General features: G+C 43.6%; 4 protein-coding genes across 9 annotated transcripts in view; 1 reads left to right on the top strand and 3 right to left on the bottom strand.

The window, feature by feature from the left end:
• The first annotated feature begins 29,149 nt into the window (after positions 1 to 29,149).
• On the top strand, positions 29,150 to 37,980 carry oprd1b (opioid receptor, delta 1b). Its single transcript, XM_012838693.3, is given in 4 exon segments — positions 29,150 to 30,786; positions 34,783 to 35,141; positions 35,390 to 35,668; positions 35,671 to 37,980. Coding segments are annotated over 4 exon segments (1,116 nt in total). The 5' UTR covers positions 29,150 to 30,556; the 3' UTR covers positions 35,919 to 37,980.
• A 17,574-nt stretch (positions 37,981 to 55,554) lies between these two features.
• Positions 55,555 to 68,265, bottom strand: rcc1 (regulator of chromosome condensation 1). Its single transcript, XM_012838789.3, has 10 exons — positions 68,142 to 68,265; positions 66,958 to 67,043; positions 66,422 to 66,648; positions 62,943 to 63,122; positions 62,656 to 62,752; positions 62,274 to 62,396; positions 60,757 to 60,903; positions 59,347 to 59,466; positions 58,599 to 58,751; positions 55,555 to 56,405 (listed from the first exon to the last, which is right to left on the bottom strand). The coding sequence occupies exons 2-10, from the start codon at positions 67,028 to 67,030 to the stop codon at positions 56,230 to 56,232; spliced, it is 1,296 nt and encodes a 431-aa protein (XP_012694243.2). The 5' UTR covers positions 67,031 to 67,043; positions 68,142 to 68,265; the 3' UTR covers positions 55,555 to 56,229.
• A 392-nt stretch (positions 68,266 to 68,657) lies between these two features.
• Positions 68,658 to 121,976, bottom strand: phactr4b (phosphatase and actin regulator 4b). 6 transcript variants are annotated; one of them, XM_031575665.2, is made up of 16 exons: positions 120,926 to 121,976; positions 109,520 to 109,768; positions 109,117 to 109,161; positions 88,989 to 89,162; positions 88,009 to 88,089; positions 86,416 to 86,880; positions 81,613 to 81,996; positions 78,941 to 79,072; positions 77,068 to 77,638; positions 76,499 to 76,800; positions 75,713 to 75,962; positions 74,724 to 74,779; positions 73,311 to 73,372; positions 72,726 to 72,863; positions 71,605 to 71,681; positions 68,658 to 70,550 (listed from the first exon to the last, which is right to left on the bottom strand). In XM_031575665.2, exons 3-16 carry the CDS (start codon positions 109,142 to 109,144, stop codon positions 70,535 to 70,537), a joined length of 2,736 nt encoding a protein of 911 aa, XP_031431525.1. In that variant the 5' UTR covers positions 109,145 to 109,161; positions 109,520 to 109,768; positions 120,926 to 121,976; the 3' UTR covers positions 68,658 to 70,534. The 6 variants fall into 6 exon arrangements, with proteins under 6 accessions (XP_031431525.1, XP_031431526.1, XP_031431527.1 ...); XM_031575666.2 differs by lacking the exon at positions 120,926 to 121,976 and adding an exon at positions 119,975 to 120,334; XM_031575667.2 differs by lacking the exon at positions 120,926 to 121,976 and adding an exon at positions 117,051 to 117,480.
• A 21,437-nt stretch (positions 121,977 to 143,413) lies between these two features.
• LOC105910010 (endothelin-2) overlaps positions 143,414 to 144,179 on the bottom strand; it is a 6,537-nt gene continuing 5,771 nt past the window's right edge. Inside the window, exon 5 of the mRNA XM_012838691.3 lies at positions 143,414 to 144,179. This exon is cut by the window's right edge and continues 81 nt beyond it. Within this exon, the coding sequence (XP_012694145.1) occupies positions 144,170 to 144,179 (10 nt within the window). The 3' untranslated portion in view covers positions 143,414 to 144,169.

Here is a 144,179-nt window from a genome sequence, read left to right as displayed (position 1 = left end):
GAAGCAAACTAAGTACTCAAGATGCGCTGTGGTGGGCTGGCCAGATCTCTACATCACGTTCCAGCCTTAGAAGACACAAGCGAAATGGATTGAATTCATATTTGAAGGCAATGTCCCTGAATGAACTTCAGGTGAGGGAAATGTAAGTATTTTTAAAAAATAATTCTGTTACTTGCCCATTCAGTGTGGTGGTTAACGACGTTAGCATGTTGTAGGGGGACTAATTCAAACAGCGATTTATGAACCGTGTTATTTTAGTGGTGGTTAATTGATACAATCGTGAACAAGTGCTGTGTCTTATCTCCTGAGCAAGCAAGAGTGTCAATATGGGCTAACGAGTTGTAGCTAAAGCCCATAGAAAAGAGCTATACAGCTCGCTAGCTATTAGCACTCTAGCTTGCTCAGGAGAGTTTAGCTGCAGAGAGAAGACACAGCAATTATTCACGATTGTATCAATTGTACATCTAGGTTTCTTTGGCGTCTGTTGTCACGTCCAACAGCACAACATATCACGGGCATTTAGAACTTTGTGTGGGTTGTGGCCGTAAACAGCTCGCTAGCTATTAGATAGCTATTAGATTGCTCAAGGCAGTATCATAGCTAATAATACTAGTTGATAACCAACGGATAATAATGTATCGCTAAAATGTATGATTCCCGTTGTTAAGGTTAGAGAATTCTCGCACCAAAAAGGCATCATTCATAAACGACTTGATAAGCAGCTTAGACTCACCTGCAGTTACCAAAACAGTTTGTTAATGTGGGGCATTTGAGGGTTTTGTGTATAGTACAGCACAAGTTAAAAATACTGTTCACTGTATGATTATTTCATAATGATTTATGAGAAAAATGCCGGGTTGGTAGTATGCCAATGTTATTGTACCTACTTTTCTGTGTTGTGAAACTGATATTAGGTGTAATGGAATACAACATTTCTTCAAATGCTAGAGATGTATTGGCTTTTAGTTCATGTTTCATGCATTGCAGTGTAAGGATAATGGTCAGTGAGATGACATTTTATTTACAGTATGGAGTATTTTCCTTTTATTACATTCAGGAAAAAACATGAATAACATTGCTGCTCTTGTGGTTAAGGAAGAACATCTGAACAGTGTCCTAGGCTACATCATGTGGCCTGTCAGACAGATCCCCCAAAGCACCATCTGGAGCAGAAGAGCAGGACCACCCAGATTCTCCGTCCCAGAAAGCCCCAAGACCTGCTAACAAAGCTTCTGTACACCAAATACCTGTAACGTCTGAGCAAAGTTTACATTGTATTTAGAGAATAAATGGTGACACACATCTATTGAGTCTTCCTTTGTTAACAGTATGGCTACTGATGGCACAAATTGTGATTTTGTAATCAATGTTTTTATTATAATTGGTCTTTTTTGTATTTATTACCCATGTACTAGCCAGTACATTTAATAACTATGTTTAAAAAGCTCTGTGGCATTCTTTGAAGCAAGTCTATAGAAACAGTTTTGGTATGTAACATGTCAACAGTTGACACATGCAAGATGAGCAGTAAGCAAAGTAAGACAAAGGGAAGATGAATTTATTGTATTTTCTTCCCCAGTTATATTTGTATTGCAGAAATCACTGATGACTCATATGCATAAAAAACAAAACAACTTACTGCTATATTCCCCTTAGACATAAGGCCCATAGTCTGCTCTATAGATGTTGAATGCATTCTGTAGTGAGAACACATTCAATCACACAGCTAAAAGTCCCGGATGATGCACGTTGGTTGGTTTGGAAGCTGCAGTAGTCTTCTTGTTACCTTGAATATTGAAAGTGTAAGTATCATGGAATATAAAACAAGATGACTGCATAATTACCATGTCATTCACAAATAATTTTACCTGTGGCATCTCCCTGCAGCATCCATTCTCAGGCTCTGTAGGCATTTGCTCACACTTGGCACAATTACGCCTGTATAGATAAAGGGTTTTAAAAAGTGACAACATTGCAGGTGAAGTGTATTTGAATGTTGTGTTACAATTACAGACACAAGTTGACAAATACAACGATATAATGAGAAAACAATGTTTGAACGCTAATAAACGGAGGTAAACACGTTACGTTATGTTCTACATCTGTGTTAGTGCCATTTTCCACATTGTAATTTAGACTCAGATTAAGATATTATTTTGTTTAGATTCATATTTAGTGATTGCTCATTATAATGATTGCATAATTGTATTTTATAGTTTTGCATTTCAGTTTAATATATGTTTAGTGTACATGCAATGCTTAGAATAACCAGATATGCATGGGACATAAGAGTTGCTTTGGAGTGCGCGTGGTAGTGAGCTACGACGTAGTTTGCTCGACATTGATGGAATGTATAAGAACTGCCATTTATTTCATTGTTCAGTATTCAGTAAGGACGGAGCGAAACACTGTTTTCTACCGTTGTTAAACGCACTAAACACGCGTAGAGACTCGTTCTTTCCGTCTAGAGTGGTTAAGTGAATGAATATGTTGAAAATGAATTCCTGATAACAAGAAGGGAACTTTAGCCACTACAACCTGCTTGGTCCATTACTGTTGTCAGATAACATTTTACTTTCCAGCTGGAGCTTTACTCGTGTAGCAGGCATAATGGCGTTCCCGTTACTTGCATTTACATAAACACTTTTCACAAACAGTAACTTACATAAACACACTGTATTTGTGACATACTCGTACATGCACACACTATTATCTAGCATTGCGATGTTCTCGTCACCGACTAGACCGTATGACCTTAGCCAAAGTAAAAACAAGTGAAGTGACAAAGTGTACTTACCATTCAGAAACGTCCTGTTGTACCCTAAATTCTCGAACTTGTTTGGGAGCCTCTTCTTGTTCAGGGTCTGAACAATCTCGTATCCAGTCGCCATATTTTACAAAACTAAACTTGGTAAGAATGAGTAGCTAAAAACTAAAAGGTTAGAATGATTAGCCCAAAACCGTAGAGGAGGGGGGAGGAGGGCGGGGGGAGGGGTTAGCTGGCTCATTAGCATAAGCGCTCAAAACAGCTCACAGACATTTCATTAAGACCCCAAGGAACCATATCAACTTGTGGTAAAATGGGCATACGATGGGTCCTTTAAGAACAGGGGTGATATGATTACATTTTGATGTTCTAGTGACTATTCTAGCAGCTGCATTTTGGATAAGTTGAAGTTTGTTCAGCATCTGTTTTGTTAGACCAGCATAGAGTGCGTTGCAATAATCTAACCGACTTGAGATAAATGCATGAACTAATTTTTCAGAATCCTGTAAAGACAGGAAGCCACGGACTTTAGAAATATTTCTGACATGGTAAAAGGCTGTCTTAGTAATATGCTTTTAGATATATGCTTTTGAAAATTAAGATCTGCATCAAGAGTCACTCCTACATTTTTTACATTCTCACATGGTTTTGCCAAGAGGGAGGTTAGAATTGGTTGAAAGTGATTTATCAGGGCCTTAGGGCCTACAACCAGAATATTTGTCTTGGCATCATTTAGCATTAGAACATTTTGGGCCACCCAAATTTTAATGTTAGAGATACAACAACTGAGGTAATTTACCGGACTGGGGTCATCAGAGGAGATGGATAAGTAAAGTTGGGTATCATCAGCATATGAATGGTAGGAGATGTTGTGTTGCCGAATGATAGACCCAAGTCGTAGGTTTTTTTAGAAGTGGTGTAACAATGGCATGTTTGAGTCAACCAGGGAATGTTCCAGATAGCAGGGAGGTATTGACAATATGAAGTATGTCAGCAGCCAAGTAGCTGAAGACTTGTTTGTAGGTACAGTTTAGTACAGGGGTACTCAATAGGCGGACCGCGGTCCGGATCCGGACCCAGGCGCAATCAAATTTGGACCGAAGGCAAAATCAACATTCTGATTTAATCATGATCCAAGCAAGTTTTCATTGGTGCGTGATTTCGCGCTATATATTTTATATATGTGGTTTCTATCTTCCGTGTCCAATTCAGAGGTCCAATCAGGAGCTGTAATAACAACATCACTATGACAACTCACTCACCTAATGTTGGCCGCGAGCTCTGTGGGTCACGCAGGTTGTGTTTGTCAATGGCAACAACGCGGGCAGATCGATTTGTGAACGGTATCTTTTTCTCAGCAAACGAAAATCATGGTGTGCTTTAAGCCCGACAAAAAACGTTGATTCCAAAAATCGCGAATTTAAGACAGGGTGGACTGACAATTATGCATTTGTGCTGCCTGTGGGGAGCACAAAACCGATGTGTTTAATCTGCAACGAGACGGTTGCCCTTGTCAAAAGTGGTAAGGTGAAACGTCACTATGAAACAAAGCATGCACACTTCGAACAAAAATACCCGCAGAACTCTGAGGTAGGCTAAGGGGCAGAAAAATAAACCATCTGCAATCATACCAAGCAACATGCAGTGTAATAGTTAGATTAGCCACACAACAAGAGCGTGCATACCTCAACATACTGTTGTGAGTCTGCCTTTTCAACCATGAATATGGTGAAAAACAAATACAGGAGCACACTCACTAATGAACACTTACATCAGTGCCTTCGCCTGGCCTTCACACATTTTATGCCCAAGTTTAAACCACAAAAAAGTGTTACCTTTCACACAAATAAGGCCAGATCACATTACCTTTTGTGCATAGTTTGAACGTTTTTGTTGGAGATATGTTTTTGGATTTTGACCGTCACTGTTCCGGACCCTGGACTGAATGGAAATTTGGCGAGTGGACCTTTTGGGTTTCTAATTGAGTACCCCTGGTTTAGTAGGTACACGGTCGAGGGAGCAAGTACTGTAGCTGAACCTAATTTTTGGACGACTTCTTCCAACTCACTCAGATGGATACTAAACTGGACTACACTATATTTTACTATACTATACATTACTGTAGTAGACTGGACTATACTTAAGCAAGCGAGTGGGGTAGGTAAGGGATATTCCCACGGGTGGTGTTCGGCCGGAAGCGCAACAACACCCGTGGGAATATCCCTTACCTACCCCACTCGCACGAGTACTATATTGCTTTTATAAAACAATTTTATAGTCAACCAATTCACATTTAAACACAAAGTTATTGATTAAAAAATGTTTATTTCGCCATTGTTTCTCCGCAACAAAAAAATAGTTCCATTGTCAACGTCTTTTGGAATTATAAGAACTTTGAATTAACGGTTATCGCTTAATTGTATCAACGTGCTATAGAATGTTTCATCGCGGAGTGATTTATTATTAGCTGTGAAAAGTCCGAGTTGGGATGTCCTGGGATATTCCAACTCATGGAACGTCTCTCGTCCAATCAGAAACAGCTAAATAATTAAATAGAACCCAATTGTTTTATAATATATAATAGGCCTACTATACGTAAGGGATAATGTATAGTCCGGCGGTCATTATCTCAAAATAAATCCTGACGGGACGAACAGGACCCCGACGCACGGCGTCCCCCTGAAGAGATTTATTTTTGAAAGAACCAATGAAATACTGACAAACAAATAAATACGGTGACAAGAAACACATTGTGCATGAATGTTTCAGTGTAGAGGTCTAAGGCAGACAGCTCTGGAGCAGTATTCCATCCTGCTGACATTGCGCTGCCAAATTTAGTTCAAACTAGATGGCATCCCGATGCCCTAATTGCATGTATCTTCACTGTAGCCCTGGAACACTTCCTGACTTAATCTTGAAAGCCTAGCATGTCTTCCAAGCAACTCATTAGCACACCTGAGTGTATGAAGAAAGAGCCGAATGCGTCACTAAAGTTCAATTAAGTTCAACTTTAATAAAGTTGATTATGCAGCCCAGGTGAGAGAAGAGAGTTTAGACCACAAAGCCAGCAAGATTTACACCATCTGTGACTTACACCATCTATGATTTACACCATCTATGATTTACACCATCTGTTGTTTCTTGGTTTGATTCTCTTGATGATCTTTTTTCACTAATCGTGTGTTACTGTTACATATGGGGCTGAGTATTGGAGCATTGGACAGAGCTTGTGTATTTTTCTTCATTTGCTGAAAAAATGTAGAAATATTTAGGCTTTAGAAACATTTGTGGTCAACAGATCCGGCTGGATTCGTTGAGTGCAAAAAAGTTCAAGTTCAGTCAGTCAGAGCTGTTCAGTTTTTTCAGTGTTGAAAGTAACTTGTCTGCTGGCTCTGAAGTACAAAAAGTTCCTTTGACAAAAGATTGACACTACCTCAACGAGGGGAGATGTTAAACCTGAGGGGATGCAAGTTATGCCGCGGTCTCTGTTCACCCAGCTCCCTCTGGTTAGGGGTTGGAGCCAAGGCCAGGATCAAAGGGGTGTCATGTAGCGCTGGCTCCTGGACGTGAGGTGCAGACAGCTTAGTGGTGGCGTGCGGATGATCAGGGAGCATGACGATGGAAAAGACTACAAAGCAAGCCGGATGTCAAATCTCCCGCAGCTCATGGAATCAGCTTGGAATCTGCTTGTGTGTCTCTGGGTAGACCTAGAAGCTGTGTAATCCTGTTGAAGCCATGTGGGTGTTGTGCTGCAAATATCACCCTCGCACGCTGAACACCATTCAGATCATCTGCTCGAGCCACTTTGCAGGAAGCTGAAAAGAGTCCCATTGAACATGTTATCTGTATTGTGCTGTGGACTATACTTCTCTGTGTGTGTGGGAGAGGTGTGACACGAATTCTCTCTCTCCTCTTTCACCTCTCCTCTCTTCTTCCATCTTTCCCCTCCTCTCCTTTTCTTCCCATCATTGTTTTGTACAACACCCACCCCTCTCAAACATACAGGGAAATTGATAGCATGGCTGGCAATAAACACTGCATGGTCCTCTGAATGCACTGCTTTACACCAGAGGAACTCAAAATGAATTCCCATAAAACTGTATTGTATAAAACTGATGGAGCCCAGCCCCTTTATTAATTAGCTAGGGGAGATATCTGTCCACATTTCTCCTTAAGGGCACTTCAGTGGGGTAGAACCATCCATTGCATTATGCAAGACTGACAGAAAAAAAGCTGTCCTCTCCCAGTTCTATTCACGATTTAATGTATTAAATTGTGTAGATATATGCATTAGTGACCCCGTAATGACAAAACACAGAAAAGGAGAAGGATGTGGAAGAGATCGGAAGCAGGCTGGATATGTGTGTATGGGATGGATTTAGATGAGCGGACGGAACTCAGGCCCACCATTGAGTTATCACAACGTCTCGTTCCCATTCACCATGGCATTATCATTCCAGCTGAACTATGAATGAATTCCCATAACACTGTATTGTATACATCTGATGGAGCCCGGACCCTATATTAATTAGCTAGGGGAAACATCTGTCCACACTTCTCCTTAAGGGCACTTCAGTGGGGTGTCCAAAGTTGCGGGAGAACCATCCATTGCATTATGCATGACTGACAGAGGAAAGCAGTCATCTCCCAGTTCTATTCACGATTCAATGTATTTAATGCATCTAGATATATGCTTTAGTGACCTCGTAATGACAAAACACAGAAGAGGAGAAGAATGTGGAAGAGATCAGAAACAGGCTGGATATGTGTGAATATGATGGTTTTAATTAAGCGGATGGAAATCAGTCCCACCATTGAGTTATCACAACGTCTCGTTCCCATTCACCATCGCATTATCATTCCAGCTGTTATCACCACGGCATATTCATACCAGCTGTTATCATGCTAAACGGGAAGGATTTTAACGTCTGCTGTCACATCCACTGGCCTGGCACTGATCAAGACACAACAACCCTCTTTGCATATGCCATGGATGGAGCTTCTTTCAAAGAGAATATTACCTGTCATTTGAAGTTTTGCCCCACGAATTTGTGAAGTATTTCATTAGAGCATCTATTAGAGGTTGTTCAGAGGTTCTCTAATTTAAAGGTCTGTGCATCGGTCGTCAGAAACTTAATATCTCTATTCCAGACCTTTAAAGTTCCAAACAGCCTGTGGCCAGTCGGGAACATTCAAGTCTAGAGTCTTAAAAATAAGTCTCTACCTCTGTTTTTTTCCATGATGTTCTCATAAAGTATAAACATTAAAAACATTAAATAAAAACAAATAAAGACAAAGTGTGCACCAGGCCTGTGTTAGCCTCTGTCACCAGGACCTAATGTACAGCATAAATTACCCCTCTGCTGCCAACATCACTGTGATTTACTGACTGGTAAAAGTGAACCGATCTGCAAAGTGAGATTCAATGGCACCTGGAGGTGATGAAATTCGTAAATAAGTAATAAAAAAGTTGAGACCCAGACTGAGCATGATTTATGATGTGTAAACTAGAAAAAGATGGGCCAGGAGTGACTTTGGTGCATCCTCCAGAACAGAGCCACGGTTAGTTAATGACGTCTAATGCACTCATCAGTCTTGGACATCCATCTCAGATGTCACCTCTTCCTCATATTTTTCCAATCCCATCTCTCTGGCCTTTGTGAAGGCAGCAATACTTCATATATGTAAACGGCTCGCATGTAATCCCAGGATATAAATCCTAATGCACCTCTCTACAGTTTGTACTGAAGTCTTGCTATAAGCACTAATGTCAGGGAATTTTTCACCCTTTACCAGGACTGTATTAAACCTCAGAATTAAGACACGCACAACCAAGAATATAATCAATAACAGACATTTACTCTGGCCCAGAGGAGTGTAGTGGTTTCAGACAACTCTTCAACCATACACTGCCTATCTTCTTAGAAATGTCTGCGCTTTATTCAAGAAAATATCACAGAACTCAAACATGACACTCCCATGGTTGTACCAGCTGGTCTTTGGTTCCCAGAGATAAGAATGTTTACCTAAGACCCCAAAAACCCAGACTTTAACACAACAGTCAAAATGAGTTCACATAAACACATGGTCTCCTAATTCAGTCCTACCCTAAACATCAAATGACAGGTCTGAGTTTAAAACCCCCCACATTCTCACAAACTCATCATTCCTCTCAATGAGAACAAAGAAACATCTGAGACTTCCATTTAACAAACTAATATCAAACTACAACACATATCATGATAATAATTATATAGCATATTTCTTTCACAACTAATGATGATACAGCAGAGATCTCAAGAATATTTTGAAGTCAAATCTGCCATGGGAATAAAGCTGTCGTCATCATTCATATTTTTTTCATAAGAACACATACAGTTTTTCTCGATTGATTACATTCAAAAACTGGAACTTATGGCACAATGACCACAACCTGTAACTCATGTGCCAACTCCCTAAACCAATTCTGCTAAACTATAAGCACAATTATGTGCTTTAGACACAGATTTCAATTGTTAACCGCACTTTCTTCAACTCACAACACACAATTATCTGCTTTAGACACAAATTTCAATTGTTAACCACACTTTCTTCAAAACACTAAACACCATCCTCTCTACTTTGCACACTTCATCAATGCCAAAACCTCCTTGTGTTCAGACAGAACACACTGCTATTCAATTGGCAAAACTTCCATTTCCAAGGCTGTTGTGCAATTTGAAATCAAAGCTTTAGCAATATGATGGCCACAGGTAAGCTCCTGGTTTGGAGAACAATTGATGGCAACATTGAAGTGATCAGAAAGGCAGAGGAGTGAGAGTAAGAGGAGGAGGAGGAAGAGGATGAAGAGAAAGAGCAAGAAGGAGAGCCATTATCTCTGATGAGATTCGGGCCACTGTGGTCAACCCTGTGGTCAACCATGGTTTGACCATGCAGGAGGCTGGCCAGAGGGTTCAACCAAATATAAGCCGCTTCTCAGTTGCATCCATTCTCTGGACATTCAGAAGAGGGAATAGGTAAGAAACACTACTATGACAGGAAAACACTAGTTTAAATGCCTTATCAGGAGCATAGTATTCTTGTATTTTCCATTGTACTGTATCTGTAAAATTACGTAAACAAATACAAAGTGCAACCATTGATGACCAAGACTAATTCCTAAACATCAATACAGTGAGCCTAGCCACAGTGGACTGTGTTCTAAGGCGGAACACCTTGAGAATAAAGCAGGTGTACAGGGTGCCTTTTGTCAGAAACTCTGACAGTCAAACAGTTATGCTATGACTATGTGCAAGTAAGTCATATACATTTCCACAACTGATTGCGTCCTATCAGCACTGACACATTACTGTACTGTATTGCAATCCAATCCAATGTTACAGTTTTTCTCGATTGCTTACACACATGAAGCATGCCTCGTTTTCTCAAAACTCTAAACACAAATCCCTAAACCACTCACACAAAAAGCAACAACATTCACAACACTGTAGGTCTATTTCTGATAGCACATTGTCAATTGAGCTAGAACAGGATGCAGTAGTTTTTTGTCCTTTTTTATTTTACATTTTTCTTTCTTTTTTTTGTTGACTGTACTGGCCTATATCCTATTGTTTGTTCTGTGCAAATCATTTACACATTCATTTGTGTTTGCTGTGATGTATAGGCTACAGCACTTTTGGAAAAAATAAAGAAATATTTTAGTTGTTACTGTATATTTGTGTGTTGTTTTATATTTGCGTAAAAACATTATACAGTTATATTTTACTACAGGAGTAAGCGTATAGTAACATAATGTTCCTGATAAGGCCTTCATACTGGGGTTTTCCCATTTCATAGTAGTGTTTTCCATTGAGCACATCAGTGTTCAATCGATGCTTAGAATGTCTACTCATATAATGGGCTGTGTTTGTCATTAGAAAACAAAGTACCCTTTTGAGGTGACATAACACTGTTTTGAAAGCAAAGTTGCCTTTTGCAGGATGTATAAAGGGTTTTGCATTTTGTGTGAGTGGTTTTGGGATTTGTGTTTAGAGTTTTGAGGAAACGAGGCATGCTTTCAAAAAATGTGTGTTAGCAATTGAGAAAAACTGTAATAACGAGCCACCATCAATGTAAAGTGTGAAGTGTACACTACCTGTGATTTGTTCAGCCGACTCCATCATTGTCCTTCAGTGAGAGAAATGAAATATTTCAGTCAGTCAGTCAGTCAGTCAGTTAAGACCATTCTGTTTTTTTTTCAGTGTTGAAACTAACTCAGATAGGCCTACAACATCAGCTGGCCCTGAAGACAGGGCCTGATCAGGGTCAGAGTGAGTTGCTTGCTGGGAAGACATTGCTTATTAGCACTTGTTTAGGGCCTGTACCCTTGAGTTTACTGTAGTGGTAGGGGCCCCATGGCGTACGTGCGGACGGACTGCAGAAGATGCCGTATCACTTCCTCATTTTCCTTTATTTTGTTCTTTGTTCTTCTCTCTCTCTCCCTGTTTACCTCTCTCCATTCTCCATTCCTCTGTTCATATCAGTCTCAGTCTTGCTCTCTGTCCCTGCCAATTTAATTATTTCATTTCCCACTTGTGTTTGTTTCATCTTTTCCTCCCTCTTGCTCCCTCTCTCCCCCAGGTTCAGTGTCTCTTCTGTGCCTTGCTCACAGTCTCATGTCTAGAGAGGTGTGAACGTGACATGGCATGGTTCCTGGAATGAGCTTTCAAGCCTTACCCTCCACGGACAAACGACAGACCATCAGATCTGTGGCTCTGTGGCAAAGGGTGCCAGACTATTCCCCCCACTGAAAAAGAAACAGAGAATATCCGGCCATCACAACTCAACTCAGTCCCTCATTGTGTCTGATTTAAAATTCATTCTCTTGTGTTTGTACAGAGTCGTGGTTTATTTTGGGCCTGGTTTATTTACGGGCAATGCACTTAAGAGCAGCAGCAGTGTTCAGAGGCAGTGTTTCAAAAAACAAAAACATTTCATATTTCCCTCTCTCCATAGCAGTCAGGTTCCCTGAGAAATGTGAAAGTGCGTGACCCTTTGTTAGTGGAACTGAAGACAGAGGATACAGATGGGAACTAATGAGGGCCTTGTTATTCTGAGAGGAGTTTTAATGATGGAGAAGGTCATCAGATCAGCTCCTCCCTTCCACCCCATGACATGGTGTTTACTTCATCATGTTAAAAATACATCTGGACACTGCTGTGGGTTAGTGCACCCTGCAATTAGATGGGAAGTTAACTAGCTGTGTGACAAGCTCAGGAAATGGTTACATTTTGGGGTGCTATTGAAGGCCACATGGGGAGTTTGGGCTGTTAGCCATAATATTAGCCAAATATTTCTGTGCAGTATCTTTGTAGTCTAGCTGTAGGCAAGGCAAGGTAAGGTCAAAGGAAACTCAAACACAATTCACTGTCATCACAATAAAAACTTTTAGTGTTGTCCATTAAAAACAGAATGTTTTTTCTACTTGATGAGGCTGTTCAAATGGTATTTTCTGCCTTGTCAATATTATTGAAGTTCTTTGTCCCCGAAAAATGACCACTTTTACAGTTATTCTCAGTTGCTTTGGTACATTTCTCGAATCATCCATCAACAGTAAGTGCATTTCTCGAAACAGTTTATAATTAATTGCAAGTAATTTAGCCAACATTCCAAAGATATCATGTCACTGAAACCGATGAAACGGATGTTTGACACACAATGACAGCAGGTTTAACCCATTTGCATGTCATGACTCACACAATGAAAAGATATCTGGATGTTTTTGGGGGTAACACTAAACAGCAGACAACTGTACATACCCTTTTGCATGAATGGGAAAAAGCATTTGCAAAAGGTTCAAAAGAATGATGAATTGCTGTTATGATGTGCAGAAGTGACAAGTTTATGTGGAGATTGAACAATCTGTTTTGAGGATTTTATTTTTGGATCTGAGAAATGTACCAAAGCGGCTGAGGAAAATTGTAATGGTAAATTGTAATTGTAAAATCTGTAACATCAACGTTATTTTTTTATTGCAATGCACTTTTTAGCTTGCCATTCCTTAGAATATTGGCTCAACCGGGACATGTTAAGATAGTGAATATGATATTTTAAGACTACAGGTCTGGTGCAAAAGCGTGAGCAAATAGCTCAAATCTTCCCATCACAGCATGCTGGAAGATATCAGGCAGGGAGCCACTGCCTGTTCCCGCCTGTGTATCATCCTCTTTTGTGGTGTTCTTATTCCTCTGGTATAAAAGTCTTTTCATGGGCAGATTTTACACTGTGTATTGTTTACAGCCTACATCCCAGATTATGTATTGCTTGTGTAAAGTTAAATTCAAAGTGACAAGGGAATGTCTGCAATAAAAAACACACTCTGATGGGCAAGGGTTAGCCATCCTCTGCTACTGTTGAACAATCACACTTCACATTTTATGGCGGAAATGCATCGCTAGTTAGTAAATGCCACAGATGCATCAGTGTCATTACTAAGTAATAACACATAAGAGGCAGTGGTATATTTGGACAGTACCACTGCTACAGGTGCTGATAGCACGAAGCAAACTGCAGTGCCTTAAACACAAGTGGCTGTGGTATACTTGAAGCTCGTTGGGTTTTGATTATTAATTTAAAAACATGTTTGCTGACACTAATAGGATTTAAAACATAAAGGGTTAAACTTGAATTCCCATTCATATTTAAGGTTCCTTAAGGAGAACCATGTAATTTCCCTTTCCATGCCAGTTTATTGGAGTGTTTACCTAACCTACTGGTAATTTATCAGATCAATAGTTTTGTAATACAAGTTACAGATGGTAAAAGTGGGGGGACACTTTTATCTGAATCAACCGACTATGGGCACATCAGCAACAGTTAAATACCTTTCAGAATAAAGAGAACAAACCCAGACATCTCAGTATCTAGTTTGAATATGAAACAGCCCCTTACTGGCTGTTTTAATGGATGAGGAGCAGTTGTTATTGAAAATTGTCAACTGTTTCCATGGAGACTGCCTATTACCGAATGGCAAGATGATTTCTTTTGAAACCGTTCTAGATCATGTGATAGTTTTCCTTGTATTTTTTCCAAAAAGAGATGAAAATACAAATGAGAAATGCATCCAGAAAAACACAAATCTCACATTAAAGACATCAGTCATAAGGTAAAAAACAATAACCTTTAAAGTAACTAAATCATTTGAAATAGTACTGGTATGTAGTCCCCTTAAAATAAAGTAGATAGATTAGGTGGCGTAGATAAAGAATGCTACTATGCTGTGTATTGGAGTCATTAGACTGATGGTGCTACATTGCTAACAACTTCATCCTGACTTCTTTATCACATTACCGGCTGGTTTATATCTGGATGTCTGAAATGGCCTTGATTCACTTATATACAGTACTGTTGAAATAATTTTTTGACTCTTTATTTTTTTACTCCTGTGCATTATATCCTAATGTATGTGTATGTGTGTGTGTGTGTGTGTGTGTGTGATCTTTGTGCATGTTGCTGTCAGGCAGGAGAAGCAGGACTCATTTTTGCCACCCTCTTCAGGTCTGACCCCATTGGCCACCTCTCTGACTCTGATTCCATTACTGCAGTGTCAACACACATTTGCAGAGCCCTCTGTGAACCCATACAAGGGCACCTCTGATAAAGTGATTATAACAGAGAGCGAGTGTGGGGGAGAGAAAGAGAAAGTGAGAGAGAGAGTGGGAGAGAAAGAGAGTGAGAGGGAGAGAAAGGGAGAGAGGGAGAGAGAGAGTAAGGGAGAGAGAGAGAGTGAGAGACAGAGAGAGGGTGAGAGACAGAGAAAGAGAGTGAGAGAGAGAAAGAGAGGGAGAGAGAGAGCATTAAATGAGAGGGATGTAATAAGGGATAAGGGTAGTACTAGCATGAACAGAGTTAACGAGATACCCTTGAATATAAATACGTTTGGCGTCCCGCATTGAATGTGAATATCCATACTTAATCATCAATTCCACTTTTGTAATTTGGAAAAAAAAGTTTTTACCTCATGCGGGCAAATATAACAATATAATATGATGGGATTTCTATTCATTTGGGTAGGATAACTCATATTTAATGCCTTCATCCCACACCCAATCAAAAGCGTGAATACCTGTGGACGAACTAGGTTGCCCCTTGGTTACACACTCATTGGTGTTCTGAGTATGACTTCCATTTCCTGTCCTTGCTGTGTTGCCATGTTTTATCCGACCATATCTACTTACTTTACATGCTTAGTGAACATTGAAATTCCTCTCCTTTTGTTGATTATTATAAGTAACAAAGCAGATTGTAGCATGTGCACCTGAATGTTCCATGGAGGCTGATGTAATATATTTATTACTTTCTTTTATTAGGCATTGACAGACCAAAAATTGAGACAGATGGTATTGGGTATTATTTTGACCCTTTCAGAAAATGCTTTGCTTCTGAAAAAAAGGCTAGTCAGAAGGCCCCTATTTTAGCAAGCCAGGGATGTGCCTGAATGAACTAAGCCACAGTAATTACCAACTACAACATATGTGTTAGAACACTGTTAAGTCTTGCAGTCCTAGCTAAAAACTTCACCAGCAGAACCTTATGCTACAGATGCACAGTTTCCTACCTGCAATCATCTGCTTTCATATGTCGATGTGAGGAGAGAGCACTTGAAGATAGAAGAGCCTCCCAAAAATGTGTAGGCGGTGAGGAAAGGGATATTTTGGGACAGGAATTATAAAGGGGCACAGATGTTGACATCATATGTGATGTTTGAATATGACCCCAGTCATAAATGCATTCTCTGTGAAGTCTGGAGTACGTGAGTGAGAACGGTAATTAAAAAAAAAATCTGAATAGTGCTGGCATTGATTCCTGTCACACATTGACACATACAATTACCTCTTTTATTTCTACAAAGACCTCTTTGTGTTTTAAACAGACGGCGTGCCTTTTTGAGCGCTACATCTGAGCACAGACCCGATAAGAGCTGTAGCTCGAGAGGAGCATTTTCAGAAACATAAAGTGACTTCCTTCACCAGAATGTCACAGCAGTCTAACATAGATGTGAACACTCAGCTTGGATCATGACCGTGGGATTGAGGTAATTTTACTATTCATGGTACAGTACTGTGTGATTCCTCTCTTCATCTCATATCTTTGGTAGCACAGACATGGCTTCACCATCTGTGTCAGAACAGAGAACGAAGATCTCCTCTTTAAGAGAAAGATAGGAAGATTGAAATTCTGCTGCCTCACATGGAGGTAAAAAAAGAAAAGCATTGAAGTGCCCTCCCTATCCCCTTTAAGTGCAGTTATTTTAAGGTGAAAAAGTTCAAACTGACCTGCCTAACCAAATGAGATTGCTGTGTTTGAGTCCAATCACGGACACAGAGGTCAATTAGGGGAAAAGCAATCCACACACATACAAAAAAACAATGTTGTGTGGTGTGCTTCCAAACTCAGCTCTCCTTCCTCTCTTTAAAGTAACCATTGAGTGGCAGATGGACATTCATTACTTCAAGCTAATGTGTTTTGTCCTGAAATGAGCGGAGAGGGTCGTCCTGCCTTAAGGTGAAAGCATCAAGAGGGAAGCTATAATGCGCAAACAAGAGGCAACAAACTTCCATGGTACCGCCATGGCCACGTGACCGTCTGTTCGGTGTCCAGAATTATTATTAGCTGGGTTTCCATCCAACTCATCCGCATACTTTAAGCACATTCATGAATACACGCTGTTTCCGTGTTTCCATCCACTGTGTTATGCAAATTTAAAATGGATAATCCTCTCTTAATCAAGGGAGGAGTTGTGAACAGATGTGGGATCAAAATGGAAGGTTTACAGGGCAACTTTAATGGAAACACCTGATAAAATGGCAACAAATGCGAATTTATGCGAAGAAACCAGTTTCCATCAACCTTAGTGGCATTGTACCATATGCAAATAGGGAGTTAATCCAACCCCAAGTGAATCAAATTTTGTTTTGCATTAGAATATTTTATGCAAATTTCAAGTCTTTCTATTCAGTATTTCTTTGTTCGAATTGTGTCGGACTTGGATGGAAACCCAACTACTGTCTACTGGTGTGAGAGGGCTGACCTTTATCTAAGGTCAGTTTTGCTGGACACCGTGAGTCTGACACATCTGTAAGTGTATTATCAAAAACATATAGGCTTCACTTTCTTTATCTCTCTCTTTCTCTCTCCATGTCTCTGTTAGCCTCTCTTTCTCCCCCACCCTGTCTCTCTCTCTCTCTCTCTCTCTCTCTCTCTCTCTCTTTCTCTCACTCCCTCCCTCCCTCCACAACTTGCCCCTCCACCCCCTGTCTTGGGGGGACACATTCAGAAGTGACTTTATACCTGGTTCTGTGCCTCTAGTGAGTGACAGCTGGTGATGAGGCCACTAGCTGGAGTGGATGATTTGGATGAGGGGAGACAGATGGGGAGACACTTTTGGCTGATGTCTATGACACGGCTGCTAATAGGAGGGACATGCTGCCAATAGCCCCCTGCCAGCAGGTCTTGTCAAGTTCATAATCTAATGCACCCAAACACCCAGGGTATGTGTTTGTAATAGCCCCAGTGCCCCCCCCCCAGAGCTGGGTGTAATGCAACTATAATGGCAAAAGTAGAGGCCAGCACTGCTGGAGCTGCAGGTATTGCTTTCCCCTGAAAGTGAGAATAATTGAGGTCAGTGGATTGGAGCCGAGGGCGTGAGAGGCTTTCAGGCTGATCAGCAGTCATCCATCACCAGCTGAGTTTCATTAGAAATTTGATCAGTTTGACATAAGTAAACCAATATACTTCAATATGTATGTTAATTGCGGTGAATAGTTTAAGCTTTGTTAAAGAGAACCTTATCGAAACAAACAATCGCACTCTATGGATTGGTTTGGTTTGTAATAATTACGGAAGACTTGAACATATACAGTATGTCATATGTAAATGGTAAAAAGAAGTTAAATGCATTTACTGTGTATGCAGGAGGTTTCCTATCTCTCTGTCTCTCTCTCTCACATACACACATACACACACACACACACACACACACACACACACACACACACACACACACACACACACACACCTATGTGAATCCTTAGCTCAGTTAATGCTCAGCCACCACAAACTTGCAGCTAGGTCTATTTCTCCAGCCATGCTTGGGTCGTAGACCTCTGACGTGTGATCATCTGAAGCGAGTGGAAGCATGTCCACTGGCCTGAGTGCAAACGCAGAGACTGACACACCTCATCGTGCCTCTCGTCCAGAGTGACGCATCCCAGAGTGCCCTCATCATATGCAGGGAATTAGGAATGCGCACACAGGCCTGGAGGTACTCGAGGGCTCACAGCCCATGGCTCAAGAGACAAACATATGACTCTTTGATGAGCATGTCCTAACTCTGGGTCTGGAAATAAAAAAAACATCCAACCGAGCTGTGTTATCAGAGTGCCTAGTAATCTACCGTATGTAGCCTTTGTTAGATTGTAAGGAGGTTACCACTGAGTGCAGTGAAACACACCAAATACTGTATACGTTTGCGACATCCCCCAGATCCTCTGTTCTTACTGGACCTGAACCGTAACTTATCCTAAAGCAAATGGTAACCATTGGTTTAGGCAGTTATAAAATACGTGTACATGTCCACCAGAAAGTGGGGTATTGAAAGAAAGTAGGTAAACAGGAGAAAGCAGCATTCTCATTTACATGCACAGCATAAGCAGTCTATGGATAACGCCATTCCCATGGGAATTGCCTGTAAGTCGGATTCTATTCAGAAGATATAGCCAGAGGTACCCTATATCTGTGCTCCTTCCTCACCGCTACACATGTGCACTGCCTGATAAACTCTCCAAGCGCAAAGCATTTGTTTACAGAAAGCAGTGTTCTGTGGGAGAAATCTAGGTATGAAATGTCACTTTCTCATACTCCCTTGAGAGGGGTAAAGAAAAACTCTGTCTTTATTTAGGAATGTTCCATTGGATTTAGCTTCTCAGCATCTTACAACATTATTAGTGCAGTTATAGTGCACTGTATAATATAAAGTGGAGCCTTTTAATTTAATTTCTAGTCTGTAATAACCTTAGTTGGTTACCTATGCAATCAATTGTCCAGTAACTACTTCTCTCTCTCGCTCTCTGTTTGTGTGTGTATGTGATTGAGACAATCCAGTCTCTCTCCATGCTCCTCTCTTGTGCAGCTACCCAGAAGAATGATGTCACTCTGGGCGAAGGAGGAGACATCACGTTCTGTGAATTAACAACCGTCTGTGGGGGACAAGACTTTCTCTCACTCTCTATTTCCTCCACAGACCTCCCTGTTGGCTTGCATTCAGTACATCTCCATTGTAATGATAAGTGGGGGTTGATCAGATATTAATGACATGCATGGTGTACCCTGTTCTCGCCATTCATTTTAATTAACGCATCCTCTTGCTTTAGCATGCTCAGGCCATCCAGTGCTCCTCATTGGCTCCTCGGTAACCCAGCGGGGGTCCCCACTTCCACAGTGACATTTGTTTACATCGCCAACACAGCCTCTTGACCTTTCCGTTGGGGAGATCAGCCCCTTCCGAAAGTATAGGTAGAAGATTTCAGTGACGTAAATCTGTTTCATTTTGGCAATTTACCCAGTGTGAAGCTAATGCGGCTGATGCTTTTAATCCAGTAATGTGTCATGGGCTTTGTCAGCTGATTAGGTCTGACAATTAAACGTACTCCTGAATGTTCAGACTTAATCAATCAATGCAGGAATTGTTCAAAGAAGTATGGGTGTAATTAACAGAATAATTGGGATACGTCTCCTGACAGATGTGGAAAGATAGAAGACAGAAGATAGCAATTAATTAATCTAAAATAATATTCCACTGCATATTTTTGCTGTTATGTTTTGAGTTTAGAGTTTGATGGTGTTTTCACATACCCACGAAGAACAATCTCCATTGAGAAAATCATTAGTGATAAAGTGAAGATTCAGTTTGTCACAGTACAGTGGCCCAGTCAGATTCCAGTGACTAGCATCTTATGGACCCAATAAAGATGTGGAGTGAAACAGGAACAAGTTTACGTCTAAGACAATTACATTGCCCAGTAGTGGTAAATTAGATCAGCCACTGGTATGTAATGGCACCCTTCCTCCAGCTGCTCCTTCTGTCTTCCTGTGGTCCGAAATCATGGCAGATGATAGTAGCCCTCACACACACATTGTGTTTTACTGGAAGGGTTATCCGAAGACCGTGACATTTAAACACACAAAGAATGAGCAACTTCCCTGTGTTTGAGTCACATAAGACAGAGAGAGAGAGAGAGAGAGAGAAAGAGTGAGAAAGAGACACATCTTCCCTAATGAGTGTTACATAATGAAAGACCTTCCTCACTAAAATGGCATCGCCCACTCACGCAAGGCTTTTGTACTATTCAGCCTTATTCCCACATCCATCAGTGCTCATCCATGGTTAAGATCAAATAAATACACAGTGACATTGTGGTGTTCCATCTTATCTTATCTGTAATAAAGTGCCAATATAACAGTGAAAATAGAGATTATGGGTTAATCAGAGCCCCCCCCCCCCCTTGTGTAATGGATTCAAACTCATTTAAAAAATCCAGAGATTTTTAGCAGTTGTGACTTTGATGTATCTACACGCCTTAATTACCAGCTGATGCACGTCTCATCCTCTAACAGCATCTCTGTGGTGCGCTCACAGCAAAGTCAAACTACTTAGAGACACAAGGAAGACAATATACACGCCAGACAACAAACAAGCAAATAATGCGCTCCACCATTAAGGCTCCATCCACAACACAAAGAACCACATAACACCAGCTCCACTTTAACGGCTTGGAATGGGTCCATACTGTGGGAAAAAAGGCAACTGTGCTTTCAGCTACATGAACACTGAGAACATGCTGTAACTTAATAGTTACACTTTAGGCATGTCATCATTAGAAAACACAACAGTATTTGCACAATTACCTTGTGTCATTGAAGTCATCACATATGATGTTCATATGTTACCAGGGAGAACAAATGAAAACTGGGTGGGGTGTTTCCCCTGGGGTCCATGATAGGAGAAGGGAGGACAAACGAAATGATGCTGACTCAGCTTGTAGGGAACATGTCGTATATTTCTGTGTTTCAAAGCATTGGACCCAGGGTAGAGTTGATTCTTATTTCCCAGAAGTGCCGAATCAAATTGAGTTTTCATGATGCTGTTACAGTTAATGGAGCGACCCCCAGAACTCAGATGTGAAGCTTCAAGCTCTACCCCCCCCCCCCCCCCCCCACACACACACACAGAGTATATGGTCACCATGTTTTAACTTGGGAATTTTTATTACAATTGTATTACAGTTACCTAAAAACTTCAATACTCATTTTTGCTTTGCATTGTTCGCTTTGCATTGCTCTGCCATTCATGAGGTACAACCAGTATTTATTTCACCAGTGTCACCATAAACATAACATGGGAATTAGGCATTCTCATTGTTGTCCTTAAATCAACTTTGGGATGTTACCTTACCATGCAGTGCTTCCTTTTCACTATACTGTCTGAACACAGTAATAGAACTTCCACAAACTGCAACGCTGTCACTGTTTTTTTTTTTATGTCCTTTACCACACCCCTGTTTTTCCACCAAGAGGAGACCAATAGTGAAAAAAAGTTAATTGCTTGTGACTGGATGGCGGCAATGGGCTGTTGTGGTGCTCGGTTGAGGTATCACATTCACAGCGCATTCAGTTTGCCAGGAAAGTGAAATGTCTTTGAGGGCTCTGAAAGCAGTCATTTTTTCAGTAAGTGTTCTGAGCTGCCCTGTGATTTCCCGGAGCAGCTGCGAGCTTTCCCCTTGGAGATTTGAGCCATCTTTCATCACAGCAGCAGAGGGTAGTTACGGATATAAGAACACTGGGTAGATGGGTTTGACCACCATTGGACAAATGCACTACTTCATGTTTGCCCACTTGAGTGAAAGAGCGGTTATTGTCTGCTGATTCCTCACACAGCACGGAGGGGTAGAAGTAGGGACATGGTTATACTTGATTGTGCTGTGATGGGTTTCTTTTTCTCTGTGGTTTGTTTCCTGATCTCCAATTTTCTCCACTTTCTTCTTTGGTCAAACCTGGGATGCTCTGCAAGTTGAATAAAATGATCACAGGGGCATAACAAAATCAAGTACAATGCAAGGTGATACAATTCTGTTGATGGTGCCGACATGCTCTTTTGTCTGGAAACCCTCATGTGAGCCACATACAATCTCTATGCCTTCAACAGCACCCGTTAAGAAGAATAATGTTTCCAATCAAGTTGATGGAGTAGTAATTTATAATCATGACTGATGTAACCCCCACTTCACCACAATGGACATCCCTCCCAATTGTACTAAGGCCTCCCAGGCATGAACATGTTCCATTTCTTTCAAGAGTGTCACGTTGCATTTGCTTTATGGAGGGATAAAAGGACCAATTTTCACTTTTCTGGTGGAAAAAAGGGGACGTTCTAATTCCCATTATTAAAACATTCATCTTCATGTTCAGTTATGCGTGACATCTGGGCTGTGATTGTATTTGCACACTGCCAACTCTGCCTCTGTGTACACTGTCTTTGTTGTTCTTCGATCTAGAATGTCTTTGTATTCTGTTCTTTCAGGTCTTCTTTGTTTTGCCAACTTCAGTGTGTTTTCCCTCATGGTTGGCTGAACAATCCATGACCATTACCAAGGCCAATGACCGTTAACATGTGTATTAAGGAATGTAGCTGGACATTTTATGTCTCTAGAAATCCAGGACCATATCCCTTTCTGGTCCTCCTGTATCTGTCAGCCCTCACCCCTATAACATCTGCCTGCCCTTCTACATTTTCACCTCCTCCATTTCATCATTTGACAAGGGCTTTTGCATGTCTGTTGCTTCTTCAGATCACTTTGATGCCTTAACGTTGAGGGGCGTCCTCTTCGGCTCGTTTTCCCAGCCTTTCATGGGCGAATAACTTTGCTTTCATCCCAATAAAAAATGGATGAATTACCACTCCCGTCTCACGTCTCCTCTCTTTGGAGATCCTCTTCTTCGGCTTCTCGTCACGCTTACATGCAGGTTGCTAGAAATCTCATGTTTTTCTTCTGCGGAGCACCCGTGCCTCTGACTCTTGCAGCTGCTAAGGGTTGGTTCCTGCGGCACTGTTCCTGTTTGAGGAGACCCTCTGGGATTCGGTCCTTCTGTCTCTGCTCTGTCGAGTCCTGAAGAAAGTGGATTGCTAATTATCCCCCTGAAGGCAGACACTCAGATTGAAACTATTTATGTATTATTATTTTTTTACTCCAAGCTTTTCTTGTGTATTCTTTTTACTCGATGGTTGAATATGTACTTGTGGGTTATATGCTGGCTGTGATCATGTATATTTTGTGTTTAGAACACAACAGGAGAATGTACTTAAAGTTTATATGATAATGTTTTGTTCTGGAGTAAACCACAGCCCCCGTGACTAACAGAGAAATTAAATTAGATTGGATTACATTACATTTAATTAGATTGTCTTTATTGTCATTGTGCAGAGTACCGGTAGAAAGCCAATGAATTACAGTTAGCAGTTATCCACCCAGAAGTGCAAAGACATTGAATATGTAAATATTTCAAATACACATATACAAAAGAGAGTTGAATAGAGAGAGCACATGTAGGGCTCTATGTACAGTATAACAGCACATGTATAGTTGGTTTAGTATGTAGAGTATAAACAGCACATGTAGAGTTGGCTATATGCATGTACCTTAACATTATTTGAACAGTCTAGGTGGTTGACTGCAAAATATGAATAGTGCAATTACATGGTCATTACATTATCGTAGATGATGCAGTAATGAGTGCAATGATGCTATTAGAGTGGTGGTGTGGAGTTCAGCAGGGTCACAGCCTCTGGGAAGATGCTCTTCCTGAGTCTGCTGGTGTGGAAGTGGAGGATCCTGTAATGCCTGCTGGTGTGGGAGGGGAGGATCCTGTAATGCCTGCTGGTGTGGGAGTGGAGGCTGCTGTTATGCCTGCTGGATGGGAGAAGGGTGAAAAGTCCATGGTTAGGATGAGAGAGACATCCTCGATGATGCCCACACAGCGCTTGTGATAAATGTTCTCAGTGGTGGGTAAATGGGTGCCGGTGATGTGTTGGGCAGTTTTCACCATCCACTGGAGTGATTTACGGTCTGATGCCGAGCAGCTGCCATGCTGAACCTCATCCCTGTAGGCCGTCTCGTCATAAACACGGAGTGTAGTCATGGGTGAGCAGGGGGTATAGATGAGGGCTCAGCACGCAGCCTTGTGGCATGCCGGTGTTCAGGGTGATAGTGGAGGAGGAGAGGTTGTTTAACTTAGCAGAGTCCAGCTGCAGAGGGATGTGCTGATGCCAAGCTGGCTAAGCTTGGAGGGGATCACAGTGTTAAATGATGAGCTGATGTCATTGAACAGCATTCTCATGTACGAGTTGTGACTGTCCAGGTGCGTCAGGCAGAGTGGAGCGCCATGAAGACAGCATCCTCTGTTGACCGGGTGCTGCAGTAGGCAAACTAATCTGGGTCCAGTGTAGCATGCAGACAGCATGTCAGATGTGAAGCACTTGGCAGTGACGGGGGTGAGTACGACAGGACGGATGTCATTAAGGGCTGTAGCAGAGGAGCGCTTTGGCCTGGGCCAGAATGAAATTGTCCGTAAAGACCTTTATTTTGTCCATCTGCTCTGCAAAGGCTCTAAGTACATGGCCAGGTAATTAATCTGAGCCAGCTGCCTTCTGTGCATTCACCTTGCTCAGGGTGGGCCAAACATCTGAAGAGGAGCATGCGAGAGGCTGCTTATTGGGTGGTAGATCTGCTTTGAGGATGACCTCCTTATTTCCCTGGTCAAAGCGAGCGTAGAGGTAGTTGAGCTCGTCGGGGAAGGAGGCAGAGCTGGTCGGGGGCACAGTGCTGGGTAGTTTGATGTCTGTGATTATATGTATGCCTTTCCACATGCCACAGGGGTCAGAGGAGTTGATGAGCTCTTCAATCTTCAATCAGTTTGAAACTGTGTTTAGCCTGTGATATTGCCCTCCTACGCTTTGGCCTGGCTGAGCTATAAGCCTCCCGAGGCTGCATCACTTGCTTGTAAACCTCTCTGTTCATCCAGGGCTACTGATTTGAAAAAGGTTTTATTTTGTGTGTCGTCAAATTAATAATCTGTGATCTCTGTACCTAAAGAAGTGTAATCTGAGGTTTAACCATGGCTTGGTTATGCATAATTGTTAGGCATTCTTTAGAACTTCATCCTTTGTATTCACCAAGTTTGTCACGCTAATGTTTAAAGTAATGGTCCCTTTGCGACAGAGTTACAAATGAATGAAGCAATGAAAGTGGGGAGATAAACAGTTCAGTAATATCTAGTTCAGTCACATCTAATGAATTACTTTACAGCACTGCCCATGCTGTGAAGTGAATGTGAGAGACAGCAGATTTCAACGAAGCCATTGTTCAGTCGTGTGTTACGTGAGATATCTGTTTTGTCCTTGTCTTTATTCCTTGTTTCACCAGTGTCATGCAGCCATCACATATTCATGTTACCTTGCACTTATTTAGTTCCCCGCTCCTGCCTGGTTAGCCTTAAATCACATCATGTCAATGTCAAGTGGAGCAAACACAAGTAGCTAACATATGCTAACACGATAAGCACCGGTCGCTATGTATGATTATCAGACATCTCATATGTAAATTTTTCTTTTTAACAATGCATTTATTATGGTACAGAAATCTATAACATTAAACATACATATTCAGACCTTCTCTCTTATCCTTTGTATCATCCAGTTATCTCGCTGTGTGTTCTTGGCACAGGCAACACTTCACATCTTCACGTGATAAACAGAAAGAAACAAAATGTCCAACCTTTCATTCAGATGGAATGCCAATGTCAGGTTCTGATGCTTTGATGGCCACTTTCTCGTGTCATTTATACACAGGGAGCGATTTGTTGGGGGGGGATGTATTTTATATATTTCAGTTTGCATTAAATGTTCAACTGTTCAAAATGTAACCTATTAGGGCCTACGGTTAACTTGAAAAGAAATAGGCCTATTTATTGCTTGTTTTTTGATGATAAAAAAAAAATGAAAAAACATCCCCCCTCTGACAAATCGCACCCTGTTTATACACTATTTATGCAAGCCTCCGATTTTTATTCAGATATATTTTCAAAGTGTGCGCATCCCAGATGCCACTGGATCAGGACCTTTGGGCTTGCTGGAGCAAATCTCACATACCTTAAGCCATTTCACATCCTAAATATGAATCTTATTTTCGCCAAATCTGCATAGGCTTAAATTTCACAATAGCAACCACACATGCAATACAGTGGACTCAGTACAATTGTTCTAATCCACTATGAAGAGCCAATTAGTCAGCGTAGCGGTTGAGAAGAATCACGACACAGATGTGTATTGTGGAAAGACTGAACAGAAGGCTGAAGTGAGAGAAACACAACACCATGTTGAGATGGGTTTTGTCAGCAAACAGGAAGCTGTGTGTGGCTTGAGCATGTCTGGAGATGTGTGGATAAGTGTGCCAGTGTATGTGGTATCACATCCAAATGGAGTTGTCAAAGGCTATTCTAAAGCCTCCAACAGTGGGTCTATGATCACATCAAGAGCATCATTGGCCTTAGTCGTTATGCTCTGGGTGAGTGGTTACCTGTGTGAGCTGGGGGATCAGTCTTCTCTGTGTCTTGAGCCCCTCTACATGGCCTTCAGCAGGTTCATGTAGAAAACTACTGTGAATGAGATGAGGCCTATGCAAAGGCGCTTCCAGACAGATTCTTATGCTATGCCATCCGTTCATTGCTTTTGACAATAACCTATTTACAGCCCTCCTATGGCACCCCCCCACCCCAGTCCTACCCCAGCCCTACCATAGTCCTACCCCACCCCTACCATAGTCCTACCCCAGCCCTACCATAGTCCTACCCCAGCCCTACCATAGTCCTACCCCAGCCCTGCCATAGTCCTACCCCAGCCCTACCATAGTCCTACCCCAGCCCTACCATAGTCCTACCCCAGCCCTGCCAAGAACCACCCCAGCCCTGCCAAGAACCACCCCAGCCCTACCATAGTCCTACCCCAGCCCTGCCATAGTCCTACCCCAGCCCTGCCAAGAACCACCCCAGCCCTGCCAAGAACCACCCCAGCCCTACCATAGTCCTACCCCAGCCCTGCCATAGTCCTACCCCAGCCCTGCCAAGAACCACCCCAGCCCTGCCAAGAACCACCCCAGCCCTACCATAGTCCTACCCCAGCCCTGCCAAGAACCACCCCAGCCCTGCCAAGAACCACCCCAGCCCTACCATAGTCCTACCCCAGCCCTGCCATAGTCCTACCCCAGCCCTGCCAAGAACCACCCCAGCCCTTCCAAGAACCACCCCAGCCCTACCATAGTCCTACCCCAGCCCTGCCAAGAACCACCCCAGCCCTTCCAAGAACCACCCCAGCCCTGCCAAGAACCACCCCAGCCCTCCACTCAGGTCATACTCCACCGCTTCACCTCTGAAGCCCTTCACCTACTCCAGCCCTACCATAGTCCTATCCACTATCTGCCCCACCCAGGCCAATCCTATCCAAGAACTACCCCACTCCTACCCCTGCGCACCACCAATGTCATAGCTCAATCTCTCCACTCCTCACCCCTCCACCACAGCCCTACCCCAGCTCTGATCAATGTCTCAACCTAACACTAACCGTAAGCCTATTAACATCAGTCACTGTCAACAGAGTGTGTGCAGCCTGTGGACAAAAATGGGCCATTAAAATGAAAATGAACTCCAAAAGGAGCTCCATATTTTAGAACCCTTGTCCACATTGACCTTGATCTGAACCCTAGATTATTTATACTTTTCCCTTCCAACAGTTTCAACAGCTTGTTGACAGAAATAGGCCATCAAAATGTAATGGGACAATCATTTCTCACAGTGACTTGCCATCAAGCCTTTAGTGCCGTGCCCCCTATCACTGCCACTAGAGAATAAGTCAGAGTAAAGAATAAGTCATCATCATACTGTCCTTGAGCTTTCTAAAACTCTGAAAAAGTGAAACTCTGGCTGTAAAATCAACAGAACAAAGCTAGAGGTTGCCATGTAGAAGTACTTAAATGTCCTCCAATCTTGTGCAGCAGAGGCTACAGGCAAAGTATATCCTTGTGCATCTCAAAAAGGACACTCAGTACCTGGTCTTATGAGTAAACATCAGCAGGAGAATTTGTACTCATTCAAAATAATAAAAAAAAATCTCACATCATGTAAAAACACACGTGTTTCTTTAAGCATGAAATCAGAATCAAATGTGTGTCGATGTGCATTCTGTGGTAGTAGGGATGAGACTGATCCAGATGGCATATTCTGGCCATGAGCAGACTATTAGAGCAGACTAAATCACCATAACTGTATCACTATCATCCGAGAGAATGATAAAGCATTCTTGTAAACAGCCTGTCTAAATATAATCATAACAAATACTGCCTTGGCTACTGCTGACCAAGGAGTTTTCCCAGGTCCAGATTGCAATATATGTCTTTGGCACACGAATGCAATAAACCAACTGATTTCACACACCTCCTCATTGGCAAATAGCTAACCTGTGTAAAATAACTGTTCATTGGCAAATAGCTAACCTGTTTAAAAGAATTGAGGAGGACCAGGACATTCACCCTTTGATTGATTGAAGTCCATGCATTATGGAGATGGATGGAAGATGAAATGTGACCCTTGCTTATTTACTAATGCAACTTCAATTTCCTCTCCAAGCAGAAACAAGAAGGTTATTCATTGTACAAGGCAGGAGGGAGAATAGAAGTCTCATGTCTGTGAATGAAGGACTAACCTCCATGAACAGAATCAGATGTCAGAATCAAAGCACTTTACACATGAACACCTCAGACATCTACCCATTCATACACCCATTGCAGTGGTTGGTGGTTCAGTGTCTTGCTCAAGGACACTTTGTGAGGAAGAGTCGGGAACGAAATAGCAAACTTCTGATTGCCAAACGACTCCTCTACCTCCTGAACCACTATCGCCTGAACCACTATCCCACTATCCAAATTAAAACTGTATTATTCTTGTATTATGTCAGTAAACACTGTAACATACATAATTGCTTATTTGTAATGTTCTTGATCTGTGTAACCAAGTGTATTTGAAGAGTCTTTGAGGCATTTAGTGAAATTATAATAAAATACAAGATCCCCTTTAAAATTCTTTCCTTTGTGCAAAACACTTTCCACCGTTGGCAAACTGAGTTACTGAGTTTTGCCATATGGTCTTGACCACAGCAATTATAATCATTAAATGGCATACAGTACATAGTCCAAATGTATTATAAAAAGCATTTATTGATTGACCTATTACTTGCAAAATCAATAACAATGATTGGTTTGTTTGTTTCATTAACTTCCATGGGTCTTTTTAAGAATATTTAATCTATGGCAAATGAACACTGGCAAGGAGGAAATGTATTCCATCAATGCTCCAATCAATCAATCCTTACATTTGACCTTTCCATTACTGAAAATCCTTTAATATTTTATAAGACTTCAACACCTCCAATGCTGGAAACTGTATTGGTGCAAATATAGCCTACTGAAAAGGGTATAATAGATCAATACCATAATTTCCAAGTGGTTGAACAAAGCCAGACTCGAAAAAGTTCAAAAGTTCATGCCTGGCAAATGTGCGTGCAAAATATATTCGGATGAAGCACCAAAAAAGGCTTGAACACTTTTAATTCTGGTAAATTCCATTACTGGCCAGAAGATGTTTCATTCAGACTATTCCATGTTTTAATTTTACAGTCACAAATAAAGAAGCAAATATCAATATGGTAAATACCAAGAAAATCACAAAACAGCAGAAACCGCCCAGAAGGGTCAACACGAAAAGGTGCTATAGCAACCAAGAGACAACTCAAGAGCCGTGAATATCAAGATACAGTTCCCTTTACAGATTATTTTCAACAACCTTAATTAGCCATCTCTCAGGACCAAGCGACACAGCAGTCCAGTGCCTCGGACAGCTGCCCTTTGAACTAGAGGAGCCTACTCGGGCATATTTCATTCTCTGCCCAGGCTATGGCCATGAGCGACGTTTCTCTTATTAGACTTGAGAGTATATATTTACCCATCTACTTAGTTATTCTGACCTTTTTCGCTTAACAGCCTTTTGCCGAGAGCCCCAGTGGCTTAACAGTCATGTCGGAAGGACCGTGGAGCAATTGGGGGGTTATGGGATTGGCTTGGGGAGATAAATGAACATGCCACGTGCCACATGCTGTATAGGTTTAGCAGCAGATAGATTTTAAAGCAAGCCAGAAGACCTTTGGGAATGAGACTGCCGTAAAGAATTATTGCTATTGCAACAGCTAAAGTAATTTATCGGTTCAAGGAAACATTCTGGATACAATTCCTTTAATATGCGATAAGATAATTTAAGCAAGATTATCATTTATCTTTTAGTCGCTGTAGATTTGATTGCAAAAGGTATTGTATAATACAGAGCACCAAGCCACTAGTCGCCAGGCGCACCCACTAGGTGGTTGAGTGAGCACTCAAAGGAGAGTGCTTTCACAAACCCTTACAGCAGCGTGGGTAGAGTGGACAGCCAGCTCCTTCTCGCGGAGCAAAATCTGTCGAATTTACACCGACCTCTGGCTTTAGCATGGTGTTTCGTGCAGATCACAAAGGTGTCTAATTAGGACCGTGCGAGCAGTTCTACTGGTAAAGTTTTCCGAGTTGTGCCGAAAGCTGGAGATTGGAGACACGCACGGGAGAGATGGAGCTTCCAACTATGTCCGCTTCTGACTTAGCAGACCTCTACTCTGTCATTCCGTACAATGTCACACATGATGATTTCTTGGGACTTCTACCCAACAGGAGTGTCGACACACAGACCACAAGAAGTGCTGCGGGTATCATTATTTCCATATGTATAACAGCTCTGTATTCTGTCATCTGCGTGGTGGGACTCCTCGGAAACATACTGGTTATGTACGGAGTAGTGAGGTAAGAGCAATAGTCTTATAGAAGGCTGCGGGCGGCTGTGTAAAGCGCATGAAGTGGATAAGAAAGTTGCACTTATTTTTGTTTAAAGACTGGATGTCATTGTTAGACGCACCCCACACAACACACCACTCATATGATGATATATGCTGACACATTATGCAACGATGAATTTTGTGAATTGTTGTGTGCTGCTTGCTGCACGATCGTCTTGCTTCACAGGGCACTAATTGGCGCGGTGTCTTTTGGCAACAGTTCCTCAATAAGACATCACATTCGATCAAAAAAACTTGACATAGGAGTGGACAAAGCAGTCTTTATGAGTTCTGTAATATCAAGGCATGTCTTCAATCGCATCATTATTTTTCTCCATGAATAGGAACATGGGTGTATTCAAGCTGAACATACAGTATAGGCATTCACGGACATGGATGGTCAAGTCTTTTTAGGACTATTCAAAACTTTTTAAGACAGACTAGTTGTCATCTTGACGAAATTTCACCAAATTTCATAATTCAGTGATATACTTTTCAGTTAATTGAAAGAATCCTTGTCCAGAAATCCCACATATACCCTTAACAGCACAGTAAGAAGGAACACTGTCTGCACTCTCATAGATCCTGCCTGACAGAACCCCTGCTTGAGTCCATGGCATCCATGTTGATGTTCAGAGCAAGTATGGCATAGGAGTGTTGCATGTATGATGAGTGCACGGTTTGGAATCAGGGCCAAGCTCCTCATCGGAGGATCAGAGAGGGGTGAACAGGCAGTGGGCAGTGGTGTGGGGGTGGTCTTCTGGTGATAACAGGACAACAAAAAAGAGTGTTTCACAATGGTTCCCATTCATTCTACAGAAAATGACAAAAGGCCAAAAGGTTGATGCTATTCCATACAATATTCCATACAATATTCCAACCAATCAACAACATTGCTTCAGGAGCATGGAAGGGAGTGGTGTACTTGATCGGCTGTTGAGCTCAAATATCAATAAACTTTTTGTTAGGATCAAGGACTGCAGCTTTTATGAAGTGATAAAAGCACAGCACATAGCTTAAATACTGTTACCTGGGTGGGATCAGTGAATCCAGCACTGCGCTTCATAGATCTTTTCCAAAAGTTTTTTTTTTTTTTTGTCAGACAATGCAGATGCCTGACCTTGTACTGATGGCTTGTCATGCTATTTGTAAAAATCCAACACTGTCTTAAAACATTCATTTACTGAGGAGGGAGACCTTGTCTGCTTTTGTTTTTGTTCACAAAATATCTGTTGACAGTAAGGAAGACAAATAGGTTTTCAAAACAAAATACTCAGCTCAAGGCAAGAAGACAGAGTGAGCACCAGAAGATAAAGCATTTCTGCTGTTTTCACCATAATATAGTGTATATGTCTATATATCGATATCTAATAATCTATATCTATATATCTATCTTTCTCTCTCTCTCTCTCTCTCTGTTATTTATATATATATATCAATACTATACTAAAAATACATAAATAACAAATAAATAAATGTATACAATATATATATATAGCTTTATAATATAGCATCTTCTATTGCTGCAATAATGTATCTTGTTTTTGCCAAGTATCACAATTTTACCTCTACATTTTGCTCTTTGTGAAACTGAGATTCCAAAAAGCCTGGGAGGGTGCGCACCCCACTGACTATGTGTGACACGTCTGAAAGGGATTGCACATGTGTAGTCTGCATAGCCGCTTCAGTCTGCACAGATAATCCTCTAGCTCTCCAGCACAGAGCCATCTAGGATGAAGTGCTTGAAATTACGTTAGAGAAGTAGAGATCCGCAAAAAGGCTAATGTTTGTGAATGACGTGTCAGCTAATGTGGTTGCCAACTATTTGGCTAATGTTGCCGTTGAAGGCTTTACGTAACTGAAATCAAACTGCGCACCTAGTTGAAATTATAACAGAGACAAATCAAAATATGTCGTTCACGGTGTCTGACATTTTCCAAGAACGAAACAACAGATGGTCTCTAGCTACCCTCTAATACTCCAATGTCACTCCTGTCTGTGGCATACACATACTCTTGCTGCATTCCCATTGTAGAAAATTACTATCAAGCATTCTTCAGTCTCAGGCTACTCCACCATGGCATGGCTGACAGAGACAGAAGTCCCAACACCATTAGGAGACATCTTACAAGAGAGGAGGTTAATTGCAGCAGGCCAGCACAAGAGATGATTTCCAAAGCACTCAACTTCAAACACAAGTCGTCACATACACAGAGAAGAGCCAGGATATATCAGAGAAATGCTTGACAAAGTTGATACATTATGCCCTAAAACAGAACTGCAGAGAGGTCATCAAGTTTGTCTTACTTCTCCAACACCCAATGAAACAGCTCATCTTTTTCAACCTCAAACAATGTGTGCAGCTGGGTGAGAGAACACACATGTAAGGAGGCACTTCTAAAGAGAGACTAGTCATCCTCTATTATTGTCTTCAAAATGGTTTTGAACTTTTGGAATGAAGGTTCAGAGGACAATTGTCTCTGCGTGGATACAGGAGGGTACCGATTTAAACTTCACGTTGCAGAATACTGGCTCCGAGATTCACCACTCAGCCATTTTCCTCATCTCCAGAGCCTTTCCCTCACGCCAAACATGCTTCAGTGAACACAGACCCTCAGCCAGCACACAACAGCACATCAAACAACAGTCCCAAGGAATTAAAAGAAAGGACCACAGTTAAACAGTGTTAATGAATTAAAAATGCACACTGCAAAGATATAGATTTCAGTGACTATTTTCTATTTCATTCAAATACGTATGTAGGCCTTATATCTTTCTGCAATATTAGTATTGTTGGCTTATTGTACAGATCAAATTATCTTTTATTCCTGTGGCCTTACCTAGACCACTTTTTATCCAATTAATGATTGGCAATGACCATTTACCTTCCTCTCTAGAGTATGCCCTGCAAAACACATTTGAATGGTACTCCATTTGAAGATGTCCTGGACATGTGAACACAGGAGGGCAAAGAAGTGATAAAATGCAGACCTGTAGAATTAGGTCATAGTAACACTTCCCTGGTTTGTAGGTGGACAAGATCTTATATTTACAAAATATTCACTTTAACAGACGTGTATTAAGTTTGCATTTACTTGATATGTAAATCTGCACTAAACTCAAAGTTAAGATAATTATATCAATAAAGCTCAGGGATTCTACATTTAGATTAGATTTAGCTAATGTGTTTATCGAAAGTGACTTACAGCCTAAGTCAGGTATCAATGTTACAAGTATACCTGCTCCTAGGGAATTTAAGTCAAGACCACTGTATTTTTAGCACTTTGCTTTACCAATGAAGGGACACGAACACATACATAACGTACATCGAAGCACACCAGTGTTTCCCAAACAGCAGATTGGATGTTGCTTGTTTCGTGTCACAGTGTAGCGTGGATAAGCAGGCGTGGGGAAAGATTGTGGGTCTTATGTGAAGTCTCTGGTGTGAAAACAGTATTCTGGCAAAGATTGTGAGTGACTCAACGGTCCAACTTAACAGAGAGTACCCTGAATTGCCATGCAGACTGGAGAGCTTCCAAATTAACCTGCTGTTCCTGGCTCTCTGTTATCATGTTCATAATGATCTGGAGATGTGTACCCTGGGTGGTCATTTATTAATTAGTTTGTAATTTACAGTATCAAGATCACATTTTTCTAAAGCTGATTTGGCTGGGAGAGAAGCCAGAGGTGGCATATCGTATGTAATGCATTGGTATGAAACAGTATGCTTTAGAATAAGACATCTCAAAGATAAAAAGTTAACATTTTATTGTCTGCTCAATGCATGCTAGTCCTCAGTTGTCTCTTTGGTAGTCCAAAAGCAGACAGCATGAATACTCCAATTTCATGCAAATTGTTCTGTGATGGCTTTGACCAGCATCTGTCATTTTATACTGTATATTTTGTTTACGTGGTCTTGGTTCATGTTTTGTCAACAAAACATTCTATCCACACTTCCCATCAGATATACCAAGATGAAGACGGCAACCAACATCTATATCTTTAACCTAGCATTAGCTGATGCACTAGCCACCAGCACGCTGCCCTTTCAGAGTGCGAAATACCTGATGAACACCTGGCCCTTTGGAGAGCTGCTCTGCAAGCTGGTCATCGCCATCGACTACTACAACATGTTCACCAGCATCTTCACCCTCACAATGATGAGTGTGGACCGGTACATCGCCGTGTGCCACCCAGTGAAGGCGCTGGACTTCCGCACCCCCGCCAAGGCAAAGATCATCAATGTCTGCATCTGGATCCTCTCCTCGGCTGTTGCTGTGCCCATCATGATCATGGCTGTAACCGTCCCTATGAGGGACAAAGGTAAGAGTACTGATGGCTGATGTTGTGTTGTGTTGTGTTGGAGTGGGTTGTGTAAACAAAGCCCTGCAAGGTCACGGCTGTTTTCTGCATTGGCATTGTGTAAGTTCTATATGATGTTGAAACATTTAAGAATCACAACATCTGGTGGATGAAGGCATGTGAGGGTTGCGGTTAAAGTAAAAGCTTGTTGAGGTCCCGTTAGGCCTGTCAGCGCTGCTGCTACCCGTTGTCTTCTCCTCCTCCTACAGGCATAACCATCTGCACACTGAAGTTCCCCAACCCAGACTGGTACTGGGACACGGTCACCAAGATCTGCGTGTTCCTCTTTGCGTTCGTGATTCCTGTTCTGGTCATCAGCATCTGCTACGGCCTGATGATCCTGCGCCTGAAAAGCGTGCGCCTGCTCTCCGGATCTAAAGAGAAGGACAGGAACATGCGGCGCATCACCCGCATGGTTCTGGTGATAGTTGCGGCCTTCATCGTCTGCTGGACACCCATCCACATCTTCATCATCGTCAAGACCCTGGTGAGGTGGACACCAGCAACCCGCTGGTGGTGGCCAGCTGGCACCTGTGCATCGCGTTGGGCTACACCAACAGCAGCCTCAACCCCGTGCTCTACGCCTTCCTGGACGAGAACTTCAAGAGGTGCTTCCGCGACTTCTGCCTGCCGTTCCGCTCACGCATGGAGCAGAGCAGCTTCTCACGGGCACGCAATGCCACCCGCGAGCCCGTGTCTGTGTGCGCCGCCTCGGAGTCCGTGAAGAGGCCGGCATGACTAGGCGTGGAGCGAGAGCCCCCAGGTGTGGGCCCGCAGAGTATGACTCAGGACCTACAGACAGAGGTCACTCAGATCTCCACCACAGAGTTCTGACACGTTCCACCTAGTGGCAAAGGCCCTAAAGGACTACCACTGAGATTTCTGCAGAGTGCCCTTTCTCTCTCTTTCTCTTTTCCTCTCTCTGTATCTGTATCTGTCTCTTTTTCTCTCCCTCTCACCACCTCTCCTTATTTCTATATCTCTCTCTCTCTCTCTTTGTGGTACAGGGAAAATGGAAGAGAAAATTAAATCACAGCTTAAGAGTAGTTTCTGAGAACTCAACATGACATCTTACAATATCCAGAGGTCATAACTGAATAATGGGGTATGTCATTATCCTCACAACAGAATCCAATACACCCTGTGATTTGTCATAGATCTTCTAAAATATAAATGTTGACACTGGACAAAAATGAAAAAGAGGAAGGGGAAAAAAGCGGGCATGGGCAAGTGCAGTGGGCTTGAGCACTCGGAGTATACTGGATGTGACAGTCTGGCTGCTCTGTCTATTTCACTGCACATCTGAGTCGCTTGGATGTTTGTGGGCTGCTTCCAACCCCAGTGGCAAGTGGTGTCACTTTGTAGCCTGCACTCCCATGTGGGTACGATTCCTTGCAGAACTAAAAAAAAAAGAAAGCCCAAGCAGTCAGCGATGCATGCAGACAAGAGGAAGATGAGAGATAGACCAAACCTCATGGTCACACTGGGAGGGTAATGGCAAGGGAGGAACAGACTCAATGACTCATCACAACATCAGACAAGGGACTAGGAAGAGGCAAAGCTGTCTGCTTAGATTTTGGAACTCTCCTTATGATGGCATTGGGCCCAGAAACGATGATGTAAAAAGACATTCACAGATCATAAGCCTTACTACTGACCGCTTCATCATGACTGTAATCAGATTTGACAGTGTACATTCAAAGACCACAGAAAAAGATGAGGGAGAAGAGAAAAGATTTGGTCCCATGAAAGTACAACGAACAGAGAACAGGAAGTGATCTCACATTTCTCACAATTTAAACAAAATTAAATATATTGCTTTGTTGCAGGGAGAGTCATGTAGAATTTCATTCTGCGTGTATTTTGTCAATGGCATGTGTTATATTGAAAAGCAGTTTTGTGTTGAAGAAGTGATGCTTTGGATATTTTAGTGGTTAAGGGTGAACACTGGCAGAGGACGTCTAATGTACATACAGTCTCTTCCAGAAGCACTGATAAAGCACCAACATCTAGTAACTATTTCAAAACAAGCTTCTGCTAGATGTTGCATTCAGTATGGCCTTCAGAGTAAAACAATGAGAACTCAAAGACCTGTTTTAAGATGTGATCTTGGCCTATCGAACTGCAACAAGGGGGCCAGTGAGACATTGACGAGGGCGGTATCTACCTCTAGCAGTGAGTCCATTGTTCCTTTCTGCCTTAAATGGATAGCTTTTTAAAAAAATGTCTGGGATATTTATTGCTGTTCATAGCTGTCAGATAAGTCGCTTTCATGGCCTTTGTGACAAATGTATTTATACTGCCCTAAAGGGACATTTTGTAATGCTGGTTGTTGCAGAGACCTCCTCGCATCCATTTTAAAGTGTAATACTTGGTCATTTTTGTGGTCATGGGACAAATATGGGATCTACTTTTGGAGTTCTATACGTTTTTGCACAAGTGCGTAATGTGGTCAAAATACAGTGGGTATGCTGACACCTACTCATATGTTTAAGTTAGTGAGAAATGTGTTATGTGGTTTATAAAATGTGTGTAAATGTGACTTCAAAACTGAACAGTTGTAGTTATCTTTTGTTTATCATCTGAGTGAAGTGTTTGCTACGATGCTACTGAATAATATTAAGGGGGTGAAATAAGCATGCTTATAAGCATTGCATGCTTTTGGTAGAACAGTTGTTAAATGGGTATTTAATTTTAGAATAACATCAAATTCAAAAGGTAAATTCTGCTCAAAATGGATATAAAAAGCCTTGTTCAACAGCTGTATACTATTATACACATTAAATGTATTGGTTTTAAAGCATCTCCTTTAACTTTTTAAGACAGGCAGAAAAAAAGGGTGCCATATTATCTCCTAGGACCTGTGATGACACCTTCTTTTACAGGGTCCATGGAGGAGAAGTATCATTTGGAAACCTGGACAACATGTGGTCACACCTGACAGCATCAATGATAATGCCAGCCAGTGCATAGCACCAGGTCCGCCAATAGTGGGGTCAAAGGTTACAGATGACAACATGTGGTCACACTTGACAGCTTTAAGGATGATGGCAGCCAGAGCATAGCACCAGGTCCGCCATAAGGGGGGGGGTCAAAGGGTACAGATGACCCAGAGCCCAAAGCTGCAGGGGGCCCATGTAAAGGTCTATGATTAGATAGTGTGTTAGAGAGGAGCGCTGTTGCGCTGAGCGCTGATGGAACATGTGTTGCTGTGCGCAAATCGGAGGTTTGGAAATCATCTTGTCCCTGGGCCTAAGCAAGACACACAAATTTGAGCATGAATATAAGTACAGATCTTACACTGAGAGGTTGAGCGTATTCAAACAGCAAAAGGTGTCAGAAAGGTGGCCCAAATCTGGCCTCATTAATTATTCACATACCAGTGAAATGGAAAGAGGCCTAATGTAGGTCACCCTAGCCATAGAAGAAAACAAAACATTCATATTTCAAGAAAGTCTAACACGACTCAAATATCAATACACAGCCCCTTTATGCTCCCTTTATACAAATGGATACATGAACCATCTCCACACAACAAACAATGGGCTTTGGTGTCAGCAATATCAATGGGTCTCCAAGATATTCAAGCCATTCAGACAAGGCAGTATGCACTTGCACATTGTGCTGACAATATAACTGAATTCCTGGTGGGCACTGAAAGACAAAGGTTACCCTGACAACTGAAAGAGGTAACAGAAACATCTGTAACAAGACAAGAAACACGCACACAGCTATCTGTTTTCAAAGGTCCAAAACCCAGTAAGTGCATAAAGGTGAGAGTCCTTTGCAGTCGTCTGAAATGGATTCATTAAATATTAGAAAACTCCGAGGTGTAGAAGAAAGATGGGCTTTTTTGGTATATTGATATATAAACACACACACACACACACACACACACATTTAAATGATTGTTTTACCAAAAAAGAGCATTTTTCTTCTATATATATATATATATATATATATATATAATATATATATATATATATACACACACACTTACACTAAATGCATCTTACACTCAGCAGTCCTTTTGCACAAGTTGTCTTAGAGACCACATTTTGAAAATATGATTTTGTGGCCGATTGGCCTTGACAGGCTGTAGCATCGCTCCCTTGAAAATGACCATATTCCACTGACGTGGAAACAATTGCCTAACGCACCATTAGCCAATGTTTTGCAGGACTTAACAAAGAGATACGCACATTTTGTGAAACTATTCCCCAGAGTTGATGCTAAAATGTGAATGAGTGCACGACCCACATCCTAGCCGTTGTTCCCAATCATTTACATGGCTTAAGGTGATGTTCTTTTTAAAAATCAGTGCACACGAAATAGAATATTTAGCTAAAAGCAGTTATATGTATTCCAAGGACAACTTCAGGACATTAATTCATCTAATGTTTCAGTGAAGCGAAACAAAGCAAATTTGTCCACCAAACTTGATGAAATGTGAACAGCACTACACCGTGTGCATGGGACAGTATGCTGGCACGAAACCTTGCAGCTTCAGATAAGTGAAGAGGAGAAATCCTAGATTTGTAGTTGCTATACCTGCAACTGCAAGGTCTAGGCATGCAATTATGCGATTGATGTCGATAGGCATCTGTGACACCTTCAGCTTGTGGTTGGCTTGAGCTGCCTGAGGCTGAAAACACAGCAGGGCGAAGCGAAGTGTGGCGACCAAGTGTAGCACGCTAAACCGAAGCAGCATCATGGCCCTTCAAGCATTCATAACCCTGCTGAATATTGCAAAAACTGCAATTCCCACGCTGAGACGCAAGCGCTCCTAGCATGATCTGAATATGAAGGGAGGGGGGGGCAGCAGAGAAGTGCCAGAGGACGTAAAGGACAATGAGCTGTGCTGATGTGAATATACACGTGTAATATGACCTTTTGAAAAAGGCATAACATTAAAGATTATACAATTCTTTAATATTTTATAATATCTAGACTACTTTTTTTTATCTTTTACAGTTTGAAAATAACCAAAAAGGAAATGGGCCAGAAGCAAAGGTTTAACCACCCAGCATGGTCAATTGTAACACCCCCTTTGGCAAGTTTCACAGCTTCTTGTAGCCAAGAAAGAGTCTTTCAATTCTTGTTTGGGGGATTTCGCCCATTCTTCCTGACGAAAGGCAGTAACACTTTATTTGGATGATCTGCCTACAGAGACTGTAGTACATTGTACATTGTAGTTAACAAAGTTCCAACAGATAGTTTGTTTCTAATCTGAGCATCTGTAGACAGTCTATAGGAGACCATCCAAAGGCAGAGCAACCCAAAAGGCTTCTAATTCTGTGAGATTCTTGGGCAGGCTTGCATGCACTGCTCTTTTGAGGTCTATCCACAGATGTTTGATGATGTTTAGGTTGGGGGACTGTGAGAGCCATGGCAAAACCTTCAGCTTGCGCCTCTTGAGGTAGTCTCTTGAGGTAGTCTATTGTGGATTCTTTTGAGGATTTCTGTGTGTTAAGGATTATTATCCTGTTGTAGAAGCCATCCTCTTTTCATCCTGATGGTGTGATGTTCGCTGCCAGAATTTGCTGGTAGATGACTTTCTTCCCTTTACCAGTGAAATGTTCCCCGTGCCACTGGGTGCAACACAAGCCTGTGTGATCGATCCATCCCTGTGCAACAGAGGTGTTCTTTTCATGAAAATCTACACCCTTTTTTTCTCCAAACACATCTATACCTATACCTGTTTTCTCCAAAACAGTTCCATTTATTTTTAACTTCATCAGTCCATAGGACAGCAGTGTCGACCATAGGTGCCCAAACTTTTGCATGCCACTGCATCATACAGTAGCAAGTATCTTCTCAGAGTAAAACACTATGCAAGTGGGTTATGCCCAGACAACAACAAAAAGAACAATAAATCTGTCAACATAACCTTTTCTGGTTAGAGGAGCACAGAGGATGATGTCTTCTCTAGTGCTGATGCATACTCACTGGAAGAGCTGGAGCATGCAGTGCTGATGCATACTCACTGGAAGAGCTGGAACATGCAGTGCTGATACAAGTCCAACTATCAGAGCAGACATAACGTTAACACTTGGGGACCGAATGTCCTTCCCTTTTTAACCCCTTACTGCTGAATCAACCTGCTTTCTTATCGCTCTATTATTTCTGTCTCATACACACCCCCCCGCCCAAACCCCTACAAACTCTAATGAGAATGTCTCCCTCTGTAAAATGGCAGTGTGTCATGTATGATGCCTTCCATCTCAGCTCTGTAAACATCAGGATGACTGCCCCCAACTAGGTGTCCTGTACTGCCTGAGCCGTGACCCAGTTTATCACTCAATCAGAGCAGAAGGTCACTAAACCGGCCTCCGGCTCCCAGAGCTCTGCGCAGTCTCTCTGCACTAGCTCTGTGGAGGTAAAGTAGACCTGTCATCTACAGGCCCATGTGTCATTTAGATGAGACACGAAATGAAATTGCGGAGAGCGCATCTTCATTGTGATATGCTGCCCACAAGTGGTTGAATTCAATTTAAACTGAATAAGCAATCTAAGTGAAGTACTAAGGCATCATTTGAAGTAAAAGAAATCGGAGTGAGAAGGATCTTGTTCTGGGTGCTCCTCTACCTTTTAAGTATGGACTAGAAACATGACAGTACGGTTGATAGTGCTCCCTCAAAACACATACATCTGATGCAGCGTGGTTACCCAACAACAAGCATTCAGGGCTTTGATGACCATGCCAAGACAAAAAAAAAAAAAGGAAAAATCATCTTGTGCACTGCTTAGCTCCTTGAGGCAATATTAACATTGCCATTAAGCATGATTTTGTATATACCATACTTTAACCAATTGGGGTACATGGGTCAATACGATCGTGTGAAGTATAAAAGGGTTGTTATGAAGATATAATGACACAAGGCATGCTCTACCAAACAGCTGAGCGGACTATAGTGACTAGAACTAGAATTTTTAACATTCAGCACTATGACAACAGCAAACTTCTAATTGAGCACAGGTAAGGTATCATGCGCCTCTCAGACAAAAAAGCCACACCTATAACTGCTAACACTTCTTTTACTGGTTGGATAAGTGACCATTTTGGAAAACCTGAAATTATCATTTTAGTGTTATTACTTATCATGTGGCAATAATTTCTATAAATATCCAAGAGTATGCCCCGGGCATTTGCAAAAGCACAATAATGGTTAACCAATTAGCCTTGTTCTTGTGGTCTTATGTATCGCTTCTAGGTGGAAACGATTCATTAAACTTAACCATCTGTTTGCCCGTTAATGAAAATTGTATACATTATCACATCAAGACCATGTGACATGGAATAATAAACAGTATATGTCCTATAAAAGGATACGCAGAGAGACAGATACACAGGGCATCTTGGTCCACAAGCATGTAACCTTTGTTCTGTTTCTGTTCACTGTATTGCTAGGGGCGACTGACAGACTGAAGCGTTCATACCTACATCACCCACGCCACAGGTGACACGTCTAAAGCAGAACATGGAAACATTTCCTTGAATGCTAGGAAGGAGTCCTAGTCTGATTAGAAATTGGACTGAGACTAATGAGCCTTATGCCTTACACCAGAATGGCTCACACTCATACAGTTTAAACTCTGTTCAGTTCATGTTCACATTACCTACCACAGCTGTGGACTAAGGATTGACCTCTTGTGGGCAGTAAAGATTGGCTGCCTCTATGTCAGCCAATGAGAAACACACTTGGTTACCCAGCTACGTAAGAGGATGGCCAACATTTAATAGCTGAAAACTTTGAACAGAAGCACTTTTGCGGAGAGACTGCTGATACTGAATGTAAATATTTCGTTTTTCTCAGGCGCTTTGGTACGTTTCTTTAAACTAATGTCCTTAGCGTTTTAAAACAGTAAGTTCATTTCTTGAAACAATTCGTACAAACAGCACCACACATTGTATTCCAAATTTCGTTGTATGCAAATACAATGACAATAAAGATTTTCAATGAAATACCTGCAAAAATCTGTAACTTGCTCAAAATCCGTAGTTTATGTCTCAAAAGTAAATATTTATGCCAATAAACATGCCAGTGCCATTAGAGAGGAAAGTCAGTCAAAAGGCTTAGTTATGTTATGTTGTCCTGAAATTTTTTTCCTTATTTTCAAATGTTCAGTTTACTTTAACTTCTGTTCAGTTTACTTTAACGACTTTAACTTCTAATCTAAGAAATGTACCCGAGCGAGAAAAAAGGTGTTTACTGTGCTATTTTTCCTTTCAAGCCTCCGCACATGTAAACAACCAAACCCAACACACACATACATACACAAATGCCCTCTCACACAGCCATACAAATACACAACCACATCCACTGCACATTTATATACACAAACATCCTGACCCAATTAGACTGTACGTCTCCCTTCATCAAAATAACTCCACGGATTAGATCGTCCAGTTGTGCACTGTGGATCTCTGTGTCCATCATATCGATCTACTCTAGACCACAACAATAAATATATTTTAAAAACACACAAAAACAACACGCTCTCACACACACACACATACAAAAAAAAACATCATCTGAGATACAAACATGCTTTAAAAGGACTTACACGCACGCACACACACACACACGAGCTATTTGTGCACTTTGCTCAGCCTTTCTTGTCTGACAGATGTCTTCTCTGCCGTCCCATCCTTGGCCGTCCGAGAGTGCTGCATATGTGGGGGGACAGGGAAGGGGAGGGGAGGGGCGGCAGCACTCAGTACACATCACAAACGAGTGGGTGCTGACTGTGTGAGCGTATGCAGGACTAATGAAAGGCAGGGCAAATCATCTATGTTTAGCCAGGCAAAAGAGGGTGGCTTTTTTTTCTCTCCAATTTTCTGTGGATAAAAAAAAAAGATAATTGAAAATCTGTGATGGTTACAAAAGCACTCAGGTGCTTGAAGTGCTCATTACCATGGCTTAGTGGTCACAACTCTCTTTCAAAAACATAGCTGCTATGTCTGCGTGCCTTGTTTTTGTTTTTGTATTTGTTTAGTGTAAAAAGCGAGTAGCATGTGCAACCTTTCTTGGTAGTCCTACAATAGTGAAGGTTAATCATGCTCACTACTAAAACACTACTTTTCTGGCCTTTTAAATATAGAAACTTATATTGTATACATTGATTGAAAGATGCTAGTCAAAGCATTCAGAGATATGGGATAGTAGCATAACAAGGACACAAGACATGAGAAAAGGACAAAAAAAGCATGATAAACTCAAACTAATACGCTCCCATGACTTAGTAAATGACAAAGTTAAGATAGACAGGGAGTTCTTGACATGGCCTTCAACAAGTAGGTGCAACAGATGAATTTAAACTGACACTGCCTCATCATCTGGCTAAATAAAAAAATTGATCCATTACTGCCTGTATACACAGCATCTGGTATTGTGGTGTGAGTTTAGGACATTGATCTGATTAATATTCTGGAGTATTTAACATCAGTTAAAATACACCAGAATGTTTTACAGATTAGTTTGGCAGCCTCTGCCAGTAGACACAAGGAGACTGAATGACTGAACATCATCAAAAATGAGAGGCTTATTTTCTTTTCCTATGGGGCAAAATTGGGTCAGCATTAGGAATGCACCGATACCAGTATCGGGTAGATGAACGAAAGGATAGATGTTAAAGTAACAGTATGTAGCAATTGTACTTCAGGGTTAGGGTTAGCTATTTTACCTTAAAATAACATCTTTAATAAAACTGGGGCGCTACAATGACGGAGTACAATGATGGAGAATGGCCTCTGTGCCATTGCCATATCAGGGTCCGTAGGCATATTACTGCGTTATGTAGGTTTCTGGAAGCCGCCCGGGTACCACTCAAAGTAAGCAAATTTCAACAGGTTTCGCTAGGTTTAGCCGCTAGCATCTCGTTAGCGATTAGCAATTCCTCCGTTGTGCTGGTTTAATGGAAGAGTATAGCCATGTCAGCGATTTGGGCTCATTTTAAGATAAATGACAACGACAGGAGTAAGGCACAGTGTAAGATCTGCACTGCTACGGTGTCGAGTGGCAGAAAGGAAAGTACTTTGTTTAACACAAGCAATTTAATTAAACATCTGAAGAGTACACATAGTTCACTAATGCTAGTGGCAAGACTAAAGCAACCAACCTTAACTTATGTCTTGCAAAAGAAAAAAAAACGCGCGCACAGACAGAGAGAGAGAGAGAGGTAGAGAGAAAGACTAATAGTGCCATATAGGTTAAGTGATTATTTGTGTACTTGAGCAGGAGACTCTTTTGATCCTTTTGTAACTGAAATGTGCTAATCCAGTAATAGTTCTGTTCACTTTTTGTTAAGTAGACTTCGTTGGGTTTGCTATGCAGCAAATTGAATTGCCTTTATCTGGTTATATTTGCATTTTGTCTAATGTGATGACATTGTCTCTTTGAAGGCTTTTTTTGTTGTTAAAACCAGAAAGCTCTGTTTATTTTTGGCTCGGGATAGCCTTCTGTTAATTTTGTACTATAGGCTTGACATAATCTGCAGAGGATAAAATTAAATCTGCCTCCAAATTAATTGCACTTTCATGGATACCAAATCTAAGAAGTATCGGTATCAGTATTCGGTATCAGCAAGTAGAAATACTCGTATTGGTTTGTAAAAAAGTGGTATCGGTGCATCCCTATTCAGCTTGTTAATAGTGATTTGTAGGCTATATGATTTCACAATGGAGAACATCTTTCAATTTTTTTTTTTTTGGAAGAAACGCCTGCAACCATGTCAGCCTCAATGAAACCTCACCAGGCTTTAAAGTTGCTTTAAACCCAAATGTGCTAAGCTAAAGTTGCTTTACATGAAATGTTTCAACACATCCAAAAGCTATAGAGCCTGGTGTAACAATTATTTGCTTTCAGACTCAGAGGTTTCAGCACTGCAGTCGGTGAACGAAAAGTCAACACAGAAAATAATGTATTTTATTCCTCCTGCATGTATTTTCTGCTAATATCTCTTATTAGTTTGAGGCAAATATGTGGCCACACAGGAAACAAAACAAAAATTCAGTGAGCAAGAATTGGCAGAGGGAATAAATAAAATTAAATCTGCCCCGGCGGCTAAAAGCCTCCACTAATGGGGTCTAACTGCCGCTTGAGCGGGCGAGTTCAGAGTTCACGTCGGGGCATAGACTCCCAAGACAAGTCAACAGCTTGGCAGCTTTCTGTCCTCAGAAAGGGCAGTCTGCAGCAGCAGAGATATGTCATTATGTCATATGAGTGACAGCAGGCTCAGCTGTCCTCACGCTGAGTCCCTGGAACCTTAAAGAATCCGGCTTCTGCCGTTACTCTGCCTGTTGGTCCTAATCACCTGGCTTTTCTCATGGAAGGCTGCAGGACGCAGGAGTCAAATGAACTGGGTTCCTTCACATTTGCAAGGCAATCATATTCACCAGGATTAACATATTGTGTAATGGGATACAACAAATACGAACCGAATCTCTCTGTTCCACTTGTTTTCTCAGATCTCATCTGGTTAATCCCAAACATTTGCAGCCAAACAAGTGTTTTCTTCACCAGGGGAGAGAGGCTAGCTCATGCTAGACTGAGCATTTCACTATTTGTGGACAGAGCCCTCGCTCGTGCGAGCAGGGCCAGTGTGCATTATGCCAGGGCCGGGACAAAATTATTTCCAGACGCCCCCGCCCCCGCCCCCACCCCCCCCCAAAAAAAAAAAAAATACTTGACAGCAGGCTTGGAATATTCAAAGCTATGCTTTTTTTTGTTTTACGTCAACTTGACTCATTCAAAAATGTTCAAACCCGGCTTGAGTGAAGTCACATTACATTAGCCTAGGGCATAGACATATATACCTATGGTATACACAGATATACTTGCTCAATTTTCAACTGATTTACAAATAGTTTGGTTTCTTACAAACGTTATTAACGTGGTTATAATTCGGGATGCTTTTTGGATATTTTTAAGAAAATAACATAATTATTCATAAGTATGCAGTGTCATAACTACATCTCTGACGTTTATAACAAACCAACCCGTTTAAAAATCGGTTGAAAATTGAGCAAGTTATGGTTATTTAAAAAGTACAAACCACTACCAACACAATGTTATGGGTGCGCGAGCTGCCTGGGGCAAGATGGCCGCCATGTGCGGACGTTCGACTCCGTTGGCTGGCAACGCGGACGAGACATCTAGCCTTTATATATATCTATGCATCAGTGGGCCACAAATTACTTTCTGGTCAGAATGGAGGTCATAGACATATACTGTATATATGTCTATGATGGTGGTCCCTTGGACAAAACCAGTTGAAAACCCCTGGCCTAGGCCATTATCTCATGAAATAGCCTAATAATCACTTAACTTTCAATTAGGAACTCTCAAAATGATGGGTTTTTGACAATCACTTTTAAAATCTCAAGTGAGCGTTATGTAAAACACAATTCGCTGACAATGACACATGTCGGCTAAGTGAGTGAAAGTAAGTAAAGTAAAGACACACCATCAGCCCCTAAATTCACGCTAAATGTACGCGCTTATGTTGCCATCAGGTGCGCCTTTTTGGTAACAATCAGGGCTGTAGTGGTAAAATTAGAGGTGGGTAAACTATGAATTTTGTGATCAGACAGACCTCGACGCGAAGCAACGCAACACAAAGCGTCGCGACTCTGTAAGGGCGGAAACACACCAAACGCGTTTTTAAAACGGCAGACGCTTCAAAAACGCCTTGGCAAAGTGCGGCGGGTAAAACATTCGCAGGATCACCAGGCTGTTTTGCCCGTCGCCCAGGAAGCGGAGCTGCGTGCGCAACCTGCCTGGGCCGAGTGTGACATTGATAAGCGGTGCGCCCCCGCGCCTTGCGCTGGAAAGTTGAGAATAGTTCAACTTTCAAGCGCATCTAAAAAACGCGAGAAAGACGCAACGCGTGGCGGAGAAAAGGCGCACACGCACGGCGCGCCGTACCATAGGAAACAATGCATTTGCTAGCGTCCCGTTTTTAAAAACGCGTTTGGTGTGTTTCGGCCCTAAGGCTGTCCTGGCTATATTCCATTATGTTATCAGTTAAAGTGATATTAAATCAATGACAGTGAATACATGTGTTTGTAGTTTATTCAATTTCAAGAAAACAGTAAAGAAAAGTATGTGTAGGCCTCACAACAATGAAGGGGGTGGAGGGGGAGACAAAAGAAAGGACCTCTACAGGACCTAAAAAAAAAATGTAAGGCCTCTGGAAACAGGCACTGGGTGTTACAGCTGAAAAGTATAATATAAAAAGAAACCATGCTGCAATTAAACACTTCCCCTGTTCTTTAACCATTGAAGAAACCTCCAATGTCAACACAACACAACAACACAATTGCTATGTATTAAGACGTACGGGCAGGGGAGGCTGTACCTCATCTCAGATTGCGCAATCCCTCACAAACTGGGTTGAGCACATGCGTAGAACCTTCTTAGTATTGCTGATCTGACATAAAAAAAATAATAAGAAAAATCACGGAGGGGAGGCAAACAGTACCTCTGCCTCACCGGTCGGGTTGATGCTTGTTCTGCTGTTTCTTTTCTGCTACACTTATATTTGACCTTGACCGCAAAAATGGAAGATTCTATAGCTAAGCTAAAACATTTCACTTAGTAATTCACTTAGCTATGTCTAACTGGTTTGCAAAGAATCTGTCTACAATTTTCAATGAATTAGCCTAATCTACAGCGATATGCGTGAGGATAATTACTCATGCATCTTCAATTGCTGAAATAATTGACGTTTTATTAGGCCTATTTAGATGGCACCGCGAAGACTGGCTTGTTACCTGCATCATCGTATTTGCAAGCACGTTATTAATAGTTTGTCCGTCTTAATGCGATGTTGTCCGAACCAAAACAACGTTTAAAAACGTCAATTGATCTTCTTCAATCTTACTTTGTACTTGAGGCCTTTTGCGGGCATCTGTGGGAGTGGGAGCACTGATGGTCTCTTCAAAAATCACCTGATATCCATGGCTAATTAATCCATTCCGAACAGGTAGGCAGGCAGGCTAATCCACAACGTGTATGTGTTTACATACTTCCTGGATCCTGATTGGTGTCGCCGCTGCAGCCAAGGCACCGATTGGAGGTCACAGACCAAAATACAGCGCAGATGAAAATGATTCAGACTACAGCGTTTATATGTTCAACAATTTGAAATGTAGGTGTTTTAAAACGACACCAAATTTATTTCTGATTATTCCAACGGCAGAATACAAGGCCCAGGGAACTTTGAGGTGCGTAAACGCCACTTACAGGTGCGTAAACGATATTTAGAGGTGCGTAAACGCTATTTCCAAAATTCCAGAGGTGCGTAAACGGCGTTTACGTGCGTTTACCCTCCACTACAGCCCTGGTAACAATATCATGTTTTAGGTCCTTAAAGTCCAGATTAGCGATTTTTTTAACCTGGGCACTATTTTTCCATCTTTTTGGGTCCACATTTAGGGACAACATTGAGTTAGAACGCCATAACCGGCAACCTCAAAACAGCTATAATACAATGTAATCCAATGACATGCGTAAACCTTACACAAGCTATTTAATGTCAACTCATTGGCCGGACTTAAGGGGTGAGAAAGGCAGGATTCCAGCACGTATGACAGCGTGCTCTGATTGCTTACAATTTATTGGTAATGCAGTCAAGAGGAAAAAACATCTCAGTTCATCAACATCTCCCTCTGCCTCTCTCATATTAGCGGTGAATGGGTGCCAGGGTGAAACAGCGGCATGGGCCATCGAATCAGTGGCAACACATTGTGTCTCAGCAGAGAGGGAGATACACTTCTCACTAGTTCTATGGACATTGCAAACATACGAGCGGCACTGAAAGCAGAAAGCTTTTGATAAATACAAATGGTTGCTTAATAATAGTAATTAGTGATGCAGGTCGGGTAAGCTTAGCCTACAAGAGTAGCTTAGCCTCTCGGTCTCTGAGAACAGGCACCGGAATTTTACCCCAGAGTGGAAATGCCATCTGTCAGTCTCCCTCAAATAGAGGGCAGGTCCTGTCTCACGTCCTGATAGCCAATACTCTGTATTACTAAACTATAAAGTAGGACTCCCACACATCTAATTTATAATTATAGCCTAGCATAATATAGTGCATCCTATCAGCAGTCTCATCATAAATTTGCGATTATGGTTTTAGCCTACGAAGGTTTCCCCTAAATGGTATCCGTAGCTTTCTGTTTAGATTACACCACCAACACTTTTTTTGTTGGTCAGCTAGATCTGATGAGGCTACCGATACGGAGGCTACGCAAAAACAAATATATAGCTGAATTTCACTATATAGAGCAAGAGCAAACAGCATGAATGGGAAACATTAGGCTACAGAAAGATGGCTCTACGGGACAAACGTGGGGATGAAACGAGAGACATCAATTAAGTGCTTACAGAAGAGACCGTTAGCACATCAAAGGACTGATCGCACCACGAGTCTTGGAGGACCCATTCTTTCTTCCTGCCCACATACGTTATTAGTCATTTTGCAGACTGGAGTGGAGGGAAAACAGAAAGCAGGGAACCCGATGGGTACATTAGTTTCCCGCGAGGGCAACAAAAACAGGCGGCTAGCTTTGATCCTAACCTTATGTATGCCAGTGTCACCCTTCAATGTCTCGAGAAGTAGGCTACCTTTTATCCAGGATTTCAATTTCATAGTGAGCAAACACTTTCCCTCTCCCCTTATGTTCACGACAAGGTCTATGGCGTGAATGACAATACACAAGTGATTAAGAACCACTGTTGCACCGGTAGCTCTGATCAATGACTGACTCCTGCCCTCTAGTGGCTAGGCGCTTGCCATTACACAGTACCGTTTAGATTTATATTGACCGTTTGTAAAGCATTTACGTGCACAAATACACAACAGATAGGGGAGAGCGGGGTAATGTGGGACACCGGGTAATGTGAGACACCCCCTGTATCTAGGCAACGGAACACATTTGTGGTCATGTGACCATTATGTTTTCAAGCCCCTCCCATTCTCCCCTTGCCATGAAGGAGAGGTTGGTGCTGGTGCTGTGGAAAGTATGTTTTTTCACAAAAATGTGTTTTTTGCATGTAAAAGTAAATGTTCTTGATGTGAACTTAATCAACTGTTGTGTCAAAGCAAATTGATTCAGGTAGAAAAACTTATATCATACATGTTGATGAACTTCCAACATATAAAACCATGTGATTGATGCTAGTGAAGATAAGCCTGAATTGCTAAGAGATGTTGTTTTTTCTAAAAAAGTGGCTGTGGGGTAAAGTGAGACAAATGCTGTGGGGTAAAGTGAGACACTGTGGAGAGAGATCTAACCCTGGCAAAACAGTCCCCATCTACCAGATTGCAGGACTTTTGAATGAGGCCTTCTTGTCAGCTGTGACACCACGGAATATCACTTCTGGATTCAGGTCCACTGGGATTTTCCCATATAACCGAGATATTTTCCCTGAGGAAGCGTTTGCACCAAATGAACCACCTGCAGATGAACCACCTGCTGCAGATGATCCACTCGCTGATGCAGGTCCATCCACTGCGCCTGGTCCACATGGATGTGCTTGCCAGCTGACTCAGATGTGCCATGTGTTCCGAGCCGACCTGGATGTGTCTCCTCGTGAAATCCTACCACTTCCCAAATGTCCCCCCAGAGCACAAACCAAAAGAAAGCGTGTGAAGACAGCCATCCTAACTGATACTCCTGAGAAGCAGACAATAGAAAAGGCTTATGTCTCTTAGTTTTGACGATGACCGTGCTGAGTAGTCTTTTACGGTGCCAGTGCGGTTAGTACGTTATTTCCTGTTTATTGATCTCTGGAAAATCTGTGTTTTTTTTTTACAAGTGTTTGTAAACCTCCCCCTTTCTTTCCTACTGTGAGGCGCATTGTCTTACCTCCTTGTATGAAATGCGCCGTACAAATAAAGTTTGATTTGATTTGATTTGATTTATGAGGAGAGACAAAAGAAACTGGCAGGAAAAAAGCAAAATAGCAAAGAAAAGGGAAAACCGAAAAAGAAAGCACCCAAAAAGAAAATCATAGATAGCGGGTCTGAGGAGAGTGTTGTCCCTGTCCCACTGAGTTTGACAAAGAGAGCTCTGAGGATGAGAAAAGTGATCCTGGAAACACAGACCTGTCCGTAGGTGACTTTGTCCTAGTTAACTTTGCAACAAAATACAAAATGAGTATGAGGCTGATGTTCTAATCCAGGTGGGTCTAGTCCTGTGTTCTGAGTCCCAGGCTGTTCTAGCTGGTTCTGATTATGGTCCCATGACTGTGTTCTAATCTAACTGGTTTTATCTGTCATTTGAATGTTAACAAAAACATTTTGAATTATATTATGTTGTATATGATTTTGTTCGGAGTTACTTTCAAGTGTTTAAAAAAATGTGCTTAATTGACCAATCCCCTTGATTCTGTTACTAGTCCGATATTAGTTTTGGAATGTGTGGTTGTCAATCGAGCTGTCAGGATTCTTACTGTTACAACATGTGTTGTTATGGTAGTTTTAAAGTGGAAAAAGTAAGTGGTTCACTTTACCCCCTTGATTTCTCTGGTCTGTCTCACTTTACCCCTATGCTGGGGTAAAGTGAGACACAAGACCACTTTTTTTAAAACAATCATATTTTCACTGCCCTTTGTCCTGAAGATATTCTGATAATTTCAATTGCTAGGAGACATCCTGAATTAATGGAAAATGTGTAAATTTTACTGATATATCAATTTAGCTCGCCTAGAGGAGAGCAAATGTAAAAAATGTCTCACATTACCCCGCTCTCCCCTACATTTCATTCAGCATTATGAGGAGCACGTTCATGCCTCTGTTTGGAGCTGTAAAACTTTTACATAAAAACAAAAACAAGCAGATGTAAAACTGCTTGCAAAGTTGATACAGTCGCACGGAATCTAGTGGCAGCCTCTCAAGGACTGACATCATTACAATTTACATGACTGGCTGGAAGGACAATCCATCCTTTCATGTCCCTGAACTCAAATTAAATGGCTACTGCCTTTAAAGACCACTGGAATCCAAGACTGGATTTACTTCAGAGCAGTCAAAGCGTGATCAAGGTTATTTATTATAGTGCTGAATACAGCTGATAACAGACTCTCAAGATCATGCCCAATGTAAACAAAGTTTTAAAGAGGGTCTGCGACTACAGCTAAAGGTTATTGATATTTGAGCTCAACTGCCAATCAAATTACACCTCTCCCTTCCGTGCTCCTGAACAGGGGTCTTGCACCATTTCAAAAGTAAAATGTAATGCTTTTTAAGACTTTTTTTAAGACCTCAACAAATATAATTTAAGACCCAAAAATGTCACAATTTCTTTGGAATACTCAATTCAGGGGTGCAAACTCATCAGGGATGAAAAAGGTGACAACGATGCGAACCCCCTAGGAGGGTCCGGGGCATGCTCCCCGGGGAATATATTTTATATATAAGAACATTTTGCACATTTTAAAGTTCAATGCATCAATCTGGTGCACTTTGACAATAAAATTATGAGGCTAGATCTATGAAGAACGTTGTGCTGTTGTAAACAATTTTGTGCTCTGGTAACAGTTTAATCATAAACATTCCTGTGTTGAATGTTGCACGGGCACAGGCCAACCCAACCTGCCTCTAGTTGAGCCACAATAATGGCATCCTCCTCCTAAAATTCTCTCATTCTGAAAACAAACTGAAGTAGGAGAGTGGTAAATGTGTTCAGTTGCAGTGAAGCGCCCGGCAGTAGAAAACGGGTCAGTGTTTCAGATTACATAGGGACGTGTGGACAGGGGAGGCAGAGCCTCATAAAAAGTAAAAAACTAAATAAATATGAATATGTATCTACTGATCTGTGCTTTAAATAAAATGTTTGTATGATTCCGATCATTTTTATAATCAAAATCGCTGAATTTGACCATGTCCTGTTGAAACAGAGGCGACTCGCGAGGTGAGGCAGCAACGAGCTGCGCCTCATCTCAGATTGTGCAATCCCTCACACACTGGGTTGAGCACATGCCTTTTGCTTTCTCATTGTTTGTCATCACTGAAATATTTGTAGACACTGTTATTATATGTAGTTTGTATCCATAGAATAGGTAATGTAATGTATTTCACGTATGTGAAGAAGCTTTTTAGTCTTGCTGATCTGTCATAAAACCACAGTGAAAAAAGCACATAGGGGAGGCAAGCGTAACCTCTGCCTCAATGAAGGGGTCATGCGAGAGCCTGGAACATGGTCTTCCAATCCAGTGAAGTGATAAATACATAATGGGAGACCAATGCCAGAGCTAAAAGGTTTGCTTCAAACGACAGGACAGAAGATAACTTTAGCAGCTAAACTCCGGACCAAACTCGCCTGACGGCCATGTATTTTATGTAAATGTTCATTTTTCGGCGTTTTCACGCTTAGATGTCAAAAGTTACCGAGAAAAGACACTGTACTATCCGATAACACCGGTTTTGTAACCAGCAAAAATGGTTGATGCGATTTGCGAGGCGTCTGTCAGCCAACTCTGACTTTAGCACGTTAGCCTACGTTAGACAGCATAACGTTATTGCAGCGTACCAACGTTACACGTTACCGTAAATGCCATCTTAAAAAGGCCGCTCGAAACCAACGCTTTCACCCGAAAGACATGTCTTGTAATACACCTGTCAATTACGGCATTGAGGCAGCTACCTTCCATTTCGAACAGACCAGAAGACTCGAAATAAAAAGCGTGTCATGGTGACATGGGTTGGCCAAACAAACAAGCTTGAAAGAAATATTCATGACAGCTTGCGTTCACAGATTACTTGGAGATACCCAAGTGTGTGTGTGTGTGTGCGTCGAACGGTCCTCACATCAACCACCGCGTAATGGCGACACGCAGCCTGACGTCGGCGTCTGTAGCGACGTACCGTAAACAGCTATTAAATTGCGGAGACTGATTTCACACAATACTAAATTAATCAACTATTAGATGTTTTACGATGCGCCACTGTGCTTTCTCATCGTCATTAAGCGCACCGGCAAAAAAATGAATACCTACAGGAACTTTACGTGAAATTTAAGACAATTTAAGACCTTAATTACCCGAATATTAATTTAAGACATTTTAAGACTTAAGGACCCGCGGGAACCCTGCTGAAGCAACGTGTTGATTGAACGGAATTATTTAAGGCTCGGTCCGAGGCACTTAGTTCGGTTCCTACAGCCAGGACAAACAAACGGTTTTTTTTTAATTTTTTTTAGCACACACAGAACTGACAGCTAGCGAACTGTGAGGAGCAATTGGCTGAATTTGACAAAGAGCGTACTTGATTAGAATCGCAGACCTGACCTTTATTTGACTTTACCGTAACTTAAGCAATCCCCCCCCCCTATTAATTTCCTTAGACAGAAACAATAAACAGCTGATTGAACTTTAATGTTGAAGGAAAGTTTAATAAATGCAATACATCATTGAGCCATCCAAAGTACAGCTTGTGTCCTTAATGGTGTATGGATGATGAACTGTGAGGGGAAACTTGCTTTATTGCTTTGACCGATCAATTAACTTAAAAGGTGCGATTTGTCGCTAAAAAGATCCATCGCTTTTTGTTTCTTACTCACGCAAAAACGCACACAAATACAAACAGATATGTGCGCAAACACACACATACACATACACATGGGTAGCTTCCCTGAAAGGTATTCTACACTCTCATTAAAAAGGATTTTAGAATAAAAAAAAAAGAAAAAAAAAAAAAAAAAGAATCAAGCACAACCTGTGTTTTTATAAAAATAGTCTCGTTCTTTTTTTTTTTTTTTATTATTTTTTTGTCATGATCGATCGGATCACATCCAGTGAAAGTTGGGTTTCCTCAGGTCAGGAGTCCGACCCCGCAAACGCCCTTTTTACCCCCCTCTTCTCCTCCAGCCATAAAAACCCTACCATCCCTCTCTTACAGGCTTGGCTCAGCGCAGGGAGGCGCACCAACACCATTTCGCCCCCGATTAAAAAAACGCTTTGTTTACAGTTACCCACAGACTCGACAGTTCCACTGTTTGTTTTCCCTCTCGCCGCTGGGTGCTGCAGAGGAGCGAGGCTCATCAGCTCTCCTGCTTCTCCCTGACCAGCAGCACGGTGTGCTGCCCCCCGCTGGACACCGACAATACTGCACGCCCCTCCAGCTGCTTGCCAGTCATCTCCTTGGGGCTCCACTCGTCATCCTCTTCTCCTGTGCCCAGCTGCATGTTGGTGCCCATGCCCCAAGCGAACACCGACCCTGATGGACCAGACACACACACACACAAACACGTATGAGTCTTCTTTTCAACCACAAGATGTCAACAGCTGAGACGTGTTCATTTAAAGACACAGTCCGAGATTCTGGCGAAAAGTTGTGGATATTTGAAGCCACTATATTTGTACGAACACAGGACTTTTTATGAGTAAACACACTAAATGGACAGATCCTTGCGTGTTGTTGAGGAGGGTCAAGAAATTGTCAATTACGGCTTCAGAAGCCCTATATGTGATGCTGGTGGTCTTGTGTTCAGGAAAGAAAAAATATTGTGGACACTTTCCTGGGCGTCTTGAACAGGTCAGTAAGGGCGGTCTATCCTTCAAAGAGAAGAGGTAGCGAAAGTGTTCATTACAAAAATGCAGCTAGCTACCATGTTCGCTGTACATACACAAAGTCTTGTGGAGGACTATTGTATACTCTGGTAAATAAAGTTCATCGCTGCCGGCATTCATCTTCGGCCAGACACTGGAAGTTTGTTGGCTACAACTAAATTGGGCTAAGTTCATATAGTCTGATCCTGGCATGACAGAAACTCCCATAACATCAAACCAACAAGCAAAAAAAGATCTTGCTACTAGGGGTGTAAATTGTCATAAACCTCAGCTATGCCAACTACCATATCGCTACGGGGCTCTAAATCTACCTAGTGTACAGCTTGCAGCGCGAGTAACATCACAATAGGCAAATGTCCCATCATTCATTTAAATGGGAAGAGAGGGATAAAAGGCAGGGGGCTGTGCAACCATTTTCACAAGAACACAAACACGATGAGGACAGTGCGTCAGAATTGGACCAGTGATACCAGAGAAGCACTGAGAGCAGAAGTGTCGTGGAATAAGAATAAATAATCAAACTTAACAAGATCAATAGTGTGATTGCTCACGCAAGTAATGAGCAATCACATCAATACTATCAGGATTATGCTTCTAAAGTAGGTCTCAAACAAATGAACTGATATGACAAACGCTATTAACAGACAACAGACAGACAGCACTAGGTAGATCATTACACCACCGAGGCACCATGAACAACAAGAGTCTTGACTGCGATCTTTTGCTGCGGAGAGGAGGCAACCATAACTGATGTTCATCGGAGGAGCAGAGTGGTCGAGAGGAGGAACAGAGCTGAATAATACCATTTAAAATAGACTGGTGCCGATCCAGTGGAGATCCTATAGCGGAGACTGAGTGATTTGAATTCTAGCAGCTACAGGGAGTTAGTGAAGTGTCACCAGCAGAGGAGTTACATGTGTCCTCTTTGGCTGATAAAAGACCAAACACATGCCGCAATCTGAATAATCTGCAGCGGTCTCAAACACACGTGCAGGCAGGCCCGTTAAAAATGCATTGCAATAGTGTAGTCTAGAAGTAACCACGGCCTGCACAGAAGTTGTGTAGCATATTGTGAGATAGGGTCTGATCTTCCAAATATTAGTCTGAACTGACAAGACCTCGAGACAGAAGCTACATGCTCAGAGAAATTAAGGTGGTCATCAATCAGAACACCCAAGTTCCCTGAAATTCCCAGTTCATACAGCGTAGCGAGGAGGTGGTCATGGTTCACTGTGTCAAAGGCTGCCGACAGGTCTAGTAAAATCAGAACTAATGACTGAGCAGAGACTTCTGCCTCTCCTCAGTGGAATGACCACTCTTGAAACCAGACCGTTCACGGAACTGCCCTAGCAAAGTATTCAGAGACAGTAAATCAGAAACTTGGTTGAAGACAAGAATCTTTGACAAAAAGGGGAAACAAATTCTCACAGCAGATGGGTTTCTTTAAGCAAAGGAGCAACCTGAGCCTGTTGGAATGATGTACAAAATGTTCCCAACTGTGTTAAGCATTTACTACATCCAGTCACAACAACAACTCATTATTTCATAACTGACAACTTAAGAATTGTGTGTCAAGAATTGCAGTTTGTAAAATACTGGGCAAGTGAAAGTCACATGCTTTACAATGATCAGTTACTCGTGATCCTTGTGTTATTTGTGTGAGATGTGTCAAAACAAAATCAACATGTTGAATGTAACCCGGAGGCAAGGAACATTGGCTGTAAAAATGCATATTAACCTAAAAGTTCGATCCCTAAATATGACCGATCGATAGTGGATCAGATGACTTAAAGAACGATCGATGGAAAAAACGATATTACGGCACACCCCTAGCACTCACCTCGCTTGGTGACGGCGTAGCTGACGGAGGCTCCGCAGGCCACCACCTGGGCTCCGTCAACACCTGGCACAGGTGTGGGTTCGCTCTTCTCCAGCGCCCCCTCGCCCAGGCCCAGACGCCCGTACTCCGCCCGGCCCAAGCTGTACACCTTCCCTGGTGATCAACAAGAAGGACATCTGGAATCAGCACTGAATGTCATCTGGTATGGCTGATGTAAGTTCTCTGATCAATTCTGATGTTTTAACATTTGCCCTGTATGTATTATACTTCTAGATAAGAAACGAGGTTTGGATTTTGTGTTGGGGGACATCATGAATCTCCAGACAGTATTGATCTTTAATGATTGCTGGACTGCATTTGTAGCATATCCGTGGTGTACATTAAAGCCCTATAGTCCAGCTGATGATTTTAACATATGAAATGTTTTAACAACCAACATTCAAGAACAGTTCTAAATACACACACACACACAAAAAAATAAAACCTGGCTTCTGCCTGATTTTCCAACTATGTGTAAGGTTCCCTCTGGTGTAGTCTTTAGAGATCGAAGAGCTTTGTTCCCTTTGGTATGTACCAGATTCTACAGCTCACAGTACCTGCTCTAAAGCATCAGTTCAGCAGGCCGGCAGTTCACCCACACACAAATATCATCAAAGCTTCCATTTATTTGTTAGAAAATATGAACTATGTGGAGAACGTGTTATTTACTGCAGCCAGAACTCCCGGCCAAGCTGCAGGCTTAAATTACCTTCGGAATCCATGCAGACCGTGTGGTGCTGTCCTCCTGAGAAGCCGACCCAGGCGGTGGTCGAGTTCTTAAAGGCCGTCAGCTTCACAGGTGTGAAACACACATTTGTGCTTTGGGTTCCTGACAGAGATACCACAGTCATGTCAACAAGAAAGGTACTGAAAGCCTGCAAAGCATATGTTTACTTACATGCATCATTATCATCAGTTCATTGAATTAAGACGATTTTCCTGTTACCGAGTCTTTAGTTTGTATTAGGGATGCACCGATACCGATACCAGTATCAGTATCGGTGCCGATACTTCGTTAAAATACTCGTACTCGTTGTTGAATTGCCGATACCAAGCACCGATACCACTCATCAGTATTTCACTGCATCAAACTGGCCGGGCTATGCTGACACAAAATGTGATTTATTGTCCTACCTGTCCTACCATTCTCTGCCAGACTAGTAAGTAGCTTATTTGCAGTCTTGTGTTGCATTTGCTTGATGTTTGACTGTGTTAGGAAAGTTTGTCATAGTGTCAAAGTATTTCAGTATACAGGTTTCGCTAAATTTAGCTGCTAGCATCTCGTTAGCGACTAGCAATTCCGTTGTGCTGCCTTAACGGCGATTTGGGCTCATTTTAAGATAAATGACGACGACAGGAGTAAGGCACAGTGTAAGATCTGCACTGCTACGGTGTCGAGGGGCGGAAAGGAAAGTACTCTGTTTAACACAAGCAATTTGATTAAACATCTGAAGACGCACCATAGTGCTAAGTACACAGAGTTCACTGATGCTAGTGGCGCAAGACCGAAGCAACCAATCTTAACTGACGTCTTGCAAAAGAAAAAAACGCGCACGCACACACAGAGAGAGAGAGGTAGAGAGAAAGACTGTGCCACATAGGTTAAGTGATTGTGTACTTGAGCAGGAGATTCTTCTGATACTTTTGTAACTGAAATGTGCTCTTGTGCTAATGCAGTAATAGTTCTGTTCACTTTTTGTTAAGCAGACTGTGTTGTTAACTATGCAGCAAATTGAATTGCCTTTATCTGGTTATATTTGCATTTTGTCTAATGTGATGATATTGTCTGTTTGAAGGCTTTTTTTGTGTGTTAAAACCAGAAAGCTCTGTTTATTTTTGGCTTGGGATAGCCTTCTGTTAATTTTGTACTATAGGCTTGACATAATCTGCAGAGGATAAAATAAAATCTGCCTCCAAATTAATTGCACTTTCATGGAGACCAAATCTAAGAAGTATCGGTATCGGTACCGGCAAGTACACAAATAAAAATACTCGTACTCGTATCGGTTTGTAAAAAAGTGGTATCGTGCATCCCTAGTTTGTATGAATTATAATTTAGGGGCAACAAAATAATGACAAAGATTTGACAGATTGCAGAAGGGGAGCGGTTATGAGTCACCTAGCTGATGGTAATTTGAGAGGCCGAAGCCGTAGACGTGGCCATCTTTTGACACGGCGAAGGTAGAGTAGGCACCACAGAAAGCATCTACGAAACGGACCTTTCCCCGGGAATGGACCATGACCAGCTGTGGCGTCAGCAACCTCCCTATACACACAAGCGCACACACACACACACACAGCAGAGAGATGAGGATTTTAGGCATACAGGATGTCCCATGTCGGAGAGCAAATGATGTGAGCAAGCTGACAGCTGTGATGACCTATATACAAAACAGCCAACACCAGTACAAATGTAATATATTTGTGGAATTAGTATAAGCCAGTGTACAATTGTGCAACAGTAGCATTCTCTGAAGACAAATACAGCAGGATGCACAGGTTTTGGCTCTCGTGCACAAACTACAATTACATTTTTTTTTGTAGTTTTCTTAGTTAACATTAAACACACAAAAAGTGCATTCACATATTTGCCTTAAAAAAAAAAAAAGAAAAATCAAAAGGATATGTAATTTGCCCACGGGTGCCCAAACATTGGCCTGCAAGTACAGTGGCAAAAGTATCCAACGCCCCTGAAAGTCATCACCATTACAAAAGATACTTTGCACATCAATCCATTCCAAATTTGCCCAATCAGAATTATTATTGCAGACAGTTATGCTCTAGTATATTTCTGAAGGCAATGTAAGGTCTAACACTAAAATTAGTTAAATAAAAACTCAAATACTTGCATAAGTATTCAAACCCCTGTGCATTTAAGTTCCAGATTAAGGCAGACAAATGATTCCGTGACTTACTTGACCACAGTGGTTGAAGTAGAGAACCCCCCTAGATATAATAATCACTCCATCTAAGGGTCATCCGCTAGGTTGTGAAATAACAGAGGAAATGAAGACTCAAGAGACAAGGTCAAAAGTTCAAATGTGAGGAAAGGACTCCCAAGAAAATAAAGTGGTTTGATGTACAATTGAGCACCATTTGATCCATAAGAAGAGTGGAAATTGCATCAAACCACTTAGATGCTTGGTAGTAAAGGCTGACCCCCAAACCAAGGAGGAAGATATTAACTGGGGAGAGGTGTCACCACAGTGCAGCCATCACGTATAACAGTGATGCACGTATAACAGCACACATTCTTAAGAGCCATCCATAAATCTGTGGCACTACAGTCCAGGAAAGCTATCCCGTCAACCTAGGTGAGCTATATAAATATAAATTCTCCCAAGAACAATAAGGAAAACACACTGCAGAATGATGTCCAAAGCTAGTACGGTCTCCCTTAAAAAGACTTAAGGCTGTTATCGCAGCAAAAGGTTTCTCTAACAATTATTTATGTATTAATGGGGTTGAATACTTTAGTTTTTTATCGATTTATTTTCACAGCGCAAGTGTTCGCAATGAAAATACAGATTGGAAAAATGTGTATCTTTTGTAAACCAGTGATGACTTCAGGGGGGGTTGAATACTTTTGCAAGCCACTGTATATGTGGGGAAAATAGGGTGTCTGTGTCTACGCACCCAATCCCAATCTGCCTCCACGGTTGGCGAAGCACTCCGCCACTCTTCCCAGCTGCCCCTGATCTCCGCAGCCCGAGGAGTACAAGTCTCCACCCTGAGTTAACATCACCAGGTGATCGCTGCCTGCAGCCGCACAAGGGCAGAGACGAAAGAGAGCAGAATACCGTTATCATTATTGCTCAGCACCTGACCTGGGCTGTTACGTACCTACACACACTCAAGCGGAGGGAGCTTCAGTCATACAGAACCACTTCATATTTCATGGTGCAAAACATTTGCAAGTCAGTCCTTGCCCTGCACGGTTATATTCACTTTGGTACAACAATAATTTTGATATATATGTGTGTGTGTGTGGGGAGGACAAAAACAAAACAAACATTACCTGATGCAATTTTCACCACTGGCTGGTTAATGGAAATTTTCACAGGGATGGTCGACTTTTTCATTGGTTCCAGCAGTCCAATGACTCCATTGTTATCCTAGAACCCAAATTGTCAGTCAATATCTAGCGGATACAGCATTTGAGTCCAAATCCAGCTGCTAAATACAAGGTCTGGGGGCTACTAGATCTAGCATTCAGCTTCTTAATGGTCTGGTGGTCGATCATAACACAAGTCAAGAGTGAGTGCGAGAGAGTGTGTGTGTGTGTCCTTGCTCTGTCCAACTGACCCTGAAGGAGCCCCAGATATAGACGGTGCCGTTATCTGTGAGGGCGGCGGTGTGGCTGTCCCCAGCCGACACCTGCACCACGCGCTCATCCAGCTCAACCATGGCGGGCGACATCTCGGAGCCCTCCTCTGCCGTGTCCCAGCCCAGTGCGCCCTCGTCGTTACAGCCAAACGTGTAGACCTGCAAGACAGGGCGAGATTCAAACATGAACGTGAACTCTGTGCTATACAATTACAAACAAGTATTTCGTCCGCCCGTTTCGAACCTTATATTTAAAAACCTCAGGATGTGACCTTTAACTATCCAAGAACACGCTTAATCGATCAACAGGAGTTTTCCAAGGAGAGCTTTTACTAAACACTTCTCTTTGCCATTTACACCACTTCGCTGGGCCCTATCATCCGCTCGCATGGTTTTTCCTATCATTGCTATGCCGATGATACTCAACTGTTTCTGTCTTTCCCTCCTGAGGACACCACTGTCTCGGCGCGGATCTCGGACTGTCTTGCTGATATATCCACATGGATGAAAAACCACCACCTTCAGCTGAACCTAGCCAAAACGGAACTGATGGTCTTTCCAGCCAAACAGGCCATCCACCACAACATCAGCATCAATATTGACTCCTTGTCTCTTGTTCCATCCAAAACAGCAAGAAACCTCGGGGTCATTATTGATGACCAACTGACTTTCACGGACCACATTGCCTCTGTCTCTAGGTCCTGCCGCTTTGCGCTATTCAACATCCGCAAAATCAGGCCGTACCTAACCCAGTATGCCACCCAGCTGCTGGTGCAAACCTTGGTGAATTCCCGCCTTGATTACTGCAACGCCCTCCTAACGGGCCTACCGGCTTGCGTGGTGAAACCACTACAAATGATCCAGAACGCGGCAGCGCGTCTGGTGTTCAACCAACCGAAGAGGGCACACGTCACCCCGCTTCTTATTGACCTCCACTGGCTGCCTGTAGCTGCTCGCATTAAGTTCACGTCACTTATGCTTGCCTACAGAGTGCTTGATGGTTCTGCTCCCACCTACCTAAATGCTCTTGTAAGGGCAAATGTTACACCCAGGATGCTGCGCTCTTCTAGTGAGCGTCGTTTGGCACTGCCGTCTGTGCAAGTACGGCAGTCCAGACTATTCTCATTTGTAGTTCCACGTTGGTGGAATGAACTACCCAGCACTACCAGAGCAGGGGCGTCCCTATCTACCTTTAAGAAGCTTTTGAAGACCCAACTCTTCAGAGAGCACTTCCCGTCCTAACTGGCACTTCGACTAGTGCGTAACTTGCAATTACAGCAGTTACATTTCTGCACTTCTTTCTTTCTTTTTTATTTCATTTTGTTATATTTCTTATGTAAAGTAGTATTTATTTATTTATTGTTACACCAGGTTCTATTGCTCGTAGCTTGAATATTCTCTCCCTTGTACGTCGCTTTGGACAAAAGCGTCTGCTAAATGACTAAATGTAAATGTAGATGAGAGCCACTTTTCTACAACTGCTGCATACAAGCTCTTCGGGCGCTACTGAAACACACATGTACACACTACCAGTAGCAGCTTGTGACTAGGGAAATAGGTGGGGCTGCCAAGTTTAACACACAAGTTCGATATTTTGCAACATGCTGCACATATATAAATGTGCTGCTTGACAGAACACTATATGTGCTTGCTTGATTTCACCATTGGGTGTTACTCAAATGATGATTGGCAGGTGCTAATACGAATAATTAATATGGACTGTTCCAGTGTCTCAAGTTGTTTTGAAAGGAGCATTGTCGAACACTTATTGTTGGTTTTGTCATATGTTTGTCTGTTCATGCACTTTTTTAAATTCATCTTTTTTGATGAAGTATGTGCTCCTGAGCTAAACCAATCATTTCAACTTGTAGTAGGCTATGCACCAACAGTCACGGTGAAGGACCATCTACAGCTCAACATGATAAAATTAACATCAATTTAGTAAGGAAAAAATAAATAAAAAACCTACTGCACTCTCAAAAATCAACCATCAGTCTCATTCACCAAACATATTGCTCAAGCAGTTACATTTTTTTAAGGACCAATGTGTAATAAATTGACTGTACTAAATCATAAAATGAACATATCATCAGAGATTTAGGGGCCGTGCTAAACTGAAATACTGGCTTCTCTGGCAACAATGCTACAGCTCTGTTTGTGTTTTGGCCTGTGTGATTCCGCCCACTGCCCATTTCTCAAGCACCATTTCGACACCCAGGTTGCCAGATAAGACCGTTAATACCGCCATGAAAGTAAGCGAAAGAACTGGACCAACAGAGCCAAAAAAGCTTCTGCATCCTTCTACAAAGCTGCATGACCAGGGACTGCTAACGCAGTGGTTCTCAAACTTTTTCTGTCATTCCCCACTTTGAACAAGGGGGCCTTTTCAAGCCCCACCTGTCCCTCATCGCTCTAAATCTTAATCAATAACAAATAACATCAGCTCAGAAATAGAGAAAATAGAGCGAGAGAGAGAGAGAACGGTGATGCACACGGATAGATCACATGTAGCGACCGGATCAAAGTTATGTTACTGTACCGTTGAAGTCTGTGCAACCAGTGTGGAGAATAAATCCTCGGGCCAAATCAAGTTGCCATTCATTTGCTATTCAAACGCAGACTGAAGGGAAAGGGAGATAACCCCGGAGTTTAGAATATAGAACACTTCGGCCCTGGAGCAGTAAACAAAAGTCTCCCCTGTAATTTCCGACTACGACTAGCAGGAAAGTGTAACAGGCTAATTAATACAATACAATACTTAATAGGCTAATTCATACAATATTTCTTTGTTTGAGTGTAGTTGTTTAGTGCGATGGGAGTGTATGATCGTTATTGTCTATAAAGGAAGGCATTGCAACGGGAAAATCTCCCATTCATCGCGTCCCACCTGTCACGTCTCTGCGCCCCACACTTTGAGAAACGCTGAGCTAAGGTTACCTAACCGTAACTTATTTAGCATGGCTACTAGTAGGGATGGGCATTTAAAATAATTTCAACATTCCAGTTCTCATACCTCACTCTCTGGTAGGCTACATACAGCTGGGTTAAAAAAGGCAACAAATATTTGAGAAACAGGTGGTGAAGTTATCCAAGTAGGGCTGGCGAAAACAGTCGTGTTTAAAACCGCTAATGTATGTACCAGAGGAGTGGACAGGCCTTGACTGTTCACTACTACGGCGACTACCAGCGTGAAATATACAACAGAAACTGCAAGTTTGACTAAAATGTACTTGTAATGTAATTACTCTATATGTTGAACAAATACTGAAGTCCAAATAGAGCAACAATACTCACACCCCCCCCCCCTGCGCATACATACGAGCCGCGACTGCATAATCCACTGCACACTTATTTAAGCACACAATAGCAGCAAAACAACAGATCTGGTTCCAAAACCGTCCCCCAGTCTGTTCACTCTGTTTGTACTCAGCAGTGCTTGCGCTGATCGGTCTGCTCACCTTTCCGGATTCTCCCAAGCACACAGTGTGCATCCCCCCGGCCACAGCCTGCAGCACCCCCTCGGGCAGGTTGACCAGGGCAGGCTTCTTGCGCTCCATCACGTCCTCGCCCAGGCCCAGCTGGCCCACGTCTCCCTGGCCCAACACCAGCACCAGGCCCTTCTCCTTCCCATGGCTTCTGTGTTGCACCGCCGCTGACTCTTCCCCCTCTGGAGTGACAGTAGTTCCTAAGAGTCAGACAAATCCATGAGACAAGAGAGGACGCTTGGTGGTGCACGTGACATTTTAAAGTTTTACAACATGACAGTTTACATGTGTTACAGGCTGCACATATTTGAAATGGTATGAAAAGGTTGTTTTAAGATTAGAATCAGAAATGGGGTTATTGCAAAGTAGGTTTCCACATTCAAGCAATTTGTCTTGGTTGTGTGGCGCAAAAACAAGTACACTATGCAAAAGGGGGCAAGACAAAGACAACTGACCATAAAAGAAAGATGCAAGACGAATAATTAGAAGGGAAAGGAACTATGGCTAACCTTTGACCTTTTTGGTCTGTTTTGATGGTGTTGGAACATCTGATTTCCTCTTGGCAGGCTTTCTCGCAGGCATGACTGATCACCACCTGTAGACAGAAGGGCGGACAAATGTAGGAAGAGCCACTGTATCAGCCGTCACGTGAAGTTAAACAATAATTAACTCATTAGAGAGTTAACTAATCGCAAGGCATCGCTAGATTACTGAATCGATTTTTAAACTCTGCAGGCGTATTTGTCCCTAGGTAACGTTAAATCCGCAGAGGTGTCTACAAATATCTACTTCACGTATGGACAGGTCACCAACAAATTCAAGTGTTTGTCGCGACAATATGGGTTAACAATAACATCAGCCGTTTTTACAAACGTTTCACAGCCAGCGTTGTCTAATATCCACAGCATTTGCTTTGCTGCCAAAGCAAATGTGCTAAGCAGCTTCTATGGCCAAGTTCAGTCAATGAATGGCTTTGTGCTGGTAGACAGCTGTTCACATGTGCGACGTGCGGTGTCGAGAAATGGTATGTGCCCCGATTCTTAGTTGACGGAGTCACCAATGTTGCGAACAACCTACTTGCTAGCGTCAACTTACATCCAATAATATACACAATTACCATTTACTTCAGCTACTTTGGACATTTGCTCACACTGAAAGCCATCCAACAAGCCGGTTTCTTCCGCTAATACGTTAAAGAAGCTGGGGATCAAATGTAACATAGGGAACCACTTCTATCTCCCCAGTTCAAACAGGGATACTAGCATAGGATTGCTAGATAGCTAACCCGCTAAATTTTTTAAACAGACCCCTTCGACGGAACGTCCGGTTCTGAAAGCTCAATTCATTGAACTTAGCTAAGTTTGCTTGGACATGTATGGTACTATAACACAGATATACTATATTAATTTATATTAAACAGCCGTAACAAGAGCTAGGCCTATAAGCCAACATTACACCAACGTAAAAAAAAAAAAAAAAAACCCATTTCTGCGGGTGAAACTTTACATGAGATTTGCTTGCTTGCTGAGAAGAAGCAACGACTGCCGACACGACTTTTGCTAGCTAGCCAGCTAGCAATCGGCCACCCACAAATTTGACTGACAAATTAACGTTAAAAACACAATGACACCCAGATTATTTTAATAACATCCGAGCGAATGTGATATTTCTCCAAAGCCACTGCCCCACTTACCAGTACTCTGAATGAATAAGAAATTACACCCTCAGGCCACACAGACGCCAAGGAGTTCTGGATTCCAAGCTACTTTCTTAGCACCTTGGTGGAGCCGGAGCATGCACCAGAGAGTAAATGCATGCATGTTAAACTACTTCTTTTGACGAATCGGCGCGACCGTGGTTAGAGGTCTTTTGTAGTGCGCCACCTTGTGTAAGGGAGTAGAATATAGAGCACCTTGACTTCATGCACATCTGTCCTGTTGATTTTCATGAGATGAAAAATGGAGATAAACCGGCCTAATGTCAGATACCAGAAACAGTGCAGTCGTATGTTATCTGAGGCATAGACCACTCATCTCATGAGTGCAGAGTTAATCATGTAAATACAATTCTTACTATTTCAATCTCCCTTCCCTAAAGGCCATGCGATCGCTGTGGTAACAGAATGACATTTAACAAGGGAAAACATTGATGCCACTCATCATAATATGGCACCTACATATCTGAGTTAATTACACATGATCACTAGCAATAACAACCAATAACAATGAATTTATTTCTCAAGTGCAAGCATATTCAGTTGATTAGAAACATACTCAGTTTGATACACAACACGAGCATCTTAATACTTAAAGCATTTAATTGGGATTTTGAGATGACTTTACAGCTAATGAGTGTTACCGTCAGTTACTGAAATATTACTGTCATATTAAAAAAAAAAGAAACATACATCTCTAAAATAGAATAGGTACATTTTCATATTCCCATTCTCGTAGTTCTCATAGAATCATACACTATTTTGTGCTTAAAAAAATAGCAACCTATATCACATTTATTATATTTAAAATATTTTTCCAAATAAAAGGAAGACCAGATATACACAGTCAGTTTAATCTACAGAATCAATCTATACATCAGAACACTTTCTCATCTACTGGCCTTGAATCATGAGACAAACTTCACAAGTAGAGAAAAATAAGTATGTTCCTGCCGAAATGGTTTCCCTGTCTGTCATTCAGCTCACAAGGTAATACAAATTAATTTCACAAAGTGTGCTCTGTAAACCCTCTTATTCAGTCATTTGCTTCATCTGATTCAAACATACACGTTTCAGTGTACTTTAGGGTATAGGCTGTACATTCTGACTAGTAAGTCTGTACTAATTAGTCTGCTAATTTCAGGTTGAACACATTTGTGGACCTTGTATTTAAGGGCTGAACAGAACAGAGCAATGCATTTTTAACATGGAATAAACCTGATCTATACTTCATTATATGACAGCAGTGATATGAAATTTTCTTTATGTGTCTGCATGACATGGGTTTTAAAACATGTAAAAACTAAAAACAAAAAGAGGAAAAAGTGCAACTAAAATAAAAATGTTAACATCTATCATCCCCTTTGTTTTCTTAACTGTTGGCTAAAATGGCAACTGTAACATGGCAACCTTTGAAGGTTTCATAGTAGAGACTGAATGAAAGGCCATAAGGATGTGTTCAAAATGAAAAAAAAAAAGATTTGACAATTACAGTCATCTTATGATAATAACTTTCCAAACTGTCAGTCTAAGCGACACATATTACAACAACCTATACACACATACACATATAAACACGCATCCCAGAGCTCGTGCCTCCCCGCATGAACATCCTTGCAGTCCTTCGGACTCCCCATGCCCATTCTCTTCATGGCAACTGGTAACTAACACTTATTATTACTGTATGCTTTATTACTGTATTGTCACCATAGACATTATTGTCATTATTATCATCATTATTACTATAACTGTGAATAATTTTATTACAGTGCCACAGAGCGATATAACTGTGCCAGACCAAGTAAAAGCTGAAAGAGAGAGAGAGAGAGCGAGAGTAAACAGTGGTCTCCTTGACCCTCCCAAACTGAGTGGACCAGGGGGGGAGGAGATGTGTCTGCTCCCTGAACTGCTCCCTGAGGACTGTAGCAGGTGTGAGTGAAGCGCCACACGTTTTGTCCCTCTTCTTGTGTAATGGTACAGTCCCCCCTCCCCTCCAAAAGCCACATTAGTGTCTTGGCACATGACTGCCCCCGGGTGGCCGGGGAGAAATACTGCATGTTCCTCTGGGCTCGACCTGGCTGCCCCCCGCCCCTCCTTGCTTTTAGTTAATATTTACACATGAGAGCGGATGGGACTGTCGAGTGTTAGTTTTTGCTTTAAAGTGGTGGTCCAGGTTTCCCTGTTGGTCTGTACAGTACATTCAGAAACGCTAAAGGCAGTCCAGAGAGAGAGAGAGAAAGAGAGAGAGAGAGAGAGAGAGAGAGAGAGAAAGAGGTGGCACTAGGACCCTGAGGCTCCAGCGGAAATGCACATGTCTTTTCCTTGTTGCCTTTCACCAGGTAAGTGCTTCATAGTCCAGTTTTGCGAGGAGGCTAAGGCCGATGAAACCTACAAAACAGGAACAAGAACAGAAAACCTCTGGTTTAGAAGTCACATATTTGTGAAGCGAGTTGAATTCCTTCAGCTGGCATCTTTCATGCATATCTCTACTGCCATGTGTAAAGCATTACAGGACTGGCAGCAGGGGCAGCGTGACCGATACCTGGGCCGGGGACAAAATGATTTTCAAAGGCCCCCGGCCCCCACTCCAATTAAAGTAAAAAAAAAAAACGCTTGACAGCAGTCTTAGAGTATTAAACTTGGAATATTAAAGTCAACTTGACTTTCATTCAAAAACACTCAAAATACAGGCTTATATGAAATCATAATTAACTCATTAATCATAATTAACACATAATTAACTATTTACTCATACCATAATAATCACTTCCTAAATTTAACTTAGTAAATGTCAAAATGATGAGTTTCTTGACAAGATGCTGTGCCAGCTGGCTCTCTACTGAAAGCCGTACCAAACCATCAATCTGTCTTGAGACATGGTCGAGCGCAATTAGTTTCATCTTACTTTTATTAGCTAGCTGTTTAGTAGGCTACTGTACATAAGGACCACATGTTGACTAACTGTGGCAAACATAACAATGTTCCACCTTGCTCTTTTGATGCCTCAGCATGTCTGTCTTGTTTTAGAAACTTACCCATTCACCCCCTTGCCTATAATGTCATTTTTTTTTCTTTTTCTTTATTTTCATTTTACTTATAAGAGTAAAGATTTGTGAGTTGTGAGGGGGTAAACCATTTTGCAATTTAATAGGGGGACATGTTATGATATTGATAATGTAATGACATGATAAATGAATTATCAACAAGTATCATGTATTCAAAACAAATAATGCAAACACTTCCTGAAAACAAACAAGTCTGTCTAAATATTACACTAGTCGATGGGCAACATTTATCATTCTCTCTCCTGGGCACCCCCTGGGCTGGACATTGGACAAGTCCTCTGGTTGTCCCCCCAAAATGCTACTTAACTGACTGACCAAGCTAAATATGCAAGCTACTTGCATGTGGCCTTGTGTCACTAGGAATACTGATAGGATACCTTGTGTAGATTCGGCTCTCCTCATGGACTTCCATCTCTGAGCTCTTGAACTCGTTCAGCTCTTTCCGGATGGCAGCCTGTAAAAGATGGGGAGGTTTTGAGCCACAGTTGAATCGTGTGCCCATCCATTAACAGTGGCAACAGTTACACCCTTGATTTGTTGATGAGAATTACACTGGGAAAGAAATATGCCAGTAACTTCCACAGCAAGGATTTAAGGATTTAATAGCCGTCGGCATACTGAGGGCGAGGGATTTGTTCTCTGCTAAGGCCAAGGGTTCCCTCAGCCCAGTGCACTGGATGCACAGGCTATGGGCCTGATTTACGGCTTGCTTTTGATTCATGTTGATATTTTGTCTTGTTTTATTGTTTTATTCATAACTCTTTGCAGCAAGCCAGAAATATTGCTAAGGACAGGGTTACAAACAACAGCTGGAGGGAGAGGGGAGATAGAGAGAGATAGAGAGAGAGAAAGAAAGAAAGAAAGAAAGAAAGAAAGAAAGAGAGAGGGAGAGGGAGGGAGCGAGCAAGGGAGAGAGAGCCTGAGTTTTGCTCTCTCACACACACACACACACACACACACACACACACTTACACATGTCCTTGTCACCTTAGATTTTCTGTGCTAAACAGTGAACCAAAGCAAACTGGGTAAATTGCAGTAGGGACAAGAGTGAAGTAAATAAGAGCAGGTTTGCTTTGACAGATGGGAAACAAACCAGCGAGGGGAACGTCAGGGCGAATATCACAGCTGACCTGACCTGACCCCACCCGACACACAGAGTCAAACGGGAGTGATATAACCTCATCACCCTCCCTCCACACTCCCTGTGCCCTTAACGCTTAACTTAACTGCACTTTATGGCGTTTGTTGTGTCAGATGGGAATTCAACTTTTGGAATGACCTTTGAGACACATGTTCAGTGGCTTTGCCTTGATATACTGGATTGTAATCTACCTCATTTGTAAAGGACTTTGGATAAAAACATTGTAAGCTCTGGCATGAATGTGAATGTAAATTAGCATTTCGCCCACACACTGGCCAGCTCGGTCACATATGGCCTACATACAGTAATCCATAAGTCATCCGTCTGAGTTCTAATATTGGTGCTAATCTCCACCTTGTCTGCAGGGGTGAGCTTGGTCCAGGGCTTGTCTGCGCGCCGGTCGTACTCATGTGCGCTGGTCACTTCCACGTACTCATGGAATCGAAGGATCCTCCTGGCCTGGAGTTCAGTAACGGTGGGCCTCTGGCTCAGCTGAAGAAGAGCAATGTAAACGTTAACGCAAACATGCATAATTCAACACAAGGCTTCATCCCCCAGATGAGCGCTCTGCTAGGCTGGACTGGCACGATAAGGCAAACAATTAAACAGCAAGCAATCATGGCCGGTGTTTGTATCTGCCGGTATGCTCCATAATCCTAATGAACATGCTGCCACGGAGAAGCAAACGCTTTCATTATTCCCCAGAGCAGATGTTCACTATTTAATGCCTGCCTTGCTTTAACTCAACCCACGAAAAATACTGTGAATTGCAAACATGCCCACTTTAGAGAACTCACAGAAAGTCACGCAAACTTTCAATTGGTTCTTCATATGTACTGAGCTGATATTAATCACCCTTTTACTATGCCTTTTTAGTGATGCTTCCACACCTTAAATTAAAAAGACCCCTGGTCAGGTCATGTCTCCAGGTGGGCTTACCTTCCTGGTGAGCCTGCGTTTGATCTCGCGCACTTCCGCCTGTCTGTCTGCGTGGTTCTTGGCTGGAGATGAAAGACACACACACCTCTGGTCAGCTAACATGAACCCACAGGACGTGGCACCCAGTGCAAGCACAGCAGTCAACTGAGCAGAATATGGGGTATCACGCTGTGAGAGATGAGCAAGCAACAACAGAGCCCGCTTTGGCAAGGGAGGGACGGCTAAAGCGTTCTATTCACGCACGGATCATTTATGCCCATCACTGCTGCAGATCTTTATTAGATCTCAAACTTCAGTGGCCTGCACTGGATCATTTCCCGAGTTCTGAGCCTCGGTGGCACAGACGCACTGCTGGCAGCGGTAAGCCCATCGTGCTGGAGGGACTTAGGTCCTAATCCATCAGGTTGTGCAAGGCACCTCTGTGTGCTGGAGGAATATGGCCTCTTTTAACACCACCTAAACAACAACAAGCTGGGCTCATAAGAGGCATGCCATACCATGGAGAACTGGCTCCTCATTAGCAGAAGAGAGAGGAGCTCACTTAAGCCTGAGGTTAGTGGAAGTTCATGCAATATGCAGGAAGTGAGAGAGGGAGAAAAGGGAAGGGGAGAGAGGGAGGGCGGGAGAGAAAGAGGGAGGGAGGGAGCGGAAGAGGGAATGGACTCCATGAGTGATTGAATTATTGATTGGGCGAAAAGAAAAGACAAACACTGCAGTGAGCAGTGGTCCATCATAGCAGAGGCTGAGTGAAGGAGCATAGGCACAACTGTTAGAGACAGGAGGAATGTGTGTATGTATGTGTGTGTGTGTGTGTGAGAAAGCGATACAGAGAGACTGAGTGTGCGTGTGTGTGTGTGTGTGTGTGTGTGTTGAGATGGCATGTTTAGGTGTGCGTGAGGATACAGTACATCCAGAAAATATTTAGGCCTCCCTCACATCTGGTTGTGCTTAAAAAAAAAACTAAAAAAAAACTATACATTTAAGCTATGCAATTTCATTGAAAATGATAGTAAATGAAACTATACATTCATACTACTATAGGTTATACTAGCATCGCTACCCTACACTCACTTCCCGATTACAACATAGGTCTTCCAGCTAGACAGATAACAAACGTGTAAAAGCACAGTAGCCTACATCTAAAGTACATTTTTTGATTAGACATTTGATTTCACGATGATCAAATTGATGAAACCGAATCTAGAAGAAATACAATGGAAAACACGGAATCTAGCAAAAATGAATACGAAATTTGGCAAAAATATAAAATAGATTTCATAGGGTCCTAGTTCATGTAGCAGAAGTCTTCTAAGCAGAGAGGGGAGGGTAAATATATCAAACAGATACTGCCTATGCAGGAGGGGAGGGGAGGGAGGGAGAGAGGGAGAGAGAGAGAGAGAGAGAGAGACTCACGTTGAAGGATGTTTCTCTGCTCCAGCTCCTCTGCAGAAGGCCGCTGGCTCAGGCGTCTGCAAACACATCATTAGTGTTCATCATCATTATTATTTCACACTCTATGTGTGTGTGTGTGTGTGTGTTGTGTGTGTCTGTGTTGTGTGTGTGTGTGTGTGAGAGAAAGAGTCAGCTATTTTTCTGCACTTCTGAAATGCAGTGGTGTATGAGATTTGCATGTGTGACAGAGCATGTGCATGCTTGACTATGCATGTAAACGTTGGCTATGTTCACACTACGAAAGGGCCCAACATCCGATTGTTTTGTTCCCTGGCAGAGTGAACTGCACCAATCACATGGGATCGAAATCTTTTCTATTCTGTTTTGGGCCACTTCCACGTGCAGTGCCACCTCAGTCGGAACAGTTATATATGGGAATCTGTGCGACTTGTCACTCTAGCTCGACATTCATCACAATTATGTGCTGGCAGGAGTCACTCTGTGAAAATAAACAGGGGAGGAAGCACACACACTCGCACACACACACACCCCCCTCTGTACAGTAGGAGCCATTGCTCCAAAACAAGCCATAATTAAAAATGGGGCTTTCTTTGTCATCAGATTGGAGCAATACATCTGAATTGAGCACTAAAGCCATGTGTATGCATTTCATACCAAATCACCAATGTACTGAACACACACACACACACACACACACACACACTACATGCATCTGAATTTGTGATTCATGTGTGGAGAAAAAAATGCAACTCTCTGATTGTATGTTTGTGAGTGGGTGTGTGTCTCACCATGTGTGCATGTGTGTGGGCATGTGTGTGTATTCATGCATGACTGTGTGCAATTTTGTCAGTATTTCAAACGTGTGTGTAGGTTTACCCCAATCACCACGTGTGTATTTACTATTTACCATGTGTGTGTGTGTGTGTGTGTGTGTGTGTGTGTGTGTGTATGTGTGTGTGCGTCCATGTGTGTGTGACCGAGAGTGCTACCTCGTCAGCGCGGTACCGATCTGTGCGCGGAGGGACTCCCACTGTTCCTTGCTCTGCCATGAGAGGCCGGTGTGCTCGGCGCGGGCTGGCCAGTCTGGTCCTTGCTGCCTGTCCCTCACGGTTCTCTCCCTCTCTCTCTCTCTCTCCCGCTCCCTCTCCCTCTCCGCGTGCTGCCACTCCGTGGCCGATGTCCGGCTGCTCAGTTTCAGCGCCAGAGTGTCCTTCCGCTTCACCCGGCTCGCCAGCGCACCTACACACACACACACACACACACACACACACACACACACACACACACACACACACACACACACACACACACACACACACACACACACACGCACACGCACACACACACGCACACACACAGACATGAAAGCATATACAATTGGTCAAGCATGGAATTGACAGATGTTATAGCATTTTTATTTCCAAAAATTAAAAAATATTGTTGACAATTATATTCAATTTGAATGGCCTATGCTAAAACGTGTGCTGTCTGGTGCATGGACATGTATTGTGATCCCTCCATCCTCATACAGATCAGCCACAGGGCTTGTTTATTTAACATGCCATTAGCCTTTTGGATACTGTCCAGACTCGACAACTGGCTAACTAGCCCACTTCCACTCCCCTGCATATCCGACTTCTCAGAAATCAATGGGAGTCAATAGGAGTGTGCAGTCTAGACAGTGGATCACTTTATATATACCCAGGCGGTATTGGCATTTTTGTGGGAGCGCTCTCAAACTAAAACAGCTAGACTCTTTTAAGATATATACATACTGGGAGGGTCCTCATCCTCCTCATCCTCGTCCGAGTCTTCATCCTTGTAGAGAACAGGCCCATCTGAGTCGCTTTCCTCCGCCGTTCGGTGTAATCTCTCGTCTTCGTCATCCTCGTCTTCCTCCTCGCTGCTGTCCCCCCCCTCTGGGATGACGCTTACGCTCGGCTCCCCCACCATGCAGCGCCGGCTCCGAGGCTCCAGCTCTGGCTGGGGGGGCGGCAGGTGCTCTGGCGGGGGCTGATCTTCATCTCCCTCATCATCCTCCTCCTCTTCTTCGCTGTCCGAGTAGTCATCTTCAGCCCTGTGTGTGAGAGAGAGAGGGTGGAGGTGAACAACTCAACAAGTCAACAGTCTGACAGAATCTGCTGAAGAGTTCCCTTCTCCGTATGAGTAACCTCAGTGGAATCTGTTAATAACCTAAATGTTTTTAAATGGTAGATATTCTTTATTGTTTATTATCTATTTATTTATTGTTTTATTGTAGTTTTCAAATCTGGAATAGTTAAGAATAGTTTTGACATTTGGTCCATTTTGCGATTATTCCTTTGGACTTGCCCACTTCACTCACAGCTTGAGGGGCTGGATGGTGACTTGCAGCGGCCTCCCGCGGGCGTCGGAGGCGTACTCGGCCGGCGTCTCGAAGAGCAGCGAGTGGGCGGAGCGCTGTGAGCTGTCTGGGTGTGGCGCGGTCGGCCCGGGCGAGTTGAGCGCCCGCTGGATCATGATGTGCAGGGGCACGGGGGCCTGCCGCGGGGGCTGCTCCTCTTCCTCCTCCTCGGGGCTAGAGGCGTCAAAATGGGGCGGTGGGATGGGCTGGGGGATGGGGTGAGGGTAGGAGTGCTGGTGTTGCAGCAGGTGTGAGTGCGTGTGGGGCAGACGTGGAGGCGAAGGGGGGATGTGGGAGGGCAGGGGCGGGGAGGGAGGGGGTGGAGGTAGCTGGAACCCGACGGGAAAGCCGGAGAGGTCCTCCGGGGTGAGGGCGGATGAGGCCGCGCTACTCTGGTTGCTCATGGAGGAGGCGGAGGGAGAGGGGTCTTCGGTGTTGCGCTTGGTGACGGGTGTGGTTCTCTTAGGGGGCATGGGCGGGGAGGGCTTGGCAGGAACCAGGCTGTGGCCTCCGGTGATCTGGTGGATCTCAGCTGTGGGAGGAGGACAGGGAAATTAACACCACAACTTAGCGTACTGCTGTCCTATGTGTTTTCAAAATAACTAGTTTACAGAGATTTAAGCTGACTGTGGAATAAATCAGTCTCTCCTGGGGTTTGTTGTGATTGTTGTGGCCAAAAGTGTAGTGTGCAAACCAGTGACAATTTGCTTCCACCCTCCTTGAAATTCCAGTTGTCGCACAGCCACATGGGACAAACAGATCATATGCACACATATCATATACACACATAAACACACAGCAGATCCAAGTGTAAAGAAAGGCCCCTTGGCCTCAAAGACACAAAGCTCCTGACCAGAGGATGGTCACATGGCCAAAAGCCAAACAAAGCAACACTGAGTCACACAGAAGAAGACCAGAAGCTGACACAATGCAGAGTCATAGCAGGACTTCATGCTGCAGTCATTCACATAACCAGTCGCCATGTTTTCATCTTTGGTGAACAACCAGAGCAAAGACATGCAGCGCCTTTTCTTTTTCTTTTGGTCAAAGTTGTGTGACACACAAAATAACACAAAAAAGCTGCTCTGAAGCACACAGAGCTAAGCGCTGAATGGTGGGGTTAAACATCTGTTGACTTCTGGCATCATGCAATGAACTGGATTGGGCTTGTCTGTTCTCAGCGGCTGCCACCACTTAGTTTAATTCTCCTCTCAGGAGCAGATGTTGGGGCGGATTAGCTTTTCTTATGCGATGCAGCTGGCGCTCAACTGCTTCAGATGAACGGTTCAGTGAGACCTCTGTGCCCCGGTGGACAGCAGCAGAATGGAGAGGACGCACACAGGACACACTTCACACCTGCAGCACACACACTCATTTAGCCTCCCAACTCACCACACACACACAATGCAGTAAACCATACACACACGCAAGCAAGCATGTGCACACACTTTCAAGCAAGCGCACACACTCAAGCAAGCCCCCCCCCCCCTCTGCGCACACACACACACACACACACTTAAGCACCCCCCCCCCTGCACACACAGACTCAAGCACCCCCCCCACACACACAAAAAGCACACAGAGACGCGGGTGAAGGACAGTCCACAGCTGGATACATGCAGTTCATTTGCGATACTAGCAAACAAGAGGTCAAAAGGTCGCAATCATTCGCTGCAGCATTGTTAAGTTCTGCATCGAGGCAGAGCGACGACACGTGGATGATGCCGATGGAGGTGACGCAGACGCAGACGAGGAGGAGGAGGATGGTGAAGAGGAAGACTACGAGGGCATCTGACAGAGAGGACGTGAGAGTGGTCAGCTCACAGAGGTGTACCTGCGCGGATGCCTCCTGGACGCTTGCACAGGTAGACGGGCAGGGACAGGTAGACGTCGTATTCACCCTCCCGCTTCCAACAGGACCAGTAGAGGGGCAGCTGGGGGTTATCGCCCCCGTGGAGATTGGCAGCTGGTGGGGCAGGAGGGAGGGGTAAGAGAGCACTGGGTAGCATGTACTCCACCTACATGGATTACAACGCTGTCGTCTAACCCCAGCACCAATTAGTGCTCCAGGACTGCAGCCTTAACCACTTCTTCATTTGCCATGGAAATCCATAAAAAAAAGTGACCTTTTCAAACCATTCAGTATTTGCACAACTCCTCTATGCATGATTTAGACTCCTTACAAACCCGAATCCCCACATCTCTTGGCACTGGCTCACAGATAACCCACCACATGCAGTTTGGCAAAGCGTTTCTTATATTATTCAGCAGGATTACACTTTAATTCACTCATTCATTACACTCTAGCCCATGAAATATGCATAGCGTGTTCAGTCCTGACCGCCCTGCACAGGCACACAGGGCTGAGGCACTCGGGAGGAAAGTAACACGCGTCTAACGATCACCTCTACACCTCCTCTGCCGCTCTTCAACACGAGTGGATCAATCCAAGACAGCCATGACCGAGAGGGCCCCGGGCTCCCTCCCGAGAACCCCCCAGGCTGGCGCTGTTCATCGATCAAGGCCCGAGCCAGCCAAGCAGGACAGCCTGCCCATCTGGAAAAACTCTGGGTTTGGGCAGGTGGGTGAATCTCTCATGCAGGGCTAATCTTAAACATCTGATGCTAAAGAGCAGGGGCTCTGGGAGACCTTGGCGGGGAGCACCAGAGGAATGTGCAGCAGCTTGCACGTACACATTGCCTCAGAAAGGTTAAGGGGAAGACTACATACTTTGCATTGCTTGCTCCTGATTCTCTCCTCCCTTCCGTCTTTTTTTTTTTCTATCTCGATCTCTCTACCCAGCCTCCCCCAAGCAGATGGGTCCCCACTTTGAGCTGAGGTTCTGGTTGAGGTTTTTCCTTGCCACTGTCACCTTAGTGTTTGCTCTAGGGGGTTCAGGCTCTGGGCTCTGTAAAGCACCTAGAGACAATTTCAATTGCCAGATGTCCTTGAAGAGTCTACATATAAAATGTTTAAATTCAAAGCAGTGCAGTGTAAGTGGGTCATAAAATGCAAACAGATATGCGTAGCCGTCCTTGGAAGGACTGTAAAAAATCAATCACTCCTTGAACATAACGCCATGCCATTTTGCCTTGATGGATACCACAGGATTCGCGATCAATATAATCCACAGAGAAATAAATGAAGGCAACTAGCAGTACCTTAAACAGCATAAGTGGATGTGTTTTTACTTCCAAAATCTGAAACTCACTAATTCTCAGTCTTGCTCAGTAACCCAGCCTGCACAGGGGCTGAGTGCTTAAACAGAGGTAGGACCGGTTTGTGATTTCTCTCCGCTGTTTGGCGCTTCGGGCCCATAAACATGTTCTGTACGAGCACCTCTCTCTTTACACATCCAAATACAGGGGGCAGCAGCTCAACATCAGAGAGAGTTGGAACACAGTAAAGTCAGTCAAATGTGTGGTTGAGCATCTCATCCCAAAGCTCAAACCCATCGGGGTCCTATTTGAGGCCACACTCAATCCTCTGCCCTTTTTACAAAGAAGAAAAAAAATAAAACAATGGATTGTATTATGCAAGCGGCTTGGGGTGGCAAAGCAGTGGAATTAGATTTGGATAATGTTCTGTGGCACAAAAAAAAAACATTCAAATCTATTCTAATCTTGTGGCCACCGTTCCACTGGCCTGCTTCTCTGTGTCCAAAGCTGAGGAGAGCAGCTGACTGAAAAACATCTGAGGAGCAAACTACACATTCTTCTCCCCCTACCCCCACATTCACCCCCACGCGAATGCTAATGCTAATGTTACCCAACCAGATTAAACCAGATGGACTGACCACTGCAGCCACGTCTGACCAGAAGAGGCTCTGCCTGTGTCGAGCAGCTCAGGGTCTTTCTGCAACAACATGTTGTTTTTACTGCTGTGTGTGTGTGTTTCTGCTGTTTTAATCAGGACACGATTATGCCCTGAGGATGATGACTTGTCTTATATCTGGGATGGTGGAAGGGGGAACAAAAACAAGATCAAAGTCAAATACAGGGATGTGGGATAAGAATAATGATCCCCCACGGAGGGAAAACATACTGAAACAAAAACAAAGACGATATTGAACATGACAACGGCAGCACAGTTTCTGATCCCCTAACTGATAGGGTCCATGTCAAAACCTTCCTGGGGAACATAACAGAGATGGTTAAAGAACAAGGACAACTCTAATGGATTAACAAGAAGAGGAGCATCGGCACAAACAACCTGGTTTAGAAGGATGGACTATCGTCTGGGAATAAAGTGTGTCCGCACACATAACCAGCACATCAAGGTGGTGTTTGTTTATTACTGTGAGCTACAGAGTCGACTTGCATGAATGGTGACTTAAGTCAGAATGAAGCCTACAAACTTATTCTGTGCATCTTGGCCAAGAGGAAGACCCCAGCCGTCAAATATCATAACAGATATACAGCATTGCTCTTTAATATGAACACAGAGGCCACTAAATGTGACGTCCATTTTTAAAAAGCTGAAGCAAGCAGCAATAAGCTCACTCACCAAGCATGCCAGTGTTGACGCTGCGGTTGACAGGTTTGGGGGGTGGGAGCGGGGGCTGCTTAGGCTGCTGGGTGGCACCACCGGCTGGGGCGGCAGAGGACGAGGGTGGCGGCAGTGTGCTCGAGGCCTGTGTGTTGGCACCGGCGGACGACACTGCCCTGAGAGGCTTGCTAATGGCGGTGGACGAAGAGGAGGAAGAGGAGGAGGCCGAAGAGAAGGCGGCGGGAGGGTTGTGGACGGGGGTCCGGGGAGGGCCCTCGGCACCAGGCTCTGGGGTGGAGGTCATCAGCCACTTCGGAGGCATAACGGACTGTTTCGGGGGCAGGGGTTCTCGTAAGGTGTCCCGCATGGTATCGGAGTCGGGGACGAAGTGACTGTCAGACCCTGGAACACAACACAAACAAAAAAAGGATGCTTAGCTCATGGCCACAATACAGTTTGGGAAGGTGGTGCTCAGAGTAAACCCATCTCAAAGCAACCAAAATGAGTCATTGTCTGGGTAATACCACTCCCTAAACACTCTCTGGAGGCTGTGTCCCTTTGACCAGCTGATTCTAAACAGCTTTCTGCCAGACCTTCGGCCATCTGGGCCAGCTGTGTGGACATCACTGAGGGGTGGGGAATGGTGTCTACGTGCCAACACACATCTGTGTGTTCCTCTCTGTATCTGTCCATCAGGGGAGTAAAGCACAACAGGGCAGGGATTTGTCATCAAGCACTCCCCCCCCCCCCCCCCCCCGTACCCCCAACGGCCTTCTATTCTCTAACTCTGTCTCTTGCTTACTTCAAATTATCTGTTCTCGCTCTCCATGTTTCATCCTTTCTACATTTCTTTTTCACACTCTCCATGTGTTAGTTTACATTTTCCATTTCTCGTTCTCACACTCTATCCCTCGCTACTTCCTTCCTTTCCATTATCCTTTCCAAGATCATTCTTCAAACATGATGTTTTAGGTTCAGTTATTTATTAGCTTTATCACAGAAAGGTCACTGTATCCAGGAAGTAGGCCAGTGAGAGAGAGGAAGAGAAAGTGAGAGAGCAAGAGCAAAAGAGAGAGAGGAAGATGGAAAAAGTAGAGGGTGATGGAGACAAGACAATGGAGAAAGAGAGAAGAAATTTGTGACACCCCCTTTCAAACATGCTATTAGCGCCACTAGTTCACCTCTTTAAAAGGGCAGGACACAAATGTTTACATAGTAGGTGAAGAAATAAGGTGTTATTACTGCTTCCCTCCAGGGACCTGTGCTTCTCTAATGACAGCACTCAGAGTGGATGGGGAAGAGAGCTGAGCGAAATGACTGTGCTGTGTTAATTAGGGGGAGGGAGGGAGAGAGAGAGAAAGAGAGGGAGAGAGAGAAAGAGAGAGAGGGAAAGAGGGAGAGAGAAAGAGAGAGAGATAGGGGGGGGGGGGTAGAGAGAGATATCGGACTAGCATCCTACAGAAGCCCTACATTCAGAATTCCATTGAATGATCTTAAAAATTCTCAAGTAAACACCAATCAATGCACGTGGGGCAGAATTAGGCAGATTTCCTTTGGCAATCAACATACAACCTTTTCTCAGACAAGTGTTACTTTAAAACCAAACATTAGTAAGATCATCCAAAAATGTCTAAAAGACACGAATCAAAAATTGGGCCATAGAATCTGAATATGAACTAGAGGCACATCTCTTTGGTGTCACAGATACGAAACAGAGGCAGATTCTGACCAAGAACAGTCTCAGTGACCCCAGTCTAGCTGATGGAGATAATTTCCAAACACTGTTAATGACTTAAGAATACAATAATCAAGTGCCTTGTATTATTAATTACCTTATATGAATCATGCACTTAAGTAAGCAGGAACATGGCTTTTCTGTGTTTCTGCGTGTGTGTAACTTAGAATATTAGGTGCCACTTAGTCTGCATTTGTACAAGAGCATGTTTAGACCAGAAGTGATAAGAAGGTTCGAACTGTGCTTCTTCCGACCTTGCAAAACTTCCATCCTTGCTTCGGACATCAGAAATCCACCACGTGGTTATCCCTGCTGAACGCTAAACTTCTGTCTATATAAACCTTGTGCGATGTGTTTATCATTGCTTCACTTTCAGCCTTGTGCTGGGAGTGAGCCCGATTGCAATTGTTTGTCTAATAAATATACTTATATGCAGCTCCGGAGTCCTGAGGTAACTAGGGTGAATTTTCACCTAACATCTAGCCATAGGAAAAAAAAGCAGACAAAGAGAATCGTGGTTGCCAAGAGAACAAAGTATAAGTGCTCACTGTATGACAGGTGAGGTTGAGACTGAGGTGCACTCTCTCCTTCACTGGGATAAATATAAAAATGTTCGTAACACCTATTTCGACAGGTTTGCTCTCCGGCTTCCAGGGTTCTGTAAGTGAGGGGAACTAGAGGTACTGCCCGTCTTACGTGGACCGGTTTGTCAATCTCAGATGCATATCCTGTATATCGGCCATATCTTTGAATTCTGTATGTAAAACTTGAGTTTAAATATTCTGCTTTGACAATGCAAAACAATTGTCATGCCAATAAAGCTCACTTGAATTGAATTGAATCGAGAGCAGAAAGAGGAGAGGGACATAGACAGAGAGAGTGATTGAGTGAGAGAGAGAGAGAGAGAGAGAGAGAGAGAGAGAGAGAGGGAGGTAGAGAGAGATTTCGCCAATCCTAAATTGCTAAAGATTTAGCTTTTCCAAACTTTGTTCAATATGTATACAAACAATTTAGCCACAAACCTAGAAGAGTCATCATCGCCTGGACTAAAACCTCATGGGGAGGGAAGTGAAATGTCCTCTACATGTATACATCTTATATATTGTGTTTTATTGTTCTTATGTGTAGTACTTTTCTTATGTGTAGTACTTATTGTGTTTTTATGTTTTGTTATGTGTAGTACTTATTGTGCTTGTATGTTTTATGTTTACTGTATGCACCTATACACCAGAGCAAATTCCAGGTAGGTGTAAACCTACTTGGCAATAAATACAATTCTGATTCTGATTCTGATTCTGATTCTACATGCAGATGATCTACTGCTGCTGTCACCTACTGCAGAGGGACTACAGGAAAGCCTCTCTATTCTAGAGTACAGCACAACTTGGGTCCTTCCAATTAACATGGAAAATAAAATATAATGCTTCTCCAGACAACAATTGTAACTCAAACAATAAATACAAATTCACTATTGGTGGAAATACTCTTGAATCAGTTAAAAAATCAGTTTAGAATAAACAATTTCTTCATCTGGCCAATTTAAAACTTCAAGCAAAGACTTGCACAACACAACACGCAAAACATATATGGAAAACAATTTAGTGAGTCAAATAAAGCTTTGGCAGAAGACTTTTGATTCATTAATAAAACCTATATTGCTACACAGAAGAGAAGAAGAGAGGGGTACCAAATACAAGGACAATTTTTAATCCTGGACAAAAGCTAAACTGAAATCCTACTTTTGGAGTTCAATACAAACAGGAGTGAACAGAAATCCCCCTAATCTGGGTTGCAGGGCAGAGCTTGGGAGATCCCCTCTACTCACTGACATACAAAGGAGGAGCTAAATGTTGGTCCCACCTCCAGAGCAGTACACCAGAGCAGTATACCAAAGCAGTACACCAGAGCAGTATGCCAGAGCAGTACACCAGAGCAGTATGCCAGAGCAGTATACCAGAGCAGTACCATCACGCTGCTGCGCCACTGACACTTAAATCAATTAAAGAAAAATGTCAAAAGAAGAATACATTACATGTAAATAAACTTAACTACTAAAGAGCTACTACTACTAGAAATAGAAAATGACAATACATTGGCACCATATTTGGTACAAACTAGGAATCACCAATTCAGAAAGTTGATGACAAGGTACAGACTCAGTGAATTTATCCTTGCCAATGAAAAGGGAAGACACAGGCAACCATGGCTACTGAGAAGAGAGACTCTGCACTCACTGTAGTAATGGGGTAGTGGAGGGTGAGTTACATTCCCTGACAGAATACGATTTATTATTTGAGGTCATATTTTATGCTTTGCAATAATGTACTTACAGTAATTACAATAAAGCTTATTGAATTGAAAACTGAGAGGGAGAGTGGGGGGGGGGGGGTGAGAGCCGAGTTGTTCCTTCCTGTTCTGAATCAAAAAGCAGAGCTGGAGCAGGACCAGAGGGAGAACAGGCAGGAGGGGGAGAGGAGAGAGGAGGAGAGGAGAGAGGAAGAGATGAGAGAGTAGGATGGGGAGGAGAGCGTATGGCATAGCCTACGCAATAAGCATTTCTACTTGTGTGTTGGTGTGTCTGTAAAGTAGACAGCTTGCCAGTGAAGTTAAACGGTCGTCAGTAATTCATAGTGGTGTGACTATTTGTTGACCTGTCATTTTCGCTATAATAACTGTGTTAGCAAAGACCTTATCAACACACCGCCAAACATCAGGCAAGTGGACCAATCAAAGTTGTTGCATCGCTACGTGTAGTCACATACTGGGGAGGTGTGCATCAGGCTATGGCATAAGGTACGCGTCTGGAAATAATGCCTTATCTCTTTTCATAACTGATGATATTTTTATGTCTTTCTTAACATCATTCGACTTTGTGGTCTGGGAGTCTTGTTGTAAAATAAAATGCAGTCTCATCTGGGAGACACAATAGAGAGGTGAGAGATGGATAAATTGATTGGATGGACAAAATGAATGGATGGTTGGTTTTATGAAGGTGACTCTTTTTGGCTTCTTAGAAATGTCTTAGAAATGAAACTGACTGGTGCTTCCTGTCTGGAGTAACTTAAAGTTCATGACCCCTGAATTACCTCTGCGTCCTCTCCCCTCCTCGGCAGAAGCATGCCTGGGGAGGGTGGGCTTCCAATCAGCCTCGGGTCGTGTCCTCCGCCCGTCCTCCGACAGTCCCTTCTGAAGCCCCGGCCTCTTCTCACCGTTCAGGTGCCCTCTGCCTCCGCGCCGTCCTTCTTCAGCCTGCCAGCCCGGCCCCTGCCTCCGCTCCTCTCCACCCTGCCTGCCACCTCTCCGGCCTTCTCTTGGGTCATCCAGGCTGGGCCCCCGGGGGCCCAAGGGCCCACGCCGGTCCCCGTCCTGGGGGATCCGCACCCACTGCTCTTCCAACTGGGGTAGCCAGGGTTGGTTAGATCGATGGTCCGTATCGGAGGGGAGCCTGCCAGCCTCGTGCCCTCGGCCACCCCCGCCACCGGTGCCCCCTACTGGTAGGGTGTGTCCATTCTTCACATAAGGCGGCTTGGACCCGTGAGCGTTGTGGGCCTCTGTGAGAACAAAAAACACACACATTGATAAAAACACACACTCAAAAAAGATAACTGCACTGACACATTTATTGGCATGATACTTTTACCAGCAGAGAACATTTTAAGGATGATAAAGGTACAAGAACAAGCTCGGCCCGAGCCACAAACAACACATTGCTTCAGGAGCAGAGGGAGGGGGTCAAATTTGACTGTCTGTTGAGCTCAAATACAAACAACCTTTCGCCAGAATCACAGACTCTACCTTTAAGGCGGTGCACTGCTAATATGACTGGCTGTGTGAACAGAGAGATTGAGCGCTCTTTCATCTTGAGACAGGTGCAGGAGAGAACCACCGGCTTTGAAGTCATGTCACATTCCTGGATTTCTTCGCTTGCTTTGGTTTTTTTCTCCTTTTGAGTTGGAAGAATTAGGAGCAGTTTTTCGGATCCTGTAAATGGGCCCCCAGGTAGAGTCGGGGCCCTCGATGTGAGTCAGTGACTTTCAAAGCTTTTTGCTGTGAGGCACAATTGCTCCACTTTTCGCGAAACTATAGACGCTCAGGAAAAAAGGCATAAAAACTGAATTTCCTTCCTTTGTGTGCACAAAATGAACTGCATTTATAGTCTTCTCACGGATGGCTTGCACACACAAAGAGTGAGAGAGAGCTGGGGCACATTAATATGTGGATATGGTGTGTTGGCAGTTGCTTGTATTGGGCAGAAGTGAATGAGAACACAGTCCATCTCCATGTTGAGTGCAAAACGTCTTACCCTGCATCACTCCCTCTGTTCACACACGCACACACATACACACACACATCAGTCCTGCATTCTAAGTAAACAGATTCGCTGTTAAAGAAACTCAAATAAAATAATAAGAATAATACATTGTATTGAGCACAGATGCAGGCATTTGGACGTTTGGACAACCCGATGAAGACCTAAAGGGTTAAAACATTGCAGACGGTACTTTGAAATATATTTTTGGGAGCAAAAATCTAGTGTGTGGACATTTTTGTTGTGATTCCATTTGCTATTGTTTTGTCATGACACACATGTGTTTGACATCAACAGATGTTCTGCTCGACTCGCTGTGGGTGGTGTGGTGTGTGCACGGTAGTTCACGGCGAACAGGAAGTGGTCCTACCGTTGTCAGGAAGCTCCCTTAGCACACCCTGCTCGATCAGCTCCTGCCGTGGGCGTCTCATCGACATCTTTCTCTCCAGAACTGCGGGAGGAAATGGCCGCCATTGAAAAAACACAGCTTTACAAACCGATCACAGCAGTATCGACCCAACACAACAATGCTGCTCACAGACTGACACAACCTCTTGCTGTGAGTTAGCAAGACCCCGCCGGTCTTTGGGAGGCTTTTTGTGGTGCTGTGTTGGCTTACTCTGTGAGCACAATTAGTCTTGAAAAAGAATGGGATATTATTCCAAGGCAGCTAATGCTAATAACGTTAATAATGTCTAAGCAGGAAAAGCCTGTTTTGTTAAGGTGGACCACAAACAACAAAACATGCATACCGAGAACATGAGGGGGGGAGAGGGAGCAGGTGGGGGAGAGGTGAAGAAAGAGAGAAAGGTAGAGATGGAGAGAGAGCGGGAGAGAATAGTGTGAGAAAAAGAAAAGGAATGAGAGGAAGAAAGGAAAAAGAAAAAAAGGAAAGAAATGGTAAAAGAAGAAAAACGAAAAGAGAAGCAATAGTGCATATGCCTTCTGAAGCAATAGTGCATATGCCTTCTGAAGCAATAGTGTAAATACCTTCTGAAGCAATAGTGTATATACCTTCTGAAGCAATAGTGCATATGCCTTCTGAAGCAATAGTGTAAATACCTTCTGAAGCAATAGTGTATATACCTTCTGAAGCAATAGTGCATATGCCTTCTGAAGCATTAGTGTATATACCTTCTGAAGCAATAGTGCATATGCCTTCTGAAGCAATAGTGCATATGCCTTCTGAAGCATTAGTGTATATACCTTCTGAAGCAATAGTGCATATGCCTTCTGAAGCAATAGTGCATATGCCTTCTGAAGCAATAGTGCATATGCCTTCTGAAGCAATAGTGCATATGCCTTCTGAAGCAATAGTGTATATACCTTCTGAAGCAATAGTGTATATACCTTCTGAAGTTTCCTGAAACTTGTCACTGCTTTTCTTCTTGCGCCACTTCCAGGGCTTAAAGATCTTGCCCAGGGTAGAAAACTTGCCCTTGCGCTTTGGGGGTGGGGTGCCGTCCCCCGTGTGGCCCGCCTCGCCGCCCGTCGTGCTGTGCTGGTGGTGGTCTCCTTCATCATCTGCACAAGCACAATCAACAAGCAGAAGTTCAGACAGACAGACACACAGACGTACACTACATTACTTAAAGGCAATTAACAAGCATTATATGGAACCTTCTGTTTTCAGCTGTGTGCTGAAATTGAACACAAACAAAACTGTTCTGAGAACCCAAATGAAGTAGCCGTTATACACAACACCAGAGAGAAAACAACACGAGAAGCAGCTTGACATACAGTATGCGAACCGAACAACCATGGCAAGATTATTATAGCTGTGCTACATAAATCGCAACCAGAACAAAGCATGCAATTGTACAATCACACACGTGTGTACAAACACACACAGGTGAGAGTACAAAATGTGTACAATAGGCCACGCTTACTAGAAACACACGGACAGTGACAAGCTGCCCTAAAAACACCTAATGCACAGCCAGCAGCTTTCCCGGCTTCATCGAACGGCTCTCACTCAGTGAGGCAGGGAGTTTGCTCCTGAGTAACACACCCAACCACCCGCACACACTCTCTCTCTCTCTCTCTCTCACACACATTTACATTTCCATTTAGTCATTTAGCAGACACACGCACCCACACCCACACCCACACCCACACCCACACCCACACACACACACACACACACACACACAAGCACACACACGGTAGTGGACCTCATCTGTGTGGGTATTATATTAAACTCCAGGGCTGTGTGTGTTGGCCCCACTCAGCGAATAAGCTGACCAACTCCTGCACAGAAACCCAATCATGGTCAGAATCAGAGGTTGACCCCTTCCATCCCCTTCAATCTTCCCCCAGTCCACCCTCAGCCATCCTGCACTCCTCTCCTCCAGCAAGACAAGGGGGAGAAGAGAGCATGTGTGCACAGCTGCTGAGGGAAAGAAAAGGGATTATTTCCACAGTGACCTACTGTGACGATAAACAGTTTATTAAACTGATATAATAGACACCGGAACAGACGTTTCCTCTTCTGTATCAGGTCTGCAACAGGTCTAACGTCACTAAATATATGTCCGTGATGTGAGCGCCGCGGTTGGTTTATCTGCAGCAGATGTATGCAATATAGAGGCTGACGCAGGGCTGAGGGTGTTGACGGGCGAACCAATTACCGTGTGCAGAGGATGTGCTTCTTTCTTCCTCACAGAGACACTAAAACAACAATCAAACCGCCCAGGCCGTGGAGGAGGCTCATTGCGCAGCGCTACTACGCACCAACAGCCCACTGACAGATGGCAAGCATCAACACGCTGGAAACAAACAAAAGGTCTGAAATGCCCTGATGTTTCTGATTTCAGAGAAGCTGTGTGAGTGCACAAGTCACAAGCATGCGTCAGTAGCACACCCTTAGTGAGGTTACACGCTAGCTGGCTTTTAAACAGTCACAAAAATCCAAAACACATACAATTCTTGTACATTTTTTTTATGTTCCTCCAAGATGCAGCCACACATCTTATCCAAGACATAATATTTACTATCAAGCATCGGCTAAGACCCCAGAATACACAGGATGTCCTGGCGACAATCTGAGCCCTGTCACTACAGTTCCCAAAACATCTAGCCGGCCGCATCCCACAACACTGGGCCCGCCTCACGGCAAAACCACCCGGCTGCAAAAACCCAACTCTGGAGGGGATTTTACTGGAGCGGTTGACCGAGCTGGTGGGCCAACTCCAGTAAACATGCCGACAGTGGCCCACTGGGAGGAGGGGAGCGAGGGGAAGCAGGGGTGGGGCTTTGGGGTGGTGGTGATGGTGGTTTGTGTGTGTGTGTGTGTGTGCCTGTGTGTGTGTGTGTCTGTGTGTGTTAGGGGGGGATCATTCTTTTTCCATAAGGCCAGATGGCCATCAGCTGGGACTTGGCCAGCGTAGTACACTGCACATTCAGTGGATAAGCCCAGAGCTTACTACATTAACCATAAAGGTCCCTGACTTTAGAGGCTGACACAGTCATGGTTATTTACACGGATGGATGGATGGATGGGTGGTTGGGTGGGTGGGGGGGGGGGGGGGGGGGGGATGGATGGATGGATGGATGGGTGGTTGGGTGGGTGGGGGGAGTTGCGGGAGGATGGATGGATGGATGGATGGGTGGTTGGATGGATGGATGGATGGATGGATGGATGGATGGATGGATGGATGGATGGATGGATGGATGGATGGATGGATGGATAGATGGAAGGATGGATGGATGGATGGATGGATGGATGGATGGAAGGATGGATGGATGGATGGATGGAAGGATGGATGGATGGATGGATGGAAGGATGGATGGATAACTGACTTGGCTGGCTTGCCATGGCCGGGTGAAATAGTGCCTTTTGATTTGGCCTCAGAGAAATAACTCCTGAGTATGGATTAGCGGAAAAGGGGAAGAGGCCACTGCCCAACGCATAGAAATTTCAGCCCTGCAAGGCGCCAAACCTCAGCCCTCCTATAGTAACCAGTCCAATAGAGGCACCACAGATGAAATGCTAGTTAGTCCCATCAACATTCATACGTCACAAAGAGGTGTGCAAAAAAATATTAAAAGCTGGAATCTCGACCTCTGTATATGCATTACTAACAAGCAACATGGCCAAATTTGACAGGTTTCCTAGAACTTCAGTGGGAGTTTGCTGCAGATTGAGCGTCATTCTGTCAAAACCCAACCAAGTGGGACATCTGGAGCATCATCAGAACATCTTTGATCTCAAGCAAATCTATAGAGCACCACTTTCAATGTTTTTTTCTGACATCCTAATTCTGAGAGAGCACTGATCTCCTCCTTCACGACACACACACACACACACACACACACACACACACACACACACACACACACACACACACACACACACACACACACACACACACACACACACACACACACACACACACACACACACACACACACACACACACACAGTCATAACAAGGAGGAGGAAATTAGCATTGCCCCCAACTTCCTCTAACAGGAGGCAAAACTAAAACACAATGTAACACATTTCAAGCAATACAAGACCTGGTTGCATGTAATACCATCACACAGACTCACACAAAGCTTTAAGCAACCACGGGTTTCGTGTTTTAGCTTCAAGTTGAAATCATATTGTGCACTTTTCTTAGCTAAAACTGCAGTCCCTCACCATACTCACTGTGACATAAACACCATAGGAATGTAGGACTGCACAGCCAGTTCCAAAAGCCAGGTAAGACATGCTATATATTTACTAAAACACAGCATAGCAGCAGGTCTAAAGAGGTTTCAAATGTGCAAAGTTTGTTGCACTTGTTCCTACTAGCTCACAGGCTTTCAACTATCTAACAGAGTGGAAAGAGACCCTTTTTTCAGAGTAGTGGTATGTGTGTGTATGTGTGCGGGTGCGTATGCGTGTGTGTGCGTGTGCGTGTGCGTGTGCGTGTGCGTGTGCGTGTGCGTGTGTGTATGTGTATGTGTATGTGTGCGTGTGCGTTTGTGTGTGTGTGTGTGTGTGTGTGTGTGTGTGTGTGTGTGTGTATGTGTGTGGGTGCGTGTGTGTGTGTGTGTGTGTATGTGTATGTGTATGTGTATGTGTGCGTGTGTGTGTGTGTGCGCCTTTCTTCCCCCACTCAGAGGAAAGGTGTGACACATCCTAAATCCTAAATCCAACACTGTCAAGTAACAGTGTGGTCTGCATACGGTGAGTCACTGATACGTTCGTCCAACCCCGAGCTTTCCTAACCTGGGGTCCAACTGCCATGGTGACGCGAGAAGAGACAGCAAGCCATCGAGGATTAGGCGGAGGAAGAGGAGGCCTGCAAACCTTCTCTGTGTCCCTTATCTCCGTCAGTTATGTAACAAATGGGGTCAAAAAGTAGGCATGTTGCGGCAGAGAGAAGAAGACCAGGAAAGAAATTAAAGTCAATCAAGTTCCCTTTTTGCTCATCACAGGGTTCTTCTACACAGAGGGAACGTCGATTCTCGGGTGATGTAGGTCCCACAAGTGACACTGCGCTTTACACATCCAACCGATTTAGAGCCCAGTGGGCAAACAGTGAGTCAGAGGTGGGCAAAACTACTGCCTCTCTCAGGCCCAAGAACCACACAGAAACAAGTCAACAGTCTGCAGTGCTGGGGCAATAGAGACCAGAGAGAGGACCGGCAGGGGAGAGAGAGAGAGGAGAGAGAGAGAGGAAAGATCGAGTGAGAGAGAGGGAGAGAGAGGAGAGACGGATCGAGAGCAGGAGAGAGAGAGAGAGGAGAGACGGAGAGAGAAGGGGGGAGAGAGAGAGGAGAGACGGAGCGAGAGAGGGAGAGGAAAGACAGAGAGAGGAAGAGAGAGAGAGAGAGGGGAAAGACGGAGAGGAAGAGAGAGAGAGAGAGAGAGAGAGAGGGGAAAGACGGAGAGAGGTAGAGAGAGAGAAGAGACAGAGCGAGAGAGGGAGTGAGAGAGAGAGGAGAGACAGAGCGAGAGGTAGAGAGAGAGGAAAGACAGAGAGAGGTAGAGAGGTCACTTTGCTGATTCCAGACTATACGTCAAACACAAGAGCCACAGTCAAAGTCTGGGAATCCATTAGCTATCCAAGCTCAAACTCCAGAACAGGAATCTCGCAGGTGTCTTTCCACGACAGCACAGGACACAGTTCTGGTACTTTAGTTCCAGGAGGAAGACTCTAGTACTCCCACAGGTACAAGTCCCTAGTTCAGTCGCTCCTTGGGTCCTTCTGTCTATCCCAGAGAGGCTAACAGACACAACCTTAGACTCCCAGGGAGCATGTTGACAACTGGCAAGGCAGTCAGAATGAACCCTGTGGAGAAAAAGCCTTCTCTCTCTTTCTCTCCTTCCTCTCTCTTTCTCTCTCTGAGACTGTTCTTCTGAGCCAAGAATTGTGTCCTGCTGAACAGTGACGTTACGTGACAGGTCCGGGTCCTGGCTGATGTGTGTGGATAGCAGAGGAGCCTCTGTGTGTGTATGTGTGTGTGTGTGTGGCAAGTGTGTGTCGGTGAGTGTGACTGACTGACTGACTGACTGACTGACTCCAGGAGAAAACACAGTCACAAAACAGGAGGAGAGGAAGGGGAGGGGGAGGAGGGAGAGGCCTGGGAAACAGAGGGAGGAAACGACACCCCACCCTCTTCACAACAGACAGAAAGAGAGAGAGAGAGAGAGAGGAAAAGAGAGAGAGAGTGAGTGTGCGTGTACAAAACAGAGCAAACACACACACACAAAGAGATGACGTGCAAAAAAAAAAGTCAGTCACACCCCAGCTGGTTTCTGTGTTCTCCATGAATTTGCACTTAAAGCCAAAAGACCAGCCTGCCCAACTCGCAACCATCTGAAGTCAAGAGCTCCCAGCTAAGTGCTGCAACACCAACCATTTTGCAGACAAGAGGCCATTAGCTGATATTCTATTAGTCTGCACCATACAATTTCCTCTCCTTTGCACTAATGGAGAGACGAGGAGGTGGAGGGGAGGTGGTCCAGCTGTGCTCCTGACATGCTGAGTCACTAAGACCTCCGTGTCAAGTTCAGGTCCCTATTTTCTCGTCAGACATAAACTTCAGCCACAACGTTTAGAATAAGACAGGTCACTTCATTGCCACTGCACAGCTTCTCAAGTTCTCAGCAGGAAGTCTGACAGGAAGTGAGCAGTCCACATTGAATGCTCATCCAGGGCACAGTAGCTGGTCATGACTGACCGAGGCCATCCACCCAGGTCAATAGAAAGACTCTGATGAATTTATGCTTTAGAAATACATTTTCTAAGGAACAATTAATCCTGCTGTTGTTGACAATGTGTGTGCCATAGCAGGCTTTAATTTTGGACTTTGAGCCAATACCAGATTGTAGCATTTCCCCAACCATCCTATTTCTCTGTCATTTCTGCTTTTGCTTTCTGTCTCTCTCTCTCTGTCTTTTTATTTTTCTCTCACTTCTTTCTCTCCCAGTTTCCCCATTCTCATCTAACATGTTCATCAGTATAGCATTATAGGGCATATAGTGCACCTGCTCCTTCACCCTTGACTGTGTGTCAGTGTCCATGGGAACAAGATGTAATGCGTTTGAGATTCTTTATTTACTGTGTGTGTGTGTGTGTGTGTGTGTGTGTGTGTGTGTGTGTGTGTGTGCACCTGTGCGTGTATTGTGTGTGTGCACCTGTGTGTGCACCTGTGTGTGTGTGTGTGCACCTGTGCGTGTAGTGTAGTGTTCAGCGGGCATCAGGTGTGCAGAGGGCCCAGGTTAACAGCAGAGGAGCTGCGATGGTTGTGTGTTTGGCTCAGCAGTGGTAGGCAGGCGGGTTGCCTGGAGCAGCTTGTGTGGTTACATAAGAGTCTGCCTCCACTGGGAGCACTGAGGAGAAACACCCCTCCCTCCTTCTCTCTCCCCCCCCCCTTACCATCACCCTCCCTCCCTCTCTCTCTCTCTCTCTCTCTCTCTCCCCCCTTACCATCACCCTCCCTCTCTCTCTCTCTCTCTCCCCCCTTACCATCACCCTCCCTCTCTCTCTCTCTCTCTCTCTCCCCCCTTACCATCACCCTCCCTCTCTCTCTCTCTCTCTCTCTCTCTCTCCCCCCTTACCATCACCCTCCCTCTCTCTCTCTCTCCCCCCCCTTACCATCACACTCTCTCTCTCTCTCTCTCTCCCCCCTTACCATCACACTCCCTCTCTCTCTCTCTCTCCTTACTATAACCCTTTTCTCTCATTATTTTTATCTTTCTCTCTATCTTCCCCCTCCCCTCCTCCTCCTCCTCTCTAGTTAGCCCACTTCAAAAAGACTCTGCCAGCTCCCCCCTCTCCATCAACTAGGCTCAAAGCTTACTGTATATAACTAAAGCCCTAGCTGTTCACTGTTCAACTGATCTCATCCACCAACTTCCTCTCTCTCTCTCTCTCTCTCTCTCTCTCTCCTCCTCCCCCCTCTCTCTCCTCCTCCCCTCTCTCTCTCCTCTTCTCTCCCTCTTTCTCTCTCCCCCTCCCTCTCTCTCTCTCTCCACACCCCCTCCCTGGTTAGGGCCCTGGAAGCCCACTTCAAAAGACTCCGCCAGCTTCCCCCTTCCCAACAACTTGGCTCAATGTTTACTGTACATAACTACAGTCCTCACTGTTCACCGTTCAACTGATCTCATTCACCAGCTTCCTCTTTTTTCTCTCGCTGTATTCACAGAGAGGGGGAACATTTAAATAGTCTGGTTTATTCCACTGGATAAAAAAAAAAAAAAAAAACACAGTCAAAAAATCCCCGGGCACACAGTGACATTTCACCTGTTATAGGGGAGCGCGGGACAATCTGTAAGCCAATCCATCTGAAGCGGAACCAGCGGTGAGGAGAAGAGGAGTGGAGAGAAGAGAAGAAGAGAGTCCACAGGGAAAACAAAGAGGCCACTATTTCAAACATGAAACCCAAACGTGGTGCTTGGCTGGACAAGGCTGGCAAATGACAACTCAGAGCTTGATTAGTCTTTCCATGCAGAATTGGATGCTCAGCTGTGTGTGTGTCTGGGTGTGGGTGTGTGTGTGTGTGTGTGTGTGTGTGTGTGTGTGAGTGAAAGAGAGTGTGTGTGGCTGTGTGTGTACATGCCAGCACGTGTGTTTGTGTTCCAGTTATTTCCACTCTATCTAATGACGTCACACTCACAGCAGATCCGCACAAACAGAATCCAAGAGCTGCGCACGCATCAGATAGCATGTTCCATAAATAACCCTGTGCCAATGCTTTTTAGCATGTCTGCCATTGGCCGATTGCAATCAGCATTTAGCCAGGCCTTTCTGTGTCATTTCCTGGGGTCATTGGATCGGCAGTTCACTGCAGCCCACTCCCATTAGCACCTTGTAATAACCTGTTCTGTGCTGCAACACACACTACCACACACTAGACTGGAGTGCTAGGCAAGCTCAAGAATGCTGGTCTCAGAGGAAGCCATGACAGTCATTTCGGAACAATAACAATAACAATAACAACAACAACAGTAGAACAGCGACCAGGGGGGTATTCGTCGTACGTGGTTTAGTGACAAACCTGGATAAGTTAACTCAGAGTAAGTGGTAAACCTCCTAATAAAAGAACCCCCATTGGTTCATTCTCCTAGCAAAAGAACGTCAGAGGGCTCTTCTATTAGGAGGTTTACCACTTAGTTAACTTATCTGAGTTAACTTATCCAGGTTTGTCACTAAACCACGTACGACGAATACCCCCCTGATTAACATGGATAGTGAATGATGATGTGGGCCACTGTACATGACTGGCTGTTAGGAGTCTGAGCGTTCTGGTGATAAGGGTTCAGTTTCACCCTGAAGGGTTAATCAAAAACAGTCTCTTTCCCACACATAAATAATTAGGAGCTGTAGGAGGCCAACATAAGCGCAAGGGAAGTACCTGTGAGTGAGCGGTCAGACAGACAGAGGGAGGGAGGGAGAGAGAGAGAGAAAGGAAAAGAGAATGAAAAGACAGGGCAGGAAAGGGGGAGAGAGAGGGAGAGAGGGAGAGAGAGAGAGAGGGAGAGGGAAAGAGGGGGGGGAGAAAGACAAGGAAGAACAGAGAGGATAGGAGAAAGTAAAGAAGTGACTGATAGAAAAGAGAGAAGAGTAGGAGTGTGTTTTTGTGTGTGTGTGCATGTACGCATACATGTCTATATATATGTACGTGATCGTGTGTGTCCCCGTGTGAGCATGCATGCTTTCATGTGTCTGCGTCTATGTTTGTACGTATGTGTGTGTGTGGTTCTGCGTTTGTATGTCTGTCTGTGTGTGCTTTGTGTGTGTGTGTGTGTGTGTGTGTGTGTGCATGTCTGTGTGTGTCTGTCTTTGTGTGTGTGTGTGTCTGTCTTTGTGTGTGTGTGTGTGTGTGTGTGTGTGTGTGTGTGTGTGTGTGCATGTCTGTGTGTGTGTGTGTGTTTCTGTCTGTGTGTGTGTGTGTGTGTGTGTGTGTCTGTGTGTGTGTGTGTGTCTGTGTGTGTGTGTGTGTGTGTGTGTGTGTGTGTGTGTGTGTGTGTGTGTGTGTGTTTTGTGAGAGGACGTAATGAAACACTGCTCATGTTTCCCAGCTCAATGACTCAGCCCAGCGTGAGGCCTGTAGACCCCCTGGCCCACAGACTCCCTCTGAGAGAGACGGCAGAGCTGGGAGGACTCCTCAGGGTGCAGGGACACAGCCCTCTGATCGGAGATCAGCCACTTCTCCTTCAAAAGGGGAAAGGTAACAAACGGACAGGGAGTCACACAGACAGAAGTCCAGTCCTCACTCTGTTAGGCCATCCAGCTGGAGGAAGATTTGGAAAGCAGTCATTTCTGCTTCACTGTTCTTCTTTTGGGTGAAGGCCTTTTGACAGAAATGGCTGAGTGGGAAGCACTCATACAAAGGCTGAATGAACACACACACATATGATCGCACACACACACACACACACACACACACACACACACACACACACACGCACACACACACACGCACACACACACACCAGACAAAAATCCTTTTTTAATAATGTCACTGACATTCTCAAGAGCTATTACCAGTGTAGGCAAACAGTCATAACAGCGTCAACAAAAACAACCACATCCCCCCACCCACAACCCCTCCCCCCCCTTCCTTTTAAACCAAAAAGAGTGACAGCCCATGATAATAATAACAAGGCATCGTTTAAAGGGAGAGGCTTGGAGAGCTGCCAAACGACTGGAGAGCTACACACACACGCCGGAGACAATCCTATTTCCCCTAATCCCCTAAGAGAAAAAAAAAACATTTAAAAAAAAAAAAAAAAAGCGCTCCAATATTTCCCCACATTTTTCTGCATAAACACTTGAATCTGCTTTTGGTAAGCTTTTTGTTTTCAACGCACTAAGAAGTGAAAATGCCTTTGGTTTCTCGTTCACACTGCAGTCTTTACACACATTCTTTCAGCAACACACAGACAGAGAGAGAAAGAAAGAAAGAAAGAGAGAGAGAGGAGTTGGAAGACAGAGAGAGAGAGAGAGAGAGAGAGAGAGACTTGCAGTGAGTTACAAAGAAGAGAGGTACAAACACACTACAAGGTAATTCAGTTGATCCTCTTGACTTAACATTCCAACCTTAGTGACAGACCTCAGACATAGACATAAAAGCTGTGTGTGTGTGTGTATGTGTGTGTGTGTGTGTGTGTGTGTGTGTGTGTGTGTGAGCGAGGGAGAAAGAAAGAAAGAGAGTGATGTAGTGTGTGATGAATGCATATGGGCTTGTGTGTGTGCGCTCTTGTGTAGAACACATTTTATCAAGAGCTGCATCATAAAATTCCACAGCATCCACTGTTCCCTCTGCCTTTCCCGTGACTTCAAAGAGCAACAACATTCCCCCTCAGGAGGGGCTGACCCGCTCGCTCGCTCACGTTATTCCCTTTCCCAAAGGAGCCAAACAACAGATCCTCAGCCTCAACAACACCACCTTTCAGCTACGCAGGGACGAACGCTGATCCAAGTGTGCTCTCTGCGCTAACCTGCTAATGTCAAAGCCTCCTTTCAATGGCCTTTTTGTTAACACTGACACTTAAGCTAAATAAGGTTATTTGTTATAGGTTTAGGGCTTAGGGTCGCTGGGTTGATCACTAGTCACTAGTGCGATAAGTGAGGTTTGGGCAGGAGAGGTGAGAGTAAGGTGCAGAGTTAGCTTAGTTGAAAACTGACAAACAAATGGGAGTTAGGGCTAGTTGACAGGTGATTCACTGCCTGTACAGCATCTTCAAAAGGCTACTCAAACACAGTGTTACATGAAGTTCAGTGGTGGGGTCACAGTGATGTCTACGTATGTGTTGTCCTGTATACGCTTGAGCGTGTGTGTGCATCTGAATGTGTGTGTGTGTGTGTGTGTGTTGTCCTGTGTGCACCGGAGTGTGTGTGTGTGTGTGTGTGTGTGCGTATATTGTCCTGTGTGCACCAGAGTGTGTGCACGCATAAGAAGTAGAACACTCACCGCAGTGTGTGTTGGCGTCCTGAGGTGTGTTCTCCACCGTTAGGGTCTGGCCCATGCTCCTGCCCCCCTAGGGCCCCAGCGTGTGTGTGTGACACTGCCCAGAGTAGCGTGTGCCGCCCAGGGCAAACACACACCCTGCCCAGACCCACCTGCCTTCCGCTCCCTAGTGTCTGGATCTAGTCTTCCACAGGCTTTAGACACAGTCTAGTCCGCAGTCAACGTCTCCCACTAGCTCCTCTCTCACTGTTTCTCACAGTATCCGTTTTCCCCTTCTTTTGCCTACGGTGCCTCTCTCTCTCTCTCTCTCTCTCTCCAACCTTACCTCCCTCCTTCTCATTATCTCCTCCCTCTCTTATTCTCCTCCCCTGATTTACCCCCCACCCACCCTCCCTCCCTGGCTCACTAACGTATACTGACCCTCCCTCTCAGTTCATATGTAAGCCAGCAGATTTGAGCTGCCACAGATGGATGCCAATCATTCCAGCGGGCAAAGGTTAAAGTATGCGTGTGTGTGTGTGACTGAGTGTGTGTGTGTGTGTGTGTGTGTGTGTGAGGGTTTGAGAAGGAGGAAGCAATGAGAAAGTGAAGGGGAGAGGGTGAGAGAGACAGAGAGAGAGAAAGGGTGAGAGCAATAGAGAGAGAGGCTGAGAGAGAGAGAGAATGAGAGAAAGCAAGAGATTAAGAGGCTGCTCTGTGTGTGGGGAGGGGAGTGTGGAGGGAGGTGCCAAACTTTAATTAGGCCAGTGTGAATGAGTGTGTGTGTGTGTGTGTGTGTGTGTGTGCGACAGATGAGTATGTGTTTGTGATAAGCGCGTGTGTGGAGGGGCGGAGAAGAGGAGGAAATGACATCATATCTCAATGATCTCCCCATCACACACACGCACAGACACACCACCATAAATCACAAGCACCACAGACACACAAGCGCTGCAGTGACATCGCTCTCATAGTCTGATACTTTACAGGCATGACTCGCGGTCAAAGCCAACCCACTCTTCCCCCTCTGCAGCATCTCCAGAAGAGTTCCCCTCCCTGTCTCGGAGACGGTCCCAAAACAAGCCACCAAGCCTATACACAAACACCAGTCACACACAGTTACTAGCGTGACAATAAGCATGACCTCCTGCAGGGAAACTATGGGGGCCTGTGTTCATCGGGACACTGCTCTCACTGCCCCCTGGGGGTCAGAACGGGTAACACACTCGTGTGTTCGGACATGGCAATCAGCCACTGGAATGCCTGGCATGTGGATCCAGCCTGAACTGATAATAAGCCCGGGTGGGGGGGGGGGGGGGGGGGGGCCTCGGGACACGTGGGGCCTCCACTGACTGGACACTGAGTCCCACGTGGCCTAGGGGCTGCTCCCCCCTCATCTCCTCACACAAATGCTTTAAAGAGTTAATGTTATGTGACTGCATCCACTTCAGCAACGCGCCCGGTTAGGGAGACTAGTGGTAGAAAAGGCTGATGAAAGCTGTAGATGAATGCACTGAGTACGGGATACAGAGGCCACAAAACCACACATGGTGTGACTACACACAGGATTAAAGTGGTATGGGATGAGAAGAGACAGACAGGCAGAGAGAGAGAGAGCGAGAGAGACAGGCAGAGAGAGAGAGAGACAGGTAGAGATAGAGAGAGAGAGAGAGACAGGCAAAGACAACAGACAGAAGGAAGAAAAGAAGAGAGTCATGGCACAGCTAGAGAGATGAAAGAAAAAGGGAGACAGTTTGGCAGAGCTGATCAAGTAAGAGAAGTGAGATCATAATGAAGTTCCGACGAAAGATCTGGAGCACACAGACAGTGTGGTTATTTTTAACACTTTCAACAAATAACTTGACACTCACATCAGACAAATCATATCGGCACAAATTAAAAATGCAAAACACTCCCCACTGCAGTGTAGAAGACGCAGAACTACTAAGCTCTGAAAGATATGCAGTCATACAACACACACACACACACTTGAATGGCCAGCAGAAAATCATACACACATATTCTATTCTATTCTATTTTGCACGCCTTCAAGCTCTCTTGATGGAAAGACACTTTTATGTGAGCGGGAAAAAAAAACTTGAGTTGATTTCAGGAACAGAAACAATGAGTGTGTTAACCTGGTGTTCCTGTTCTCATTTCAAACTTCTGTCTTTATGTAACAGCCTTTGATCTCCATCTGACGTGAGGGAACACACCCATGGAGCCATGCAACCACTCAACCATAAAGCCAATGTACAAAAAAAACTATACCAAAAAAACAATAACAAAATCACAACATAAACACTGGCCCTTGATCAGTATACTACCACTGAGCGCAAGAATCTGTGCCTCACAAACCTCGGAGTGCTCCTCACGAGGCCAGTGCTCGAGAGACGTGTTATGAGCTGCTCCAACCTACTTCGCAGATGGACGGTGAGCACAAAACAGCGAGCTGGAGTGTCTGACAGTTTCTACTTGCTGCATTCATACACAAAAGAGGATGTGACTGAGCACAACAGAGACCCCTCTCTTGACACACAGCTGAGGGGTGTTTGCCTCTGGGAGGTCGAGGTCAAGGTGTGTGTGTGTGTGTGTGTGTGTGTGTGTGTGTGTGTGTGTGTGTGTGTGTGTGTGTGTGTGCACGAGGGGCTGTTATCTAGACTCCAGCACACACAGTGGGATTAGCTCAGCTCTCGGAGAGCACAGAGGAGAGAGAGGAGAGGGGCTGAGGCTCAGAGGGGGAGAGAGAGATAGAGGGGGAGAGAGGGGGTAGGGAGAGAGAGCTCACAATAATGGACAGAAGGTAAGAGGAAAAGAGAAAGAGAGAGGGAGAGAGAGAGAGAGGTAGAGAGAGAGACAGAGACAGACCAAGATAAAAAAGGCTTCCACTGCACTAGAGACTAGGGCTGAACGATTTGGGAAAATAATCTAATTGCGATTTTTCACCAAAATATTGCGATTGCGATTTAATATGCGATTTTTTTTTGTATCCTCTTTTTTCCCCCAACAAAACGTAATGAATGATTTAAATAGGACCAACACAATATTAGATACATTTAGTGTAAAATATTCTTTCCCACATTTTACATTTTTATTTAACTGCTCATTACAGAAACAAGAACAACAAATCGTTTTTTTTTTTTTAGACCACGTTTTTTAATCGCGAACGTTGCGGTTAGAAAATCGCGTTCTATCATATCGCGATTAAATCGCAAATGCAATTAATCGTTCAGCCCTACTAGAGACTGAGTAGAAATCCCCCAGCCCAAAAGGGGAGTGATGTAAAACAAGAGAAAGGAGGAGAGAGAAGAGAAGAGCAGACACAGGAGAAGCCTATTCACCCAGTCATGTTTCATAACTACTGCTGGCCATGATCCCAGCGCGCGCGCACGCACGCACACACACACACACACACACACACACACACACACACACACACACACACACACACACACACACACACACACACACACACACACACACACACACACACACACACACACACACACAAAAAACATCCTTCTGTACACCTCCACAACTTCCTTCCTCCTCCTTCCTTCCTCCTCCTCCTCCGGCCATCACATCAGGCTACATTCATGCCTGAACCAGTCACTTATACCAACATTCGACATTAGGCGCTTCCCGCAATCATATTAGGCATTTTCAGACCAGAGGAACTTTTTCCATAGTTCTTTCTGTTGGAGGAAGTACCCCCTTTTGTGTGTGTGTGTGTGTGTGTGTGTGTGTGTCCCACTGCACAAACTGGGGTGTATCATAGTTCTTAGAATGCCATTTTGAGGGACTTTTTTTTTGCTCTTACTTCAGGGTAGGTACTCTCCCAGAACAAGAGGAACCATTAGTGAGGTAACCGCACGGTGATTGGTCCAGATGTAAGCGCACATTGATTGGTCGAACACCTGAGCCACTGCAGCACCGGACTTTATCTAAATGCGATGGAGTGATGTTGCTATACCAACCGTTGGCCGGTTTACATCACTTCAGTATCCCTACTGGTGGTGCAAATGCAAACAGAAAAAAGCACTTGAAGGTACGTAGTTCTCAGAGGAGATCTCCAGTGGGTAGTTCCTCTCAATGAGTCCCTAGAACTGTTTGGTCCAAAAGCACCTATTGTCTCAAAGGGAACCATATGACAGAAGCATAATATCTAAGCAAGGTCACTTGCATACTCATGTAAAACAAGCAGCATTATTAAAAATGCTTGTATTTAGATTTTGGCCAGAGACATCAAGAGACATCACTAATTCATAGCTTCTCATTTGTAAATGAAAGTTATGTTGACCTTTTATTTGACCTTACCAATTGACCTTTTGTGCGTATAACTGAGCATCACGCCATGATAGTGCTTTAAGCTGTGAGGGGGGCAACTGATCACACTTTATTTGGATGGTCCCCTATAGATCCCTATCTACAGATGCTGAGATTATAAACAAACTATCTGCTCAAACTCCATTATACCAGTGAACCATTATAAAGACTGAAGATCTTAATTAGTATATTTTGGTAATTGTATGAATGAATTCTGCACACACACACACACACACACACACACACACACACAGAGCTATATCAATATATATATACATTTATGTATATGTGTGTGTGTGTGTGTGTGTGTGTGTGTGTGTGTGTGTGTGTGTGTATGTGTATGTACAGACGTGGACAAAATTGTTGGTACCCTTCCGTTAAAGAAAAAAAAACCACAATGGTCACTGAAATAACTTGAAACTGACAAGCTCCAGTTTTGTCTCATCTTTCCAAAGGACATTCTCCCAGAAGCCCTGTGGCTTGTCAATATGCATTTTGGCAAATTCCAGTCTCGCTTTTATATGATTTGCTTTCAACCAACAGTGGTGTCCTCCTCGGTCGACTTTGGCTCAAACAGCGACGTATGGTGCGATCTGACACTGATGTACCTTGACCTTGGAGTTCACCTCTAATCTCGTTGGAAGTTGTTCTGGGCTCTTTGGTTACCATTCGTATTATCCGTCTCTTCAATTTGTCATCAATTTTCCTCTTGCGGCCACATCCAGGGAGGTTGGCTACAGTCCCCTGGACCTTAAACTTCTAAATAATATGTGCAACTGTAGTCACAGGAATATCAAGGTGCTTGGAGATGGTCTTATAGCCTTTACCTTTAACATGCTTGTCTATAATTTTCTTTCTAATCTCCTGAGACAACTCTGTCCTTAGCTTTCTGTGGTCCATGTTCAGTGTGGTACACATCCTGATACCAAACACCACAGTGACTACTTTTCACCCTTTAAAAAGGCAGACTGACTGATTACAAGTTTGAAGACACCTGTAATGCTAATTAAAGGACACACCTTAGTTTAACATGTCCCTATGGTCAAATTATTTTCAATCTTTTCTAGGGGTACCATCATTTTTGTCCAGGCCAGTTTGATTCGTTTATTTTTTTTAATTATTCTGTTGAACCACAATTCAAAAGCAATGTCTGATTTTCATTAGTTAATTTTCAGTACATTTGTATTTATTATTACTTTTGTCAGTTTCAAGTTATTTCAGTGACCATTGTGGCTTTTTCTTCCTTTAGCGGAAGGGTACCAACAATTTTGTCCACGTCTGTATGTATGTACGCTTATTTATTCTCCTATTTACTCGTTTACATAATCTGTAGTTCTTCATATTCATATACTCTATAAAGGTTTAAAGGTAAATATAGTCTGGGATACAGTATCGGCACTACACTATCCATAAGCACTGTGAAGATCATGTGAATCTTATGTGATCATATGTGTCACTGTGAATCAACTACTCTGTAGGAGAGAACAAATAATTCTTGTCTGTAACAACTGACTCCTCTCTTCCAATGATACCATTAAATCTGACACAGAAACCATAACTCTCATGGTAATCGTGATCTTTGATGTTTCTCCTTTCCAAAAATAATAAGAACAATAACAACAACAACAACAATAATAATGACAATAATAATAATCATCATCATCTACACAACCTAAGCAGACAGCTGGGTGTGACCTAGCCTCTGGTTCTTGCAGACTGAGAGCAGAGAGAGGGGAGTGGATCTCTGGAGGACAGCAGGGTTTAGGCCCGCCTTCGTCTCCTCTATGGCCCAGTTAGAAGCTCCTCTGCTGGGGCACGCTTCCAAAGAGGGCCTGGTGCTTCACAGCCACTCCAAAACCTGCTCATGTGACCCAGAAAATGGGCTAAACTGAACCTTCTGCTCCAGGAGGCGGAAGTGTGGGTGTACACACACATTCGCACACACACACACACACACACACACACATTCTTTTTCTCACACACACACACACACACACCTCAGAGGGTGTCATCTTCAGCTGCAACCCACAGACAAAGCCCAACGTCCAGTCCTAGTGAAGGGTATGTTACTGCAGTAGGAGGACTTGAGATGAAGGTGCTTTTCTCCGCATCGTCTTATCTTTCTTCTGGGCTCTAAAGCAGCCAGAGATGAACAAATTGGTTTGCGACCCTTATCAGGCTTGCTTAGCCTACCTGTTCAATCTCAACTCGGAATGCCTGTGGGAGAGGGGAGGGGAGAGAGAGATCAAAAAACACTGGAGAGAAACAGAGAGCGATAGAGAAAGAGAGAAACAGAGAGACAGAGAGAGAGAGAGAGAGAGAGAGAGAGAGTTGTCTGAGAAGATGCAATGTCCTGAGGACTGAAAGCGAATTACAATCATGTCTCTAAGGAGAGCTTATCTCCATCAGGGTTTTATCACAGTAATTAACCCAAAGACCCCTTAAACTAAAACAACCGGAACAGTGGCAACTAAACTAAACAACTAAACTCACAGCACAGCAGTTCTGACACCAGTAGTCACGCAAGGTCAAATGGTCACGCTAACGACTGCTGGATCACGCCAACAGATCAGTCAACCAGCACAAATGCGGTGTCCACCATTATGCAACCTAGGCCTGTTCGGCCACAGTTTGACAAAAGCATGTATGCTAACACACACACACATTGATCTTTTAGTGGAAACAAAGCACAAATACAAACCCAAACAATATCTGATGACAACAGTGACAAGTGCTAAACCTATTTCACACACACACATACGCACCCAACACACACACACACACACACACTACAGGCTGCACTCATTGTTCTCTATCCAGTGCTTTCCAGGAAAGGTGCAGGATAACGCTGTGATGTCGGTGTGATGTCGGTGTACACACACACACACACACACACACACACACACACACACACACAAAAGCAGAAATGCAACTCAAATAGGTAGAATTTAAAGCAGCAATAAGTAGTTCTGATCCAAAACTAGCAAGCTAACTAACTCAAATTCATGCGAAAAAAACTTGCAAACACCACCAACAGCCAAGTTGGGACTGATAAAAGCTTGCCAACACACTAACTGGTGTCTTTTGGCAGTATAGCTGGCAATGTCATGAATGTGAAAGCTTTTCTTCCCTTTTTGCAGGGTGTTCCAGCCCGGAACACAGAACTACATAGTGTATATCCTGGATGGCTAGTGGGAAAGACACAGGTGTTTATCTGTCCTTCACATGACCATATGCTATAAAAATGAATTTGAGGGTGGTACCAAAACTAGTTGCCTATAAAAACATACCTCAAAAAGTGTCAAATGGTTGCTTTAAGCCCTTCCTTGCTATATTGAGACTGGTAAGAGACCACTCTAAGGTCAGCTATTCTTTACTGTCCACCGGTACTCTGTGAGTGACCAACACACCTTTAAAATACCTCCAACTGAAATCTTTAGAAATTAAAATAGAAAAGCCTTTATTGTCATTGTATTTGCATACAACGAAATTTGGAGCGCTGCTCTTGTTGGTGCGACGAGGGACAACATATAACACAACAACAACATTCCAACAACATATAACACAAATAGCTAAAAATAGTACAAATAGCTAAAAACAATATATATGTTAAGATCTTTCACCATTTGTCCATTGAGAAATGTTTGGACACCTCCACAGGCCTTTATATACAGAGCATGAACACTCAGAGAAGTAGCAAACATAAATATATCATCTGAGGCAGTAGAAATCACCCCCTGCACTGAAAATCCATTCATCCATCCCTGTTCCAATCATGCATGATTGAAATCCGTATCATTATAATGCTCTTAGCTAAATTGGGCACATGCAGCTAATCAAGATTGGCACTTGTGAGTTCAGTCAGGTATGCGGAGCAGGGAAAGATGGTTAGCATGTTGAAAAGGGCACGAGGCTGAGGAGGAGGGCAGAGGCAGAGGGAGAGGGAGAGACAGAGGCAGAGGCAGGGCTCCGCATCTCCGGACTAGACTGACTGTGAAGTCAAGTGTGGCCTTGCAGTGGGGCCTTTGGGTGGCTCTGGGTACATTTAGGAAAGACTGACAAACGGTAACAATGACGGCCACAAGCACAGCTCAGGGTCAGGATGTGGACACAGGACATAGTTAGAGCCGTATCCATTCAGCACAGATATGTAGACGGAGTGGGCGGCAGAGACATTCCTCCCAGGGCCTCTTACGGCTGCAGGGGACAGACGGCTGAGCACTGGGTGTGTGACCACAAGGGTGATGGATGAATCACTCTCCTTTCATTTATCAGATTGTATCTCTGTTTGTTTAGCTTTTCATTCGCTCACTCAGTCCATATATGGGAATCTGTCCATCCGTTTAATCAACACACTCACTCGTTCAATCAGCCATCCACTCACTCTGTCCCTCACTCTAAAAGATGAATGACGCAGCGCCCCCAACACACCGCATAACGCTGGCGAGAGAGAGACTGAGGCCCCCATTCATCTACTCAAACACACACACACACACACACACACACACACACACACACACACAATGGACAAGACAGACAACACGTTGGCCCCATCCAAATCACAGAGGACAGAGTTCATTCATTCAGTTCCCTACTATTTCACTCGCCGTGTCCCTGACTCTGTGCAAGATCAGCAGCACTGCACACATTTAGAGGAGAGGAAGAGGGAGATACAATCAAGAGATAGACAGAGATAGAGAGAAAGGAAGAAAAGAGAGAGAGAGAGGGAGAGCAAGAGAGAAATATGGGAAATACTCACCACGATTTTCCATCACAGAGCCTGACATGCAACGACAAGATGATCCTGGAAGACAGAGAGAGAGACGAGGAGATCAACAAGAGATGCCCAGTGTTCCCTGATACTAGTTCGCCTAGTCCTCAAAGTCTAACCTAAAATGAAGCCCTTCACCAGCGGGCCAGTCTTTTAGATATGGATAATTAGACATGTGCTGACCTTTAGAAATGAACTGTGCTGTAAGACACACTCCACTTCAAATGCATATTTACAAATGGGCAGGTGGACATTCAGGAGGAAAAAGAAGAGCTGTGTGTGTGTGTCTGTCTGTCTGTGTGTGTGTGTGTGTGTGTGTGTGTGTGTGTGTGTGTGTGTGTGTGTGTGTGTATGTGCGTGCGCGTAGGTGTGTACCGCAGTTCGGGCTTACACTGTTGAAGGTCATTGGCCTTGTGAGATGGAGGTTTCCATCGATGCCTTTGTCATCTCTTTGAATAGGTGAATATGTGTGTGTGTGAGTGAATGTATGTGTGTGTGTGTGTGTGTGTGTGTGTGTGTGTGTGTGTGTGTGTGTGTGTGTGTGTGTGTGTGTGTGTGTGTGTGTGTGTGTGTATGTGTATGTGTATGTGTGTGTTAGGCTGCACGCTGGTGATGTCACGTCTTCTTTAAACAGGCCAATCTGTCAGAAGAAAAGAAAAAAAACACATTCGGTCAATTCGACCTGTCCTCACACACACACACACACACACTGAAATCAAATCCTGGCAAAGGGCTCCTGTCTATGAACTCACACTCACTCACCTTCCCTCCTTTAAAAAAACCCACTTCAGGCCACTTTGAGGGGTAAGCCATACTGCCTCACTTGCAATGCATTTCTGCAACGACCCTGTCAGAGAGCAGAGCTCTCTGGGCCTGTTTTAAGAGCTACACTTCTCACTGTAATTGAAACAGAAACACCTACTGGAGTGAAGCACTACATAAACTCATGAGAGAGTATTATCTGCATTATGCTGCCTGAGTACTGCTGCCTGACAGACTGAGTGGGAGACAATGAGAGAGGGAGAGCGAAAATGAGATGATTATGATTAAGACCCCGAACCGAGATGACGTGCCAGGTTATAATAGACTTGGACTTGGACAGGAAGAGAGAGTAAGAGACAGACTGAGAGAGAGAGAGAGAGAGAGAGAGAGAGAGAGAGAGAGAAAATAACAAGACAGATAGAGAAATGGATATATATATATATATATATAAATAATGAGAGAAAGAGAGAGAGAGACGGAAACAGTGTGAGAGAGAGTGAGAGAAATAGAAACAGAGAGGTAACATAAATGAAGAGGTGGAGAGAGGTAGAAAGTGACAGATGGAAGGAGAGACGGAGAGAGATGGAGGGATGCGAGGGATCGATGACGCTGGAGGTGGGGAGAGAGGAATGCTAGTGAACCGGTCCCGAGGCCCTGCTGGGATCGATCGGCCTCCGAGCCACGGCAGAGCGACAGCTCCTCCCTCACTCCTAATCACAGCTCAGAGCGCTGGGGGGAGGGGCAGCGAAGAAGAGAAGAGAGGCAGGCACACACACGCGCACACACACGCACACGCACGCGCACGCACGCACACACACACACACACACACACACACACACACACAGATTGAGAGGGAGTTAGATGTCTCCCCTTCTTCAGTTCAGCTTTTACGGTTTGTGTTTCTCTCAAATGCTTTGGCACTAGACTGCACCTGTATGTTCCATTGACTGTACCACAACAGCACACCTTAATCGACCTGAACTGCAATGCAATTGAATTCAACTTGGAAAGAATTCAGTTAGAGTTAGAAAGAGGCTAGAATAGAGGCAGGAGAAGAGAACAGAAGAGTAGTAGTAGATGTATTACTACCACACGCACACGCACACACACAGAACAGTAGTGGTATATTTATTACTATACAACACACACACACACACACACACACACACACACACACACGAGTAGTAGTAGATTTATTACGACATAGAACACGCACGCAGAAGAGTAGTAGTAGTAGATTTATTTATCCGGTCTTTCAATGCTGCTTTATTACTACACACAAAACAAAACAAAACAAAACAAAACACACACACACACACACACACACACACACACACACACACACACACACACACACACACACACAGTTATGGGATCACAGAGAAGAAGACATTAGCCTTCACGTTGAAAATAGGACATTTCCCATATTGTTCAGACACTGAAATATGCATGTGAATTCTTTTCAAGGTGTATCTAGGGGTGCATCTGTTGTTGTGCCTCGTGTTGACATCCTAACTCATTGTGAGAATGGAGGGGCGTGGGAGTGGGGCTGGGTTGCCAGACAACACTGTTGAGCCTTCTGGAGGTGTCGTGGGCCTCATTGAAACAATGATGAAGGAAGGTGCCCACTTGACAACCCCAGGGAAATGCTCACAAAAACATCTCTGATCTTTGTTGCTGTCTGTTGTTGTTGTTGTTGTTGTTGTTGTTAAGTATCAGTATGATGGTTGTAATGTACCCTGTTCTGCTACAATAAATAGGTTAGGTTGTTGGGTATTTGCACGTGGCAGTGAGAGGTTTAGCAGCTGTGAGACGTCCCTAACCAACTGCACAAGAACTTTAACATCTTGCCCTGTGTATAACTAAAAATACACCTCATTCTCTTCCATTAACAAACCTAACAAAGGTTTCTCAAAGGCGGAAAACTGTTTATTACATGGTTGGTTACATAGGTGATAACCTAAGAACATGGAATGATGCTATTCTGAAATTGATGGGTTGAATTCCCACCCACCCCCATGTTGCCCATCCTGCAGGAGATTCTTTAAGGAGACCTCTGTAGAACCATAGAACAGAGGCGTGGAACCAAGGAAACGAAGCACTGATGACTGCATCCTGGGCAGAGGGCCTGAGAGATAGGTGGGCACATCAGCCTCATCAGATCATCACATTATCTCCAGACAAACACACCCACCCACGCGAGCGTTTGGACAGATGTTGGTAATCCCACCGAGACAAGAGAACAGAGAGAGGAACAGTAACCGAGAGAGAGAGAGAGAGAAATAGAGGTAAAAAAAGAGAGTGACAGCAAGAGAGCAAGCAAGAGAGAGAGAGAAATAGAGGTAGAAAAGAAAGAGAGAGAGAGTGAGAGAGCAAGCAAGAGAGAAAGAGTGAGAGAGAGAGAGAAATAGAGGTAGAAATAGAGAGATAAACCTATTCGGTAAATGAGTGGCACTAAACCTTGGGAACAGTGTGTGAAGGCGTTAGCAGCCTATTTTAGTGCAGCTACCTCAAGCAGATCTGCCGTCACTGCACCTTTTTCAGGGACAGTGAAGGACAGGCAGTGTGTGTGTGTGTGTGTGTGCGTGTGTGCGTGTGTGCGTGTGTGTGCATACACACCTACATACAGACTCAAGGATGTGACATTTGAAGCGAGACAACTGCGCACATATGCATGATGTTTGCTGTTAAGCATGGTTTTGATTCTAGAAGTAGTCTATGGTGCACTGAAACACAGCCCATGAACCACCCCCCCACCCCCACCCACACCAACACCCGCCATCCATGGTGGCAAGGGGACAAATATTAACATATGACAGCTTTGTCACAGACTCCGGCCAAACCCTGAATTCTGCCACTTAAGGGTTAGCAGACTCTGGGCTGTCCGGTTCCATGTTAGGCTGGCACAGTATTGCCAGTGCGCTTCACATATTTGGGGTTTCTGACACCAGAATTATCCCAAAAAGCTAGCCGGCGCTGACCACACATATAAATCTCACTCTTGAGCTGTACCATTAACCTCCTTACACAGGAAAGCTGGAAATACTGGGAGTGATTGTGGGTTGGGAATAGGAGGAGAAGGGAGACGGGGGAAGGCAGAGAGCCAGAGACGGAGAGAGGGAGGGAGGGAGGGAAAGAGAGAGAGAGAGAGACAAACAGAAAGACAGACAAACAGACACACAGAGAGGGAGAGAGGGAGGGGAAAAGAGAGAGAGTAGAGAGACAAACAGACAGACAGACAAACAGACACACAGAGAGGGAGAGAGGGAGAAGGCAGGGAAAGATGCAGGGATGAGTGTTAACTCTTGAGACTGCCTGCCTTCCTCTTGCGGCTGTGATAAAGGGCAGAGAGCAAAGCCGCCAGGAGCAGCCGCCCCTCCAGAGGATTCGACTGCACATAACACCCCACTCTACACTACACTGCTGTAAGATGGGAGAGCCAAGGGACCCAGCGCTCACACCACACAGACACACAGACACACACACACACACAGAGAGAGAGGTGTGATCTGAGGGTGACTCAACCCCCACACAGTAAACAAAGATGCAGAATGTCACAGACACCCCGTCATCACGTGACGTCAAACCCGAAATAAAATCATAGTGCTTTGCTCCTTATGCTCGATGGCAAACAGCCCTCACAGAACCCTGCACAGCTCAAACACTCGAGCTGCTAAATAAACACGTTTAGCTGCTGCTCCACTGCTAACTTTGCCCCCTTCACTGCAGGTGAAGAACTTCAGCAGCGGGGTGAGCATCATCATAAGCAGCACAGTGAAACTGAAGCTGAGATGCTGCGGCTTTGAGGCTGATCTGTCTGGGGTGTAACGGCCTGTGGATGACCGCAGGAACATTGGAGGATGACGGACAGGCCATTCTGTTCTTCTGGCACGTGAGCAGAAGCAGAAGAAGCAGCCAGAGCCGGAGCTGGGCAGTGGCCTATGAGGAGGGAAGACTGAGAGAGAACCGAGAGGCAGGACGTTCGTAAGGCTGCTTAGCCTGACAACTTATCACGTAAACACCCACTCTAAAACACCACGGTCTTGAGCGTCACTGGTTGGATCTCGGTGAAATTTTGATCAAAGCAGCAGTCATAAATAGCGAGAGAAAATCTGAGCAGGTGACAGAAGCTGCAGCAAACGCCTCTCCGGATTAGAGTCTGTAAAGTACCCACGCTGCCAAAAAAACAAAACACGTTTGCTGTGACTGACACTTGGGAATAACTGAGAATCATGATGGCACAAAAAAACACTCAAGCTGTAAATGCTTGCACTAACAAAAAAATAAAAGAAACAAACAACAGATCCATAAAACATCACACTCAAAAGTTCTGCTTATTGCTGCAATAGCTGTTCCAGCATGCCACAGCTGTCAGTGGAAGATGGATGGAGAACAGACTCTGCACCCGTGTCAGTACCAGTTTGTTTCCATCAGTGAGCGGACTGTGAAAGCTACAAACTGCCATGTCATCCTGCTCCAGAACCTGCCACCTCACAAAAGTCTCACAATGCTCTCCTTTAGTTCAGGATTACAGACCTTTCAGTGCCCAGAATTCTTGCTCTACTTTAGGTTTCACCGAGTTCAGCAGGTTCTTGTTGTGATTAAGTCGTCACTGATTTCAGAAGGTTCAGCTCTTTCTCGTGGCCTCAGGACTCTCCATTGTGGAGCTTGACATTTCCACAGCCAGCCATCGGTGATGTCAACAATCAATGCTACAATCAATCGATCAATCTCCTGCTGTGACGTCACGGGTCTCTCCATCGTGTCATTGTGTCAACCCAGCAAAAACAGCATGGCAGAATAAGCCCAGACAAACTACACAGAGAGCAAAGAAGAACACGTTCACACTTTCATTTGCTTGGAGCACGGCGAGCTGAGATCTGTTCTTGTTAAGTGTGTGTGTCGTGAGTGGATGGATAGATGGATGACTTGATTGTATGGAGGCGGAAGATCACAGTGGGAACAGGAACCTAAGCGAGGGGAACCAAATGAAACCTCAGGCCACAGCAGACCAGACAGTGGGATTCAGGTTCCTTAGTGAGTGACAAGAGCTTTACATGGATGCTGTGAGGTCACACACACACACTAGGTACTGAGGTGGAGAGGGTGAGCGCGCACACACACACACACACACACACACACACACACACACACACCTGACAAGCAGCAGATGTCAGTGTGTGCACCAGATTGCATGACTCCTCACACCTCTGCTCAGAGCCTGTCACCACAGTGAGTCTCTTTCTTTCCCTCTCTTGCTCACACACACACACGCTCCCTCGCTCACACACACACACATACTTGCTCAGACACACACACACACACACACTCGCTCACTCACACACACACACACGCTCGCTCGCTCACACATTCACACACACACACGCAGGCTCGCTCAGACACACACACACGCTTACACACACACATGCTCACTCACACACACACACACACACACACACACACACACACACACACACACACACACACACACACACACAGTCTCCCTCGGGATGGCAGGCGTGAAAAGGGAATGTAAATGGCCTAGTTCCTGTCAGAGCGCTTAACTCTTCAAACTCTATTGGGCACATCTCTAGCTGAGCGCACACGAGAGCACACAACACACGCACATACACATGCACACACACACACACACACACACACACACACACACAGACGCACGCACAGACGCGCGCACATACAGACGAGCGCACACACACACACAGAGGATTAATACCATCGGAGCTGTCCCATACATCTTGAATAAGTCTACTGCTTCACTGCGCAGTGCCCACAGAGCACAAGTGAGAGCCCAAGTCACTGGGCAGCTTGTTAACTAAAGGCCTGTCAGGTTTTGGAAGTGGTGAGAGTGGGACGTGTTCTAGCCGTCCCGACAGGAAGTCTAGCAGCAGACTGGCTAGAAAGCCTCTGTTCTAAGCCCTGGGACAGCAATTCATAACGGCTCTTTGTAAGTAAATTCAAATGGGTTCGAAATTGGCAAAATAAGACATGCTGCCACAACAAGATGCATGGGGATCAAGCTGGAGTTTACTTAAAAAGGGTGGTTAAAGAGGCTTTGGTGGTTGTTTTTCTCCTCTGAACAATTTGATTCCCCACAAAGCTGTCCCTGCTTTATTTTCGGACATTTTTCAACCCTGCGCATACACCTTGCTGCAGTGGATAACATTTGTCTGCAGTGAAATACCTCAGACGAACCAAACATCCTGGATAGCTGTATGAAATATTAGCGGCACACACTGCATGGCAATATGTTTTCAGTCAAACGTGCTGGACATCTCATCTGCCAACGTACACACTGTACAACAGACAACTGCTGCCACCCTCACAACTGCACACAACACAGGTGTCCTAAGAGGCAGGTACATATGCAGTCACCTCGACTGCCTAAGAGCAGCCCCATGGACACAGCCAGTCACTGCTCCAGTTTGTGAGATCTACTTTGACCGAAATTGGAAAAACAGGAAGAAAAGTTAAGCTTCACTAGTCCACCCTTAGGGATGCTTGATTTAGAACGCTAATCATTAGCATGTTTGGCTTGGTTTGGAAGAGAAAGGGAAGGAGGTGGGATGCGTAGCTACGCCAGAGCGTAGGGAGAGGTAAGGCAAGTTTAAAACTCCTGGAATGCAGAAGAGGGAGTGAGTGACAATCATCCTCATGGGCTTCTCCTGAACTTTGTTTAGAAATCATCATTGGAAGAACATCTGTAAAAGGTGAAAACTTTCCTAAACAAAGAAGACCTAGTTAACCTACATGTTTGAATGTGCATGGCACATTACATGATACAATCCTCCACTGGAAGCTCATTCAATTACGCAAGGCGGAAACGGGAGCATCTGGCCGGGTTGTGCGGTCTTTAAATAGCTATGCCTCTCACTCCCTCTCCCTCTGACCTGCAAAAAAAAAAAAAAAAAAAAAAAAAAATGGAGAGAGCCAGCTGCTCCGACTGACAACGGCGAGAAAAATCTTTATCTGCGAGTGCCGCGTGCCAACGCAGGGTTCGCTTTCCACAAACCCCCTGCGCTCAGGTGCCAAAGGGGAAACCACACACAGATACACACACTCACACCAAAACAAAAAAAAATACTGCTGGGTAGCACCGGTCTTTCTGATACACTTACTGCCTAAGTTCAAACATACTCACAGAACAGGCTTTCAAACTGGGGGGGAGCGGTCTCCTTTGTACCCCATCACCGCAGGCCTGACTATGTGTGCCGGAGAATGCAGACCTCTTGAACACAACATGAGGACCTTATGGGTACTTCCTGAAGACCTTATGAGGACTTTCCTGAAGACCTCCGTTACGGTTGTCTTCATGAGCGGCCGTTCCACGACATCCTCGGGCCCTGGTATGGGACAAAATGAAGACCGGCACTAACTCGCTCCCTCGTTCGTTCCCAATCCGGGACGAGGAGTTGTACGTCATCACCGTTCCTGCCCCAGAAAAAGCTCAGCCGCTCACTGCAGGGACCAGTGGCCCACTTACTCAGGAGCCCAAACTGCTCTTCTCTCCTTCCTCGTCACCCATCCTCCACACTAAAAACCCTCCCTCAGCCTCCAGGCCTATAGAGACCCCCCCCCCCCACCACCACCACCACCATCACATGGGCTCAGTCCCCATCTGAGGCCCCCCTCACTGGTGCTATGGGTACCATCAGATTTAAAGGGCCCTGTGAAAAAGGAGATCTCTCCTTTTCACCTGTTCAACACTCCCCGTTTATCAGAACTGTTGAAAGACTGCCGGATCACACACTGAAAGGACACACACACACACACACACACACACACACACACACACACACACACTGTTCCTTTTCTGTTGAGGGGTATTCACCCCTCACTGTAATGGTTCAGCCCCATCACCCTCAATTGGTTTAATCGGTGGTAATGGGCTGGCCTATTTAAGGGCTGGCTCATTTCAGGTAGGGAAGAGAGAGGAAGACCTCCACCTTGCAGAGAGGCATGTTTGGATATCCTTGGACCTTGGTGCCTAGTTTATAACGTTGACTAGTTCTGGATCCTAGTTCTCTGGGTTCTACGCCTGGAACCATTTGGGTTAATTTTGTGAACAACCTGGCTAAATAAATCTACATGTATATATTTGTACTGGACTTCCATCCCCTGCCACTGCCTTCTCTCTCTCCTCGTCACAACCTCATCCAGGAGTGCACCTCCCAAAACGAAATAGTTCTTTCAGAATCAACAGTAAAATACAGAATAGTCACACGACAATCTTTGGGACAGCCACAAATGCGTTACATCCTACCGGTTAGAAAGCAAGTCTGTCGACTTTTTCTACCACCTAATTAGCCTGGCAGACCTTGACATTTGCTGAGCTGAAGTATCAATGCAACATCTTTCCCTTAAATGGAGCATCCCCATTAAGACTTGGCCTAGGCAGTCACTGGCACTAATAGCCCTGTAAACCAGCCCTGTCTTCCCTATTCAGCCATGTATCAGCTATCAGCCAGTCTAAAGAAGGTTCAAGTGGTATCATCTTCAAATGTTAATGTGCCTCTACTTAAGATGAGCGAGATGGCACTCTCTGCATCCTGTTGAGGGCATGGAGGAGCAGGGAAATTGCTCACTGGCTGACAGATTGCCTCAGAGAAGAGGGACGGAGGGAGAGGGTGGGAGGGAGGGAGGGAGAGAAGAGAGAGAGAGATATGATCAGAGGGAGGGAGAAAGACCGCAAAGAAACAGACAAACAAATGCAACAAGGTGGAGAGAGGGAGTTAGAAAAGAAGAAAGACAGACTGAAGAGAGAGGGATACACAGAGATAAGGATGACTAGGAGAATGAGCTGAGATGGAAAACATCTAAGCGAACCATGTCATCAACCTGAACTGCCAGAGAGCAGTCAGATAGCCCAGATGACCCACTACAGAGAGAGAGAGAGAAAGAAAGAGAGAAAGCGCAGCAGACGAGCTCTGGGAGAGACGGAGGTGGGGAAATCACTCCAAGCAGGGAGAAAAAAGTGAAAAGAGAACTGTGTGAAGAATGAGTGATGTATGGCATAACAAAAACAATTGAAAACACACACACACACACACACACACACACACACACACACACACACACACACACACACACACACACACACAGAGGAAGGGTGGTGCAAAAAGCGACATCATCAAAGCCTCTGTTGCATATTTCATCAGTTGCAAGCACATGGCAGTTATGCCCATCATCACCCTCATACAAACACCCTCCTCACATCCATCAGTGAGCACACACATGAACACACACACACATGAACACACACCTTCAAAGGGACGAGAAACACATTCGCCGTCATGCTCCCAGAGGCAGTAATGACTGGAGGAAAATGAGGCCACGCAGCAACCCCCCCCCCCCCCCCCCTCTTGCGCACACACACACTTTCTCTCTCACACACACACACACATTTTCTCTCTTTCTCATCTCCGGAGGGCCCCTTTCTATCAGTGTGGCCAGCTCAGAAGCTCACAGTCCAACCCCACAGGCTCTGTGCAATGCTCTCATAAAAGCACCACAGCTGGAAGCCATGAGGGAGAAACATCACTCCAACATGGTATCCAGCCTGGATAGGAAACAAATAAAATAAAATAAGAAGAATAAAATAAAAAATCTAATACAATAACCACAGGAACTTCACAACAGCAATGAACCTTCAGTCTGTCCTTCAATTGATCTTAAATCTCCTTGAGCAATAGGTGAAGACAGAATAAAGAAAGAAATAACTGCAACATGAATGCGCCTCATCTTCTTCACAGTAATTATCACTAAAAGCACTGGCGATAAATGGCAGGCTATCCTACACAGACAATCACCACTTGGTGCTGCCCAGACATTTTAATATGTAGGCAATCAGGCTATACACATGACTGATGGCAATCAGCGCCAAGCTTGAAGAAGGATGTCGATGCTCCGAGGAATGATTGATGTTAAGGCTGTGCGGTTCCCCGTCTACGCTCGATTGAGACTCACCATCTCAGTTCAAGTGTTGGTCAATGGACCACGTCTAAACAGATGATAAATCTGAGACAATGGCAGGTGACATACATTTAACTCCCGATGGCAACTTACCACTCACTCACAACACCAGTGTCTGCAGCTATGCCAGTTTAACCCAAAACGCAGGTACATCCGCTTTTCACGCGATCACCGGTTCTCAATTCATTGGATAAAATAGGGCTACAGTCCAATGCAACGAAAGGCGAATCAAGCAAATCTGTGCAGCCGTAAAAACAAACGCATGGCACTGCGCTCTGACCACGACGGCGCGCCTACGGAGGATTCAAAAGACAAGATGCACGGAATTTGAAATTCAGAGATGATGGTGAACAGCAGTGTCGTTGCAACAGCGGCTTCAGTCGGGACTTGGTTGACTGAAAACGGCGATCATTTCAAACCCGACAAAGCCTGCACCATCTTCACTTCAGCACAGCCAACAACCAGTAACCAATAGCGAGAGTAGCCTAGTATGAATTGATGGGAAGAGTCACTCAGTTCAGACCTTGACGTGAAACTACTGTTTAGATGGGCTACGCTGGTATGTATTAATTATTTGATTTACTAATGCATAATGGTATTTCATTATTCAAACAAGAGAAACCAAGCGAATTTTATTTACTCGCGACAGCTGATTTTTTTTTCGTCATCGAAAGAGGTTGTGTTTTTGTCTTCATCATTTGGAATGGCTGTGATTGCCTTCAGAATGCATCTGATGCATTCTTTATAGATAATAGATAACTTTGATACACTTTGAATATTCTACCAATGTAACACATATCTTGCACTGAATTGTGCGAAAAAAATCATAAAGATAGTTTGTTTTATAAGATTTAGAGTGTTTGTATTTGGTGGTTATGGTACTTTTCATCCGTTGCTCAGTCTAGAACGACTGCTTTGTTTAACTTTCATTGTGTAAAACAGTAGCTTCGTTGTCTTATGTCAACGAGACCGCTTTTCCCCTGCAGGCTCTCGCATGACTACATTGTTACATCAGTGGCTAATAAGTAACATTAGGCTACTTACCTTCCCCTCTTACGTCTTACGAAATGCCCACCTCTTCCTCTGACTCCGGTTTCAGTCGATTGCAATTGTAACAGAGCCACTTCCTCGCCTCTCACTTTTCCAACCCTCATTGAAACTTTTTCCCTACGTACCGGAAATCATGTGGCCGGCATTTTGGTATCTGTAGTCTTATTAAAATTGACTGAAAATGCACAGTATAAACGCCTGGTTCCCTGACACAATTCAACACACTCCATTACCCAGAAGGCCAAGTTAAGGAAGCGAGCCAAATACACACCAAAGAGCCCGGGTACCCATCCTTCCAGGGAAACAAGCAGCGGCATCATCCGTTAGGATTTGCTGAATTGTCTCAGCATTTCTTTCAAACTCAGGGGGTTTATTAGCCACGAAGATTCACGGTCTGTATGCTTGTTATCCTGCGTTGTGGTCGATTTATTTTTTCTTAAATGTATAGGAAATTCATCACCTGTATTTAACACAGTGCTAGACATTAGAAAAAACTATTATGTCGTTTATCACAACCAATCTTCTGTGTGTAAACCTTGAAAAGAATTCCCTGACAACATAGTGATTTACAACAATAGTAATAGTAACAACAATAATACTGATAATAATGATAATAACAACAGTAATGATAATAATTGTCATTATTTTTGAGCTTATAAAGCTGTCAGTGACAAAATATAGCACAGTGATAGACACAAACAAATGATAACAGGCTTGCAGAAATTGAAAACCCAAACAGAAACCTTATCAACATAAACGTGACTCAAACAGCTCTCAGAAGGTGGTAGTATGTGATCAAGGGTTTAAATATATATATCTATATATGGTGTGTTCTGAGTAACTCCTTCACTGTCAGGGCAGAGCAAAGGCCTTCTGGCCATGTTTATAGTCCAGCAGCAAAAGGGCAGCAAGGGGACACTGACTAGTGGTTTGGGGATTTTGTTAAAGTAAAGGCCGAAATATACTTCTACGACTCCGTTACTCCGTGGTCACGCAGTTGCCTCGACGGACACGTTTTCATTTATGGTTCTCCGACAGTTGTGGCTGTTGCAAAGCACTTTAAAAAAAAAAGATGGCGACGGACCAAACTCCGTAGATGGTCGTATTTGTACATAAAAGCTATTTGGTTTTTTTTTTGCTTAGATTTTTTAAAGGTTACCAAGAAATAGACAATGTAAAAACCCTGTTATTATAACTGAAAAATACGTCTGAGGGGATTTGCGAGGTGTCTGAGCCAGCTATCTAATGTTGGCATACTACTACCCACAAGGTAAACAGCAATGTATTGACGGATTGATGGAGTCGGATAGTTACAAAATTTGGGAGGTGCACGTCAGGCCACGGAGAGGTGCTCGGAGAGGGTTTGCAATGTCGGAGAGGGCTCTCCGTGTCTCCGTAAACGGACGACCATATATAAATTGGGCTTAACACTATGCAACAATTTGACACTTTTTGAGGTATTTACAGGCAAGTAGTTTTGGTACTATCCTCAAATTCATTGTGATAGCATATGGTCATGTGAAGGACAGATAAACATCTTCCATTCAGGACATGCACTATTTAGTTCTGTGTTTCCTGGCTGAAAGACCTTGCCAAAATGGAAGAAAAGCTTTCACAGCATGACATTGCCAGCTATACTGCCAAAATACACCAGTTAGTCTGTTGGCAAGACTCTATCAGTGTCAACTCGACTGTTGGTGGTGTTTGCAAGATTTTTGCATGCCTTTTAGGTAGATAGCTTGCTAGTTTTGGAACAGAACTCCGTATTGCTGCCTTAAGGCTACTACAGGAGGATTGTGGCCCAAGGAAGAGAGGGTACTTGAACAACAAGCCTGTCAGTCATTTCATGTAGGCTACATAGAAGTGATGTGATGGCACAGTAGGATTCCAGGAAGCACATGAGTTGTTCATGCTGCCATGCTGAGATTTAACTCATTTTAAGTCCACGATTCTGATGAAAGGTTGTTGATATTTGAGCTCAGCAACCAATTAAACACCCCTCCCTTCCAGGCTCCTGAAGCAGTGTGTTGAATGGCTGCAATAGCATATGGCTCGGTTAGAGGCTCTGCGCTTGTTTCCAATTTACAGAGCCAGGACTGTGCACAAACACCTGGGTTTTTGGAGCACACACAGAGAATGGACAGCTAGAGAAAAGTGAGGAGCAATTAGCTGAATTTGAAAAAAGGGTATTGTATTAGAATAGCGCACTGTGCTTTTAGAAGGCAGGTGGATTTCTTGTTGCCTTTCCATTTTCATTTAGCAGACAGTTGAAACCAAAGGCATATAAAGTATAGTAATAATTTCAAACAGTATGAGTGCACCCTGGGCATCAGACCCATGACCTTGGTGTTGTTAGCACCCAGCTCCACTAGTCGAGGGGCTGGACCATCTGGTCAGAGTCTCACCCTCAGTTATTGTATTGTTCACAATAGCATCTAGAGGTGGACCGTTATAATTACACCAAGGACTAAACATGGACAGCTATCTTTGCAGCAGATGTGCTGTCAATTTCAAATAGCATATCTTCTGTACACACAAAGCCTGGGGGAGACCAGAACCCACTGTGGCTTCACGGAGCAGAGCCATGACATAACTCTGTACTGCCATCTTGTGGTCGTCTTGAAGTCAGACATGCCTGAGAACTCAAACTCTCACTAAATACCAGCCTACAGCCCTCTACCTCAAGGGGCTACTGCTAAGAAGTGTTCAGCATCATGTGCATAAAGGCTTAGGGTTTAAGCAGAAGTCAAGTCATGTCAAGTCAGCTCAGGTTTATTTGTAGAGCACATTTAAAAACAACAGCTGTTGACCAAAGTGCTGTACAAGCAAAACAGCAAAAAACATAAAGCAACTCAGTACAAACAAAGGCTATAAAAGACAATTTGAAAAGTAAAAAACACGAGACCATAGCAATAAAACGAAAGAAAAAGCATTTATCATACTGAGTTAAAAGCCAGGGCATAAAAATGTGTTTTATGATGGGATTTAAAGCAGCATAATGTCACAATTTTACCTTAAAATAACAGCTTCAGAATCATTTTGGTGGTGCACTGACTTAAAAAAATATGAAGAATGGCATCTGTGCTACTGCCACAGCACACCTGGTGTAAGTTTGGTGGACAGGGCACGACACGTCTCGCGAGAACTATGTAATCCTTCATGGTACCACCTCATACAACAACTAGACCCTTCTGTTAGCTATAAGAAGAAGCTAGCGCAATATCCTCTGTATGGCCATCATGGCAGAGGCGACGAAAAAAACGAAAAAGACATTGTAAGAGGAAGCAGAGAAGAAAAAAAGAGAGTTACCGAGCAAGAGACCAAAAAAGAGTAAGTCTCGGACTGGTTTTTACTTGTTGGCGAGAGCTAAAAGAGACAAAAGCATTCAAAGTCAGGTGCCAAGCTGACTTTCTTTCTGTTGGACTAGTCAGTAATATGTCTTGTGCTGCCGTGCTTGATTTTTCGCTGTGTTTGGAAAGTTGCCGACTTGTTGACTCATCATAAACATCCCTGCCAATGTTATTTATGAAAGAATGTGATGTAAGCTGGAACCTTATCTGTGTCATCCCTGTCTCACGGTGAGTTGCAGTTTTCCAAGATGCCAAAAGTCGTTGATCTCAGTTAGCCCCGTCTCAGGCTAGCATCCAAATAAACTCATCTCACCCCGAAAAGTTTGATCAGTCTTCGTCAATCTCACGCCAAATAAGCCTTGGAAGTTTGCAACCTCTCAGCTAACTAGTTAGCTTGTAATAAATTACACTGTCCAATGTATATTATGGGCCTGAATGTTATTATGTTATATGTGCCTTTTTTTTATTGTTCCGGTTATGTTGGTGTTCATCTCCGATGTCGCAATAAATAAAACTATGTAGTCATATTTGTGTAAAATCTTGTAATATTACTCTACCGTGTCAGTTGGCTTTTGGTGTTGTCTTTGCCAGTTCTTTATCAGCTTGTCAACAAATACACATGTACCACTGTCCATTAGGGGGTCTAATTTGTATTTACTACAGTGGTGTAAAAGTGAGCTACACGCCACAACTTTAGGGGGAGCTCAGTAGCAAAAAAGGCAGTGTAGGGGCCAGTCTTACATGCAGGGGCAGCTCAGGAGTCTAGGGTGCAACCAAAAGGAACTGGTCAGCTGACCTGAGTGACCTTGATAGGGATGTGCGTTTTTAATACATCAGAGAGATAGGTCGGAGCACATTAAACGGTGTGTAGGCAAAATCTTAAAAATGAATCTTATTACTAAAGTGTACAGGGGTCATGTGCTCACGCTTGCATGTTCCTGTTAGAAAACAAGCAGCAACTGTAGGCGTGAGAGGGAGGCCTTGCTAACACCAATGTAGAGGGCGTTACAGTAGTCAAACTGGGGCAAGATAAAACATTTATTACCCTTTCAAAATCATAAAATAATAAAAAAGGCTTGATCTTAGATAAGTGCCTAAGTTGAGAAAAGATTTATTTAACCACTTTTTTATCTGTTTGACAATTTTTTAATCTCCATCCATAATCACGCCCAGAATGTTTGCAGTAGGTTTTACACATGCTAAACATAGGAACATAGGTCCATATGAGGGGTGTCACAAGCACCCCTGGGTCTAAATATAATTATTTTTGTTTTATGCTCATTGAAGGCCATTCAAGCTTTGATTTGCTCGAGACAGTGGTTTTAACAAGTGGGAATCTTGTATGAATAACAATGGGAAGAGACTCCATATTTTCTTAGAATGGAACCTAAGGGAAGCATGTAAAGAGAGAAAAGGACTGGCCCAAGAATAGAACCCTGGGGAACTCCACAAGCGAAGCTGAAGAGGATATAAAGCCACTAAGGCTGTGTGAAAAACGGCCCGAGTCGGCCATCCCATGTTGTGGGAAGTAGACTGAAGTTAGTGGTCAAGAGGGAAAACACACGGCGCAGGAGATGGTGGCTTTCTTACAAAAATAGCTATTTATTAACAAGGGGGATTCAAAACCCCAAAACATATATACAAAATGAATAAACATACAGCAAGAAGACTAGGCACAAATCTGTAGCCACACATCTAGCTTACAGCTTTGTCTATGTGCCAGTCTCTTACCTCTCCAGCCTGTCCAAATCTCTCTCACTCAACAATGAGGTGCGCCTTATATCAGGCCGCCGTTTGGGCTAGATTGGTCCAATTAATGTCAATTGGACCCCTTCCACAGATGTGGGGGAACCCGGATCCAACCATTCTGGTGGGGGAGTCCAGTCCTTCTTCCCTCTTGGGCCACAGTGAGAAGGGGGAGGGATTTCACCTTCTCACAGGCTGACAGATAAACTTTGGTAAGGAAGATCTGAACCATACCAGAGCAGTACCTTTAATGCCAACACAATACTCCAGGCGAAAGATAAGTACATTAAGGTCTACTATGTCAAATGCAGCTGTGAGATCTAAACGAATGACAGAGTCCCCAGAGACAGTAGCTAATTACAGATTATTGAAAACTTTTAACAGTGCAGATTCGGGGCTGTGAAGGGCTTTAAAACCAAACTGGAGCAGCCCAAGAATGCTGCGTATGTCTACATAAGATTGTAATTGTTTGAGTACAACTTTCTCCAAAATGTTGGAAGAGACAGGAGTTTGGAAATTGGTCTAAATGGGAGAGGACTGAGGTGTCCAGGCTGGGTTTTGTAATCAGTGGTTGCACTACTGCATGCTTACAGTTTTCTTGTACAAATACTGGTGCTCGGTCCAGTAGTCTGAGAAATCTCTTTTACAAGGCAAGGGGGGACAACGTCTGATAATTTAATGCGACCAACAGTTTCCTTTAGGAGAGAGAGAGAGACACACAGGCTCAAACTGGTTACAAATCGCAGGGCAAGTGACAGTGATGAATGGGATGGAATTTTTTGCAGGTATCTGAGGACACATCAAGGCAAGTAGATTGGGGGGTATTAAGAACGGTGGTAATGGTACTAAAAACAACACAAGGTTTATGACAGTATGACAGCACGGTTTTCTCATATCTGCACCAGTTTTCCTTTAAAGTAACAGTATGCAACAATTGTACCTTAAAATAACAGCTTGAAAAAAATTGTGCCGCTACAATGACTTTTAATATGGCGATTTGCGCCTCCGCCATTGCCATCGGGGGTCTGTGGGGAAATAACTCCGCTATGTAGGATTCTGAGGCCGCCCGATCTGGGGGCGGATGTACTTCGACCTGCTTTCTGGCAGTGATTACGCAATGTCATATAGTGCCAGTCCACGCTCGCAGCTACAGTATAAGGGAGAAGCAAGCGAAGTCTCATCAGTATTCATCATGGAGAACGCACCAAAGAAACAGAAGAAGACGATGTCTGATGAAGCAAAGAAGAGAAAAAGAGAGGCCGACAGAGCAAGAGATCGGACTAGGGTCACAATCGGAACAGCTTTTACTCGTTGGAGAGAGCTGAAAGACACATTTGGATACAAGTTCGATTCACAGCTAGCCATCTTTCTGCTGGATTAGTAAGTAGTTTGTACTGTATCTTGCTTGATGTTTGACTGTGTTATCAAAGTTGTTGACTCGCTAGTTTGTCATACGTAACATACATAAATAGGTTTTGCTAGGCTTTAGGGTGACCAGATTTGAGTTTGTAAAAAAGAGGACTTCGTCGCTGGGGGAGGGTGCGGGGTCCAGCATGCTAAACACTAGCCTACCCTGCCTTCTCCCCTGCGACGAAGTGTCCTCTTTTTCACAAACTCAAATCTGGTCACCCTATTATAACACTTTTGGACATTGATGCTAGGTTTACGTCCTCTTTTTTGTCCAGGTAAAAGAGGACTTGTCCGCCCGGGTAAAATAGGACGTCTGGTCACCCTAGCTTAGCCGCTATCAAGACATCTCGTTAGCGATATCAGACATCTTGTTATAACACGCTTGGACAATGATGCTAGTAATAATCGAGTAGCTAGTAATAACGTCGTATACACTTCTTTGTAATGTTATTGTGATCGCTATCTGGCTAACTTGCCACCCAAGCTCCACTAGTCTCAGGATATTCCAGATATTTCCAAGGAATTTAGCGATAGTTGACTTTGTCTGTTAGCATTCCCTTACAGCCAGTTGGTCTGTGGTTCATGTTTCGTTAGCTTAGTATGCTACTTGTGTGTTACCTGACTTGAATGCCGTGATTTGTGAAAACATATATAAATATGTAGCGGCAAACATACTGAATTGGTTCTTTCTATCAAAAGCGGTAGGGAATGTCTACTCCCAGCAAGGGACATGCACAGCCACCACCGCCGCCTGTATCTAGGATTTCAGAAGAGTCCGACTGAGATGGGTATGTATCTTAGAACTGCGTTTCTAAACCAGCCATGCAGGACATTGTAAGTTGTGACTGACTTATTTATCTTTTGAATCAGGGACAAAGAATTCGCTATGCAAGGTGTTCAACCGTTGGGCAAAGAAACCGAAGCGGTTGGTGTGCTAGAATCTAGGTGAGTTCGTCTTACAACTGCGACCGTAATGCATTGTTTTGTTGATGAATATATTTATTTAGATTCGTTTTATATTCACAGCATGCACTCCTTGAGCATTGCTGAAGAGCAGCAGCATGACTCTCTGGATGAGGAGGAGGCGAATTATATGAGGAATAGCATGTAAGTCTTGCACATGAAACCATCTTAGTTCGTGTTCTTTTGTGCTTCAAGTTTATGGTGTTGTGTGTGTTTTGTAAATCATTTTTATTTACAGTATTGACATGGATGATTGCTGGGAGGATCCTAATCAGAAGGGCTTGGAAGAAGATCAGGACAGCTCTGATGAAGACTATAGTCCTTTTCTTCATCTACGGTATGTTTCAGTTTCTAGTTGCATTTCAGGTTGAACTACTACTATGTTGAAGGGTGCAATCACAAATTCAGGAGAAGACAACGTTTTAGGAGAACATGATGCAGTTGTTCCTTTTTGATCTTCAAATTGATTCTATGTACATATCTTGCTGCTTTGCAGTGCCCCAGCTATGACTGCCAACATCAACCAACTCCTGGAGATAAGCATGGATAAAGCCGTGCTTGATGTGGCAACACCCAATCCTCCAGGTGAGGACATACAAGAAACTCCAGAACAACAAAAAGTTTCAGGTATGCCCCTATAGTTATGCAAATGCTAGTATTTGTCATACATTTGCACATACACACAAGCACTTATGATCATATTTCTGAACTTTTTTGTCTGTCTTGTAGAACCATTACCAATACAATAATTGTATAACTCTGGGTGATTTTCCATGTTTGTTTTGTGTGCAAAATCAGCTGCTTAGGCCTGACTGCTAAGCACATTATAATTGAAATTGAAATGAAGCCTCATCTGATACTTTTCCTGGAGTAGCATCTAGTGGTGAGAAGTGTGTCACTGACTGGGCCTTTCAGGTTATGTATGTGTTTTTCAGGACAACTTCAGATTTGGAGAATTTCCAAAACCACATACTCATGTATGCAGGAAAGCGGTTTGCCTACAGCCCCCCTGTTTACAAAACCCAGACATTGCTTGCAGCAATCGATTACAACTATCACAACCACCGCATTCCTGCACGTGGCAAGGATGGACACCGAATGTAAGCTTTGCTATAACAGTAGTGTACTACCAAAAATAATTCATTAGTTCTTACCTAAACAGTTGTGGAATTGTGCAATTACTTTACTTTACTAGGTACAGACAGTACTTCAACAAGAAGTCCGAGCGCTGGAGTGTATATGTGTTGAAGGAGAGAAAAGGCTACCATTACATTCCAGACCTGCAGAAGGCCATCCTTGCTGAGAGGCTGGGAAGTGGAATGGGCCTTCCCAGAATACAGGGTCTAAGGCCTGATGATCCCAGGCGCTTGGGTTTGCTTGCCGCAACGCAGCCTCCATCCACATTTGAACTTGTCGCGGCTCAGGTTTCACGGGGAGAGGGTGGTGCCCAAAGTGAATTCTAAACTATTCCATTCTTTCATAGCTGTGTATGTAAATAATTTGCAAATAATTCAAGAGTCGTAAAAAGAAATATTTTTTTATTTATATGTAAATAAAAAACAATGAACATCAAACTGTACATGTTTTTTGACATTGAACATAAATAACAAAACTATTTACATATTTACACCAAACGGCGCACCCTGAAGCCAACATATTGACCCAAGGGGTCAGGAAATGCAGTTCTTATCTTCCAAACGCAGCAGCTCGGAATAATAACCCTATTGCCTTCACCCAAGCGGCCATGCTGCCACAGTACAAATTGGCGGTATGCCGCATGTCTGTACTGTCGCTGCTCCACCCCTGGTTCCTGTTCGTCATCAACAGCAAACACATCGTTCCATGCAGCCCATGCCAGCCGTAAAACGCCCGGGTCAAGAACATATAACTGCATATGTGCCATGCTGCTGACGGAGTTTTCAGGGGCCTGGCGGCAGCAGAGCCTTTCTTGGTCTGTTGTCATCTCCCCTCAGAATGATCGTATTTAGAGGATAATTATCGTACATCTGCCAGCACTGACAAGGCTATCGACCATTGACAGTTCTCTCTACAGTCAGAGCTCGCGCAAGAAGGTGGAATGTAAGGGAAATACCCTTTCCAAACCTTGTAAGGGCGTAATAACTAGTTTGTGAAAGACCCAGATAAACACAGATATCCGACCAGGCAAAATCCCGGACGTTTTTGGAATCCCTGCTGGACGCATTTGTTAGGTCTCGAAAGAGGACCTGTCCGGGTAAGAGAGCACGTCTGGTCACCCTATTTTAGTAGATGCCAAAAGTCATCGACCGTCTCAGACTAGCATGCAAATCAGTGTCTCACACGCCAAGGATTTCACACGTTAGTCTTAGTCAATCACACGCAAGGTAAGCCTTAGAAGTTTGCAACCTTGGAAACCTAACTTCGCTAGCTTGTAATGAATTACACGTTTCAATGTAAATGATGAATATGTAGCGTTTTGGTGTTGTCAATAATATTGTATTCGATCACACAATGTATAGGCTGAAAACGCGATCGGTATTTCATCTAAACTAAATGTTGTCATTCATTTGGTTATGTTAGCATTCATCTCCGATATCACAATGAATAAAACTATGCAGTCATATTTATGTAAAATCTTTGAATATTCTTACCTTATCGGTTGACATAATTTGTTGGTTTCTGACTTCGTCTGGTCATCAATACAAGTGTATGCGAGGCTGCATCTATCGTAACTGGGTATTTACGACACTGAAGTAAACGTTAAATACCTCCAAACCTTAAGGGGGAGCTCCAAGGGAAAAACTCCTTACTGGGGCTTTAAAATGTCAAAAGACACATGCAACTTGTCTTTCCTCTACTTGCATTCTCGTCTGACAGCATGAGTCATAGCAGTCATCCAGCCATGGTTCAGTTTTAGCTTGAGAACGCATGATTTTAAAAGCAGTGACAGTGTCCAGGATGTATTTGCAGGTGGAAAAAAATAGAGAGGTAAGCTCCTCAGTATCAAGACAGAAGGGGGTGACCCTGAGTGAGTCTTAACAAAAGCAGTAGAGAGGTTGAGCGTACGATACCAACACGCTGCACCATGCGGTTTAGCAGTGTGACAGGAGAGAGAAATCTCAAATAATACAGGCACGTGATCTGAGAAAACTGCATTGCATACTTCAGTGTTAAAAACAGGTAGACCACAAGATTAAACCAGATAAAATGTGGCTTAGTAGAACAGCAGACATGAATATTAAAATCTGTCATTTAAAACCCTTTCATATTTTGGCATTATTCCAGTATAGAACTTAGAGAAGTCATTGATAAAGTCCTTGTTACATTTAGGTGGTGGCGGTATATCACAGCGCACAAAACTGGGTGAGTTAGATCCAACTCCAACATATTCACTTCAAAGCTGGAGTGGAAGATAGATTACAGTTACCTACAATTAAAACTTTTCTTTTAAACCGTAGCCTCCCAATGTTTGTAGCCTGCCAGAATCACAAATGAAATGGGAAAAAATCCAAACTGTCAAGGAACAAGGAAGAGAAAAAGAATTTGGACTTTTCGGGGCTAGCCCCGCAGTTGTTTAAGGGCTTTGGCAGGTATCTGAGGACACATCAAGGCAAGTAGATTGGAGGGTATTAAGAACGGTGGTAATGGTACTAAAAACAACACAAGGTTAAAGACAGTATGACTGCATAGCTTGGTTTTTTCTCGTGAATGACCCTGGTACCAAATGGTACCTAAACCATTTTTATTGTTTGAGACTTCTCGAGACTTGAGACAGAAGTTAAGAACTTCTGGTAGCTCAGAAATGTACACATTTTACCTTGTCATATTTGCAATAGTCGGGAAGTGTGTCAGGTGCAGGCAAAAAATTGTGTTTCTACTGACTTTTCCAAAAAATCTTTAGCCACACAAACTGTATTGTAGCCTACAGGAAAAGTATTCAACCTTTTCCCCTACTATCAAAGCATTACATTTACATTTAGCAGACACTTTTATCCAAAGCGACTTACAAGGATGTATACACATTTTACATTTACACTGATGGCACACTGCACAGGAGCAATTAGGGGTTCAGTGTCTTGCTCAAGGACTAGCAACCTTCTGATAACTAAACGACTTCTCTACCTCCCATTCAGAACCCAGGGACTACTAGAAAGGGTTTCCTTGTCCAAATTCCAAACTAACCATATATTTTCAAACCTAAGGTTCTATCAAGATTAAACTGAATTATCAAAATAATAACATGGCACTATCACAGTACCATCTTGCACCTCAGTTTGTTCCATGTTTTCAATATCCTGACTGAAGCTCCTGGGCCGATAGCCTTCCTGGTTCACAGAGAAGTCAGATATCATTCGTCACCTGCCATTACGACTTAGAGATACAGTGAACGGAAATATATGGAAATGACATGATTGCCGATAACCGCAGAAATCTCACATGATCTAACATCTGACATAAGAATACAACTGAGGTATAAATCAAAGTTCAAAACAATGCTTTTGCAATCTAACACAAAATTGTCTGTATTACACACATGCACACCCACACACACACACTGTATTTTGTTCAGTCCTCCTTGTCTACTTAAAGTACATTTTAGTAATGTAGTAATTTTCAACTTCAACCTTTCACTTGTTGGAGCAAACACTCTTTTGCAGTTTTTTTTTTTGAGTGTAATAAGTATAAGTATTATTTCAGAGTCTAACAAGAAAACCGGGCTGGAGCAAGATTACTGGCCAGATTGTGAAAGAGCTATTGAAATGTATGTACACTGTGCAGAAAACTATGCTAAGTCCTTAATGCTACTGTGTGTAGAGTTGCTGCAATACTGTATGTGATTACTTCCTACATGATTACCTCCTATCAGCTGCTATCTCATTGCTGACGTCAAATCGCAATGTTATCACATTTTGCTGAAGTTATAATTCAGCCATTGATACAGACAATTTTTTTTTTCTTTATGAGAGCACCTTTACCTTTGACCGATCACCAGTCAATACCATTTCCTGTTGCATGCCCCTCAAGGGCAGGTCAGGCATAACATTCAGCTCGCGTAGATGTGCTTTTGCAAGCAATAGCCTCTCAGTGAGAGGATGAAGTGGACTTCTGCAAGGAAAGACATCATGCCTTGGCGATTTCGACCAAAACAAGAGACTACTACGGGGCCATCCAGCTGCTTCATCTTACGTAAGGCCTTGTCAGCGTGGTGTCAGAACAACAGCCGTGTGCTGTCCATCCAGCCCAGTGGGGAGATCCACACAGTGTAGTGATAAACTGATTCTGTAGCGGACACACAGCAGTGTGGAGCGTTTCCTGTCCCCGTCGTAAAAAGAGAAAGTGCTTCCAGGGGACCCTCCTTCGCGGCGAGGCACTAATTATAGCCCATTGGGTGGTAATTGAGAGCGTAGCAAACAGGCCGTGCAGGAATGTGGGCTTGAAACAGACAGCTGCAGCGCATTCCAGCACAGCACAGCTGGATGTCACCATCACAGCGTATGTTTGGGGTACACACATGGATGAAACTTAGCAAACAGGGTGTTTTTCTAGAATAGTCTCTTTACACAGAGGGCTGGAGAGAGGTTCGTCGTCACTACGGAGATTGAAACCTCATGGTGTTTTGTATGTACTGCATGTCATTCAATGAGAAATTATAATTAAAGTATATTCTTGTCAAGAATTCTGATTATGCCTTTGAGTCCTATTTATAGGTCAAACTCTTTATAAATGTCAAACTTTTATAATCAATTTAAAATTATGTGTCTGTAATAAAGAGAGTTGGGGAAAATAGTGCATGTAACTGAAGGTAAAAGGCACTGATAATTAAAAAAAATGTTTTGTGTCGATATGAACATGTAACTGTACAGTAATAAATTCAAATCATGCAGTTCTGTGTAGTGCAGCACAATGCAAGGGGTGGAGGTTTGTATGTGTTTTACATAATAAATCCCAAGATATCCCACAAGATATTCCCACTCACTCATTCTATAAATACTTCCTTTAAAAGGCCTTGTGGATTTCCGAGTGTCCGTTAACTTTAAATCCAGGAATTTGGGATTATTTTCTTGAACTAATTGGGATTAGTTGGTGCAAAGCCCTTATGACAACTGGTCTATTCAAACCAATACGTCTACTTGACCTAAAAGTCCTTTGCGTGAAATGACCCAAATCAGAGCCATATGTCCTGCTCTTGCACCTGCCAATATCCACTGTTAATGGACAAAATCTGTGCGCCCAGATGTATACACTACAAGAAGTATGCAGGACAGTGGATGCTGTGCATTCTTTATGGTCAAGCAGTCCTAGATCCCACACATCAGCACTGTGCAGTTTTTTTTCCAGTTAGATTGGTCAGGGTTATAAATCAAAAGTGTCACCCAGTAATATTCCAAAGAGTTGTTTTGCCATGGAGAACATGTAAGACCATGAGTCTAGGACTGCATCAGTGCACTGTTTACCTATGTGTCAGTGTGACTTAAATTCATACAAGGTCAACACTATTTAATGAACTGGAAATCATTGTGGACTGTGCAATCATAAGGTTATTTGTTAATTTATTTATACTGAAGTGGTTGTGGTTTTAGTAGAATTTTTTTTTTAGCAAAATTTGGTTACCATGAATACCAAGTCAGATTCCATGGAAGAATGTCACCGTAGATACCTCCTCCAGGTGCACTGCACAAACGAAAGTAGCGGTCGTTAAACATCTACCTACAGGTCCTCCATCTTCCTTGGCATGACTTGCTACATAAGACCGACTAAATGACTTTCTCAGGATGAGACGCCTTGTCATGACTGCTGGAAAGAGAGCAGCCCAAAGACTGATGCGTTTGCAGAGACCAAGGTCACCCTTCAGTCCACATTTACCTTAAGCATTACCACACCTAGGACATACCTGAGCTGCCTGCCTGCTTTCTTAATTTTCCTCTATCTTAAGTGCAGCACAGCGCACACGTATTTTAAGAAAAGAGCAAACACGAATGAGTTGACCATGGTGTTAACTTGCTGTTTGCCTTTCTTTAATGATTAGCCTGTGTGAGGGGGCTGAACTGATTGATTACTTCACTGCTCTTTTCTTGCAGGTCTTTGTAAATCGCGTTGCAACAGTCTGCTACAGACAGGTCTGCAGGGAAAAGGGTTCTGTCTGGACAGTCTGTTATATCAGGTAAAAAAAAAACATCAGACCTTTGGCCCAGTGCCAGTGTGATGTTCGGAACACAGCCAAGCAAGCATAATGTTTTTCACACAGTAATGCTATTTTTGTGTAGTGTAGTATTCAGGGATTAATCACTTTAGAGGGCTACTTGCCAACCAGAACTGGCAAGGTTTATTATGACTATTCAATGTCTAGTCAATGACTCAATGACTCTAATGATCATTATTCATGACCTTCTCATCATATTGCATGTGTCATGTGTCACTATGCCCTGGGGGGGGGCAAACAAATACGGATAGAGATACATTTTCATTTATGGAGATGACCTGGCTGTGGAACACCCTTCTAACCGATGGGCCAAAGTGTGGGACTGTCCCCTAAGGAGATTTATGTATCTTTCCTGTTTGGGACGAAGGCAGAGATAGACAGAGATGGAAAGCCATACTGCATTTAGTCGGAGCAAATCAATTCCTGTTTGTGAGAAGGTTAAAAAATCTCTCGTGCTTTGTACTAACAATGACTTTTGAGTACCACCGGAAGCAACGCGTGCAAATGTGTGAGATAGATAGAGAAGTGGCATGTGTCTTCCGGTGAATCTGCCGTGATTGATTTGATAATTAGCATGTGACAAAGTTGTCTCGTGTATCCATAGCGTGTCTGTCTGCCTTAATCACGGCCAGGGCACACCACCCTGTCACAGTGAGGTCTCATCTCAGTTACATGAAGTGGTTCCCTCCATGACTCACGTGGTTTGCTTGTCAGATCTGTCTGAACTGGAATGAGTGATTAGAGTGTCCTAAGGTGGTGGAAGTCTTTGTCACTACATGTGGGGTCTGCTTTGCACAGTCGTCTGTTGTCGGTGGCATTACTCATAATTGCTGCTTACGAAACATACGGAAGGAAGGGGACTGATGTAGCTGAGTCTTGGCTAGATCATAGATGCATTGTTCCATAGTCTGCCTCTATAGCTGGGTTTCCATCCAACGTTTGTAATGCCAATTGTGGCCATTCAAATAGGAGTGGAAACGCTTGACATTTGCAATAAATCTTCTTGTTGTTGAAGAAGACATAGAAGAAGTTGATTCGCTAGAGGGGGGTGGATTAACTCTAATGAATGTGAAAAAATGAATGTGCATAGGACATAATGTAAATAAGGCCAATGGAGATGGGTTCATTCACATCAAATTGCATTTGTTGCGATTTTATGATGTGTTTCTGTTTTCTGTTTTTTGATGTGTACAAGTTTTTGTAAAAACTCACAGCTGTTCACAACTCCTCTCTTGATTAGGAGAGTGTCCATTTTTTATTTGCCTAACACAGTGGATGGAAAAGTGCTCAGACTCGCATTTCTTTTAGCCGAATGTTCATGAATGTGCTTAAAATGTGCGAATGACTTGTGTCTGTCTGTCTAGCATAAGGAGCACAGTGTGTACAATGCTGGGCCTACTGTCTGTTAAATTTCATACTCTCTATATTCTGTTTTTTTATAGATGTTTAAAATGTTATTATTACAGTGGTACACTGCAGTGGATCCAGACACTGAGAATGACTACATAAAGCCTCCGTCTTACTTCATGAAGCGTCTGTCCTACTGACACAGACATGTCATAAACATTATGACAGGTACCATATCCGGTCACCAGACCCTCTGGAAATCAGTATCCAATGGCATAACACTGTCACGGGCCTGTTATGCTATGTCATGCTATGCTTATAATACTATGTCACATTGTAATAGTGTCACAGCATTTGGCTTTTTGCCTGCTCTAAAACTTGTAAAACTGTCTTCTAATAGTAACAGATATAAAAATATTGAACTCTCACATTCACAGTCATGGCAACTTATGACAGGATGCATCTACCATGCCATGTCTATGATAATATCTTATCTTATCTTATCTGTTCTTACTTTGTGTTACATTTACTGCTTTTGGTCCAAATCCGTGCCCAGAGTACTGCCCTCTAAGTGATATGGTGTATGGAATGCTAAATAATGATCAATTTCTTGGACCTCCAAATAACCAAATTAAAAGCTTTTGACCAGAGATGTAAGAGCTGAGGGGGCCTGATATGGGGGGAGTGGGCATTAATTCACTGCACAGCCATAAAACACACACACACATCCCCACACAGATACATACATGCAAATACACACTCTCTCTGTCATACACACACACACACAGACACACACACACACACACACACACAATTTTAAGTAAGGAATAATGGACACAATGCTGATCATTGAACTGGGATTTATTTTACAAAAGCGACAGGCAGATCCCTTACACAATCCCTTACTTTAAAATAAGGGATAATTAAAAAGTGTAAGGCATGAACCACAACATAATATGTGGCCAAGAGATAGGGTCAGAGTGGGGCATATCAACATGTCACTGGCCACTTACATTAATATTTGTGGAATATTTGCATGTATCAAGTTACAAACCTATCCAAACAAATCACACAAATTCAGATGCAACTATATAGCAGAAACTAAGTTATACCCTTCGTCAGCACACTGGGTAGTCTAGCCCTGAGAAACATGGACGGAGGTTATTGGATAGATGGCGTTTATTGGAGAGGGAAAGGGGAGGACAGAGGTGTTTGTTTGTTTGGGTGCTTGAGGAAACAGACCTTTCCTGTTGTGGTGGTGGAGGGTCACACGTGAGGGGACTACATAAAGGAACTGGAGGAAGAAAGGCCATCCGTGCACAGCACTAATGTCTTTTCTGAGGACCGGGACGGAGCAGACACACTTGGTCACGAAGCCAGCTTCCTTTGTCAACAATCAAGTGAAAGTCGTCTCGTGAGGGAAAGTCTGGAGGGGAAAGGGACGCTCATCCAAACCTGAAGTCATGGTGAACTTCTGAACATGTGCAAGACCAATTAGTTTTAAATGTTGCTGTCTTGTTTCCAAGAGTATGTTTCCTCTCTAACAGCCCTTTGTCTGCAGAGGGAGACAGAATGGGAAGTAGGGAGCCAAGTGATTTTGTGACCCAAGGTGGGGTGTTAGGTGTATAAGGCCCTATAGGTTGGTTGCAGCAGGTATTTTAAGCTGCTCTGACAAGCTAAACATGTTTAAAACCATGCTATTTGTCCTCATCATTGTAATACTGTGTGAGGATATAATGATGGTACAGAATTATAAACGATACATGATCAAGGCGGGATGGGAGATTCGTCTGAATGTGTTTGTTGGACCAACAACTGGGTGTGTGAAAATATACCAACACATTAGAGGTACAGTATGTAAAATGAAATAACATCTAGTGGTGAGGTTGCAGGTTGCAACCAACTGAATACTTCTCCCTTTCTAAGCATGTAGGAGAAGCTACGGTGGCCACCAGGTGCCATAAAAATACGAAAGGCCCTCTTTAGTGCCAGTGCCCCTGTAGAAACATGGCGGCACAATATGGCGGACACCATGGACGAGCACTCCCTCCCTACCTAGATACAGGGGAATCATTCTGAGCTAACGAAAACACAACGATACGTAGCTACAGGTGAACACATGAAAACAGAATTATGAATACCATATTCCATTTCTGCTAATAGATCACCCTAAATCCTATATACTGCACCTTTAAAACACGACAGAGAAGATTCACATTGTAGTCATATCAAAACCAGAGGAGAACTAATGTGTCACACATTACTGAAACAATCACATTCTTTAATCACATATTTATAACTGCTGAATAAAAAGAAAATGATCTGTGCTTTATTGATACCATGGCGACTCGACAAATGTTGGTGAGTTTGGTTTTCTGCATATTCTGTGCACAGATAGGGAATATCGGAGGCTCTCTCTCACTGCAGGCTATATACTGTAGGTAACAAGCACAGTGGCTTTGACTGAGTACTGATATCCACTAGGGTTATATCCGACATGTGTACACCATCATAGACATGAACATCATGTTCTGTATGACACCGTCTATAGAGAATCACAGGTGGATTGAGATGATGACGTGATTTGATATTGACAGCAGACAGGCAACTTTTTCTGTGGCACAAGATGCTAGAAACAAATCTTAATCACCACATGGAACCTAAACAAGCCATTATCTGATTATCAAGTTATTAATTGGAAATCAATCTTTTCTTATCAGAGAATCTGAAAAATCAATCAATTTCCAACGAGTCCTCTTACATGTGGTGAGAGTGAAGTAGCCGCCGGTGAAAAATGAGTCAACACATACTCATTAACTCAGGTCTAACTCAGGTCACATCTTTACCAGTCAGGTCATGACATAAGAATTAAATTACATGACATCAGGTTACTAATTTACACTTTCTTTCTTTCAATGTACTGACTTACTTTATGATGTAACGTTGCTTAAGCTGGTGGTTACAAGGCTGAAATAATATTAAGTTTCAAAACAATTTATAAAGAGCCCAACTGTGTTCTAAGGTCCTGTACCATGTACAAAAATATTCCAAAGATACTCATCACAAGGAAAATATAACAGGAGCCAAGACATGTCAACTAAAACTCCACACAGCACGCAACACTGCACTGTACCCAGATAGTAACTGGGATTTCCAACAGATTTCTAGATCCTGTTTTTGTGGGGCTCTGAAACTGAAACTTTTCTGAACTCTTCTTTGTGTGAAGCAGTTCGTCCTTGTATTTCCTGATTCACATTCATGAGTTTATTTGAACTGGTATTCAATCAGTGTTTAAAAACGTGGGTTTAAGGTATTCCATGGAATGTGAAGGTTCCAAAGACACAGTAACTTTGATTGGGAGATCATTTCCATAAAGGGTATTCTATTTCATTTGATTTTGTACAACTAACCTGACTTAGCTAACTAAACAACTAACTAAAGTACCTGCTCCATGCATCCATTCCCAATAGTGTTGTGGACAAAAATAAAGAGGGACCCACGAGGTTAGACAGCACACATCCACGCTAGAGAAAAACGTGCAGGTCTGTGCAGTCTGTGGAGCGCTAAGGTGTTGAGAGACTGTGTACTGACACTGTTGAATTCTGGGAGAAATGAGGGAACAAGAGCCCTATTTAATCAGTCCCTTATCAACGCTTGTCTACTTCCTATCTTTTCCTCCCATTGACTTCTGAGACACTTTTCCGTCCATTCTCCCCTCACTTGCATACAGTGGGTAGAACTTCAGATGGAATGTGAAATGACATCCTGTTTTTCTCCTGTAGATGCGCATGGCTACTTGGCAGTCATCGCGCCTTGGCTTTTAAGAGTCAGAGTTCAGTGCCGTAAACTCAGTGACCCCCTTTTATGAAACCGGAGGGCAAACGATCTGCTGGTTTGCTTTCTACATAGGTACATAACCATGTCATAACCATACATAACCAAGTCACTGTTACATGGCAATTTTGTAAGCATGACGTTTATACCAAAGGTGTGTGCACGCTAGATGGATTTACCTTTGTATGTGTGTGTTGTGAAACAGTCATTTAGACATAAATAGTGAGGATCATTTATTTTATCATCCTTGAACCACCCTGGCATTCAGTTGCTCTTTTGTGCCCTAAATTTATGATTTGCTTTGGCATCTTCATCCTGTCATTAAAAGTATGTACCTCTAGCCACAAACCTCTGTGCATGGAGAGTTGTGTTTACCCTACAGTCATCTGGCGGGCCACATTACATCAGTCTGACTGTACTGAAATGGTGTATCTTGTGCAATACCCTCATTAAATGAATTACTGCTCCATATCCTCGCACAGCTGATAGAGTATCTCTTTTAATTAAGGGTTTACCTTTGGGTAAACCCAGAGATAAAAACAAGAGGTGGAACCAGTCTCACAAATCATTGAAATGTATTTTTAAGAGCTTTGATCACTGATCCAAGTCATAGTAGTGTGGCTTGATGATAGATTTATTTTTTAAATGCAACTATCAACTTCACATCATACGCTTGTTATAAATATCGAAGAACAACAGAGTGATGTCACCACGATTCTGCGAGGGAACTGGTTTTAAATGTGGAATCACAACGTAGGAGAAACATAATGAGTCTCATCCTTGCTAGATGCTCAAAAAATAGAATCTATTGAGAACATGAAAAAAGTGGGAACATTGGCAAGACTGCACAGCTGCTGAGACACAGTTCCATGCAGATTGTTTTGCCAGGGAAGGCAAGGCAACTTTATTTATATACGCATTTCAAGCACAAGTGCAACTCAATGTGCTTTAAATATACAATAACAGAAAAGACAATAAAGAATTAAAATAAAATGCAGGCTACTGCTGTCATGAGGTGATCACATGGCCCTTTGGCTTCTTTAGTGTTGTGCTTAGTCAACACTGACATTCACCTCAAGCGAGCTGCCTTCTGTTTGGCTTGCTTCTCTGTTTGTGTGGGTGAGGGATGCTTTCGTGATTGGTGGCTTCCCTTAAAACAGTCCTTCACCACTAAAATACATTGAGTCATTCCTGTCATAAACTGATATCGCTCTACTAATGTTCTAGGATGGGACTGTCACATGAGGATAATGACACTATCTAGAAGTTCAGATTTTGTCTCTTTACAGTGATCCATTCTGTTCATAAAAAAACAAGTTACTACCTTGACCCATCATTAATCTTTGAGTTATTGATGCCAGGACAAAACTGTAATGGGAGATGAATTTGTAATATTTTCTTCCCCATGGCACTTTTTTGGGGAATAAACATGATTTCAGGCAGGAGTCTTGCCCCCGGGCTTTCTTCCTGGCATACTGTTCTGTTCAACCAGTTTTCAGATAGTTTCAGATTGTGAAGTTTGCTACACCGATGAAATGATTTAGATTGTGAAGTTGGCTACACCGTTGAAATGATTCAGATTGTGAAGTTGGCTACACCGCTGAAATGATTCAGATTGTGAAGTTGGCTACACCGTTGAAATGATTCAGATTGTGAAGTTGGCTACACCGCTGAAATGATTGTCTTCACAGTAGGATCCAGAGCACCAGATAAACAGAGCCACAAGCAAAGAGCTATCTTCAGTGAAACATTAAAGTGAAAGGGAAATGTTATCATAAATGAGCTTTATTTTTCATTTAACACATCCATTACATCCTCGGGTTAGCTAAGTTGTTAAATAAATCAACATAATTTGTGTAACTTACTCTGGCTAAACAATGTTTTATCTAACTTTTATCTGCGTATGTAATTTAAAGATGGAATATGATGCAGATTAAATGTAATACATGTGATAAAAAGTAATACATGAATACAAACAAAATAAATAATGTATTATTACTACATATTAAATAATTTCTACATGTGAATATTATCTGCAGTAGTGAAGATTACTGTAAGATTATGCAATGTGCCGCTATGGTTTCCTTAACAGAAACCAAGGCACAGTATTTTGAGAAGCATCTCAGCTGACTAATAATTAATGTCTTAGATCACATAGCCTACAGTCTGTACGCCCGGCGTCTGTGGAGGATCTGACCTCTGACCTCTGTGGGTTGAACCCTGCCCTGTCTCCTCCCTGTTGTTCCAGTTCACCTAAAGGACCATTTAGACTAAAAGGTCTCTTCTCTATTCAACCAGCCCGTGATACATTCCACCACTTTTTGGCAAGTACCTTTTCTTTGTAACTTGTTGCCATAACAAACACCTCAGACTAAGGCGGCTGAGGTACACATGCAGCGGGCGTCAAGTCGTGGGTGTTCCCACTTTGAGTCATGTTTTCATTTCATCTCAGGCTAAACATAGACCAAAAAAACAGCTTGCCGAAGTATGATCAGGCGAAAGGGTGTTGTTTGTACAGAAATATAGAATTGCCAGCGTGTGCAGGCGCATACACACACACACACACACACACACACACACACACACACACACACACACACAAACACACACAATCATGCACACACATACACACATTTACTCATACATGCATAGACACTCATACACACACACACACACACCCACGCACACATACACACACACACACAATCATGCACATACATTTGCCTTCATCTTGTATCCACACAGTGCAAATGTATCTTGAGCAATTAAGTAACCTTTGCACTCATTCATCCAGCTTCCAAAGAAGCCTGTTAAGACACTGTTATTGAGGGGCAACAAAACACTCCCTCTGCTTCGGTGGAAAACTCGATAGCTTCCTGAATCATATCCGTCTCACCTCTCCCTGTCTGACTTTCTCTAGAGCAGAGAGGGCATCCACTGAGACGGTCCTCACCATGGCTCGAGCATGGCTGACTTTATCCTGATTAGCTCATGCTTAGACTCGGATGAGCTAACACACACATGGTCACACACATCTTGCCTTCATGTCATAAGGGTAAACGCACATGCATACACACACGCTCGCACACACGCTCGCACACACACACACACACACACACACACACACACACACACACACACACACACACACACACACACACACACACACATTTCCACTGTGCGTAGTACACTGCATCTGATTCGTCTTGTCAGGTTTTGGTTAAAGGCCTGGTGTGCATGTCCTTGAGTCTTTGCCATCTCCTCTTCATGAGTCAGAACATGGTTCTGCGGGGACTCGAAAGTGTCTCCACGTCCATCTCGGAACATCTCTTTGTTCTGCTGCTCGGCGCCCCCCTGTCGTGGTGGTTGCTTTGTTCTAGTGCTCACGTTCATCCCCCTGGGTGCAGTTTATCGGTAG

Source organism: Clupea harengus, chromosome 11 (assembly GCF_900700415.2).
Source record: "Clupea harengus chromosome 11, Ch_v2.0.2, whole genome shotgun sequence".
Taxonomy (NCBI): domain Eukaryota; kingdom Metazoa; phylum Chordata; class Actinopteri; order Clupeiformes; family Clupeidae; genus Clupea; species Clupea harengus.
Note: the sequence above shows the minus strand (reverse complement) of the source record. Positions and strands in the feature narration are given on the sequence as shown.

What these genes read in the sequence shown, in the direction of transcription:
- rcc1 (XM_012838789.3), bottom strand. Translation starts at nt 67,030, where the DNA reads ATGCCTGCGAGAAAGCCTGCCAAGAGGAAATCAGATGTTCCAACACCA. An exon ending in ATATCTGGGGCTCCTTCAGG is followed by an intron (nt 62,753 to 62,942) that starts GTCAGTTGGACA and finishes TTTGGGTTCTAG; the next exon opens with GATAACAATGGAGTCATTGG. An exon ending in GGTCTGCATGGATTCCGAAG is followed by an intron (nt 58,752 to 59,346) that starts GTAATTTAAGCC and finishes GTTGATCACCAG; the next exon opens with GGAAGGTGTACAGCTTGGGC.
- phactr4b (XM_031575663.2), bottom strand. Translation starts at nt 100,110, where the DNA reads ATGGGCCAGACCCTAACGGTGGAGAACACACCTCAGGACGCCAACACA. An exon ending in GTTTCAGGAAACTTCAGAAG is followed by an intron (nt 88,090 to 88,988) that starts GTATATACACTA and finishes TTCCTCCCGCAG; the next exon opens with TTCTGGAGAGAAAGATGTCG. An exon ending in GGAGGATGAGGACCCTCCCA is followed by an intron (nt 75,963 to 76,498) that starts GTATGTATATAT and finishes GTGTGTGTGTAG; the next exon opens with GTGCGCTGGCGAGCCGGGTG.